Here is a 101,348-nt window from a genome sequence, read left to right on the forward strand (position 1 = left end):
TTCATGCCAAGAAAGAGCACCACAGATGCGATGTTTGCTCTGAGTATGTTGATGGAGAAGTTTAGAGAAGGCCAGAAGGAGTTGCATTGCGTCTTTGTGGACCTGGAGAAAGCATATGACAGGGTGCCTCGAGAGGAGCTGTGGTATTATATGAGGAAGTCTGGAGTGGCAGAGAAGTATGTAAGAGTTGTACAGGATATGTACGAGGGAAGTGTGACCGTGGTGAGGTCTGCGGTAGGAGTGACAGATGCATTCAAGGTGGAGGTGGGATTACATCATGGATTGGCTCTGAGCCCTTTCTTATTTGCAATGGTGATGGACAGGTTGACAGACGAGATTAGACAGGAATCCCCATGGACTATGATGTTTGCTGATGACATTGTGATCGGTAGCGAGAGTAGGGAGCAGGTTGAGGAAACCTTGAAGAGGTGGAGATATGCTCTAGAGAGGAGAGGAATGAAGGTCAGTAGGAACAAGACAGAATACATGTGTGTAAATGAGAGGGAGGTCAGTGGAATGGTGAGGATGCAAAGAGTAGAGCTGGCGAAGGTGGATGAGTTTAAATATTTGGGATCAACAGTACAGAGTAATGGGGATTGTGGGAGGTGAAAAAGAGAGTACAGGCAGGGTGGAATGGGTGGAGAAGAGTGTCAGGAGTGATTCGTGACAGACGGGTATCAGCAAGAGTGAAAGGGAAGGTCTACAGGACGGTAGTGAGACCAACTATGTTACATGGGTTGTAGACGGTGGCACTGACCAGAAAGCAGGAGATAGAAATGGAGGTGGCAGAGTTAAAGATGCTAAGATTTTCACTGGGTGTGACGAGGATGGACAGGATTAGAAATGAGTACATTAGAGGGTCAGCTCAAGTTGGATGGTTGGGAGACAAAGTCAGAGAGGCGAGATTGCATTGGTTTGGACATGTGCAGAGGAGAGATGCTGGGTTTATTGGGAGAAGGAGGCTAAGGATAGAGCTGCCAGGGAAGAGGAAAAGTGGAAGGCCTAAGAGGAGGTTTATGGATGTGGTGAGAGGGGACATGCAGGTAATGGGTGTAACAGAGGAAGATGCAGAGGACAGAAAGATATGGAAGAAGATGATCTGCTGTGGCGACCCCTAACGGGAGCAGCCAAATGAAGAAGAAGAAATAATAATTCATGTTTCTTTTACATATTTATAGAATTTTGTGATTTTGACTCCAATAAATAATTTTTTTCTTTTGTACATTTACAGATTTTACTAATATTCTGGCCGCAACTGGGGGTTTGGTGCCGAAGATACCAGGGGGGCTTGCCCCCCCCCATGTTTTTCATAATTTTTCAGCTTATGCTTTTTAATTCCAAGTAGATGGGAATTTCTTATGATGATCTGAAACATTTTAAAGGCATGAACTCTGTGTTAAGACACTACCAATTTCAAGGACTGAATGTGTCTGGCAGTATTTCACACTCATCTTCACATCACCAATACCACCAGCTTGTTACCCCACTTATCCAGTTCAGTGTAATATGAAGCCAGTGCTAAGGCAGAAACCAGTTGAGGTCCATCACACTCACTAAAACAACCACAGCTAGTTTAGTGTTGTCTATAATTATAAAAGAAAACATGTCTTTGAATGCTGGGAGGAAACTGGACGCCTTGAGAAAAATACTCACTCAAATGTGCAGGTTCTAGTCAGGCAGTGCCCAAGTTCAGAGTTCAAGAACATAACAAGGTTGAGAAAAGATATGAGGTCATTGAGTACATCAAAGCCCATCTAGTTAGCTAAGTTTTTCCCAATAACCCATGCAGATAGTTTTTAAAAGTTATCAAAGTATTTACTTGATTGACATGACTTGGGTAATTTGCTCGCGATACCCTTGACCTTTTGTGTGTATAGAAGGTCTTTCTGGCACTTGCCAATTCAAACATAGGAGTTCAGATCTACGAGGGAGCAGAGCTACACGCTGTACTTAAAAACTTCCAAAAATGTTGATTTTCATTTGAACTGCACTTGCTTAATACAAAAGGTGTGACTTGGAATCCACGGCAAAGCAAACTTTGGGATACAAACAGATGGTCACACACCAGAGACCCCTGAGGGACAGTCACTGCATTCAATTGTATCAAACTGCTCAAAAAAATTAAAAACACATCAGATCTTAATGGGAAAAAAAATCCTGCTGGATATCTCTACTGATATGGACTGGGTGATGTGTTAGGAATGAAAGGATGCCACATCATTTGATGGAAATGAAAATTATTAACATACAGAGGGCTGAATTCAAAGACACCACGAAAATCAAAGAGAAAAAATGATGCAGCAGGCTAGTCCATTTTGCCGAAATTTCATTGCAGCAACTCCAAATTGTGCTCAGTAGTTTGTATGGCCCCCATGTGCATGTGTGCATGCCTGAAAACGTCACTGGGGGGCATGCTCCTAATGAGACGACGGATAGTGTCCTGTGGGATCTAATCCCAGATCTGTACCAGGGCATCACTGAGATCATGGACAGTCTGAAGTGCAACCTGACAGCGTCGGATGGACCGAAACATAATCTCCCAGAGGTGTTCAATTGAATTGAGGTCAGGCAAGTGAGTGTGGGGGCCAGTCAATGGTATCAATTCCTTCATCCTCCAGGAACTGCCTGCATAATCTCGCCACATGAGGCCGGGCATTGTCGTGCACCAGGAGGAACCCAGGACTCACTGCACCAGCATAGGGTCTGACAATGGGTCCAAGGATTTCATCCCGATACCTAATGGCAGTCAAGGCGCCCTTGTCCAGCCTGCAGAGGTCTGTGTGTCCCTCCATGAATATGCCTCCCCAGACCATCACTGACCCACCACCAAACTGGTCATGCTGAATGATGTTACAGGCAGCATAACGTTCTCCACGGCTTCTCCAGACCCTATCACGTCTGTCACATGTGCTCACGGTGAACCTGCTCTCATCTGTGAAAAGTACAGGGCGCCAGTGGTGGACCTGCCAATTCTGGTATTCTATGACAAATGCCAATCAAGCTCCACGGTGCCGGGCAGTAAGCACAGGGCTCACTAGAGGACATTGGGCCCACAGTCCACCCTCATTAAGTCTGTTTCTGATTGTCAGGTCAGAGACATTCACACCAGTGTCCTGCTGGAGATCATTTTTTTAGAGCTCTGGAAGTGCTCATCCTGTTCCTCCTTGCCCAAAGGAACACATACCGGTCCTGCTGATGGGTTAAGGACCTTCTACGGACCTGTCCATCTCTCCTAGAGTAACTGCCTGTCTCCAAGAATCTCCTCTATACCCTTGAGACTGTGCTGGGAGACACAGCAAACCTTCTGGCAATGACACGTATTGATGTGCCATCCTGGAGAAGTTGGACTACCTGTGTAACCTCTGTTGGGTCCACCAGTAGTGACACTGACTGTAGCCAAATGCAAAAATAGTGACAAAGCAGTCAGGAAAGATGAGGAGGGAAAAATGTCAGTGGCCTCTACGTGTTAAACCATTCCTGTTTTGGGGGTCGTCTCATTGTTGACCCCTAGTGCACCTGTTGTTCATTTACCAATATAACCAAAGCAGCTGAAACTGATTAACAACCCCATCTGCTACTTAACTGACCAGATCAACATCCCGTAAGTTCCACTGACTTGATGACTTACTCTGATTAACAAGTGTTCCTTTAATTTTTATGAGCAGTATATAAAATATAAAATTCAGATAACCTCAGGGGGTTACACATTCTATTTTTCTCCAATGCATAAAAGAGTTCACATGTTGAGTTTATATCTTCAACCCTCCCAGGATGTTATTCAATCCTTTCTAGACATACCGCGGTGCTCAGTAATCTGCTTTAAAGTAATGAATTTCCTTGATTGCTCACCACGCATGAAAAACAACCTTCATGGGCCCCACAAGATGCAGAGAAATGACAAATGAAATGTCACTGCTATCAGTTCTTCTAAAATTATCTTAGCATTGATCTGTCATCGATCCAACCAGAACCAAACCTAATAGCATCAGAATGTGTGATGTTACTTGGACTTTAGTAATAAAGAAACTTCAGCTACCTATGCTGTACGATACAAAACCATATGAGGGCTCCTAAAGAAAACCAGCATTAGCCTTGCTCGCCTCATGAATCAGTTAGCCCACACTTCCCAGAAGGCCTCAGGAGGGCCAGTCAAGAGGGAAGAAATTTAAAACAATCAACATTATATTAGCACAATGGACCTCAAAGGGCAACAGCAAATTGTCTCAGAAGAATTCTACAGTTCAATAAATTACCCACCTTATTTTCTTCACTAATTTTGCTACGTGCCTTGTAACGGACCAAAGTACAAATGCATCTGTACTGCTAAATTCCAACTGAATTCTGTAAGCATAAAATAATATAAAAATACAGAAATGTACATATATTTTCCAACAAACATATTCTTATTTATTGATTAGCCTGAAAATCAGCATACACAAGAGAGAAAACCATTCCGGAGGATTTCATTGTTCTAAATGCAGCAAAATTGATTGCTACTGCAGTCGTTAATTTAAGCTTTTTTTAAGAAAAATCAGTTTTTTCTTGGGTATCTGGTGCATAAAAAATGCAGTTGATGGTTGATGAAACAAAGGCAATGCAGTTCTTCGTCATTAATCTATCCATACATTTTCCATTTGTGATGCCCCGGAGCCCACTGACCTGACAACTCCTAGTTGGGACATCTAGCAGTTTGGAACCAAGGATGGACTACGGTTGAAGTCTCTTAACGGAAAGCCCATCGCTCCCTTGTTACTTCACCAACAAAAAACACAAGTGACATCCTAATCGCCCTTCCTATTCCAACCTGCATCATGTTTGGATACTCCGACCGCGGTACTTCTCACCAGCAAACCTCTCGACTCTTCAGCTCTCCATCAGCGGACTTGACGTACATCACAGCACTCAGACTCTTAGGCCCTCTCTCTGCCACCTCAAACTGCCCTTACTGCAGCACAGCAGGTTTGACTCCACTCTCTGGAACGGCACTTCACACTCCACAGGGGATTTCCAACTGACTATTTCATTCATTTGAACACCCAAACCAGGGTCATTCCCTGTCATATTCTCCTTTCTTGCTTTCTCTAATTCTCCATTACCCCCCACTTCTCCTTTTGCTCTGTCAGTTTATACTTTTGGTGTAAGGGTTACACTACTCGCCACCTGGAGTGCCAATTGGGGCGGCTGCATTGATCTCTCAACTACATGTGCATATTTAATTAACTGATTTCCCCCCCCCACCCCACCCCATAACCCCTCCTGTCAGCAGGTCATCTTTTTACTTATTACACCTGCGCTCACTATAAGCTTTAAGCTTAGAAAGCTAAGCTTAAAATCTAAATTCACATAATCGCCTATCAGTTTCTCACAATTACTTAGAATATGGGATAGTCTTTTACTCCTGAAAGTTAACATGAAAAAGAACTTTCCTTGCTATATCTGTAAAAAGGAGTGTTAATTAAGCCAATTAGGAAATAGTCTCACCTCTAGCATGGCCTGTTACATAAGTTTGCAAATAGGAGATCAACATACAGTTTTCTGACCATGCTTGATGTTCTTCACATAATATGACTGTATGATCAAACTTAGAGAGAAATGAAGCAAGATAAATAAGTCTTAAACAGAACTTTCTTTAAACAATGTGAAGGCTAAGGGGGCACCAGTGAGCCCCAAACCACGAAGACACAATGCAGTCCCAGGTTCACATAAATGGTTGCTTATTACAAGAATACCTTGTACACAAGTAACAGGTCATTTCCTTCCTTCCCCTCTACTGCTCTCTCGCTCTCTCTTTCCAAACCACAATTCTCTCCTCCAGTCAGGTGTTGCCTTCCTTCTTCCCGGCTCAGACTCGTCTGAACAAGGCAGAAGACCCCTTTTATTGAGGACCTGGTAGTACTTCCGGTGATGTGACATAGCCAGCTGGAAACACACCTGGGTTATGAGAATGCCAGGGAGATCCTCCCCCTGGCAGTGCCCCCTATCGTCCACCAAGGATCCCCAAAAGGCTCCACTTCCAGACTCCAAATTCCATGCAGCTCTGCGGGTGTCCGAACTGGGACTCTATATGAGGGACACTGCCACCTATTAAAGTGAGGGAAGAATTTGCTTCCTGCTGTGTTCTCCTGCCAGTTCTTGTAATCTTCTGGCATCCCACCCTGGATGGAGATCATATGGCATCTGACTGGGTATTGCCCCTATTGCATTATAGCATCCCAGCTAGGTAAGGACTCCATCTCCATCTCCATCCTGGGCAGGACGTCCAACCGTACCTCTGGGGTATCTACCAGAACTTTTCTTCTCCTTGTTATATCAATTTTTCTCTGTTTTTATGTTAACTGTTTTGCTTTGAATTTTACAAAAATGAACATATTTGGTCTGTGGAATAATTTGAACACACATCACATTATTTCCAGATGTGTCCTATGAAGCAAACTAAAAGTTGCAGAGCTTTGGTAGTTTGGGACAAATGCAACTAAACTCACACATCTGTGCAGTAACCAGTCATTTTGTACACGGAGTATCGTATCAGTCACTCTAATACAGGGTTATGGCAGCTTGAGTTTATCTCTGAAGCATCCAGTAAAAAGCAGCACCTACCCTGAACAAGATCCCAGTCCACTTCAGACCATCTTGGGTGATAAAAGACCACAGTTACTCAGCTACAGTAAGCAAAAGTCATCTACCATGGGAGCACAGAAAGAGAAACAGAGAGGCTGAGTGGACGTATATAGGTAAAGTGACTGGAATATTGGGCACCTTACTGTTAAAGAGCATGTGATATGTGATAACAGGGCAAGACGAGTTTACTCTGAGACAAACCTTACAAAAGAGGCACTTCAAAACTCTTATAAAATGGGAAAAATGCACAAATCTCTTACTGTTTTGGTGACATAAAGTTCAAGCCAGAGACATGTTGATGGCACAATTAGAAAATTAGATCACAGAAGGCAGCAGACTGACAGTTATCAATTGATAAGGGTGCAGCTTGGGAAGAACATAGAAGGCTGACACCAGGCAAGGACTGTCAAACTGAATACATTAAGGAAAAAATCACTGAGGAAATGCCATGGAGAGCTAGCTGCTATCCTCTTTAATAAAATCCCTGTGTGCGTACAGGTGTCCGTGTGAGTGTGTCTTCTGGTGAAGTGCGCATGCGCGGGGCACGGTGCGATGCGCGATATTACAGTCAGAGAAAGTTACAGGCATTTTACGGAAATACAAACCAGTATTACTGCGAGAGGAAATTAAAGGTACACAATACAGTGACACATATTATAGCCACATACAAGCCAGTATTACTGTCAGAGGAGATTAAAGGCATATTACTGACGCGCACGCCTGTATTACCGCCAGAGAAAAATTAAAGGTATATTACGGACGTACAAGCCAGCGGACGTACAAGACGGTATTACTGTCACAGAAAATTAAAGACACACAATACAAGGCGGCAGCCCACGAAGAACGGTCAGCTCAGCAAGTAAACATCAACAAAAGAAAGGCTGAAAGAAAGAAACATATGACCAACAAAAAGAAAGATCAAAATCCCTTGCCATTTAATATAGACTGTTCCTACTAATGTTTATGCACTACTGTTCTAGCGCCCGTTATTGTAACGGGCTAAATGACTAGTTTTGTATAAACGACACACCCATTTTTAAGAAGTATATTGTACTTATACTGTGGAAGACTACTGAAATTAATTTTAAAAAATCATAAGGTGACCAATTAATGACTTTTACTTTATGGCCATTTTCAAGCTGACTTAAATAAATTCTGAGTAACTGGGAACAATAAGATTATTTACTGCTAATAGCACAGAACATCACCCTCTTGCGTGTCTAAACAGAGTTGTATAGAAAGAATTCTATTGTGCACTGAATTTTTCCTGACTATGAAGTGATGTGAGCAAAGCACACAAAATGGCACATTTCAAGGAAAGCCTGGTGGCAGATGCAATTCTACCAGCCCTAAGTGAGTTCCAGAATGATGAACGAACGATTGAAAATGACGCAACAGGTCAGTGAAGTGAAAAGAAAACAGGCAAAAATATTTGTGCACTTCTTCATCATGAATGGCAATAATGTCATACTTGCCTTCCCTTCACCACTTTTCATTAATGAATCTGACACTTCACCTTCTTTTTTTCCATAAATCCAGTAATAACAGGCACTGTCACTACCCAATCTTTCACTAAGTCATGCAAACAATTCACTTCATCTGCTGTGAAATTCTTAGGTATGTGACATTAACCAAACGCTGCCACCTACTCACTAGGAGAATATCAACGCACCAATCAAATGGGCTGCCATAAGCAGTGCCGGTGACTGGCTATTTTCCTCCATGGGCTAAGCTTATTAGTGCACACCTTGTTTTACAAATAAGTTACTTTTTTAAAATTGAAATTATAGAAAAAGGAAACAGTAATTCAAATTGACATATTTAGTGCACAAAAATTACACATACTGTAGATTACATAATCAAAATTAAACTTTCCTTGCCTTCTGCTTCACAAGATTTTTCACTAAATCCTTCATATCCAGTATGGAAGAGACACAAAGCCCTTAAAATGTTTTGTGCGTGCGGCGACAGTTAGCTGCGACATTTGAAGTATGAAGCTGGAATGTGTACCTTTCTCACTCTGTCTCATTTTGTTTTATTTTTTTGTAATTATTGGTTTATAAATAAATACAAGTACAGACCACTTCAGAAAGCAAACAAGAGTTGTCTATCGAAAAATGGTACTCAAGGCCAACTGACAAATTCAGTAGCTAACCCATGCAGCTGGGTCCCCTAGCCCCCCCACCCCCCTTAAGATTTGTATCCTTGACGAATGCCTAATTCACCATAATGGTGGCGCCGGCTCTGGTCATAAGTATAATTGGGCTGTAGTCACTGGCAGCATGCGCTTGGCATTGTAGTCTACGTACAAACTTCATGCAGCTTTTATAAACAAGGCTTATCCCAGCAGCCTTTTAAAACAAGGAAGGAACCAATACTGAATGATGTGCCACTCACACAAGGAAAACCTAGAACTGGCAACCCCCTCAACAGGTATCCAGTGCTTTAGTGATTCCTGTATAGATAATTTGTACACATCCTTTGAAGAGGTATTTCATAAATAAAATCTTTGTAAGCAACACAATGTTTTTTTCTACATCTAAGCTAGAACTTTTGTTAAAAGTAACCTGTCAGCCTTCCCTCTCTTTCATCAGTATGCACCCCTGTGACAATTGTGGTTAGCTTTGAAAATAACATAGGCACTGTTTTCAAAGAATTTATTGCTAGATGATAATAATTCTTTGCATTTATATAGCGCTTTTCTCACTACTCAAAGCGGCCCAACAGAGCAGAGTCCCTTTTTGGCATTTACAGGATTCAAACCGGCAACCTTCCGATTGTCAGTGCAGATCCCTAGTCTCAGAGCCACCACTCCGCCTCAGATGATCGCAGGGGATGAGTCAGAATTGGAACTTCAGATAAGGCATGGAATTCACCCATCTATAAAATGTATTCTTATACAATTTGTCATATTTCAGATAAAAAATGTGCATTGTACAATTATACGTAGTTTAAAATTGTAATGTGTAGAAAACTAATAAAACCCTAGGCCTGAAGGTATTTTACAATTGATATTGGGAGAACTAACTGGTGACTAGCAAGTTACAAATGTGACTGACTATAAGAAGGGAGACAAAATGGATCCTACCATTGACAGACTAATATCTAAATAAATAAACTACAATACAAATAATTTAAAAGACTATTTATATTAAAAAACTTACCAAGTAACAGCCTGCAACGTTTATGAGGAAATTACCCTGTCAGGTCAAGTACTTCTTTTTGAATGAGTAACTTTAGCAGCTGACACAAGCAAAGCATACAACATAACTTGGTTAGCTTTACAAAAAGCCATTTCACACCAAGTATTAATCTTGAAACTGGAAAGCAATGGCAGCAGAGGTAACCTACAAAGTGGAGAATGATCTACATGGTGTGATACCATCAGTTGTTCTTAAGGGCGTTTGCTTGGACGGTCATATTTTCTTATTTATATAAGACATTAACTCTGATAAAGGTAGTAAACTTATAAAATTCACAGATGAAACTGTAATTAGAAGGTCAGACCACGTTCAGGGGGCAGTTACAACAATTCAAGATGAACTGAACAATCTTGGGGACTGGGTTAACATTTGGAAAATGCAGCTTAATGTAGAAAAGTGTAAAAGGAACATTAATTATAAATACATGCGAGTCACTTAACTGCAGAAAAAAAGGGATTACGCTGACATAGTATTCTCATCACCTAGGCTATGTGCAGGAGCAATTAAACAGACAAATCAGTTAAAATAGACGGTATAAAAAAGTTCTGGTCAACATACTACTAAAAAGACATAGTAACTCTTTGAAATGTACAGAGAAGAACGCTCAAAGGGCACCCAAATGTCCTACTCTGAAAGGAGTCTACACGCTTTCCTTGTCCAAGTGTTTTTCTCTGGGGACGCTGGTTCCCCCCCATGTCCCGAAGATGTGCCAGTTAAGTTAACTGGCCCCATGAGGCTGTGTGCATGTTTGGCCTTTGTTCCCCCCTTACAGAGTAGTTTTCAGCTTTGTGCCCCGTGTTGCCTGGGTGAAATTACATGATGTTTTCCATACCACACATAATTTGTTGAGTAGAAATAAATATATTATAACAACCAAAACAGAAAAGTATACAAAATTTTATTGGTTTGAATAATATCACATTATATCAAAAAATATGAAAGAATGTAAATTATATATGTCAGACACCAAACAGACTCTAAATATTATAATTCATTATCATAGGTACAGTTACATACAGTTCGATTTATATTTTCTATTGAGATTTTCATTTTTTTGTTATAACTTTTAAGCAAAAAAAAAAGGCAAATGGTAAAATAAGTTTTATACACAATTATTATACATTATATATAATGTTAAACCTGTCTTCTTACTTATGCCTTCTGATTGCTGGTTTGATTCCAGGGCAAAATAAATAAAAGGAATAAATCATTACAGTCTTTACACAATTAAAATTAGATTTTTTCAAATTACTTATAAACTGTACCACTGACGTTCATAACATTTTGATTGAGTGAGACTCCTTGTAGCTATTTTGGCATGGGTGACACTGAATATTTTCAACCTACTCAGCATGGCTCAATGCAGGACACAGTAGTGGTGACAACTGATCGTCTAACACTCAGCACTCAGAGCGACTTCTCTGCTTATAACTTACTGGTCTGTTTCATCAAGTGGCCCACAGAATGAGCATTTAGAAGTTAATGAACTGTAGATAATTTGGGCAAGATATGCTGGGCTGTTTCAATTGGACCAAAAAAAAAATCAACAATTAAACATTTAACTGCAAGAAAAAAACTTTTAGTTGTCTTGCTTTAAAAATTTTTTTTAAGACTTCTACCGCAGCAAAACTCAGTTTTATTAGAAACAATTCTTATGCATGGTATAGTAGAGAAATACTACTGTGTAGCAAGTAATAAAATATGTGTATTACATTTCAAAATGTTGCAACTTTATCAGTGTTTTTTTACACGCTAAAATGCTTGAAACTTTAAAAGTAAAACAAAACCAAATACCATGGCAGAAATGACCCCAGTAATCAATTTAGGGTTAGATCTAATTCAGTAATGTGTTGTTAAGCTCAAGGCTGTCTATAAAGCTGCTGTGCAGCTCATTAATATCATCAGTTGTTTCAATGGGGACATTAATTCTATTGGTCATAATCGACTGTGCTTGACTATAATGGGAAATATTAGAATACATTCTGCTGCAGTCAAAGTCATCTACGGGAGGAGGGCTTTCCATGTTGCTCATGAAAGCATGGCCATGGTGGTAAACTCCCAAATGGGAACTGGAGAATGGCTGGTGAGAATATTGGTGATACTGATGCTCAGTGCTTGGGCTATGAGAAGGGCTGGGGCCGGGACTGTGAGATGGACTATGAGGCATGCGACAGGTCTGTAGGCAGCTGTTTCTTCTGACCTGGCGATGAATGTCCAGCTTGGCAATGAGAGGCTTTCCAATGTTGACTTCCTTCCTCCAGTCCACCAGATCATCCACAGAGGTGAATCTGCCCTGGAGGCATACAGTGAATGTAAGATGTTCCTTGTGGAAAGAATATAAAAAAATAATTTTATCATTTTGTTAAAGATGAGGAAGGAGGAACAATGTTAATATTTTGCCTTGTTGGAAATACTTGTGAGAATGCCGCAACAGTCTCTTCAGGATCACAACACCTGTGGTCGGGTTTTGCCCAACAAAGTCAAAAATACAGTGATCCCTCGCTACATCGCGCTACGCCTTTCGCAGCTTCACTCTATCGTGAATTTTATATGTAAGCATATTTAAATATATATCGCAGATTTTTTGCTGGTTCGCGGATTTCTGAGGACAATGGGTCTTTTAATTTCTGGTACATGCTTCCTCAGTTGGTTTGCCCAGTTGATTTCATACAAGGGACGCTACTGGCAGATGGCTGAGAAGCTACCCAACTTACTTTTCTCTTTCTCTCTCTTGCGCTTTCTCTGATCCTGACGTAGGGGGTGTGAGCAGGGGGGCTGTTCGCATACCTAGACGATATGGACGCTTGTCTAAAAATGCTGAAAGATTATCTTCACGTTGCTACCTTCTGCGCAGCTGCTTAGTGAAGCGACATGCTGCACGGTGCTTCGCATACTTAAAAGCTTGAAGGGCACATATTGATTTTTGCATGTTTGTTTTTCTCTGTCTCTCTCTATCTCTCTCTCTCTCTCTCCCTGCTCCTGACGGAGGGGGTGTGAGCTGCCGCCTTCAACAGCTTTGTGCCGCGGTGCTTCGCATACTTAAAAGCTTAACAGCCCTATTGATTTGTTTGCTTTCTCTGTCTTTATGACAGTCTCTGCTCCTGACACACACTCCTTTGAAGAGGAAGATATGTTTGCATTCTTTTAATTGTGAGACAGAACTGTCATCTCTGTCTTGTCATGGAGCACAATTTAAACTTTTGCAAAAGAGACAAATGTTTGTTTGCAGTGTTTGAATAAAGTCCCTGTCTCTCTACAACCTCCTGTGTTTCTGCGCAAATCTGTGACCCAAGCATGACAATATAAAAATAACCATATAAACATATGGTTTCTACTTCGCGGATTTTCTTATTTCGCGGGTGGCTCTGGAACGCAACCCCTGCGATGGAGGAGGGATTACTGTACAGCCAGGAAAGAGACTCGGAATGAAAAGCTGGAAAGAATCTGGTAGTGATTTTTGTCAGTTGGGAAAAAAATTACAAACAAAGTCACAAAAACATTGAAAAAGTAAACAATAACCAAAAACTAGCAGTGCCACCTTGAACGCGTTTGCTTGAGGAAACTTGCGCTTGCCTTGTTGCAGTACAATCCTGAAGCACTGCGTCATACAGGATGAAGTTCTGCTTGCTGGAATCTGTTACTTGTGCACTCTCAGACGTATCTTTAATGAATCAAAATTTCTGGAGGCTTTCTTTGCATTGTAATCACACATCAGTCACCCTGTAAACGTCCAGTGTCCCCATTCAAATTTGAGAGCCAAGTAAAGACAGGAGATGATTAAGAATGACTAGGCCATGGTGGGCAATTTAGCCAGGACACTACACCCTACTCTTTACAAAGGAAACCCAGAGAACTTGTATGAGAATAGACAGGACCTCGGTTTTACATCTTATCTGAATGACGGCACCATTTTTTACAGCAAAGAATCCTCATCACTGCACTGAGGCATTCGGATCTACATTCAAACCACAGCGTAAGAAGCCCCCCACCCTGCTGGTCTCACCAACACCTCTTCCAGCAGCAACCCAAGCTTTTTCCTAGATGGTTTCCCATCCAAGTACTGGCTGGGTGCAAACATGCTTAGCTTCAGGTAGTTGTGAAGTGCATATGGTATGGCTGCTGACAAGGGAACAAACTATAAAACTTGCACAATGTGTTAGCACCCAAATGAAAAAGCGTAACAGGTCATTTCTGAACAAAAGTTCAGACGTTGATCAAAAGACAACTAAATTATAATTGAAAAGTATATAGGTAGTTAAAATTATGTAAGTGAGAGAGAGGAGTTTAAAACTTGTACAAAGTACTCTATAGGCCCAGTTAACAAATATGAACAACAAATGGCAGATCACAAAATGCTGAGTCCAAATATTTCATGGAAACCTGGAGGTTTTGTCATAGATAATCAATCATAAATTTGCACTTATTTGGTACATACATTCATATTAGCTAACCAACTTCTTAAACCGAGTTTATAGTGTCACATTTTTTGTAATTCTCAAAGGCTTTGCAAAAATTGTTATAACAGTTACTCAGTCAATTTAGACGTAAAAATAGTTGGTCAAAGAAATAAATATGTATTTTTTAAAAGGTAGAAAAATACAACATGTGTTCCTTTTCTACTGAAAAGTAAGCTTAAGATATGATTACAGATACTGCTGCACCAGTCCATTTAGAGGATGTTTCTTGTGCTGACATTCTACCATCTGCTGGACAACTAAATGATTACACCCCATCATTTTTCAATCACAGTTGCAAAAGAGATATGGTGCTGTGTGATATTTTCACAAAAGTTATAAACACGATATGTAAAAATGTACAATCAAATATAGAAATGCTTAAATTAAAAATACAGGTGCAAATCAGTCTGAAGGAGAAAGATCAGTCCATTCATTAATTTTCTGAAACTTAAAGACATATTCTGGCAACACCAGACACAAACATATAAGCAACCAATTATCATTTAATAAAGTAACTTTTCATACTGAATGCCATCCCATGATGTAATACATGTGCAGACATATCAAGTATGAATGTTTACATATAATTTTTATAATTCAAGAAAAAACATGCTCAGCGCCAGGCAAAAAGTTAGGGGTTAGGGGCTTAACTAGACGTAAGAGTCTAAGTTTAAAGACCGGATTGAGTCGAGTCACAAATCTGGGGAAGGCTACAAAAATGCCTGCAGCATTGAAGGCTGCCAAGAGCACAGTGGTCTCCATAACTCATAAATGGAATAAATTTGGAACAACCATGACTCTAGGTAGAGCTGTCTAAATGGTGAATCTGAGTAATCGGAGGAGAAGGATCTTGGTAAGTGAACAAGAACCCAATTGTCACTCTGTCTGGGCTCCACAGAAATTGAGTGGAAATGGGAGGAACTTGCAGTGGTGACTTTCCTTCTGGAACACTCCACTAGTCTGGGCTGTATGGCAAAATGTCCAGATGACACATAAATGCCAGTTTGGAGTATGCATAAAGGCCTTAAAAACTCTCAGACCAAGGGAAACAATATTTTCTGTTCTGATGAAGCCAAGATTGCACTTTGTGGCCTCAATTGTAAGCATCACATCTGGAGGAAACCAGGAATCACTCATCATCTACACAATACCATTCCAACATCAAAGCATGGTGTTGGCAGCTGCAGGGGCTGGGAGACTTGTCAGGGTCGAGGGAAAGCTAAACAGCAAAGTATTAAGAGATTCTGTATCTTTAACAAAAATCTGCTTCAGAACACTCTGAACCTAAGACTGGACCAAAGGTTTACTTCCTACAGAACAATGACCTTAAGCACCGGGTCAACTCAGTGAATATTCTTGAGTAACCCAGCTACAGCCCAGAATTGAACCCAATTGAACATCTCTGGAGAGATCTCAAAATAGCTCTCCATTGACAATTTCCATCCAACCTGACAGAGCCTGAGAGGATCTGCAGAGAAGAAAAGTAGAAAATCCCCAAATCCAGGTGTGGGAAGCTTGCCTTATCATTTCCAAGAAGACTCCATGCATAATCGCTGCCAAAGGTATTTCAAATAAATATGAATAAAAGGTTTTAATACTTCCGTCAATGTGATATTTCACCGTTTTCTTTTTTTTTTTTGCAAAAATTTCCAAAATCTTATTTTCACTTTGCTATTCTGAAGTATTGAGTGTTGCTTGATTATGGAAAAATGAATTGAGACAATTTTAGCACATGGCCGCAACACAGAAAAATGTGAAGGGATCTGAATACTTTCTGTATGCACTGTAAACATTTTTGGAGTGTGACCTTCTACAAAATATTTTGGTAAATATAAATATGAAAAAAACTGAATTATGCTGCCTTTTATAGTAGCCAACACACCAAAACACTACAAAAATAATACAAATTTTTAATTTCTAAATTTAAATTACAGGCAGGTTAAGCTGCTTGTTCATGGTCATACAGGTAGATTGCAGTATGGAATGAAATTACAACTTTTACAGACTGTGACTGATTTCTTTGAAAAGAGTAAATGTTCTTATAAAAATATCTTCACTAATTAATTAAAATAAACCATGGATGCACTTACAATACCACATATAGGATTTATTTTAGCTATCATCTATGGTCTGATCACAAACCTATTTTATTCTTCACTCATTTTTTTATTTGTTAAATAATACTAATGATTTCATATCTAAAAAGCAGAAAGTGGGTGATGTGTTGATTATACCTCCATCATGGCCTGATGTCCTAGGACTGTTCATTGATTCAGCCGAAAATGCTACTTCTGCTCCTGCCTCAACTGCTTACACTGCAATCTTGTTGTTGTGTCCTTAAGGAGTGTATTTTAGCAAAGTACTCAAAGTGAAATACATAATGTCAATTTGTTTAATAGAATTAAGGAACATCTTTTTTTAGTAAGCCATTATTTTCAACAAGCAATAGAAAACAGTGTTGATTTAAATCTCACAGGGAAGTTATAACGGGTAAAATACATGTCCTGGGATATAAAGGGTTTTAGTAAAAGAGGTTAGGGGGAAATGTTGGATTGTGTCCAGTAGACCCTTACCTTTAGTTTTTGCAGGGAACTTAGTCTTGTATACAGACAGTGTTCAGGAAGACTTTTAGACAGTAAATAACTACCAGTTTCCTCAGGGGTGACTTTGTTTGTTTCCTTGGGGTCTACATCCAGGTCCTAAAGTAAGAAATGTTTATTAAAAACATAAGATAAAACAGATAAATCAATAAAATCTCCTATACAAGTTCAGTCATTAATGCCTGTGTTCAAAGCCCATTGTAATAAGGTATGTAAAACATTTCCATAGACAATTAAATTCTTATCACACTGCATTTAATTAAATACTGTTATTTCAGTTTTTCATAATTTTTTATGAAATAACAGTACTTTGCACTTACTTTGAAGACCAAAGAGCTGCAATAGCTGCATAGACTCAGGAGAAGGCCATTACAGTTACAAACATCTCTTCATACAATCCACTTAGCTTCCCTTTAAAGTCGTCCCACAGCATGCAGACTTATATGTCACACCCAAACTCTGGTCATCTTACTGTAAAGCTAACCTTAAGAAAAAAACCTGAAGTGTTTTGTATTTCTTATCTGCTGTGGACTACATTTGTATATGAAGAAATGAAGAAGTGCTAAATAGGTGACAGTAAGCTTCATATTGCCTTTAATAAAAATCCATCCATCTGCCCATATTCTTAACCAACTCATTACAATTTTATGGTTTCAGAAAGTGCCTAGGGCAAGAATCAGCTCTGGATATGTTGCTGTCCTGTCACATACACAAACACTTAGATTTGCCTGTTAATATAATGCAGAATTCTTGGATGTGAGAGGTAACTACAAAACAAGAGGAAAACTCAAGAACAACAGGCAAATATTACAGTGTCAGAGGCCTGGTTCCTATCCTTATCCAGGCATTGCTAAGAATGAAAGTGTAAAAATGTCAATTTAGAAAATAGACTACTGAAGGGATAGACCAAGCCTAGCCAAAATAAACCAACAATTTAATTTGTTTGCTGCTCAAATCCTTGACAGACACATATCTTTTCATGTTTCCATTTGTTGTGCAATTCTAGTGTAGCTAGCCAGACAGCAGTTCAATATTATGTTGCACTTCTTAACATTATAAATTAAAAAAAAAAATAATCTGATTAAATTGGTATCAGAATTCCTGTTTAGTCAAACATGAAAACTCCTTGATACACTAGCATCCTTTCAATATTCCATTTGTAACTCTTTTCCACCTGTTACTATGACATGCATGTTGTCCTGTGCTTACTGCATAATATAATTATCATCTGTTTCAATAAGATTAAAGGAACAGAGGAGTACAGGTGTAAATAATTAGTATTGCTCTCTACATGCTAATGTTTGTACAAGCTTAGATACAGACAATATTTCATCATGTCTCTTTCAGAAGCTTATACTGATTAGGCAAAATTGGCTGACACAAGGTTCTAATTTTATTTCAGTGGCTTCTATAAGTGCAAAGACGAACATAATAAAGAACCAGCTAACAAAGGTGCTGTTTAAATTAAGTGCGGTGTCAGAACACTATAAGCACAGAGTTGGCAATGATTCATCTAAAATCAGAAGCACTATGTTTATGGAATTTTAATAGTAAACTAGACAATTTAAGAATGCACATTGAGCAATCAGTTTCAGCTGTAGTATTACTGTATTGCAGTATGCTACACCTTGGGTGATTTGCCTTTGTAAATCTCATGCCATTAGGTTCTAACAAAAAATAAACAACCACCTTTAGGCTTAACTCAATATACACTGTTGAAAAATTACTTTCAGTAGTTCTTACACAATTGAAACTTATTGAAACACTGTTTTCAAATCCTTCACCACGGATATTGTTAAACTCTCTTCTCTTTTTAGTAGTGGGGTGCTGTGTTAAAGAGTAAGCACCAGCTGTCTGAGATGTCTATTTTATTAGAGTGAGCAATATGAGTTAGACCCTCAACAAATTTAGGGAAGAAAGGGAAAATGAGAAGTCTCAGCAAATGAATTTTTTAGGAGTTTAATACTCTACTGTTGGTCCTAGCCAAATTAGCGAGTTTGATGGTAGATGAGACCACACTGGCAGAAATTTTAAAAAAGTTAGAAACATTCAAAAAATGCATTTATTCTAATGAATGTACACTTCTTCTAACAATAACATAACTCTTAATTATGGGAAGTTAGTGAGATTTACCAATGTCATTGTAAAACTCCCTCCAAACTGATAAAACTTTTGGCTGCTACTCCAGTTTCCTTGGCTGAACACAAACTATGAAACGCTTTAGTTTCCCACTAGGTGACTTTTGTTGGGCTGGTCCATATCTATCTCAGAACTACATATTTTTATTTAAAAAAGACTCCTATTACTATTTACTTCCATTGTTGGTAATACAGTATACTGACTGTATAAAGAATAGGTTTTAATACTGCACATGTATATGACATGTGTAATTCAGCCACCAAATATTTTTTTAAATTATAAAAAACAAACAAACAAACAACTGTGGGCTAAAACTTTGTCATAGTCGGAGATAAATTGTAAATGGTTACTTACTAGAGTACTATTATTCAACCAGAGCTAAAGTGTTGAGATGCAGTCAAATTCAAATGAGATGAGAAAGCTATGAACCATACGCCAGAATGCCAGAACCTAAATTGCACTTGTTCACAGACTAAATCCATAATTTTGGATAAGTTTCTACTAGTGCTGCAAAGGAATTTATAAGCAAGTTTTGGTGATGCGAATCACAGTGGCTCTCTGGAGACAGTCTTCAGCAAACAGACAAACTCTATTAACAACCCATTATCTGCCCACAAAAATTCTAAAACAGTGTTGCAAAAACGAAATGAAAAAAAATTTAAACACCATATATATTCGCATATAAGTCGGGTCTTGAAACCCGAAAAATCGATCATAAAATTAGACCTCGACTTATACGTCCGTTCAAAAATTCAACACTTAAATTTTTTTTTTTACATCTTCTTGCTTCCTCCAATCTCGCACCAGTTTCTCAGATACATTGAATTTTGTTGCAGAGGTGCAGCTACCAATTTCTTTCACCACTTCAATGACTTTTAATTTAAAAACCATCTTTATATTTTCTTCTGATCGAGCACTCCATTGTAGATAAGGGATGCTCTTAAGATGAAGGTGTATGAGGGTGTGAGATACAAAAAAACACAAAACAGTGCAAACGTCGCTTCAGAATAGTTCAGGTATTACTGTGTGGTCACGTAGGCATAATACATAGAAAAAAAGACCGTAGTTACTCTCTCAGGTGGGCGTTAGCATATCATAATCTCTTGGACCAATAGCATGAGTTTTCCACATTTGACTTATACGACCGACATTATAAAATACCGGAAATTATACTGTAAAATTAAGCCCCAACTTAAATGCAACTTTTAAAATATTCAAGTCTCATGAACTGAAAAAAAATATCTAAAGCATACAAAACAGGGAAAAATGTGTTTTCCTGTTCTTCACAGTATCATTGTAATCACCACACATCACATGTAGGTAATACAAAACCACCACACGCATCCAAATTCTGACCATTGGAGTCTACAGATATAGCTATATGACCTATAAACCCATCAGATCATTACATTCTGCTCTTAAAATAAAGCTGTTTTTTTCCCATCTTTTTACTTGATCTATCAGCATGGAGTTGTGTATTCTCTCAGTATTTACCATTCAATTTTGCCAATACCAGTTATCTTTTCACCTTAAGGTGATAACTTAGTTCACCAGTATGGAAATACCACGCCTGCTGATGATGTACAATAGTTCAGAGGCAGTGACACACCCTACAGTAGAATACCGTATTTACACGTGTACCACGCACACATTTTTCCCGAAAATTAGCATTAGAAAATCAGGTGTGTGTCATACAAGAGGAAATTTTTTTCTGTAATATTTACTTCTTCTGCTTGGGCTCTCTCTCTCTCTCACACTCTCTCTTTCTTTCGTCATGCAACAAAAACAGAAGGGCATTTCGCGGAAAACATGCCCTAAACGTTTCCTATACAATCACAACGCGTGTCGTACATGGGGCAAAAAATTTTTTCGCGATTTTCTTTGTAAAAATTAGGGTCCATATCTTACACGAGGGCGCGTGGTACACGAGTAAATACGGTAATTATAACAAATACTTTTTCTTGCTGGCAACATCCACAGATGTAACCCTCTGCCTGCTAATGGCCAGTAACTTCTCATGACTCTTCTACTTGAATGAGATAAAATCCTACAACTGCAAATTTAGAAACTCTTTGGCTCTGTGTGTCCAGAGGTGTCAAGCAGTGGTGACTGCAGGAGGAGGTCAAACAAGATGCTAAAAGACTGCAATACCACTGTTTTTATTGTTCTTCCATTATTGTTGAACTGTTTCGTTTTTCAGTTGTCCTTTTTTGTGTATCGTTATTATAGCAATGAAGTTTGAAATTTCAATCCAAAAACTGGTGTCACATTTCTTTTTTCTCATCAGTTTATTATAAAACATTAAAAACAACACAGGCTACTCGATGACTGCATCTTTTTAACAGGAAAAACTATGGTTGTGATAAATACATTTATAAAAAAATCACAAACAGAAGCAGAATATATAAATGACTCAAATCACAGAGTCATTTCCATTAATCTGAAAGAGAAACCAATGATGATGACGATGACTATGTATTGTACACTTCAACAATTTAGAACAAAAATTATAAACACTAACTTACAAATTCAGCACAGAAAGAAGAATCACTTTACAGTTATGGAAAAAAAAAAATCACAAGTCTTACCGGTGTAAAATTTGTAACATATGCTTGGCAGGACGTCATATCAATTGGTTTTTTCACAATACTTGTGTAAATCACCATGACATTAGAAAACTCGGCAGCAAACCCAAGTTTAATCTTGACTCCACAGTCAAAGTCTAAACACATGCTTTCGGGAAGCTCTAGAAACAAAATAGCATCAAGTCAGGAAATCTTAAAAGAGACTCAATATCCTGAACTGTGTCCTATTTAAATGTTAAATGCATACAGTGCATGGTCATATTTCAATTAATCACATTTAGAAAAATGCTAATATAGGGTGAGCCAAAAAGAAATACCACATTTCAAACATTTATTCTACAAAAAAAACGCTACAAGATAAAATAAATTTCATTACGACACAATAAAGGGTACACAAAATAGATTCTTTCACTGTGTTTTAAAAATGATGTCTTCAAAGTGGTGGCCGTCATTAGCAATACACTCTTCGAGATGATTTCTGAATGCTTGCATGACTCGTTTGGCCATTTCAAGGGGAATAGCGGCGATTTCATTGCGAATAGTGTCCTTGAGGGCTCCAAGGTTTCGAGGTTGGTGTGTGTACACTTTCAACTTGAGGTAGCCCCACAAGAAGAAATCACACAGAGTGGGAACAGGCGAATGTAAAGGCTACCCGACATCGCTGTGCAGGGAGATCAGTTTCCCCGGAAACATCTCCCGCAAAACTTGCATGGATCTCTGCACCATATGAGCTGTTGCTCCATCCTGTTGAAACCAGGCACCCAACACATACATTTCTTCTAGTTGGGGCCGCAAAAAGTTCTGTAACATTTCAATGTAACGTTCTGAAGTGATGGTGACTGTTGCTTCCCTCTCCTCAAAAAAAGTAACAGTCTACAATGCCAAATTCTGCCACCGCGTACCAAAGTGTAACATGCTCACTGTGGGTTTCAGCCCAGTATCAAAGGTTTTGCTTATTTACACAACCATTCAAATGGAAATGTGCCTTGTCGCTGCACATGACGATGGCATCTTGATGAACAGTTTGCAGAATGTTCACGCACATTTCTCTACAGCTCTCCCAGTGAGTTCCTGCACTGCAATCATTTTGTATGGATGGAAATTAAGGTCCTCATGCAAAATCTTCCTCAAAGACATGCTGAAAATGCCTAAGGCAGAATCATGTTTGCATGCTGACTGTCTAGGAGACTGCAAAACTGATCCCCTTACAGCTTGGATGTTTTCAGGTGTTTGTACAATCCGAGGACGGCCTGGAAATTTTCTCTTCAATATTGTCTCTGTCTGTCTGAATTTAGACACCCACTGAAGAACTGTTTTCTGATTTAGGACGTCACCATTAGAAGGAATGCTGAAGTGCACGTTGCATAGTAATGATGCATTTGTTGTTTTTGAAGAACGCTTTGACAACGAAACCATGGTGTGCACCAGACCAAAGCATGTTGCAGACTGAAAACTACAAGGGATTGCCTATCAAAGGACCCCAACCCAATGACCTTGAGAAATGTACTTCACTTTGGCTCACCCTGTAGTATAGAATATCTACAATACACAGGTACCAAATAATCTGTACACTGCACATGCAATTTAAATATAGAACATAATATTACTTTATACAGTACACATTTTATCTTTAAAAATGTTAATGTAGAATTGTGAAATGGTTTTGTACATTTATATTGCTACTTCCAGTCAAGAAGCACATCCAACTTCCAACCTATACAACTAATTTTCATTTCATCCATCCATCGGACCCACTTATCTAATTCTGGGTTATGATAGGCCAGAGCCTATCCCAGCAGAATCATGTTTAGGACACATTGATAGATACCCATACTCACTTATTTTGTTTTAAATTGGGGCTCTCTGGCGTCCACTTCTAAGCTTCCTTGCTCATTTGATGTCTGACAGGAGGTTTTGTTGTTTCATCAATGAATGTACCCACTAAGCCCCTCCACCCCAGCACAACAACACTCACTTATTCTGAGCCAATTTAGAATTATATATTAACTTAAAGGCTGCGGTGGGCTGGCGCCCTGTGTTGGCTGGGATTGGCTCCAGCAGACCCCTGCGTCCCTGTAGTTAGGATATAGCAGGATGGATAATGGATGGATTAATTTAAAGGGTGCCTGGGGCACAGTAGTAGTGCTGCTGCCTTACAATGAGGAGAATGGCCTTCAAGTCCCAGATAATCCCAGCATGGACTTTGGAAGTTCTCCTTGTGTTTGTGGGGTTTTTCCACTGCTGCAGTTTCCTTACAAACACATGCAGATTAGAAGGATTAGCAAGGATAAATTGGCCCTGTGTGTGTGTTCACCCTGTGACAGGTCGACACCTTGTCCAGAAATTGGACCTGCCTTGTACCCAGTAGATGTTGGGATAAGCTCCAGCTTCTCCAAACCATGCTCTGAATAATCAGATCTAGAAAATGAATGGATGGATAGATGGATGGAAAAATATAATATTTAATTGCTGAAAAGGGAATAGGCAAGAGCTACCATTTCTGTTCTTTCCCTCAACCTCTGCAAAATAATACAAAACCATGCATCATTTTCATACAAATAAGAACACATTATCAAAATATACACTAATAAACTAATAAAAACACCTATACACTTTGTATCGATTTGTTTTGAAGATAAACTTTAACAAATTCAAATGTAGTAGATAGAAAAAAAAACATGTATCAGTATAGGAGAGAATTACGTAATTTTTGGCCTGTTTATCCTAAAAATCAGCTACTCTAAAAGAAGCAGCAACTATAAAAAAGAAAAAAAAATAATTATGTGCTTTAAGGTTGTACCATGAGCCTTTGCCCACTGCAAATTTCGGGCCATTGCTTCAGCTGAGCAACCAATAGGTTGGATTGGATCAGTTAAAGATCTTTTTTCTGAAAGGCAGCTGCGTATTTCCAAAGCTTGCTTTCCCTTTGTGGGATCAAACTTGCCCATATCTACAAAAAAAAAAAAAATAGATACATATTAAGTTTTTATATGTACCACAAACATGAATAAATTTTTAAGCAATATTAAAAATGTACTACACCTAGATTACTAACACCACAAAGACACGCATATTTTTTATCACGATGTGTATTGATGGTTAGACAATGCAGCCCACTGCTGAATCAGGTCTGTATTCACCTGTATTTAGTCTCTAAATGTACTCCACCTATTGGCATAAAACTCTGCAAAAATGTTTGCATGTTTCCACATATGGATTGATTTTTTTCTACCTTGCTTTATTACTTTCTCTATCAAAAGGGTACTGAAAATAATTGCATGCATGGTTGGAGGGTATAATATATTCCACACTCTAATATATTGTTTCTGGAAGTAGATGACAAGTTATCTCTGTTGGAACAATGAGAAATAATCTACAACTCTGACAACAGAATGGCAACTCATCAAAATTAATAAAAATAAAAATGTGCAGTGAAGGGTGAGATAATGGCTGTGTCAGTGTGTATCCGCTTAAGGAAAAAAACAGACAAAAAGTAATTTCATGCTAAAAATAAGTAATATCATACTTACTGATGGCTCAACAGCTGAAGCTTGTGTTTATAATATAATTTTTGTTTTTTTAATATTACAGCACATACAGTATACATAATACACACACATCATAACATTCTGAATTAGTTGTGGCTGCAATAATAGCTTTCCTCATAGCAGACTAGTACCAGATTGATTGGCTAACCTAGACATCTTACAGAAACACAAGTTTTAAGTTGTGTTACAGATTTACACAGGGGTATGGTCAGGACTGTGAGTGACCCACTGAAGTACATCTACCAGTTTTATTCTGGAATTACAAGAAATGTGTTTCTTTTTTCTTTCCCCAAAGGCTACACTTTACTCTGTCACTTTCTTCTACAATTTTGCACTTTTTCTGTGCCTTTAAAAAAAATCAACAGACTTCATTTTAGATAATGTCTCATCTTGAACATTAACTATATGAGTTTGTGCCATACAGAAAGCTTTATATTTTGGTGAAAATGTTTTAAAGTAATATCCCCTAAACACAAATTCCTATCACCCAATCCTAATATGACCACCTGTTTGGGAAGATTCAAAAGAATTTTTTTTTGACATTTTTACTATACAGTCCTTTATTATGCAAGGCTTTGTTGCTGAACTTGAAGTTCAATTTCAGACACTAAAGTAATTGTTTTTATCCTTACAGCTTCCCTTCTTCATACTTGACTGCACAATTTGAAAAGGACTGCATTCACTAGGCAGGGTCTGGGTGATGTGATACAATTTTTCTTCTGTTGACTACTGAATTAACTGAGCTTAGTTTAGTTTTCAAACTCTAAGAAATGTTTTTCCACGATTTTTCTAGTTTATGCATTATAATTTCTTAATTTCCCAAGCTCATAGCAAGCCTTATTGTATATTTATGTGTATTTCTTTTAAATTCACTAAATAATCAATAACTCTCATCCTGCTCTGTTACAATGAAGGCTAACTGCCTCCTCAAGTTCAGTGACCCTAACCTCAAGGTGTTACATCTGTCACAAATACAAGCTTTCTTGAAAGAAGTTTCTGAGAAGCTCAAACAAAGAAACAAATAAGACTGGAGTTGTAATGGCTTAGTTTTTACTATTTTGTTGGGTGGAGATTTTGTTCTGAAGACTATAAATAAAGCCTATATTCTTACTCATTTATTTATTATGTATGTAACCTCTCTCTTCTGCTAATTATTAACTAAATACTCCAGGACAGCTTGTAGTAGTTGATCTGTAGCAGATTACGTTTAAGTTTACTTGTCTACAACATCCTCATATGATTTATGTTATCTTCACACACCATAAGTACTCAGCATACCACCTGAGCATTACAAGATGTGAATTAACCTGTAAAACTCTAAAAGACTTCAAATAATTCACACTGTCTTAAGTGCTTTACTGCAGACAGGCACTCATACATTTGAAGTGGCCTTAATGATTGCTACATTTAAGCGTTTCCTTCTATAATAGATTAAATGTATCAGTTGCGCTTAGTTTGCCACTGTATTTAAAAGCAGTATTTGTGCTTTTTACTTGGTTACTGAAGCTCTATATCTAAAGCACCCTTAATATCAAAAACCTTCTAGCCAGCTGGAAATACCTTTCTATGCCTCTCATCCGTAGATTAATTTAGCAGGTTGAATTTTGGTTTCTGTTACTTCTCATTTCTAATTGTGCACCAAAACACCTGTTGTTAACTAAATGAGGGTTAATTTTATTTAACCAAAGATTCCTTACTATATTTTCCTACTGGTTTCGCATTCTCAGATTTTACTGCTCTAAGTAATTGGTATTTAAAATTCATTAAATAATTCCTCTTTTGCCAATGCTATTGCCTCCTCACCTGCTACAGTTGATATAAGCACTGGCATGAACAAAGGCAAATACTCATTTGTACTTAAATAAACTATATACTATTTCCATGTAGAAATAAAAAATGGCAAAAAAAACATCTAAATGGAATAAAGATCTAAAAAGACAAGCACAGTCCATTAGTGGGAACCAAAATTGAAATTTTAGCAGTAAACATTGAGTTAGCTAGATATGAATACAGTCCTGCGGTGGGTTGGCACCCTGCCCAGGATTGGTTCCTGCCTTGTGCCCTGTGTTGGCTGGGATTGGCTCCAGCAGACCCCCGTGACCCTGTGTTCGGATTCAGCGGGTTGGACATTGGATGGATGGATGGATATGAATACATTGACATCAGTGTTTCTAATAACATGGCATAGCGTACTACCTGTGGAAGTACAACATTAATAGCTGTTAAGACTGTAAAAACACATTCAGCTCACATTCTCTGCTGATATTACTAATGTAACTAGTATCGATTTAGGATTTTAGGAATAGTAGCATTTTTTCAGTAATACACAGAATTGTAAAATATTACTTGTGCCATCAAAGTAAAGAATTAAAAGAGCAGCTTCCTTAAATACCTTCTGCAACTCTGTCAAGAACTACTGTGATTTTTTCATGTTCCAACAAACGTTTTTTAAGGAATTTGATGAATACTCCATTTGTCAGTCCTGTGGAATTAAGTTCAAATGCCTCTGCATCTTGGCATCTATTAGCAGAAAATAAAGAAAAATAAAGTTAGCTTTCAGAATAAAAAACACTTATTTAACTTTTAATAAACTATTAAAAAAATAACTTTTTAAAAATCAAAAATTTATTTCAACTTTAGTGTTGGTTGCTTCTGAATAAAGTCATTGAAATTCTATCAATAATTTACCAATTATGAATTCAAATTGTCTGTATACACTTATTGAAAGATACAGTTTACGATTTTGATGTAACAGAGATGTTCCTTGTTAGGCATAAGTGATGCCTGTCTTGAAACATAAGCACACTGCATAACTCTTGAATCTTAGATTTGAATTCAAACTGAGAAGTCTCCTTTTCATGTATATATCCGCAGTATATGAACCTTACTTAATAATAATAATACATTTTATTTATATATTTATTTATATATTTAGTATCCAAACTCTAAGAAATGTTTTTCGACACTTTTTCTAGTTTATGCATTTTCATTTCATAATTCCCCAATAAACAGGTTAAGTCTGGGTAAGCAAGTATTCTGTCACCATGCAGAAACACATCTTTTGGATATTTATTTCCAAATTGCCTCCCCTTCCAGTTTGTGATTGCACAAGGAAGGATATAGCTTTTTAGCATTAATGAATAAAGAAAGTAATTTTCAAAATTCAAGTAAATGAGATGTCATGGAATAAAATGGACCTTCTGAGAGCCAAATAATTGAGTCTAAATATAAGACCACTTCGGACAATCCCAAAAGGCTCTTTCACATTTAACTATTTTTTTCATGCTAATGTTCACTGGAAAATTGACATTACAAGACTACAAATTTTAAACAGTTTCTCTGAACACTTCACGTAAAAGTGTATTTAGTAATAATATTCATTATCAACTTAAACTTCAGGATTTTCAGTACAGAAAGAGTATAAAATATTGCTGAACAGGGCTATTATATCAATTATAGCAACAGGGTTATTTCAAAATGACCCCTTTCTCAAAGTGCTTTATCCTGATGAACTATCACAGCAAAACACAAAAAATGTTTATTAAACCAATGCAGTGACAAGTAGCACTATACCCTGAGGCAGTTATAGTGTTGAAACTGTAATCAAATGGTGTTCCAAACCACTAGGCTAAACTTTCTGCTACAGATGTATACCTAATGCAGCAGAAATCTTTGTATTTGTGTGAAAAAGCTTGACAGTCCCACTTATACAGTACTTTATTCAATTATCCTCTTATTAAAAGACATACTGTATTTTAAAAACTTACAACTCTTAGCCATGTGCATACATTCTCATAATTTTTGTCTTCCACATTGAACAATATATTGGTCAATTTAACTTCCCTAAATCATAAAAAGATAATGCACTGCATATATTTAATTGCCTCTTTCAATCTCTTAAGACAAACCTGTAGTACTTCAGGGGGTCATTAGGTACACATCTTAGAAAAACAGCTTTAAGGGCTCTCTATACTTAATCAATTAGTCACTTATTTCCATTTTCCAACCCGCTGAATCCGAACACAGGGTCACGGGGGTCTGCTGGAGCCAATCCCAGCCAACACAGGGCACAAGGCAGGAACCAATCCCGGGCAGGGTGCCAACCCACCGCAGGACACACACAAACACACCCACACACCAATCACACACTAGGGACAATTTAGAATCGCCAATCCACCTAACCTGCATGTCTTTGGAATGTGGGAGGAAACCGGAGCGCCCGGAGGAAACCCACACAGACACGGGGAGAACATGCAAACTCCACGCAGGGAGGACCCGGGAATCGAACCCAGGTCCCCAGATCTCCCAACTGCGAGGCAGCAGCACTACTCACTGCACCACCGTGCCGCCCTAGTCACTTATTGGTATGTAAAAAGCAAAGCCTATGATAAGGTCTTATTGTGCAGCAGTACGTTATTAATAAACACTCCATAGGTAGCTCTTATTCAGGAGTCTTATCAAAAGTGTCTTTCCTTACTAAGACCAAGGCGTATCTTAATATCTTATTCTATAGTTGTAACTGACTGAAACATACAGGTAGGCCCTATCATAAAGTTTAACCAAAATACAGTCTTCACAATATAACTTACGTTGCATATCCAAACACAATATTTGCAGTAACCCTCAGGGCTTCTACATTTGGTATACGGTCATCATGAACATTCCTACAATGAGGAAAATAATAACAAAAAGCATGAGATTAATTTCTTATGCCTCAATTAGACACTTTTTTTAAAACATGAAATATAAAATTTTTCTCAGCCATCAAGTAAGTAACATGCTGTATAAAACATATATCATTTTTAGGTGAAGTATTCCTTTAAGGTCAAAATCAGACACCGGTATGCAGGGGCATCTGAGCTGCATGAAGGGGAAATATTGCCCGTTATCACTGAAGAAAATATAAATGCAGCATTACACTAGCTATAGTTTCTTGTTTTGAAAATGTTTATTTGCACTCTTTGATCTCTCCATATGTATCCTTTCCAGTAGTTAATTTTATTTAATAAAGACTTAATCTTGGGCCTTCCATGTATTGTTCTGAGGGCAGATTGCTTTCACAATACGCTTAAAACACTGTTTCACCTTTACTGTAATTATATTAAAAACTGATTTGTGACTAAATTTGAACTGAAAAGTACATGCATCCATTTTGTAAACCTCTTAATCTAATTACAGAGAACCAAAGAGTATTCTAGTCCTACTGGGAATAAAGCACTATCTAGTGGGGCACTAGATTGTCAGTGGATATGTTCACTCACTCACCCACTATCATGTACAGGACAATTTATTTACAGAAATCTGCATGACCAGGAGATGCTCAGAGTGATTTGAAGGAAGGACAACAGGATATTCAAAAATGCAGGTGAGGGTCTGATGCCAAATGTGGGACAAATTCAAATTTTGTTGTCTTAAGGTCAAAACAAGATCCCTAACTATTACTAAAAAAAAAGTTCCCGGATAACTGGTAGCATCTGAAGATTTTATTCATGAATCGAGAACTTGCATATCAGGAACTGTACACTACCATCTACAATAGGAAGTGAATAACAATGTCACATGTATCAACAGTACCTGGCCATGTGACTTGTGACAGATGTTGGAACTCTAAATAATAAATAATATTGCCATGACCACGAATACAGAAACAAAAATGTAGCACTGGTGAGAAAAACAAGAAAATACTAGCATGCATGGCTTTGACATATGGGGAAAGTAAGAGAATGTGCAAATTTGTCAGAGACATTCACCAGGCCAGAATCTGAACCCAGATCCAGAGATCAGTTAGGCAGCTAACCAACAGCGCACCATGACTATGAAAAGTGCTAAATTAAATAAAGACTGCTTCATTGACTGACTGAGTTAACTTCTCAACATAAAACTATAAGCTCAACAGAATAGACACTAAAATACACCACAGCATAATAGAGTAGCAAAGTACAACAGAGTAGTGTTCTTTCTGGATATGTTTTTTTAACAATTAAGTTATAGTAAATCCTTGTGGATGAATCTTATGGAATGCAAACTAAGGAGTCTAAAATTCTCAAATGTACTTAATCTAATTCAGGGTCACAGGGAAGTCAGAGTATATCATGGCAGCACTAGGTACAAACATTAAAAAGTTCTGGATAGAGCAGCACTCCATTCTTTGTCCCACTCAGACATATACTTAATGTATACTCGCATACAGACAGGTGCCAAATTGGAATTACCAATTAACCTAAACCTATGTGTTTTTGAGGATATGAATGGAAAACCAGACTACTACGAACATCCCTTGAAGACACAAGTAGTATGTGCAATCTTCACACAATCAATGCCCAGGTACAGGATCCAAATCCAGGACTATGGATCTATGAGGCAGAACCATTACATGTTAATGAAACCCAATTTAACATATAATCATGTTAAGAACATGAAAGATTATAGTCCTTTGTATGTTTTTATAGCCAAGCTATATATATGTTAAAAATCAAAACCTCAGTAGAATGCTATCAATATGAAATGCTCTGTAGCACTTCACTGATAGGGGGGAAAAAAGGCATGGATCTACCTACCTTTTACGGCACATATCCAGAAGAAAGACATTTAAGCCTGTTTCCTTCTCCTGCATCAATTTTAAAATGCTCTGAACACAAAGGCAATTTGCAGAGTGATAAGGATTAGGGGCATCAACAGGAACCATAAAACTGTTCCCGTAGTTCTCATATCCATGACCTGCATAGTAGAGAAGACCTACATGTGGAAGAAAATAAAATTAAAAATCAAGCAGTTCAAAAACCTGTCCAAAAGGAAAATGTAATTTGTGCAAGTGGAGTTATTGCTCAGCATAACTTTGGAAACTTTAGAGCAGAAAACAGTTCTACAAAGAAAGAGACAACAAAATTAGTTGCTCATATGTATATGTATAAAAATGTGATGCTTTCACACAGAAAGAGTTTCATAATTAATCTCAGTATCAAGACAGAAAATAAATCTTGCATAGGAAACTTGGAATAAAAAAATCATTTTTAGTAATTTTTTTTTAGACATATAGCTTTAAATAGTGGGATCAAATCAAATCATTGCAAGCTTTACTAACATTGTTTTACAGGTACAAAATCTTTACATCGTAACATGACAGTAAATAAAGAGTAACAAAAAATGGGAGAAGAGTGCAACACTGAAGCACTGGCACCATCTGTTTTAGATGCTTTCAATATGCAATACTAATAACATTTTTTCAGGTCTCAATTGTACTTCAATTTAGTCAATATCAACAGACAAAAACCTATCTTGCATTATGCACATTGGTTATAATGGATCAAGATTTATGCTCAGTGCCTACATTTTTAAACAGGCTGTACCTGGATTTCCATTACTTTCAAGTAAGGACATGACTGTGACTCAGCGACGAAAGTGAAACAAGAATGAACTGCTTTACTGCACCCAGACAGAATAGAGCCAACAATTCATTCCCCGTTCAAGCAGCAACAAAAGAAGATATCACAAATGTATTAATACTAAGAGATAATGTCATCATTTCACCTTCTCTACAGACAGATGGGCCAGAGGCTTGCAGGTTTACACTATCTAGCACTGACACATAATCCCAATATCATATATATATTTGCATATACTGTATCAATTTGTTCTAAAATATTACAAATACTGTAGTATATTTTACTGCAGTGCATTGAAGTAAAACTAGATACTTCAAACAAGCACAGCTTTCAGCTTCCAAAACATTAGTATATACTTGTTATTTAATGCATTATGGAACTATGTAACCCACAAAAACTGTTTTTTTGCCTTCTGTAAGCTTTTTAAATACTTTCTATTTCAAGTAAACACTTGCAAATCATGGAAGAAATAGCCTGTTAAGACTTTAAACGAACGCTCTGTTTTTTTGCTTGTTTTGTCAGTTTTATTTCTGATGTTATCAGAACGACACAGGAAGAGCCTTGCAATACTCTTTTACACAACCTAAAAGCTTCTCTTAGCAGCCTACACAAAATAAAAGTATGCAACACACAAACCTATCCTTTTATCAATTACTATAAAGACATTCAAAAAATATTATGCTTAAATATTATTCAGTAGGAAGTTCAACTGCATAGTTATTATTATTAAAACCTAGTGAATTGTTTAAAGCTGTTTTTCTGAACTTATTTACTAGTTACTAGATTTGTTTAAAATTAGAATTGATTGGGGACTCTAGTTTGTCACTGATAGTAGCCACTACAAATTGTATAAATGGATTATAAATGGATTTAAAATTTACTGATGAACTGTAATGCACGCAAACCCAGGTGCCTGCTTGTCCAGACCTGGAACTCTACACCGACAGTGTATTGTGTTACATCAAAACCTGCATTGACACTGTCACAGTGGAGAAACTTATCCGTGTCTATCCAAACCAGAAGCCCTGGATGACAAGAGAGGTTCAGCGGCTGCTAAAGGAAAGGAGCACTGCCTTTAGGTGTGGTGACAAGGCTCTCTACAGCACAACACGGTCTAACCTGAAGAGAGGCATCAGAAAGGCTAAGAGGGACTATAGGGGAAGAATTGAGGAGCACCTGGACAGTAATAACAGCAGGCAGGTTTGGCAGGGAGTCCAGCACTTCACCAACTACAGGACCAGCCATGGAACTGCTGAAGTTGACGCCTCAATGGGAGAGGAGCTGAACCACTTCTTTGCTCGCTTTGAGATGGATCTACCAGAGGCAGCTGTTACACACGGAGCAGCAACTCACAACAACATCACCCCCTCCCTTAGGGAGGAGGAACACGAGGTGAGACACTCGTTCCAGGCTGTCAATCCTAGGAAGGCAGCAGGTCCCAACGGTGTCCCTGGATGTGTGTTGAGGAGGAGCTGTGCAGAGCAGCTGGCTGGGGTCTTTACAAAGATCTTTAACCTGTCACTGTCCCAGGCCTCATTTCCTCCCTGTCTGAAATTCTCCATCTTACTCCCTTTACCAAAAAAAATCACCCATAACCTGCCTGAATGACTATCGGTCAGTAGCGTTCACCCCGGTGTTGATGAAGTGTTTTGAAAGACTGGTCTGGAGTCATATCATGTCCTTCATCCCTCCCCTCCCACCTTTGATGCACACCAATTTGCTTACAGGGCTAACAGGTTTACTGAGGACGCTGTTGCTGCTGCTGTTCATGCTACCCTGTCCCATCTCCCATTGGCTCTCCTCAGGGCTGTGTGCTGAGCCCCCTGCTCTTCACACTGTACACACATGACTGCGCCCCTGCCCACCACAGCAACACCATCATCAAATTTGCAGATGACACCACTGTGGTGGGGATCATCTCTGGGGAGGATGAGTCCACCTACAGGGACGAAGTGGAGCAGCTGACAGCATGGTGCACTGACAACAACCTGCTCCTGAACACAATTAAGACCAAGGAGCTCGTTGTGGACTTCAGGAAAAAGAAAACAGACATCAAACCACTCTTCATCGGAGGGGACTGTGTGAAGAGGGTGTCAGACTACCGCTTCCTGGGAGTCCACATCATGGAAGACCTGTCCTGGGGTGTGAACACAGCTGAGCTGGCGAAGAAGGCTCAGCAGAGACTTTATTTCCTTAGAGTCCTCAGGAAAAATAACATCCCCCAAAAACTGCTGGTGTCCTTCTACTGCTGCTCTATTGAGAGTGTCCTGTGCTACTGCCTCTGCGTGTGGTTTTCCAGCTGCACAACAGTGCAGAGGAAAACACTTCAGCAGATCGTAAAGACTGCCCAGCAGATCATCGGCTACTCTTTACCCTCTCTGGATGAAGTGCACAGCTCTTGCTGCCTCAGGAAAGCAGAAAATATCTTAAAAGACTCCTCACAACCCGCTCATGTCATGTTCCAACTGTTGCAATCAGGCAAAAGAAATAGGAGCATCAAAACAAAGACTAACAGACTGAATAACAGTTTCTACTTTGTAGCTATTAGGGCACTGAATGCCACCTAATCACCTGCAACGCAGCAGTGCAATAGATGACATCTTGTGCAATAGTGTTCATGTGCAATTAAGGTCTTATGTTGAATGTTTGTGTTCTACCTTATTTCTTCTTATCCTTTCTTAATTATATTTATTGATATTTTGACACCGCAGGGACTGTACCTAATTTCATTGTATTTGTTACAATGACAATAAAGTTATTCTGATTCTGACTTCAAACAGGCTGCGAACTTGGATGGAGTCACGAAGAGGACCCGAAGGCTGCCTTTTGTCTGCAACACTTGAAATAGTAAGAGACCCTGAGAAAATAAAAGTGGGGTGTATTAAATACTCCCCGCTAATCAGCTACTTGCATTGAGATCGCAAGCACCTAAGTAGCTTAGTTAAACTTTACTGGAGGAGCTGTTTATACATAGACTTAGAGGGCGACATGCCAACATAAGAGTAAAAGCAAGGGAAAAAGGTTTTAGAACTGGTCTACCATCCATTGTAGTGGAAAATGTTCGATCACTGTCAAATAAGATGGATGAACTGTCTGCACTTATAGAGGGTCATGGAGCATACAGTACAGTGACATTTTGTGCTTTACAGAGAGCTAGCTTAAACCTCATATACCTGACACTGTTTTAATCCTGGACAGATTTCATCTTATTTAAGCAGACAGAGACCCAGTGCAGTGTGGAAAAAAATACAGAAGAGGACCTGGTCATCTATGTGAATGAGGAATGGTGTAAAAGGGAGTATATTATAGTTAAAACTACAGTTTGTAGTTCAGACATTGAAATTCTGGCTGTCAGAATTCATCCATGTTATTTGTCTAGGGAGATAAATTTCATCATCCTTATAAATGTCTAAATTCCTCCCTCTGCAAATGGGAACCTAGCAATGGAAATGATTCACTCGGTCACCAACACTTCAACCATGAGACTCTGGAAAAACAATGACATGTGGTTGAGTGTATGGTGTCCTAGATATTGGAATATCTGTGGGCCAGAACACAGTTTGTGAGACTCAAAGACTGTATTTCCAATACAGATGTGAGCAACACTGGAGCAGCACAAGAAACAGTCGTATCTCCTTTTTGCTTCACTCTGTACACCTCTGACTACTAGTACTGTATAACATCAGATCATGTCATTTGCAAAAATACTCAGATAATTATGCACTTACTGTATTAATAAAGGGAATGAGACAGTGTAGAGGAGTCAGGTGGAGAAGTTTGTTTCTTGGTGCAGAGTGAATTGTTTGCATCCTAACATCAGCAAAACCATGGAACTGGTTATTTCCACCACATTAAAGAGTGGGTGTCTGGTCACTATTCAAGGAGAAGATGTAGAGATGATCTACTCCTACAAGTACTGGGGATCCACATTAATGACAGACTGGACTAGTCTCAGAACACAGAGGAATTTTATTAGAAAGGACAGAGCAGACTCTTTTTACTTAGAAGACTGCATTCCTTTAATGTGAGAAGTGACATTATTCACATCTTCTGTTATTTCTGTGATGACCACTGTGATTTTCTAGGCTGTGTTGTGCTTGGCAGTTGACATCACTTCAAAGAGGCCCAACGAATCAACAAGTTAATTAAAAAAGCAAGCTCAATTATAGGACACACTCTGGACACCCTAGAGTACTAGCAGTAGCAAAGGAGAGAATTAAAACAAAAAACTCAGTGCCATTATGAACAATGCTACACATCCACCCTCTGACATACTAACACTTAGAACTTTCAGTCACTGAATCATCCAGCAGAAGTTTGTCATGAAACATAACAGGGGATCCTTTATACCAACAGCAAAATGTCTGCATAATGCCTCAGCCACAAATCTGATGTGTCAGTCAAACATGAGCAGGAAAACATGAATGGCGCACTAGATTAAATATATTATATGGCCACTGATTAATATGTACCTTTAATAGATTTTTTTTTAATTACTACTGAGCATTCTACTGCAATTAATACTAGCAGTGATATTTAACTTTACAGTACCTGTTTTGTCACACACTGCCTTGTCACTGTCACACACTGAAAATCCACACTTATAACTTAATTTATAATCACATTAAAACCATATACAATCTATCAAAAAATATCTGTTAATTAGATAATGCAGTCAAGATAGCAGAATATAATATGTCATCTTTCTAAAATACAGAAGATTACAAGTGACGGTTACCCTCTTACTTGTCTATAACCAGCACCCAGACCACCTGCACATTGGAAAAGGCAATCCTCCTAAAGCTAAGCATGTTTGCATCTGGCCATTACTTGGATGGGAGACCATCTTGGAAAACTTTGGGTTACTGCTGGAAGAGTTATTGGTGAGGCCATCAAGGGGTGCTTACCCTGTGGCTTGTGTGTGGATCCCAATGTTCCAGTGCAGTGACACTGACATTGTGCTGTAAAAATGGTGCCATCCTTCACATGATATGTACAACAAGGATGCTGGCTCTCTGTGGGCAAAACAGATCCCTGGGAATCCTTTGAAAATTGCATGGTGTATCTCAATATCCAGGCTAAATTGCCCATCACGGCCTCATCCATTCCAGCCCCCTAATCATCTTCTTTCTCTAATTGGTTCCTTTCTCTCTCACCTAACTGCTAATGTGTGGTAAGCGTACTGGAGCAAAAAGGATGCCCTCGTATCATCCAGGTGTTTACTACAAATTGGTGGTGGCTAAAGTCATTCCCCCACTCTTGATGTAAACTGCTTTGAGTAGTGTGGAAAGCACTATATAAATGTCATTAATTATTATCATAGTTATTTCCAGAATTCTCAGTAATGAAAACCCACACAGATGCTTCTTAATTTTCCTTTCCTACATGTTATGTACCAAAGCTACTGTATGGGGATAAAGATGAGTAAAATGTTTACAGCATCTATTGTTTGTATAAGAAAAACCTAAGCCTTCCAAACAATGGCTCTATTTATGTGCCAAGATAGTGCTGCTGGAATTTGCCCCTGGAGCCCCTGAATTGGATGAAGCAGGTTTGAGAAAATTATGTTATTTTTCTTATCCTCATCAAGTATTTTTTTAATATTACAGTAATACCCTTACCATACACTCCTTTATCCAGAAGAAGTAAAAATTCATCTACAGCATTGCGCATTTCTGACTCTGTAAGGTCAAGAAGGGATACCACTTTGAAGTTCAGCTGCCGTAGTAGGTTGGTTAAATCATACACATCCACCATAGGTGCCTTTAGTTTGGGATGATTCCTATAGGACATGTTTCCAATGAGCAAAGCCACTTTATCTGTTGCTATAGGGACAAAAAATATAATAATCAAACAAACATAATTACAAAGGGTATATTTTATATAAAAACAATCATTTGTTGCAGATAGTACCTTTTACATTACTATCATCTCTGTATTTTTAACATTACAATAAATGTTACAAGACAGTGAATTCCAAAGCATTCTTTATAGCTGGTGCAGAGAGCAGAAACTGCATGCTGATGGTGGTATGCTGCTGTGCAATGTATGTTTTCTCAGTAGTGAGATACCGCTTCTGTGAGATTTTTGTTTCATCTTTGACAAAGGTTGGCAAGCAAGCTATGACTGCTTATGTGAACTGTAAATTTGACTCACAATAAAACAGGCACTCCACTTTTAAATATGGAGGCCCACATGATTTTTACATTTAATGAAAGAAGATTAAGTTTAAGAGAGATAGAGAGGTAGAAATAAATGAATAGAAAGCTGTGCTCAGTCAAACTCTGAGTTGCATGAATGACTTAATCTGGTCTAGAAAGAGATACATTGAGACAACCTAGCTGGGTGGAGGCCTAGGAGGTTCTACATATTCAACCCACAATAAACAGCAAGGCATTCATAGGTGAACCAGAGCTGCATGAAAGCGTATACACATAAATTTAAAACTTAGTAGACGGAGGCGCCTGAAAGTTTTTATTTACACATAGTTTACATATTGAAAGTTTAAACAAGGGAAATAAGAGAAAGGCTATATTTACATTAATATAATGGCGGAAAGAGGACTTTGTACACTATATGTACTAATGGAGGAAAGAGGACTTTGTACACTATATATACAAATGGACATGTGATAGCAGAGGGCAATGACATAAATTACTAAACAACAGGGAAAACATAAAGACACCTTAATAACTTAAATAATTTCTTTTAATGCTAAAAGTATTAAAAATATAATAGTTGACAACACATCATGCATAGTTGTACATGATTGCAATATTGTAATAATCAAAAGCTGGTTAAATCCAAGAGATGGGGATGAAGGCAACATAATGAATAGCCATATATTTTAGTAGAGTCTGAAAAGACTGCAAGCAATAATTTAAAATCAAGGTTACTTTAAATGGGAGATTAACTTCTAATAAAGACTTTCAGGTTAGCAAACTGCAATAACAGAGACTGAGCAGGAGGAGTATGTTATATCTCAAGACAGAGACAATAAACAACTTCACAATAATATCCAAACAGAGACTTTTCTATGGGGTGTGGCGGATGGCTGGATCCCTTACCCGGCCGAGAAGCCTCTATACTGGAAAGACCGTTGGAGAGAACATATTCAGAGTAGTACCTCCCCCAGAGCGATAGATGGCAGCCACCCTGGGTTGAAGCGGTGCCTAGGACTCCTACAGGGCTCCACGGGAGTTGGGAGTTTGGTACAGCCCTGTTGAGTTCTATGGGTGCCGCCAGTAGGTACTGCAGGTACTGTTGAGCCCTGTGTAGCAGCACTTCCGCCACACCAGAAAGTGTAGCAGTGAAGAAGATCACCAGACACCTGGAGAAATTCTGGGTGCTCTATAAAAGGAGCCAGCTGCCACTACTACAGGAGCCAGAGTCGGGAGGTGGATCGACAAAGCTTGCCACGAGGAGTAGAGGCAGACTGAGGGAGAAGAAAGAGAAAAGAAGTGTATTTTGTGTCATATTCTATGCTTGAACTGTACTGTACAGCTGGAAAACGGGGGAAAGTGTTTCTCACGAATAAAAAGAAAAAAATAAAGTGTGTGCTGGACTTGTGTCCTGTGTCTGTCTGTGTCGGGTTTGGGTGGCATGAGCACCCTCTGCAGGCCACAATGGATTCCAGAATAATGTATTACTTTAACCACCTATCTATAACCTGTGAAAAACCAATAAACATTAACACAGATACAGGAATTCAAATAATTAACCATTTCAAAAATTCAGAATGTATCAATAAAAATGAAAGACTGACTTGACTTTACCTTCACTAATGATCATGACAGAATGCCAAATGTGCTGAACCATTTGGGACCAAAATAAGTATTTGTGTTTCGTTGTTTGTCCTTTTTATGCAGTGTTGTTTGGGTTTTATTTACATTTTCAAATGTGTACAGTGCACCAAATTCTAAATGGTAGTGTCCCATTTAAAATTATATTAATGAATTTAAAAAGTAAAATTTGTATGCTTGCATACGCTAAAAAAGATGTGCATTTCCTGAGTAGTATTGCTAACTTCTATTTGTTAATAAATTACACTGTTTAATCCTGGGGTTTACAACACAAATGTAAAATGTGCTTCAAAAAATACTTAGCGTTTTAGTAAAAAAACAATTAGTTTGCATTTAAAAAGCCTGTCTATGTTCTTATCTGAAATTAGTTTCCCTTAGCCAAGTAAATTCATTTACAGCTTTATCCTTAAAAATTATTTATTCTTTTGCTTTTGTTACTTTATTTTTGTTACATAATTTATAAATATGAAAGTTTCCTTTATATTGCATTGTACTGTCTTTGTGGCATTTGCAGTGCATTTCCAAAATGACTTATTAAAGACCAAATACATTAAAAAATAATAACTAATCAATAAATCTTTCTTTTAGTGGATGCGTGTTTATATCCAGAGACAAGTAAGCCTTTTGCCATTAAGTATAAAATTGTAGGTGTCAGTAGGACTCACTCACCAAAAACTCCTTCATCTCTAACTGGATCATCTAAAAAACACAATTCCAGGTCATTAGGAGAAAGAAAAAGAGTAATTCAATCAAGAACTGATAAAATAACACTGCACTGCATGAAATTCTAAATTCAGTTTATTTATTATAATTTCGACCCAAAAATCCTATTGGAGAACACTTCGACAAGGAACTAATCCCTCTTACCATGAACACACTGCAGGAGTCTGATAGAAAAATCTTGCCAGTGTAAAAAATTCTTCACAACAGAAAATGTATAGAGCATGTGATTGAACCTAATTACATGTTTTAATGAGTGTGAAGCAATGAAAACACATGGAGGAAACACAAACAAAGCGAAAATATGAAAACTAAACTCAGAAGGCATCCACACTAAGATACGTAATACAATAAGTTAACAGGAAGCATTTACTGGTAAACATACCTTAAGCAAAAATGCTCATGTAACTGTAAATGAAATGCATTTTATCAAACAATTAACAAAGAAAGGAATATAAGATAATAGTTTCATCTAGGTTCACTGTGATATAGTACGATATTTTAAAAGAATTAATAGCACTGAAGGCAAGTGTTCTCATTCTCATTTAAATTTGTTAACTTTCTAACAATTACCTTAGTTGCATTTGACAATGTTTTTTAATTACAATAATTATTATCTATGTTCTATACATAAAGCATTACTTAAGTGGCACCCTGTACTTCACTAGAAAACTACATTAAGTACTGCGAGCATCATCAAATTTTAATCAAATCCAGAACTATTTTTGAATGTAGGCTGTAAATCCACTTTATTAATTCCTACTTACAGATACGCACACAGGCCAATGTAAGACATGTAAGGCATTAATACCACACGCAACTAAAGTGGAATATTCAGAAATTATTTATCAATATATATGCCAATCACTTAGTGGTTTTTCATGGCTACATCTTACATAGGCCAATGCTCTGCAAATATTTTCTGTCACTTACTATACAAAATTTTCACAAGGCTCTCCTAATATATTTAATTGATATATATTATAGATTAAAAGGAAAATAATAGAAAAATTCTCCATTCATCCAATGGAGGACAGAGAACCTAACTAAAACCAATACATTAAACTATTACTGCACATTCATTCATACACAAGGATATGCAGACACACATACAGTACGTATAAAAAGTATTTGCTAAAGACATTTTTAGCTTTTATTGTGCAACAATATGGATTTGTAACATATTTACAATTTTAATAAAGGAGCATCACTCAGTAATTTTTCGATGCAACAGTCACATTTGAAGTCTCCATTCCCATTAAACAACAGACAGCAAGAAAGAAAGAAGGCACAATAAAAGTTCTCTAGTTGACCAAGCAAAAGTGAAAAAAGGGCTTATAGCAATTAAGCACATTCACTAATGACCTAAAAAGTGCTAGCTGAGAATAGTATTAATGAGGTGCTGCCATATGCTTAAGAATATTTAACCATTTCCTGCAATGTAAATGTAATTTTCTGTAATTTTAGCAATACAGCCCAAGTGGGTGAATACTTCTTTAGGTACTGTATGTATTATTTCTGCTTGTAAAAACAATTTAAAAGATTTACTTAGCCACTTACAATCCCCAAAGATGTTAACATCATCTGAAAAACAGGCAAATAAAAAATGATTTTCATATTAAAACAAATGCATTTGACTCTTGCATGATACACCTGAAACTTCATACTTTATAAATTGGGTTAACAGAAATATGGATACTCATTCCATAATAAACATATATTTTACACGAATACCCTTGTTCTTCACCCACTCACAGGCTATCTACATGAAAGTAGATAATCTATTCAAAGCAGTTTGCTAGTAAACACAAGCATAAATAAGAGTTCCCCAACTTCCAGAATTCTGTAGAAAAAAAAACATGGAATGCATGCCAAAGATACATTTTAATTTGTGAAATCATGAAAAGGTCTAAAGGTTCCTACTTTATCCTAACCATCTTAACATCTTCAAGATTCAAGCTTGCTTGTATTTTTTACAGATTAATTCAATTCATTATTATAAATGGGAACAACTAAAATCTCAGAATATATTTACGAGGTAAATAAAGGTAAAACTTACTTAGAATAATATTCCTATTAACTAAAAAATATACGTTCCGTAAAAGCCGTACAATTTTCTGTTACTTATAAATAAATAAAAACAATTATAGGCTAACCAGGTACAGTGCATCTGGAAAGTACTCACAGCGCATCACTTTTTCCACATTTTGTTATGTTACAGCCTTATTCCAAAATGGATTAAATTCATTTTTTTCCTCAGAATTCTACACACAACATCCCATAATGACAACGTGAAAAAAGTTTACTTGAGATTCTTGCAAATTTATTAAAAATAAAAAAATTGAGAAAGCACATGTACATAAGTATTCACAGCCTTTGCTATGAAGCTCAAAATTGAGCTCAGGTGCATCCTGTTTCCCCTGATCATCCTTGAGATGTTTCTGCAGCTTAATTAGAGTCCACCTGTGGTAAATTCAGTTGATTGGACATGATTTGGAAAGGCATACACCTGTCTATATAAGGTCTTGCAGTTGACAGTTCATGTCAGAGCACAAACCAAGCATGAAGTCAAAGGAATTGTCTGTAGACTTCTGAGACAGGATTGTCTCAAGGCACAAATCTGGGGAAGGTTACAGAAACATTTCTGCTGCTTTGAAGGTCCCAATGAGCACAGTGGCCTCCATCATCCATAAGTGGAAGAAGTTCGAAACCACCAGGACTCTTCCTAGGGCTGGCCAGCCATCTAAACTGAGCAATTGGGGGAGAAGGGCCTTAGTCGGGGAGGTGACCAAGAACCCGATGGTCACTCTGTCAGAGCTCCAGAGGTCCTCTGTGGAGAGAGGAGAACCTTCCCAAAGGACAACCATCTCTGCAGCAATCCACTAATCAGGCCTGTATGGTAGAGTGGCCAGACGGAAGCCACTCCTTAGTAAAAGGCACATGGCAGCCCGACTGGAGTAAAAGGCACCTGAAGGACTCTCAGACCATGAGAAAGAAAATTCTCTGGTCTGATGAGACAAAAATTGAACTCTTTGGTGTGAATGCCAGGCGTCACGTTTGGAGGAAACCAGGCACTGCTCATCACCAGGCCAATACCATCCCTACAGTGAAGCATGGTGGTGGCAGCATCATGCTGTGGGGATGTTTTTCAGCGGCAGGGACTGGGAGACTAGTCAGGATAAAGGGAAAGATGACTGCAGCAATGTACAGAGACATCCTGGATGAAAACCTGCTCCAGAGCGCTCTTGACCTCAGGCTGGGGCGACAGTTCATCTTTCAGCAGAACAACGACCCTAAGCACACAGCCAAGATATCAAAGGAGTGGCTTCAGGACAACTCTGTGAATGTCCTTGAGTGGCCCAGCCAGAGCCCAGACTTGAATCCGATTGAACATCTCTGGAGAGATCTTAAAATGGCTGTGCACCAACGCTTCCCATCCAACCTGATGGAGCTTGAGAGGTGCTGCAAAGAGGAATGGGCGAAACTGGCCAAGGATAGGTGTGCCAAGCTCGTGGCATCATATTCAAAAAGACTTGAGGCTGTAATTGCTACCAAAGGTGCATCGACAAAGTATTGAGCAAAGGCTGTGAATACTTATGTGCATGTGATTTCTCAGGTTTTTTATTTTTAATAAATTTGCAAAAACCTCAAGTAAACTTTTTTCAAGTTGTCATTATGGGGTGTTGTGTGTAGAATTCTGAGGAAAAAAATGAATTTAATCCATTTTGGAATAAGGCTGTAACATAACAAAAGGTGGAAAAAGTGATGTGCTGTGAATACTTTCCGGATGCACTGTAACTTCCCCTGTATTATAGTCGAAAGGATTGAGTTAGGTTTTTTTAGATTTACGTGTTAGACACACAAGTCTGTTTTTAAATGAAAGCACCGACTCTACAGGTATAAGCAAACCTTTCTTTTTTAGACAAAGACAAGAAATTGCTTTACATCACCATGCCAAGAATGATAATTTTGATGGGTCTGTTTAGATGTTAAGGAAAAGTTCAACTGGTGAGAATAAGTACTGTATAAGCATGCATACTCTATAGTAATTAGCAATATTACAGTGATTAAAAAATTAATTATAATTTTAAATGTTTTTAGAGTAGACAGCTCCAGCTTCCACATCCACAGACAGCAGGTTTAAGGTTTGCAGTCTTAAACTCAGATTATTTTTTTTAACAAATATGACAATTCCACAGCCCTTGCAATTTTCAACAAAGCTTTGCAACAGCCCACTGCAGAGGTCAACAAGAAAGATCTTCAGAAAAATTTTTTTTTTTTTTTGATTTATATGTTAAACAAAATGTCTTTGGAATTCCGGAGATGTATACACTTTATCTAAACTGCATGCAATTATATTTGACCACCACCAAAATACTAGGGAATATATTCATTTAACATTTCATTTTCCCCGTTTTCTTCTTCCAATACAGACATATGTTTAGAATATAATCTTTGTTGTAAATCATTTTCTGAAATAGTTACACTATGGATCTCCTGAACAGTGTCCCTTTAGCCCTCAGTATTATTTGCCTTCCAGAATAAACTTGACAACATTGCAAAACAATGCATAATACTGATACTGATATGCTATAACCAGGTGTTTTTAATATATTAAAAGATATGGCACAATAAAACACTTTACAAAATTATAGTTTTGGTATTGGGTGATATATAAATAAAAAAAACACGGCCCGTTTGCTAGAAATTGTACTCCTGCTTTTTCATAATGATGGAATTACAGTCAGTCAGTCAGTCATTATCCAACCCGCTATATACTAACACAGGGTCATGGGGGTCTTCTTGAGCCAATCCCAGCCAGCACAGGGCGCAAAGCAGGAACACATCTCGGGCAGGGCGCCAGCCCAGCACAAGACAAACACACACACACACACACACATACGCACACCAAGCACACACTAGGGACAATTTAGGATCGCCAATGCACCTAACCTGCACGTCTTTGGACTGTGGGAGGAAACCCACACAGAAACGGGGAGAACATGCAAACTCCACACAGAGAGGACCCAGGAAGCGAACCCAGGTCCCCTTACAGCTAGGCAGCAGCGCTACCACTGTGCCACCATGCCGCTCTGATGGAATTACAGTATATCAGTAATTTAAAAAGTAGATGGCAAGATTCATAAAATAACATTTAACCCTAGAACAAATGTATTCATTCATTCACATAAGAGAGAAGTGTTAACTTGCTCCATGATAATTAATTTTGCAAGAGAAGGTGGCTGCAAAACTGAACATGCATATTCACATAATTGCAGGTAGTAGCATCAGTATTCCAAAAACTTTTTCTTCTCTAAAGTTCAGACTGAAAGCTCAGCACTACCTGACATAGTCCAAACCCTGCTTTCAGGAGAAAAAACCAAAGGAACACGCTAAGAAGAAATAAGAAAGCTCTGTATTGCCAAATGGATTATCTTTTATGTATACAGTTTTATGTAATTTTAGTAATTGAAGCTAATAACATTAATTTATCTTAACCTCACTTAGAGATCATATTTTTACATATCTGGGGTATGAAAGTAATAAAGGGGCATAATTAATTGTGAGATTATAATCTCCAGGGAAGAAGCCTCAATTGTTTCCCCAGTGCAAGTGTATTATAACAGGGGTTCCCAAGTTCAGTCCAGGACTACTGCCCTGACTACGATTTTCATTCCAACCAGTTTCACAAATGAATGGCTTAGTTTACATTTTTGCTCTTGTGTCTATATTGCTCATCACTAATCCTCAGTATTTGGATACAGTTATACATATATTTCTGAATGCAAAATTAGAAAAGAAAAAGACTAATTAAAGAATTAGATCATTTACAAGTAAGGCTGAACCATTTATTTGTGGAACTAGTTGGAATGAAAACTCACAGCCACAGAGGTATCACAACACTAAGCGTGGGAACCCCTGTACTAAAATAAAATGTTAACATCAGGTAAGACACATAAGGTATCTTTAAATAAGTAACCTGTACTGTTAATTTCAAACTCATGGCAGACCCTTTATGTGCAGCAGCAGAAGACAAAACATGAAAAAATACTATACATCATTTGATTCCTTCATGTCTGGGTTAGGTTTGGGAAGATCAAAAAAAACACCTATACAAAATGACTTCACAAAAACTAGGTAACTCCTGACTCCAAGCCTCTCTTGGGATTATAAAGGAGCGCAGCTTTTTCATTTCAATGTTCTGAAAAAAGTAACACATTGAAAAGGATTGAAGGTGAAAGGCTGGTTCTTGACAAGGTGTGGAATAAGCTGAATAACCAACTCAAGCTTGACAAGGTGTGGATAAGCTGAATAAATATCTCAAAGAGATTTACTATATTTATATTTATAAGCCACATAGAGCTACAACAATTTTGCTTATTTTGTACTTTTCTTCCAATTCTCCTTCACCCGCAATTGAGAGCACTAAGAACTGTTGTAGATGATGGGAAGTAACAGTAAGTAAGTAACAAACTGTGGTACATTTTTTAATGAATGCATGTATTTATGCAAGATAATTACATCTTTTAAACTTATGAATTTGTAATCTATAAAGAAAAGGGGGAAATTTTACTTGCTTCAAAATAATTGATGTGCTGTTTCATGAATATATCCCCAGTTAATTTCCCATAACCACAGGCCAGCCATCTTTTATACTCACACTATACCTTCAGAACATTCCACCGCTTCTGAAGAGGAATAATTGCACCTTGGTCCTTATAGTTAAAAAGAATGTCAAGGTGGAGGTTAAACAATAGACTGGTTCAAAGTTACCATAACATTAAACTTAAGCACCACAACAACTAGCTCTGCATACAATAATACTGGTGCAATTAAATATATTTTTAAACTTTTCTAGTCAAAGTAGTTTGTTCAAGCATTACTAACCTATAAAAAATAAAACAGGTTACTTTAAAATAAAGGCAGTATATACAAAACAATCAAGTACAACAGTGAACAACCCTACCATTGGAGAATTTAAAGTAGTTGTAACAATTACACTTCCTACTAATCATGTGATAAACCTGCATTGCAGTATTTTTTGTTGAACCAGTAATAACAATAAATAATATTATAAAGCGCCTTTACAAGTACTTATATTGGAACATATATTTAATCACTGATACAAAAAAAAAACAAAATTGTGAGCACTTTTGCCTGTTGTTAATTTGTGTTAATAATAAACATGAAAACTGGTTGTGCTGATCAGGAAGGAAATGTGGAGCCAGTATCATGGACCGATTCTCATTTCATTCCATATCCATATGAAGTTTTCTTTAGGTATTCTAGCTACCTCCACATACCAAAGATGAGCATGTAAGGCTGACTGTTGAGTCAGTATGTCTGGGTGTGTGAGTGCTAATCGAAATGGGTTGCAGCCTCATGAAGGGTTAATTCCTGCCATGCACACAATGCTGTCAGGATAAGTTCCCTTGCCCCATAACCCTTTAATGGATTATGCCATTTAAGAAAAACAAGTAAGGATGAATAATATCTATCTATCTAATCTGAATAAGTAGGATATTCTTCAGTTTTTAAATGGATGAAGTACTACAGCAGTAAAACTGTACCTAGAAATTATATAAGAAACTAATGTTGATTGAATGAAAGAAACAAAAAGAATTATCTAGATGGGAACAACTTAATTATGAACACTACTGATATGCTAAAAATTACTATCCAGTTTACAGCTTAGGGAAAACACAGGACAAATGTTGTGAAAAAGAACTTAATCTGAGATGAAATGTTGACAAGTCTCCAGAAATTAGTTAAATCTACAGTTGAACTGTACAGCATCAGTCAGATTATTTCTCTCACTTATGCAAGATGCCAAATGCCCTTCTGTGCTAATGGACAGAACAGCTGCTTCTAGCAGTTTACAAATACCACTTCTTGATATACTGCAGCCAGAGGTCACCTGTCTGTCATGTCCAATCTGTTCTAGGGCTCCAAAATTTCCACACAGTCACTCAAGAAGGCAGCAACTAGTCTGTATCCGAAAAGTGATAACCAGATTAAGAAAAAAGCAACAAACCTAAAACACTATAAATACTGAGCTTTTGCTTATAGCTAGGATAAGCAGAGGCTATTGGGTTCATCTCAATTTGCTGTCTAAATAATAAACATACATAAAATCAGACACTAGCTGAAAGGCTTTATTTACACAGCTTTAAACACAATGTTGCAGAGAAACATCTAAACTAAACCCAGTGTACAAAAACAACTGGGCATTCTGCATTCATAGACTCAATTTTCAGATAATACACAAAATAACTGAACAATTTTTTTGCTGACTGAATTCCTTGGCCAAACTAGAACAACTAGGATTTCCCAGGATCCAGCATGGAAGTAACACCAAAGGAATTCAAAACATTGCCACTTGGCTTATGAACAGAGCTTATGCTAAGAAAAGTAACTGATACCAAGTGGTTTTGTTGCAAACCTCAAAAAAAGTCCTCATAGTCCAAGCTAAAAGCCATAATTTCAACATTAGGCTACTGTACATTTGCTTCTGAAATTAATACTCGATTATACATATAGTATTAATATTTTTTTTTTCATTTCCAACACCTACAAATCTACAGATGGTTCTACTGCATGACATATAGTAGTCATATCTGATTTTTTATAAGAAATATACAGTAACTGTGTTTGTATAAAACATAATGTATGTAAATATATAAAAAAAATTCTGAACACATAGACTGTATTACAGAGTATGGGTGCTGAAGACCTCAGGATGTGTGGTCGGTTCAATTATATTTACATTTTCTTTTACATTTTTTCCCATTATTACTGCAATTCCCTGTATCAGACAATAATCTCACATGCACAAAAGAACTTCAGCTTCATCCAACCCCTCACTACCAAAAACTGTTAGTTTTGCATCTCCAAAGCTATCTTCAAGCATTGTGATAGTTTGCATGTTCAGCATTTGCACATTAGCTTGTTTATGTTCAATTATGACATCCTTTACATACTCTACCACTGTATGATGGTCAGTGTGATTTTCTTTGCTCGGTGTATCAGTAAAATCAGTTCAAGAGAGGTCCCCTGAATCAATAAGATAATTAAGTTATGAAACACACCTGAGACTCACTGTAGGTAGTAGTGAAGGACAAACTGAACACAAAACTGATGGCCATTGTGAACAATACTACACATTCTCTTCCTGACACATTATTATTAAGGACTTTAAACCAACAAATTATTCAACAACCGTGTGTCAAAAAACCCTACTTATAAATGGAAATACGCCTGAATAATGCCATAGATAGATCGATAGATAGATCGATAGATAGATAGATAGATAGATCGAGATAGATAGATAGATAGATAGATCGAGATAGATAGATAGATAGATAGATCGAGATAGATAGATAGATAGATAGATCGAGATAGATAGATAGATAGATCGAGATAGATAGATAGATAGATAGATAGATAGATAGATAGATAGATAGATAGATACTTTATTAATCCCAAGGGGAAATTCACAATGCACCTTACTGTGACTGCTCTCAAATAAAGTACTATCTATTAATGTTACTATTTAAAGAATAATGAAAATTGAGTTGGAAATGAAAAAGAAAAGACACTTGAAGGGGTTGTAATTGGAAAAAGCTTCCAAGTTGATGTTGATCTAGATTTGTGTGATAAATTATTATTACTTTGGAAGGTTGTAGGCATTGCCAATAAAAAGAAACACTAAATTAAACTTGGTGTAACTGACACCAAGAGTATCTCTGGACAAATGTTAATAGCAAAATTTGCAATCATGTCGACTCATATTCAGCAATAAGTTCTGAACAATACAGTTAAGTAGTTAGTAGTAAAGCTACTAACCAGTTTCCCAAATGGCACTGATTTGGTTCTAAAGGTTGAAACAACAGGTGGGTAGCCTCAGAATACCAAAACATTTGATGAGGATACTTTACAAATTGCTAGCAGATACCTTAGATCAAGATGAGGTCAACTCTTACTTGCAGAAAAGCATATCAGACAAATTGGCATTTGTCAGGAACATGGAGAATAGAATCTTTTATATCCACAGACCGTGGAGGATGCTGAAAGGAGCTGTGATCAAACAAGGCATGGTACATGTAGGGGGAAAAACATTAAGACCATCTGGTTGATATCAGCAGTGACAAAAACTGTCAACCTATTATGGTTAATGTTATAAGAAGGATCACAAAATCTGAAAGAGTGATACCAGAAGGCCAAGAAGGCCTCGGAAGAAGCAGTGTTCAAAGAAAGAAAAAAAAAGAGTGTGCAGCCTTCAATGGGAGCACAATGGCTTTCAGACTAAGAGGTTCAAGCACACAAACTCAGTGAGTAAGGAGTAATCAGGATGTTACCTGAGCTGTTCTCAGCAAGGAAGATGAAACATACTTAAGAATAATGTAGTGGTTTAAATGCTCCATAGTAACATGGCCACATGAGAGAAAAGAAAAAACTCTGGTTCCTACATTAAATATCCTTTTCATTATTGAGTAGAAGGTGAAAACACCTAAAGACTGATAATGTGTGCAGTGGTAAAATCAGGAGAAGCAGGTGTATTCTAGTTATCAAGGGATCACACTCCTCAGCATGCCCCCTTGAAAAAACAGGGGTAAATTCAAACTCAGGCAGCTGAATGAAATCTGATTCTGCTTTTATCATTGAACAATGGACTAACATTTTAGTTTTGCTCAGATTATTAATGAGATTGTGATGAACTTGTGAATCCCCTCTATTTATGTGTTATGAGCTTGAAAGAATATGACGGTGTAAGCTTCAATATCAACAACAGAGGTGAATGTAATATTACATCCACAAATGTACAATGGTATCTTTCCACCCCAGTGGTAGCTGGGTTTAGGTAGAAACCAAAAGAATGAGACCACTGGTGAAAGGGGTCAACCTGAAATGAATATACATGGTTGCTGGGATCACTCTCCATGACAAGTTAGGAATTTTAAACATTCCTGAAGACATTAATACAGAGCTGTATCCCCTCCTTAAGTGTACTAAACCTGGACTCACTGGAATGATTATATTGTTCATTTAGCCAAGTAGTACATGTGAAAGACCCAGAAGTGATGGACTTTTACTGGATTCTGGGTTGTGTGGTCTAATCAACTTTGTCTGTTTCCACAATGGCACTCACCTGGGAAAGCGGATTAAAAATGATATAGGATTTGTATTGAACAAATCAGGTGTTAATAAGCAACCCTTTCAGGCAATGTACTTTGTTGTGAAAACAGCCTAACATGTAACAATCTAGAGGGCAATAACATTTATAACAAGCCTACAAGGCATTTTCTGCTGGAAAAGATGAGTAATGCATGATATAAACATACATTGTCTTAAGAACACTTCCATCATCTCGATTAAGTAAGTGATATGGGTTTCCTTCCTTTGTTGTAAAGACATCTAGAGACTAGAGAAGCTGCAAATAATTACATTAAAATCTTCACCAAACTCATGCTCTATTTCAAAATAGTTTTCAAGATGATAGTAATCACATTTAAACTCTTAACAAAACTAATGAACAGTACTAACCTATAAACTTTACCCATTCTAAATCTCTGTTGCTAGTACAGTGGAACCTTGGTTCACGACCATAATTCGTTCCAAAACTCTGGTCGTAACCCGATTTGGTCGTGTATTGTATGTAAATACAATTAATCCGTTCCAGACCGTACAAACTGTATGTAAATATATTTTTTTAAAGACTTTTAAGCACAAATATAGTTAATTATACCATAGAATGTACAGCATAATAGTAAACTAAATGTAAAAATATTGAATAACACTGAGAAAACCTTGAACAGAGAAAACTAACACTGCAAGAGTTTGCGCTATAGCGCTACGAACAGCTCGCTAAAAACACTTTTTTTAAATGAGTTTTAAGCACAGGGAAAACAATGAACATTTGAAAAATCCGTAATTTAATAAACCACCAAGAAAAGTAACATTGCAACAATGCACGCTACGAACCGATCGCTGTAAACAGAATTGAAGTGGAGGTTAAAATCCAATAGAAAAATGTCTTAATTAAATACAATGAGGTTAAAACAATGCTGGAATCTGTCTCTTTAAAAACAAGCCCTTATGCAGCCAGCCCCCACCTCTCTCTCGTGTGTGTGTGTTTGTTTGTGTGTGTGTGTGTGCGTGTGCGTGTGTGTCTCTCTCGCTCGTTGCACAGGGAATGCACAGGGAGAGACTGACCACATGCGGAAATCATCAGCGCACGCAAACCAAAAAGGAAACTGGCTTGTTCGTATACCGAGTGTGTGGTCGTGAACAGATGCAAAAGTTTGCCGAACTTTTTGGTCGTAAACCGATTTGTATGTGTTCCGAGACGTTCGTGAACCGAGGTTCCACTGTATTACCTTTGGAACAGGACATTTTATTATTATTCTTAGAAAGACCATATCCTTTGTGGTAAACAGTTAACATGCCCCTCTTCATTTTGCTATCATGGTCTCTTTCATTTCAACAATAAATCCAGGATACATAATAAACACCATTTCTTATATTTAATAATGGAGAGTGAAAAAGACTACTTACATACTTATTTTCTCTTGACATTATCTAAATTCCATTTTATTTTATTTTATACCATAAACAATTTTATGTTTATGCTTATATTTGAAATGCTCCATGGTCAACTGACGCATTTCATTTTTATGTCACTGTACTCAGTGCTTTGTAAAATTCTTAATGATAGCTCTCACAACAAGTAATGTTACTAAAATTTAAGTGATTTAAAAATGGATAATGGTATTTGTGAAATTAACAAAAAACTTAACAAAAATTATATGACTGTTGAATTCTATGCTATAGGTGTTTAAATGCACATTGTTAATCACTCGACATATCAAAAGTTGTAAAATACATACATTTATTTAGGAAAGTCATTCAGTATAAATTTTTTACATTTATATTTTAATGTACTATTTTTACACAAGTGTAAAAAGTACAGTCTTGATGGTTCTTTTAAACAGAGAATATTTAGAAACTGATATTGTTAAAGATATTTACCGATAAGGACTTCAACTTCTCGGCTCCACTGCCTTTCGATCTCGTTGAACACCTGGCAGCGGAACCTTCCCTGATGCTCCACCGAAACATCAAAAATCTGTTAATGGTAAAACATTAAAAAAACTCTTTATAATGTAAATTAATTTACCTTTTGGACCTTAACAGAAAAAGGCACATATTACATCATGAGGAGTTAAATGCAAAGCCACAGGGAGTCAACTTTCTCTCAACTGGCAGCAATTATATTTTAGGCAGATTTTTTGTTTCTTTTAAAATGAGTAATTTATTTACAGCATAATAACAGAAATATGTAGGACAGAGAAGGTGAACAGTAATTTAAACTAGCCCTGCTGGGAAATATATTAAGAAACACATTACTAAGGACCAATAAAGAAATAAAGTAACTATTCTTGCTTAACTGAAAGGGTGTGCCACATAAGAAAATACACTACTGTGTAACACTGACATAGCCCTCCAAGAATCAATGTATACCACCAATAAAATGCCCAGATTGTACAATTAGGGAATGTTTACTGCAAATAGTGGAGTTTACTGATCATAAAAGTACACATTTACTGATTTGATTTTTAATTATAAATATTATATAAGAATTTTTCAAAAAGAAAATTTTAGTAAACATGTGTAATAAAGCATCTATAATGGTGAACTATTTTAACCTATAAATATGCATGTAATGCATACTTGCTGCATTATTAGACTCTTGTTTCCCTTTATAATTGATGGTGATCTATTCATTTAGTATCCTGTCACTCTTTGTTTTCCAAATCAGTATTAACTGGAAACGCTCAAAAAAAACTTTACTTTTTAAAAAACATAGTAAGAGTGCAAAAAACCTACAGTGTATCTCTTTTTAGCTGCATCCTTTAAGGGGGCCCCATTTCTATACCATTGATACTGAGGAAGTGGTTTACCCACTGCACCACACTCCAGCTCTAAAGTGTCTCCCACCATCAACTTTTGTGTCTGTGGGTGGATCACAACTTTCAGGCGGCCTTCAGTAGGGCTAAACATAGAGCCTAAAAAAACAAGAACAGTTTCATTAATACATTTCACCACTTTATCAGAAGCCATTTTTCCTGTTTTTGTTGATGCTGACAGATACTGACATGAAAGGTATATTTTATTTGGGTTTAACAAACACAAGCTCAAAATACCTCAAAAAATTATAAGCACATAAAGCTTTTAAATTATACTCTCTTTTTTATTTATATATATTCATTTACAAAAAAAAGTTGAATCCAGAGGAAGAGCACCCTAACAGGCTACACAAACATAAACCACGAACCTGGCAGGATTATTGGAACCTTAGAAAACGTGTATTACTGTAACAACATTCCAAGGATGCCTTGGCAATGTGTTTGTCAGGTCTAGCAACACCTGTGCTGATGACCCAGCCTACAGCAACTCTACTGTCTGCTAGCAAGTTTTTGATGATAGCAGTTAAAACAGTTCCCTACATTTGCAGAGCACTTTGCTTACCAAATAATGCAGACATTATGCAGAATATTTCCACCAAAAATATGAAATACAGTTAGGTCCATAAATATTTGGGTAGAGACAACTTTTTTTCTAATTTTGGTTCTGTACATTACCACAATGAATTTTAAATGAAACAACTCAGATGCAGTTGAAGTGCAGACTTTCAGCTTTAATTCAGTGGGGTGAACAAAACGATTGCATAAAAATGTGAGGCAACTAAAGCATTTTTTTAACACAATCCCTTCATTTCAGGGGCTCAAAAGTAATTGGACAATTAACTCAAAGGCTATTCATGGGCAGGTGTGGGCAAGTCCGTCGTTATGTCATTATCAGTTAAGCAGATAAAAGGCCTGGAGTTGATTTTAGGTGTGGTGCTTGCATGTGGATGATTTTGCTGTGAACAGACAACATGCGGTCAAAGGAGCTATCCATGCAGGTGAAAGAAGCCATCCTTAAGCTGTGAAAACAGAAAAACCCATCCAAGAAATTGCTACAATATTACAAATGGCAAAATCTACAGTTTGGTACATCCTGAGAAAGCAAGCAAGCACTGGTGAACTCAGCAACGCAAAAAGACCTGGACGTCCACGGAAGACAACAGTGGTGGATGATCGCAGAATCATTTCCATGGTGAAGAGAAACCCCTTCACAACAGCCAACCAAGTGAACAACACTCTCCAGGGGGTAGGCGTATAGATATCCAAGTCTACCATAAAGAGAAGACTGCATGAAAGTAAATACAGAGGGAGCGGTGCAAGCCACTCATAAGCCTCAAGAATAGAAAGGCTAGATTGGACTTTACTAAAGTGAATTTGTGAATTTCCCCCTGGGATTAGTAAAGTATCTATCTATCTATCTATCTATCTATCTAAAGAACATCTAAAAAAGCCAGCACAGTTCTGTTAAAACATTCTTTGAACAGATGAAACCAAGGTCAACCTCTACCAGAATGATGGCAAGAAAAAAGTATGAAGAAGGCGTGGAACAGCTCATTATCCAAAGCATACCACATCATCTGTAAAACATGGTGAAGGCAGTGTGAAGGCTTGGGCGTGCATGGCTGCCAGTGGCACTGGGACACTAGTGTTTATTGATGATGTGACACAGGACAGAAGCAGCTGAATGAATTCTGAGGTGTTCAAATCCAGCTAAATGCAGTCAAATTGATTGGGCGGCGTTTCATGATACAGATGAACAATGACCCAAAACATAGAGCCAAAGCAACCCAGGAGTTTATTAAAGCAAAGAAGTGGAAAATTCTTGAATGGCCAAGTCAGTCACCTGATCTTAACCCAATTGAGCATGCATTTCACTTGTTGAAGACTAAACTTCAGACAGAAAGGCCCACAAACACACAGCAACTGAAAGCCACTGCAGTAATGGCCTGGCAGAGCAATAAAACGGAGGAAACCCAGCATCTGGTGATGTCCATGAGTTCAAGACTTCAGGCTGTCATTGCCAGCAAAGGGTTTTCAACCAAGTATTAGAAATGAACATTTTATTTCCAGTTATTTAATTTGTCCAATTACTTTTGAGCCCCTGAAATGAAGGGATTGTGTTAAAAAAATGCTTTAGTTGCCTCACATTTTTATGCAATCGTTTTGTTCACCCCACTGAATTAAAGCTGAAAGTCTGCACTTCAACTGCATCTGAGTTGTTTCATTTAAAATCCATTGTGGTAATGTACAGAACCAAAATTAGAAAAAAGTTGTCTCTGTCCAAATATTTATGGACCTAACTGTATACAGTAATCCCTCCTCCATCGCGGGGGTTGCGTTCCAGAGCCACCCGCGAAATAAGAAAATCCGCGAAGTAGAAACCATATGTTTATATGGTTATTTTTATATTGTCATGCTTGGGTCACAGATTTGCGCAGAAACACAGGAGGTTGTAGAGAGACAGGAACGTTATTCAAACACTGCAAACAAACATTTGTCTCTTTTTCAAAAGTTTAAACTGTGCTCCATGACAAGACAGAGATGACAGTTGCATCTCACAATTAAAAGAATGCAAACATATCTTCCTCTTCAAAGAAGTGCGTGTCAGGAGCACAGAATGTCACATAGATAGAGAAAACAATCTCTAGCAAACAAATCAATAGGGCTGTTTGGCTTTTAAGTATGCGAAGCACCGCGGCACAAAGCTGTTGAAGTCGGCAGCTCACACCCCCTCCGTCAGGAGCAGGGAGAGAGAGAGAGAGAGAGAGTTTGTTTTTCAGTCAAAAATCAATACGTGCCCTTCGAGCTTTTAAGTATGCGAAGCACCGTGCAGCATGTCGTTTCAGGAAGCAGCTGCACAAAAGATAGCAACGTGAAGATAATCTTTCAGCATTTTTAGACGAGCGTCCGTATCGTCTAGGTGTGCGAACAGCCCCCCTGCTCAATCCCCCTACGTCAGGATCAGAGAAAGTCAGCGCAAGAGACAGAGAAAAGTAAGTTGGGTAGCTTCTCAGCCATCTGCCAATAGCGTCCCTTGTATGAAATCAACTGGACAAACCAACTGAGGAAGCATGTACCAGAAATTAAAAGACCCATTGTCCGCAGAAATCCGCAAACCAGCAAAAAATCCACGATATATATTTAAATATGCTTACATATAAAATCCACGATGGAGTGAAGCCGCGAAAGGCAAAGCGCGATATAGCGAGACATCACTGTACCTATTAATTTACTTTAAAAATTTATTTAACCATGGACAGGGGTAGCATACATCAATGGGACTACAAAACCTTTGATATCCACTCTTTTTGACAAAATTTTGCTAAACTTACATTTTATATGACAGTTAACTTACCATAGGGAACATTTACATCACAAACTTCCAGCTTTGCCCAGCTGCTAAATTCAAATGAATTTCCACAGTTTACTCTGCAGATATAAAAACCTGTATCATTCACATTTACAGGGTTGAAGACTAACTCTGGGGAATTTTCACAAGGAATCTAAAAACATAAGAGAGTACAGCACATAAAAATGATGCAGTGTTAACTTTTGAATACTATAGAAAATATTCATGCAATTAAAAAGTACTTATATACATAGGCCAAGTATTTTAAAATCAACCTACATAAAAAATATCAAGAAAAAAATTATGAAGGTCATTCTTAAAATATAACCTTTAGTATTCATTAGCTATTATGTCAAGTCAAGTCAAGTCAAGTCAACTTTATTTATAAAGCACTTTACATACAACAGCCGCTGACCAAAGTGCTGAACATAGGCTAAAATAAATTTTAAACAAAAACAAAATAATAAATAAGTAAAATAAAACACAATAAATGAAACTAATTAAAACATAGTAAACACAAGTAAACAGAGTTAATACAGAGTAAAATCAACTGCTCACACAGGATCAAACACCAAACCAAAGAGGTAAGTCTTAAGAGCAGACTTAAAAATGGGCAGTGAGGAGGCCTGTCTAATGTGGATCGGCAGTGAATTCCAGAGCCTTGGAGCCACAACGGAAAAAGCCCTATCCCCCCTGAGCTTTCGCTGAGTCCTAGGCAATCCAGAAGCAGCTGACCAGCTGATCTGAGTGAGCGGGAAGGAGAGTGCATATGCAGCAGCTCAGCGAGGTAGGGCGGAGCAAGCCCATTTAAGGACTTAAAAACAAATAAAAGAATCTTAAAATGAACTCTAAACTGAACAGGCAGCCAGTGCAGTGAGGATAACACAGGTGTAATGTGCTCATTTTTTCGCGTGCCAGTTAAAAGGCGTGCAGCAGCATTTTGCACCAGCTGGAGCCGAGACAGGGTGGACTGGCTAACACCAACATACTACGAATTACAATAGTCCAGCCGGGTTGTAATGAAAGCGTGGATTACTGTTGTAAATTATGTATTATTACACTATGAAACAACCTTTATCCTCAAGAATTATTTAAAAACCACTGGAGGCATTTTGTTTCTTTAAAACAGACATACAAATATAAACAGTATGACAGGGAAAAGGTAGAATATACTGTGGCATACTGTGAGATTATAGACAGTTAGTTTATACATCCTCAGGCTCCATCAGTGTTTCCAAATTTGATCTTCTTTATTCATCTCTACACACCATTTTTTCAAGATAATTTACTGTAATCTATGTGATCACTTCAATATACTGTAGTATGTCAATAGTGGAGGGGGGAATCCATTTTGTGGAGTAAATACAAAATTGAAGGATGTCCCAGTACCTATAGTGGCCAGTGTTAGCGCCTTACAGCACTAAGCTAGAATGACAACACTCATGTATTAAAAACTCATTTATGTATTCAGCATGTTCACAGTAAATAGATTACTATTTGATGAAAATTTGGCACCAACTGATAAAAATGTGTAGCTTTACCAGCCTCTGCATCTAATCTGCAAGTTTGAGCATAGAAAAACACAGACAATCAGTGGTCCGAGAATTAGATCAGACAAGGTACTGCAGCTTTTCATCCTTCCGGCACATTCTTCTCTCATACCACTGGAAAACTGCCCTCTGCGTTGAGTCTAAACCACTGGACAGCTACCATTGCCATTAGGCCCCTACATAATTGGCTGAAAATTGATATTATACTTATATAGATATAGTTATATTCCAGACTTAAAATCTCTAGTTATACCATCCATCATTATAAATCTAATGCAAAATAATTAATAAAATGGATATATACACTCTCTAAGTCATAATCTGATAATACTAAAGATGGGAGTTAAGGAAAAATTTGCATAAATTGGAGATACAGTTTATGCAATAATTTATTAATCCAGTTTCAATAGTAACCTAAATATCAGTCCTAAAACTTACAAAATCAGTTTATTAGATAGATAGATAGATAGATAGATAGATAGATAGATAGATAGATAGATAGATAGATAGATAGATAGATAGATAGATAGATAGATAGATAGATACTTTATTAATCCCAAGGGGAAATTCACATACTCCAGCAGCAGCATACTGATACAAAAAAACAATATTAAATTAAAGAGTAATAAAAATGCAGGTAAAAACAGACAATAACTTTGAATAATGTTAATGTTTACCCCCCCGGGTGGAACTGAAGAGTCGCATAGTTTGGGGGAGGAACGATCTCCTCAGTCTGTCAGTGGAGCAGTTGTTTTGTTTTAGTTGTATTACAAGGGGGCTTCGCTCGCCTACCCCTGGCGTTGGGTATCCCGAAATACATTAGTCGAGCTCATTCGTTTTGGAGCCGTGCCCGCTTTGCCCGCGGCATTTCAGACGCGCATTGTAGGCGCCTGCGTTAATTGATTTTATCCAGGCGGGCTCATGTTTTTACATCCGTCAGTCGAGCTCGTTCGTTTTGAACCCGTGCCTGCTTTGCTTCCGCGTTCGTTTTGAACCCGTGCCTGCTTTGCTTCTGCAATCTCAGATGCACGTTGTAGGCGCCTGCGTACATTGATCTTATCCAGGTGGGCTCGTGTTTGTATCGTTGAGCTGTATTGTGTTTGAATTTGGTGTAAAGCGTTCAGTGGTTTGTACAATCCCAAGCAGCACATTATTCCTAACTTCACTCCGCAGTAGTGCCACTCACAATATGGTGGTGACGCCTGCGCCTTCACTCCGCAGTAGTGCCACTCAAAATATGGCTGTGACGCTTGCGCCTTCCGTACTATGTCGGGTTTCACTATGCGCCTTTGCCTTTCGTACTTTCCCGCGCCTTCCGTACTATCTTCGCGCTATGGGCGCGTTGTTGCTTCATTTCTCATTCACGTCAGCTGAGCTCTTTCGTTTTTGGGCCGTGACTCCTTCATGCGCGGTGGATACGACTTCGCTTGCGGTGTATGAGACGTGCGCTGTACGTGCCTGCGCAGTACGTCTCATGGTCCCATTGCCATGTACCTGCGTCCATGCCATCCGGTTTACCATTCTAGGTTAGTAATATGGATTTTAGTTGTATTGGAAGTCCGATGTATATAGGCTGAACAGGACCGGAGAAAGTACAGTCCCCTGCGGCGCTCCTGTGTTGCTGAACACAATGTCAGACCTGCTGTTCCAGAGACACACATACTGAGGTCTGTTTGTAAGATAGTCCACGATCCATGCCACTAGGTATGAATCTACTCCCATCATAAGGAATTTCTCAATCCACCAGATAAAATATATTTGCATATTTACTTATATATGTGTGTGTGTGTGTGTGTGTGTGTGAAAAACTTTTTTCTCAACATTTGATGCCATACTTTAATAGATCTTAATATCCATGTCCAAAAATGATGTCTCATAAATTCTTACAAATATACTGTATTTTGGGCAACAAATGTTAAATATACAATAAGATATTAGCTGAGAAATACATTTTTTAAAACAGTTTGTTGCAATTTTGTTTTAGTTGATGTTTAGTTTAATAAGAATATTGAATTACATGGTTTACATGTAATGCTGAGTAAACGCAAAATGAAACAATCCACCAACTGATTTTCTGAACTTGCTTAAGTTCATTACAGGCTCAGGTTATCAACATTGAATCAGGATTTTTATAAGGCATACTTAACTCATATAAGGCCACAGCTGAATTACTAATTAGCATACTTAGCATACCACACATACCTTATTCAAGAAAAGAGTGCTCAGACACAGAGAAAACATTCATATGCTATACACGCAGTTACTAGGCCAAAATTCAAAGCCAATTTCCAGAAAATATTCCAATAGTTCCAAAAATCAGCGCTGAAACAAAAACAGGTGCAAAACTATGCAAAAGTACAAGCAAAGAAGTTTTTAGCTACAAAAAGCTAAGGAAAAATGAGTGCAAAAACAAAGGAATTCAGTTTTCCCAAAAAGACTGGATGAGTTAATACTCGTACTAACAAGTAGGCTTTCCTTTATAGGGGGAAATGGCCACTGTTACAACACATTCTTACAACACTGTGTCCAATGTGGGATCCAGAACGTAACAGAAGACAACCAGGCAAGAGGTAAAAAAGAAAATACAAAGAAGCAAATGAAAATTGCCCAAAAGGCATACAAAAGTCTATAAGACCTGAGAAGCTATGAGGGAGCAGCATTAAATACATATAAGCATACCATTAATACAGTATGTGACAAAATGATTAAAAAAAATCTAGATATTTTCTGTGTGTGTATTTTTCATTTGATATTTTTATGTAGAAGTAACTAATTCTTTACATTTCAAAGTCAAATGTTTTTTAAAACCTTACTTACTTCTTCTTTAAATTTAAACCACTGGTACTGAATATTGGGATGGCCAGCAGCATGACATCCTAATCGGACGATATGACCAGATAACACTGCCTGTGACTGGGGCTGAATGATAATTTTAATTCCTTTTAAAACAAAAATACCAAAAGAGTTGTTAATGCATTATACAAAGCATTACACATTTGCTCAGTCTGTTTTTAATTAACATTTTTTAAAACCTAATGCATGGCAAAAACAAAGTTGTAAAAATGCAGATAAAGGGTGAAACTTACCTTGTGTTTTTAAACACTGAACAGCTTCCACATTTCCAATCTTATGAAGAAAATCTGTAAGGTTTCTTACAGAACAGCCTCTCTCTCCCATCAGCCATAACAAGCTGCGTGAAGGGCTGCCTTCAGGATCAAGGACTTTAAGTGAACATTTCTCCATTTCATCTCCGCTGAAAATAAGTCACAAATAATCAAGTCTAGAAAAATAGCTTAATGCAGACCAAAATGGTTCTATATAGTCTCCTTCTTATTGGACTGGCTCAGAGCCCTGCACATTCCAGGAAACTCAAATAAAGTACATGAAAATACGTGAATGGCATAATACTGTAATAGGATTATAAACCTTTAAAGCAAATCTAGAAAAGAACTCAAGTATCCAGATGAACAATAGAGACAGTTTACCTACTACCTAACAAAACAAGCTTGAGTGTTTGCCTCTCAATTTTCAAACTTCTTCTTATTATTAATTCTTGTATATGAATGTTGACACAAATGCAAAGAAGTCAAGAAATGTATCAAACAGTCTATGTACCAAAACAATTGGAACTTTCAGTATATACAAGACTACTGTGCTTAAATAAGCACCTGAAGGTACTGTACCAAAATTAGAACGATATTTACAAATAAAATTAAATTGATGGCACTCTTCCTCAAGCATGTTTAATCAGTCTGCTGTGCTTTGAATAACATTTTTTAAACAATGAAATTAAACAGTGGCCAATTTTAGATGGGAAAGGTGAAAAAAACACCTATCATCAAAAACATTCTGGTTTTCTAAACAAAGAATCACAGCAACTAAAACATCTCAAATGTCAGAATTGCCACATTTCATAAAAATAAGAAAGACAGGGTGTTACTATCAAGATACTCATAAAGATGTGAAACCAAACTAAGATTTTCTGCACTTTTTCAAGAAAAGAGACTCTGTTTTGTTAAATAAAAGAAAAAAACAAAACCAGTCTCACAAAATTAAGATTATTTTCAATGACCCAATATATATACGCAGAAAATTTAAATTTACTATCTCAGGCAAGCATATATATACACATATAGATATATATATAAATACACACACACATATATATATATATATATATATATATATATATATATATATATATATATATATATATATATACATATACATACTGTGGAAACATCAGCCCAGCTACAGACAGAGATGCAGACCCACAATGTTCAGAACACACAATCTTTATTTTTCTTTTCTCTTACACACAGAACAGTGCACAAATCACCTCCAATTAGGTTCAGTCCCGTCTTTCTTTCTTTCTCCTCCACTCTTCTTATTCATCTGCCGCCTTTACTCCCTCCACACACAAGCTCCCTCCTCTTCCACCGGACTCCAGCTCTTTGAATGGAGTGAGGTGGCTCCTTTTATACTACACCCGGCTGTGCTTCAGGTGCTTCCTGATGGCATTCCTGCAGCACTTCCTGGTGTGGCAGAAGTGCTACAGTCCATGGCTCTGAAACCATCTAGGCGCCCCCTGGCGGTAGCCACGGTCCCCCACAGAGTTGAGCTTCCAAGCTCTGTGGTCCCCATGCAATCCAGGGTGGCTGCCCCCTTGCGTCCCGGGGAATATACTGCCTCTCTCCCCGTCCCGGTGGGGGCAAGGTCCCCAGTCATCTGTTACAATACATATATACATACACACACGCACACACATACATACATACACACACGCACACACATACATTATATATATATATATATATATATATATATATATATATATATATATATATATATATATATATATATACATACACATACTGTATATACACGTATGCATATATATACATATACCGGTTAAGTCGGTCTTATATTCAAGGATTTTAAGGGTTGACCTTGGGGAGGGACATGCATATTACATCTATCTATGGACAGACATCTAATACCTACCGATCTATCTATATCCCCAACACCCAGTGCTGCTATGGATCGGTGAATGGATATACTTACTACGTATATAAATTGATTACATCTTGCCTGAAGAAGGCCTGAGTTGCCTCGAAAGCTTGCATATTGTAATCTTTTTAGTTAGCCAATAAAAGGTGTCATTTTGCTTGACTTTTCTCTACGTATATAAAGTAATTAAGTTTTCTATGGTTCTTGAGATACTTCAAATTTAGCTTTATCTACTTGCTGCACTCTCAAGCTTTTTTTATCTTTAAAAACAAATAACCGTTCTTTGTTAGCCCATTAGATAATCATGTCTAGACTTCAGAAATGTAGATGTGATACAGTCAGTTCACTCCACAACAGCATTTCCCCAATTTGGTACAGCAATGAGACTCAGGCATATCTACTAGTTCTGCCTCTCCAAGTGGATCCTCAATGAGAAAGGCAGGTTTGTGTTTGAGAATTAATCAAAAAATATAATAAATAGCCTTTGGGAGATCACTCAGTCTTAAACAGGTTTTAGCTCTCGTGTGGTAGAAAAAAAAAAGACTCCTTCATAATATCTTCCTAAAGTTTTTTTTCAGTTATGTTTTCTTCTGTTGTTTCTGTTGTGTTGTTTCAAAGAAAATCCAGTAGTTAATCAGCAGATATAGTACTTATACTGTGTCATTCAAAAAATATACTGTATACTGTATATCACGTATGCAATAAGCAAACATTAATTAGCACAAGAAAAAAAATGACGACTGTTACTTCTGACAATGAATCAGCACTAAACATTCATCCCTCTTTTTTCAGTAGTTACTCTCTCTTCGTTCATGTCATGAGGAACGTAGCCTTACCCTAATAGCAAAGTAAATAATGCTAGCATGCTATTTAGTAGGACTGGTATTATTTAATAAGATTAAACAACATGTCTTTGTATAGACAACTTCCTAAAAACAATATGATATATATATATATATATATATATATATATATATATATATATAAAGGTTACTGGAAAGCCTAACAGTCCTCAAGGCTACAAAAACATCAAACCACATAATAACATAAAAATAAGTTAAACGAAACAGTTCAGTTCAATAATTAATAAAAGGGTGAACACCCACACTATACTGTGTTCCCACAGACTACTATATACTGTATAACATAATTGCAAATAACTACAATTGAAAATAACTAATAAGTGGTTTGGGAACAATTTGGTCTAGCACTAAAACACTACAAAAATGCTTAGGTGTAAATGAGTCCTAACTGTAGAGATTGTTGAGATATTTGAAATTCACTTTCACTATTAAAATTAAGGGAGACGGATTAAGTCAAGAGTTTCTCCGATTAAGTGTAAGCCCCAAGACAAAGTTTGATATTTGTCATTGGGGCAACCTGTGCAGGCGTAAAAGATTAAAAGACCTGAAATTCTGCTGACTGTTTCTCTGATACTATGGGATGCTGATGACTGTTGACTTTTGTTCAGAATTAGTAATATTTGCCTAGTAGACTACTAGATTTTGAATGAAAACAATGATTATGAGGGCAACAAATAATCAAAATTCAGTCTGAAGTTAATTAGGCAAAACAGACATCACTTTACTTACAAATGATTTATTCTACCGTCAAATAATTATCCTCATACCATTGCAATCCTTCTAGTAACTTGATTGATTATAAAAATCCTCATACCACTGCAATCCTTCTAATAACTTGATTCATTGGAACATACAAAACAGAAAATATAATAAAATTTGACTAGATAACCAGTCATGCATTTACTGGAACAAATGAATACTTGGCAATTAAAAAAAAAAAATTTTCAATAGTAGCAGTTAGATACAGTTTTATTCTTGCTTTTTAATTTTTACATTGAACATATCACTAAAGCTTCTATCCATTTAAAAACTTTCTTAATTTCAAGGTCTGCACATGCATCACATTATTCCAGAGAAGCCATGACAATTAGATTATTAAATGTGGATATGTGACTAGTACAAACACAAATTTTAAATTATTTGCTATGCAATTAGTAAATGTAATAATTACCTCACTTTAAAACGCCTGTCATCTGACACAACCTCTGCAAGTTTACGCCATCCTTTATTGTTGGTTTTATCCAGCACTTCACAAAGCTTCTTTAGAATTGGCTCCCTCAGATCATTGATGTTTAACAAGCTATGCTGATGAGAATCAGACATCTTTAGGTATAGCTGATTCCACAAATGCCAATATCAAGTACAGAAGTGGTCACTTTTCTGTTAAAAAAAAAAAACAAAAAAAAAGAACTGAGAAATACAATGTGTTATTTTAATAATAAGCTGAAGTTTAATGCAAACCTGGGGAAAATTTAAAAATAAGAATAACTCTTAAGTTGTTCTGTTTACCTCCTCAAATAACTTAATATATACTGTACCGTTAACTGTATTATGGATATAAAGCATAAGGCTTTTTCTTCCCTGAGATGTACTATCACCGACACTCTCCATATACAAACATTAAAATAAAGACCCATGATCACTACCTCAGTAAGCTTTATGCAATGCAGCATATACATTCCATATACTGTACATCTGTAATCCAGGCATGGAAATCAATTTAAAACAAAAGTGAGACTTTGAATAATCCAAATGACACATGGACCACCCTCATATAACAGTGAAAGAAACAGAAGTTTAACTTTACCTCTCTATATACACCTGGGTAATAAACACTGAAGGCTGTAATAACATATTCAATACAAATATATATAAAAGTATCCCAAAATCCTTCTATGCTAAGAGGCGGCTGCTTTCTGCACAGTGACTGCACTTTTGACCTCGTACAGACCAAATAGGAATTAAGGATCATGAACTAAACCAGACCAGTTGTGCCTGATACTGACTCATGTACTGTAAATCATTTACCCAATCTGTATAGTTATGAGAGCATTAGAATGTACAGTGATTAAATTAGCGTGTGCTTAACTGATATGTCACTTCTAGAAAACATTAATGCTGACGGACCCAGATCAAAACTTAATTTTGTATTCTGTTCTGTTTGCCAAGAAATTTTGCTCACCATCAAACAATCAGGTCAATGTTTCCCCATTTGTGATGAAAAAGCCTTTTATTTCTATTTGGATGCCTTAGATCGTCACCTTTTCTCTTTCATGTCCTGGATCTGAAAATGCACTAAACATGATACTGTCACTTGAAATATGAATGGCTATAGAGCAAATAACTTTGAGCAGTCAAAGAATAATCACCAAAAAAAAACTGTCAGGCAGGTCCTCTGATACAGTAGTGAAGAAAATCCTGAAGCCTGCACTCTTATCTACTAAATAACAGAGTTTAATTTATGAGCTACTGAATGCAACTTGCTCTGAAGACAGAAGAACAATACTATCATAGATGAAATCTTGATTATATATAACTATGCTGACTCCAAGTTCTGAAATTAAGCTGTGTAAAATGTTTACAATCTCTCTTTCATAATACAAAATTCTCTTTCATACCACACACATTTGCGGGGAAATTTTTTTTTTTTTTTTACATTTTTTTTCAAGCATTTCAGTTTGTGCCATTACAGGAAAAACAAAACAAACATATCCAATTAAGACATTTGCTTCTTTAGTTGTTTCCCAATGGCTTGATTCATTAAAAACGCTGAAATGACTGACAGGTTAAATTTGCTTCGTTAAATGCAAAACAATATCATATTTAGAATGTGGTAGTTGTATTTACTTCTAAACGATAATAAATTTGTTTACAAAATTACCTTAATTAAATATGAAAATACATCTTTTTTTCTTCTCTCTCATTATACCTTTTCTATTGTTTAAAACAAGTTTATAATTTCTCCTCTGTCTATCTGAATCATTCTGTTAGGCAAAACAATCTAGTTTACATTACAGCCTTATTTGCCTTTTCCTACAGTTTGTCTCTTTTCAATATCTGTTCTTAAAAATGGCTTAAAAATGTAACGTTTCCTGATTCATACAGTATAAATGCTCCCCCCCCCCCACTAAAAGCCACACGTTTATAATTGTGAATTAAAGAAATAAATAAGATACAATATTGGTGATTGCTGTAACAAAGGGTAAAAACAATCATTTTACAGAGCTAATTAGTGGCTACAAAGCAAAGTGGCGGATTCCCCCGTGTGCCAGTGGAACCAATGAACAAAGCCATAATCGCCCAGAAGTGCTTTACGTTAACAACAACAAAAATAGTTGATTCAGATAGCCTGCACAGCATAGACAATCACCATCATTAAATTTTTTTTACAATGTGGAGTGTCAGCCATACAGGATATACTCTTCTGCCAACTGCAACATGCTTTCTAGAAGCCTATCACCCACAGATGTGGTCAACAGGAGACAAAAGTCCCTATTGGTTGAGCAGTCCCTGTTCTTATCTGTGTAAGGGCATTCAGGAGTGAGTAAAGAGCCAAAAGACGTGAGAAGAAAGAAGAAAGGTATGAAAAAGAAAGACAAATGAATGAAAAAGGGAGGGAAGAGGTAGTTCAGGACACAGCTTTACTATCTTGGAAGCCTCTAACATAATCCAAAAACAAGAATTGAGAGCAACTGTGGCAGGACTTCCCTTTCGTTTTCTGTAATTTTTTATTAATGATGCTTTATAACCACTTAAAAAAACCTGTCTCATTAAAATTGGGATTCTTACAATATGCTTTTCATGGTACTGTACTTAAATCCTCCAGTTCATGATTAGCCGACTAGCAGTTTTCAACCTTGGATGAGAAAGTAGTCATCAGTATGATTGTCTATTCTACACAGATAATAACTGAACAGATCACTCTTACCACATTCAACTGTGCAATCTTTCCACTGTTTTTCTCTTCTCAAAAACATGTGGTCAGTATAACTGGGGTACTAGACTGAACCTCTATGAAAGAGTGTTAATATGTGTGTAAGACTGATCCTTTGGTCATACACCTCACTCTACCAGACAGACTCCTGCTCCCCATGATAGTAAGCTGGACTGAGTTCACAAAATAGATGTAGTGCTTCATTACAAATTACTTCATTAAGCATCAGATACAATTCCATTAAATCTGGTTCTGCCTTCCCAGGATATTATAGGTAGACAACTTCATTTGAAAGACTTGAGGGTTTCAATACTTTCATTACTTTAAGGCTAGTGCAATGAATCTAATCATATGTATTGGTTTATTTAGAGAAACAAGTACTTTAAAGATTGGCTTAAACTCTGGCACTGATTTAATATTCATTGCCTCTACTATGTTTTTTAACATTACCTTAACCTTATTCAAGTGTGAGGTGTATCTGTATTGCCATCTCTTGCATATATTTAAACTACGGATTACATTTCCATTGTATTGATCAAATTTCACAACTCCCTTTGATTGATTAACCTTAACCTTTACAAAAGAGACACACACTGTCTAGTAATATTTAAAATAAAGCATCAACATATTTCAATATGTTGCATTATACTGTACATGTAAGAATCTGTTTTCATATTAACAGAAAACATGGACAAACTTTGTTTAAAATTACTGAAAACATTTTGATACAGGAGTATGAGCATATTGACGTTTCTGGGAGTCAGTCAAGTGCCCAGCCTGCCCCATATACCTTAAGCAGACATGTAACATACATGCCCAACCATATGTATAAAGCAGATGTTTCTCTTTTCCTACTTAGGCTGACACCACATACTGTAGTTTGGTACACTTGCATTTCTGCTGCTCCTCAAATGTCCCTTTGTGTCATGGTGGTGTATGGACAGCTCTCCAGATGAGTATAATCATCTTCACTGAGGTAGTTTTGTTCATATGTGAGAGTGTCTGTTCAAGCATGTGAAAAGTATGAATTGCCCTGTAAACTTTCATTGGAAATGAATAGCTGGACTAATGACACTGATGTTTTAGATATGCTCAGTTAATTTTTCATCATGGTTAAGATAATGTCATGATAAATTGGACACTTACTGCCACTTGCAGTGTAAAAACAAAACCTGCTACCAAGACCAAGTTCACTAAGGTAAGTGTATTAGTGGTCACGATATTTTCTGTGTTATCATAGACACAATAAACATGTTCATGTTTATCTGTGGGTCAGCACAACTGTCTCTCTGCAACTCATGGATTTATGATGATCTACTATCAGGGTGACCTGGGGGTACGTCCTGGCACATGCGAGAAAAAAAGTAATGCAGGAGTTGCACTGAAATCAGGTCCCCCCCGACTAAATAATCACCTCCCTCAGTGTACATACACATCACCCAAGCCAAGAGGTATTATTTTATCTTTCTTAAGGTAAATATGTATGTGCCATTGATTAACTCTGTCATAATATTAGGAGATCAAATAGCAATCATAAGATCATTTTTACAGTGGTGCCTCGTACTTTGAACTTAATTTGTTTCAGGATGCCATTTGAACTCGGAATTGATCAAAGTCTGAATCAATTTTCCCCTATTAGAAATAATGGGAAGTAAATTAATACATTCCCTAAACTATACCCATTTCAATAAACCAAAACAGCAAATACATATAATTTAAGGTAACATTTCTCTCAAATTTAGCGTTTGAACTCTGGAATGTTCAAAGTTAGAATCGTTTGAAGTACGAGGTATCACTGCATATTTATTTTGCCTGTTACTGCATTAAGTTTTAGACAATATTAGTTGACTGTAGCTGCCAGACTGGAAGGTGAGAATCACTGCAGATTTCATCTCTTGTTACCAATGGACCTATAGATTATGTCCTAAATATTTCACTCCTACCTAACAAACACACACAGAAATTTCCAACATTTCGCAATCTCTCAATAGCACCAGCGGTACTTCACACTCTTCCATGCAATACGCTTACACAGTTACTCATATATTATATAAATAAAACAAGCTGAGGGTTCAAATATCTCCTCTCCAAGGAATATTTAAGCCCCCAGTTTGTTTTATTTATATATGTGATGTTCATAGAGTATAAATATATGCATGTGACACCCTGGAGCCCATGGGGGTCTTATTCTGGTAATGCTATAACTAATTTTCTTAATGAGTTAGCATTCATCATTCATTATGCACCCAGCTTTTCCTAATAACCTAATTAATCCAACACTCACCAAAGAGTACAAAATACCTAGTCACAAGCTGGAAAATATTTAGAAAGAATGCCTTACTGCAGTTCAGACTTCACAGTAGAGCACAGGTGCTATATAATACATAGTGTGAGAGATCTCATATCAGATCTGGCAAGCACTTGCAGAGGTAACTCCAAGACACTCCGAAGAAATACAGTATGGAGGAAACTAGCATCATTCTTTAATGTGCACTGTCCGAACCGGTGGTCAAGCAATTTCTTAATCAAAGACACTGACCCTGTGTCTTTTTACTTAAGATTAATAACAGTTAAATGTATGTTGGACTGTACTTTTCTATTTCTTATATTAAGCTTTATAAATATTTCCATCATCCTTTTTCTGTGGCATCGAGTTAAATATATTTGATTCAGTATCATGTTATACTTCAGTCCAAATAAAATATAAAATAAGGTTTTAAAGGGCATATTGGTGCTTTTTCATGTCCATAACAGTCTGTTGATGCGTGCAGAACTTATTTTGTAATATTACCTAACATACTAAGTCTGTTAAACCTGCTTACAAAATGGTCTAAATTAGTATGCAACTTTGTCCATCTATCTCCGACTCCAAAAAGCATGCTGCAATTGCAACTGTGTTGAACTTTATCTGCTGCGAATCTGCAGCTCTGAGGCACACTGGAACAGGGCTAACTAAACCTAAAAGTCAGACTTATTACCATAAGTATGGCACAACCAGATCATCACAGGACCATCCTCAGCTCAGAGCATACTTCAACTGACCGTATAGTCAGGTCCATAAGTATTTGGACAGTGGCCCAATTTTCATAATTCTGGCTCTGTACACCACCACAATGGATTTGAAACGTCCTGCTCTGAACAGTTATAAGAGAATAAAACCTGTTTGATCTTCAGCCAAGGAGAGTGTGTGGTGACCTAATACAATTGTTCCAATGTTTTCTTTATAAAATTGAACAACAGAGCACTTCTATGGCTATGCACACACCACAGCTCAATTTGTTTTCACTTCTGTGTAACACAGACCTGATCTTTTAGAGAAATGTGAACAACAAAAAGCCACATTAAATCATAAGTTCTCGGCTCAAATTTTGACCATTTAATGCTTGAATTGAAATAGCCTGGACATTTACACTTTTCAACTACTTTTATGTCACTTTCATAGAACCTTCATTATGTCCCTGCAAAAAAGAAAAAAAAAAAAAAAAGCAAGATCTATAATAGTACCACCTCAGTATGCCAGTGTAAACAAAGAGAAGAGGCAGACTTACTACGCATTTGGGGCACCCATTGCCACCCAACAGAGCCCAATTCCTATATGTTTTCTGACAGAAATGTTACACCTCAACCAGGTATCTTGCTAAGAGACGCTGACATAGGTAATCAAATGTTCCCCTCAATACTGTAAAATTGTCAAACCATTGTTTTACATCTAAATCTTCCACATCTTGCTCCCACCAGTCCTAGGTCCTTTTTTGTGTCCATAGGTTTCTACATACAGATCTAGAAGTGATAACTGCATTCTAAGGAGCAGTTCATTGTCTTCCTTGGCATCATAAGCTAATACATTAACAGGCACCCTGCAAAGAAAACATGAACGTATTTCTGTAACCAATATGTTATTGGTGTCCAAGATAGTCTATTTGTATCTGTCTGACAAATTGAGACACATTCATAATAAATAACAGAAATCCACCAAAAATCATAACAGCTTTAACCTGTAATTTGAAAGCATCACAAGACACAGGTGGAAACAAAGAGGAATTACATTTAAGACAGAAACATGCAAAGATTTCTTCATACAAAGGATTTTGGAAATCTGATTCATGCAGCTGAAGCGAATATCATGACACCTTCAAAAAGTAACTGAATGAGATATTAAGACAACATAACATAAATACCTAAACTAGTACTTTTATGATATGGTTGGAGATTTTTGTGATGGGTCACACATGATTACGGAGTAAAATTAAGTTATTCATCCGCAAGCAAATTTTGTGTTGCAAATAATATGCCACCTCTTACTCAGCGTACTATTCATTGTGATAGCATGCAATCCAAGACAAAGCCTATAAACTATGCCAATAAGCTTTCATTTGTATATATAAATATAAAATAAATATTCCCAAGGACACTACCACTGCCTTGCAACCTTAGAGACAATCAAACTTAGATGACTGACGAGCAAAACCAGATAACAGTTTCAGTCTACTGATAGTGCGAAGGACATGTTTGTTGGACCATCAAGAACTGTAGCAACATCAGAACATACCAAAAGGGTGAGGAACGATGTGGAGCGGAGTCTTCCGCATTTAGCAGTGTTAGTCGATAGCATTAAACATTTCAAACCAGGTGATTCACCGAATTCTTCATGAGGATTTATCCTATCGCCCATATAGAATACAAATAGCACATATATTTTTTAGGAATAATTTAGTTACGTGACTCAGTTTTTTTACTCAGTTTATTAAAGTGGTAAATGAATACAGGGATTTACTGAACAATTTGCAAAGTCATTTAGAAGAATATATTGCTAAATGTGGAGCTCCTTTGAAAAATGCTATTTTTAGTTAGTTTTACTTTTATTGTCTACAAATGGAAATTTGGTTTGATCCAGTCAGAAACATACAAAACCATATTCCTACATACATATGCGTATAAGAAAATAGAGTTTTTATATACATAAAAACAGAACTCTGTAATAGTTACTTTTTTAAAACTAAATTGAATTTAGCTTATTTAAAATCTTTATCACAGTTGGTATAAGCCTGTTTCTACTTCTATTTGTTTTAAATTTTGGCAATAAGAATCGCTTCCAAGAATTCAAGCAGTGTGTCTAGTCCTTTATAATCATATCTGCTTTTCTTTTTGCTTTTTTATTAAAACAATTCTTGAAGTCTTAGTTGCGACTATCCACAGACAGCAGACCAAGCCAGATTTGGACTTAACAACTGACCAGTCAAAGCTATTGGTCATGGTGGAACTCACTGTCCCCTGGGAACACCAGATAGAGGAGGTCCATGATCTCAAAAGGGAAAATACCTAGAGCTGGTAGAGGAATGTAGAAGGAATTGGTGGAAGACCCAATGCGAGCCCACCAAGGTGGGCTGCAGGGGATTTGAAGGCCAGTCTCTAAATGAAGCTGTCACTCTACTTGGCATTAGAGAGTTGCAGGAAAGAACAGCCGCCAAGAACATCACAGACACTGCATGATGTAACATGCTACTTGGACACAAGCTGGGTCACCCAGATGAGGATGTCTGATGATCGAACACCCAAAACACCTTATGACCCTGAGTTCATCACTGATGATGTGTCCAAGTTGCACCACTTGGTGTACTGTATGAAGAAACTGGGGAAGTGAGACTGCAGTGCTAACCACTACCATTGTGCTGATATCTGCGTTATCTTGTAAGTAAGAATTCTCTTTATTTTAACTGTAATCTTGTAGAATCTGTTATAAGTAAAAAGAAGCGCATTATAACATATGTATTGATTGCGTGATAGCAGCCATTATCTGAGGAGTAGCAAGCACTAATCTGGCAAGATAAAGCTGTAGTGCCCCCTCCTAGACAAAGGTCCAGAAAAAGTCAATTTATATGTCATATGGCACAACTTTAATCCACTGCCCTCATTAGGACAATAGATGCCACTAGCTCTACTCCACCACCGAAACCCAAAAATAACTAGTACTCCCCCAGTACTCACTGCTTACTTCCTCCTGATCGTCTCCACAATAAGTCCGTTACCTGAAATGTACACAAGCAAAAACACAGCTTTTAAAACCAAGTGAAAACGTTAACGAAGTTTTAAGATCTGACATAATAAAAGAACACATTCTCATATAAAGTTTCCCCCTTTGTTATCATAAAAATGATACTTCGGGGTTCGAGAAGATGCGGTGCCCATCAGCTCCAAAGCCTACATGGGGTGTTGTGTGTGCGCGCGCTCGTCCCCGGCTGCGTAACCGGCGGAGCGGCGAAGTCGCCTTCTGTCCTCCCGCTCGGTGCTTCTTGACAGACCAGCACGGCACACAGGCGGCTAAGATGGGAGAGCGCGAATCGGGCTCTGTCCGCTTCTCACTCGCCGCACGAGTGACTCAAGCCCCAATATCTTCTACTAATGCAGCTTTCAAAGTTTCGATATGTCCCGTATTTAACTGCTATAAGCCAAAACGGGTTTTTTTCTTCTTACCTTTCTGTTTTGCATTCTTTCAGTTGAGCGGTAAGTCTTCGTGAATCATCTCAGGAAGTTTAAAGAAAAAGAAGCTCACTGTATATTTTTACATAGATAACTTAAAGATAGACGAGGTGATAATTGTTGGGGAAATCCAGACTTGTACAGGTAAAAGAAAGAAGAGAAAGGAAAGACTTCCTGGTGGTTTCCACGGGTGTGCGTCATCACGTTATGACTGCGGGCTATCGGGAAATGTAGTGCTGAAATCTGACGGCTGACACTTGAACAAGCACCGCGCTCCGAATTAACCTGACCTCCAGTGTTCTGTACCCGTCCGGAGCCACAAGGAAATGCCCGCATCGGCAAGCCAGATTTCCTTTATTCTGGCGAACTACAGAAAATAAATCTTTTAAGTATTGTTTGGTAAACGTTGTTTCAATAAACGACCCTGTTTTAAAGAAAGGTTTTGTCACTTGTACGAGTAAATTATGTTGCCACAGCTGTAGCTCTGGCTACAGAGGTAGTAAACTACTTAAAATTATTCTGATGAAAAATCCCTTCTGACTTTCAATGTCCATTTCTGTATACCATCTGCAAAAGAACGCCGCGTTATGTACTGCGTGAAGTAAAATTAACAAATGATGGGCATCTTTTGATAACCAAAACATGTACAAATATTTGACTTGATAAAGTTTTTCTAAAGAAAAAACTCAATGAATGTATTCTTTAATGATATTAAACTTTAATGGACTTACTGTGTAAAAATCTCTCATAATATATAAACTCCATTCTAAACATGCAAAGGCAATGTTCTGTGTTCGGGTATTAAAATTTTCATTTTAAAATAGGACAACTCAAAATAGACTCAATAGTTTCATTTACAGCCAAAAAAAAATCTCAAAAAGTCTGAAACTGTATAAGCCCCCCCTGCCTGTGCTACATGCTGTTGTGAAGAGGGGGACTGAACGCACCCCAAGGAGACGCGACCACTCCTCCGAAACCCCCTCTTAAACGGTAATACAATGGGAAACAAATACAGTTTTTTTTTTTTTTTACCTCTTTGCTCGATCAGCTGCTGGCTTGCTGCTGCTGCAGTGCCACGTGATCTGCATCTTGTGCGGCGTTTTGAACGATTAAAAGCCTGTACAGCACCTGAGAGCACAGGATGTGTGTCTGACAAAAGCATTCCAACAACTGAGAGGTTAGATGAACGTGTCTTGTTTGAAAATGGTTGTAAGTAGGGTGCGATTTGCAAAAGTCACCGTCTCACGGGACTTGCTTCCAAAGGTTGCAAGTATGACATGACTTGACCGTCTCACGGGACGTGAAAGTGTTTCTCTGTCTCTCTTCAAAAGATCATGTCTCGTTGCAGGAAAAAAAAGTCTTGTCTCATCCCAAGATTTTTTGTTATAATGGAGAGACAGTATGTTCAAAAGATTTAATTCCAAACTTACAAAGTTAAGCCGACAGCTTTAGAGAACTCTGCAAGCTAATACCAGCCCTAAATTTGTGTTTGTGCATAGCTGGATCTCTGACTGTTCTTAATAAAGTTTAAAAATATAACAGGATGGTTGAGGAGAGAAAAGCATGCCACTGTCAGATGGCCTAACTGTCCAAGACCACACAGGTGCCTAAATAATTACACATTACAACGTCTTCACATCCTATGAACAATTACATTCCAAATTTAACTTTCCAGCAACACATTTCATTCACTACCTTCAAATTAGAAACTTTGTTAAACAAAACCTACCCCATTTCCCTCACCTCCTACCTACCTCTATACCGGAAAAAATATTGATCAGTCTTGAGGACTCAGACAGCATGTCTATAATATATAAAAACATTTTAAAGTCCCTCCCTTTCAAAGATTCCAGAGTACAGTAAGAAAAGGATCTCTCACTCATCATCTCAGGAAAGGAGTAAAAGGTAGCAATGCACAGAATTCACTCGAGCTCCATATGCGCAAAGCATACAATTATTCAACTTAAAATTTTATATCGAGTACATCTCTCTCATTTAAAATTGTCCAAAATGTTTCCAGGGCAAATTCCAACCTGCAAACGCTGCAAGCAAGTTCCAGCCTCACTGGGCCATATGTTTGGATGTGCACCAAATTAGCAGCATTTCATGTGCTGTTTAATAAAATAAAATATTATTTAAAGAAAACAATTATTCAGTTAAACATAGTTCATTGGAAGGAAGACAATTCTTTCAAGGACTCTGATTTGGTAACAACAGCAGCTTCTAGTGGCTCCTGAATTCTCAATGTTATTATGGTTTTACATTAGGCTTACCAAATTTTCATTGCTCCAAAATGGGAGACAACTCAATTATTCTGGTGACCGTGGTAGATGCAGAGACACAGTTTAGATCAAAGAGAGTGTTGAGGATGAGTTTCAGTTTTGTGAGCCTTTTAAAACCACACATTAAAATGAATAGTTGGGAGGTGTAGAATTGGGTTTGGCCCCCGTTAGAGTTTTGTGCACCTTGTAATAAAGTACATTAATTCGAATAGCTGGGAGGTCAGTATCTGGTCCCCCTTGGAGTTTGGACTGATTAAAAAATGGGAAAAATAATATACATTGTTTAATTCCGGGATGCAATGCAATACGAGGAGGCATTAAATAAAAACTAAAATTAAAAAAAGGGGTGTCTACTCAGCCTACTTAATATGCCCTCCTCAGGGGCTGTAAGGTGCTACTTCAAGTAAAATGTCAACAAGACTGGACTGAAGGCAGGTTAGCAGAGGGATAACCTGCTAAAGGAATATTAGCAAGTTGAGAGAGAGGTGAGGTGGCCAGAGAGGAGCAGCATGTCCCTTCTCACTTCATCCATCTATTTATTTCCTAACCCATCTATCCAATGCAGGATCATGTTAGGAGTGGTGCATATCACAGCAGCACTGGGTACAAAGATGATATATAGCCGACTTGGTACCAGTTCTTTACAGGGGCGTTCATGTGATGCACCATTATTACCCAAACCGACACACACAGATTTATGTTTCAGGAGGAAAAGCAGTGTACCCAGAGAAGAACCTACCAGACACAGCAAGCACCACAAAATCCACTCTCACAAACACACTACTACTTATATAACTGTCCATCCGTCCATCAATTAATTTTCCAACTTTGTTTTCCAGTTTAAGGTCATGGGCAGCACTGAATACAATGCTGGAACTAACCTTAGACAGGACCAGTGGTGATTTTGGCATGAATCCTTTGGGGGGAATCCTGGAATTATCCATTATGTGTGCACACTTCTCTAACATAAATATTAACTTACATGACAAATAATATCTGTCCTTCTTTTGCTAATGAGTAGCAAATCATGTACGTTCACTCACCTTTTGCTTTACAGAAAAATCAATCAAACAGGAGGATGTTGGTGCCTGGTCTGTGTTGCTTGGTACCAAGTCATTGTGATATGTTCCGACATCATCATCTGACAAAATACAATCGTATACAGTAGATTTAAACTCCAAGTAAAGTGAAACCTTTGCAACCACTGGCTGTTCAGAAAAATCTAATGAGCTATGAGCAACCTCAATTGAACACCTCAAGCTTAAAATCAAACAGCTTTAAAGTTAAAACATCAGTGAATCTGGACTGGAGGCACGTCAACAGAGACATAACCTGCAAAAGAAGTATTGGCATCCATCCATTTATTTCCTAACCCTGCAGGATCATGTTGGGAGTAGTGCCTATCCCAGCTGCACTTGGTGCAAAGATGATATATAGCCAACTTGGTGCCACTTTATTGCAGGGTAATTCATATGATGTCCAAGCAAACACATAGTGTACTTAAACAATAACCTACCCTAGATGGAGGGAACAAGAAAGCTTCACAAACTCCACTCTCACAAACATGCTACTGTGTATATAACTAAGCATCTTACATCCATCCATCCATTCACCATCCCAAAGGTGGGAAATAGCTGACTTGGCACCAGTTCACTGCAGGGACTGCCACCATACCTCAGAATGAACTACACCTAACTTGTCATGCATCATTTGAACCCCCTTGGAGTCCTCCTCCCCATAGTCTAAATGTAGTCCCTTTACGCTTTAGAACATTTCCATATGGGCTCCCCTTTCCTTTCACAGATTTATCGCAGCTTCTAGATTAACCAAACCTTCTAAATTACTACAGTATAAGGAGAAGTATGCAAATGGGGGTTTGTGTGGTGGGTCCATTCCAAGCTGTTCCTTACTGTTCCTTACTTTGCATTTGTTTGGGTCAATACAAACTCTAGCTCTCTGAGTCTTAGAGATGGATACATTTAGACATTATTCCCTCATTGCTTTGCATATAAAATTACATTGCTTATACTGCCCCGTATATCATGGAAGCACAGTGGTGAGCAGTTCATTATTCCCATATCTGCATCAGTTATTAACTGGGTACTCTAAGTCCCTGGATATCTTAAAGATGCTCATTTTGTCAAATTTGGCACTTTGGCACCATAGGCTGGCAAGCCATCTATGACTGACTGCTAACTTTAAACCCATTTCTGTCTTGATTGGTACCAGACCCACATGACTTTGGACTTTAAAAACAAGTGTAAGAATAAACTGGATATAAACTATATCTACTGTATGCATAGGCTTCTTCTCCTGTGTGAGATAGACTGGGTAAAACATTAGAAGAGACAGACTGCTAAGGTCCATGTTAAATTATTTCCTACAGCAACATTTTGAATATTAGAGATAAATAAAATGTGTTCAGAGCCTCCTACAACAGATAGCACAAGTGACTATTAAACTTCAACTACTTCACAAAGCACCATGTGCATACAAAACACTTTTTGTTTAGTTCAAGTAAATATAGACCAGTGGTGCTAAGTGCTCTGGAATTGCACATGTTAAGGATATCACCTAACAGGTTACTTAGTGGAAAAGTTAAAAATAGAGCCATTCCAACAGTCTGGCACTGAAGTATCTAAGTGGGTGATCACTCAATGCTGGATCTGTCATTTTGGATGAAAAGCAGGTATGTGAAGAATAATCAATAGATTAGCAAGAGGGCAATCAATGGCTTCTGTGGCTGTTTAAATTTAAGCTTGATTTCTTTAATGTTAATATGTGGCTGCTTGACTCACTATTCTAAAGGCTCTGTGTGTTTGTCTTTATACACGTACCAGACCGGGTAGCTAACCTTTCTTTGTACACCTGCTTTAGAATTTCCCTTTCATTAGGTACTATCTGTTTCTTTGTTACTAATATGAAATTAGTAAAATGTCTTCAGTTATTTCAATCCTTATTTTAGAGTTCAGCTGTGTGTGGTGTTTAAATAATATACAGATTTTGGTCATTTTGTGTGCTTCTATATGGGGATCACTCAATCTTCTAACAATATAGATTGTAGTCTTAATAACAGTAAAAACAAAAGCAGTTAAATATTACTCATATTAAGAATGATTACTACCTAAATTCTTATTTCCTAAAATGTTAGTGTCCAATTCCCTTTCACTTTAATAAATGAAACATTAAGATATAAACATAAATATGGAATAGAAAAGTTTCGAGAAACATTTAACAGTTAAAGAAAGACCCTTGCCTTATAATAATTGTAGTATTGCACTTACTTCTCCAGATTGCATCACAAGCCGGTTCTTCTTTCCTTCTGGGAACTCCTCCTCTACACATCTGCTGCCTTCACAAACAGGTTTAGCTTGCTAATGACTGTACACCAGGACATTTTCTACTTAGGAATTTAGGAGTTACTCACAGCACATTCTAAACCAATGCAGCGTAATTTAATGTAAATGATCAACTTCATGTTTAATTTCAATATTTAACTCTGCAACCATCAATCTGTGCATCTCTTTTTTAATCCATTTGAACGGTTTATGTTTGTGGAGAGCTGATGTCTAGCCACGGGAGCCTTGGCTAGGGCACCACTCACACACACTCTCTCAGCCTGGATTCATTAAGAAACCCAACACACACATTTTTAGGTATTAGGGTGAAAGCCAGAGTACCCAGTGTAGAACCTACCAGATATGGTGAGAATAAGCAAGCTCCACAAACTGCACTCTCACAAATGTACTACTACTTATATAACAACAAGCTGTGTTACCCGGCTTCACCTGTAAAGTTATAGTGCTATTTGGTAATCAGATGTATTAGAAGTACTATGTAAGTAACTAAATACTTTTCTGTATACAATATTTGTATTTTCTTTATCAGGGACTAATATTGTTGTGGTACTTGAGTTGCTTTTTTATTTCACTACACATTGTACTTGTATAACCGTTTTATTTGTGGTGAATAAAACCCTTGAATCTTAAATGGTGTTGGTATGAGGTTGCAGTAGAACTTCATATTAAAGTGAACTTTGGTGATGTTTCAAAAGTAACTTACAGTTGATTCATTCAGAGCTTAAAGCTGCTAAAAATCTCGGCTCTCCATTAGCATCAAAGCTTACAATTAGTACTGAATCAGTATACAGTGGGTTTGAATAAATGTCTACTACCAAAATAAAACAAAAAAGCAAAAGTTACTCACTCAAAAGCATCATCACCCTGTTCTCTTTTTATCACATAACAGAAAAAATCATAGCTTGGCTCCATCCGTTAGTTTGACATGTTTTTTTTTTCTTTTTCTTTTTGTTTCTTTCTTTTTTTACTTCAAAAACAACTTAATTCTGAGCATTGATTGACATTGAAAATTTAATGACAATATAAAGGTGAATAATAGTGTTGGCTTTTTGGAAAGCAGTTCTGTGCACTGATAAAAAAATGTATTGTAATCAGTTTATCTCAGATTTATTGTCATACTTGACAAACTTCCAGCCGGCTAAAGTGATCAATAGTGCTGCCCGTTTTTCACGTTTCTAACTGTGCTTGATTTTTTCAAATGCTGTCTGTGGATCATCAAGGAAGTTTAAAAGGTAAAACTGGGCCTCAAGGCCATGAAGGTTGAGAGATACTGCTCTAAGATAAACGCTGTAGCCCAGCAAGACAATGAAATTGTCATCCTAAAGAGGTTGAGGAAAAGAAGAAAAAATGCAGCTCTTGCTGTCTTTGATGATGTGCTGCTTTTATTGGTGCTCTTATTAAACTTTGTGAGCTGGCTGATGGGAATTGTGGTCCCCACTTCAGCATTTACGCAAGGTTGCACATAACATGAAGGAGGGGAGTAAAATATATTAAATACCTTTCTTACTGGATCAACTGTGTAAAATTGACTATACTCACAGCGTCAGCACCTGTCAAGCACTTGCTAAACATGTCTTCTTTGAGCTTCGCCACACTTTCCTCCTTTCACGTCGCTTCTGCAGACAGCTTTCATTTGCATGACTGGCACACCCCATTTCTCAGTACGATTGCTGTCTGCACTGTGGTGAAAAAAGGTTCACAATGCATTAAAACAATCCAGTCGCTAGAGCATTATTAATGACAAAAAGCAGTCAGTCAGTCATTATCCAACCCACTATATCCTAATACAGGGTCACGGGGGTCTGCCAGAGCCAATATCAGCCAGCACAGAGCACAAGGCAAGAACAAATCACGGGCAAGGCACCAGCCCACCGCCGGGCACACACACACACACACTCCCACACACCAAGCACACACTAGGGACAATTCAGGATCACCAATGCACCTAATCTGCATGTCTTTGTACGGTGGGAGGAAACTGCAGCACCTGCAGGAAACCCACGCATACACATGGATAATATGCAAACTCCACACAGGGAGGACCCGATCTCCTTACTGCAAGGCAGAAGCACTACCACTGTGCCACCGTGCCGCCCATGACAAAAAGCAAAAAATAAAAACACATAGTCTAATTTTCTTTTTTCCACAAAGTCACCGAATTTCAATAAAATTCGTCAAGGCATTTTTGAAATTTTGGGGGTATTTAGTATTACTATCATGGTGTTTTTCTACCCCTACATATTGCTATATGGAAATGCGTTATTTTAGTGGATACCTACTGCTCTAGATGTACCATCCTGCAAACTTTAACTTTATAGCTAAATGGAAGTAGTGTTTTTGTTAATAAGTGAGTGAACTTTATTTTGTTCCCCAGCACAGTATAAAGTACCAATAAACAGCACAGTATCTCTCTCTCTCTCTCCCCCTCACTCTCTCCGTTTTTTACCTCCACTCCTCCTCTTGCAAGCTTCAAACATCTACCTCTTGGCTCTTGTTCCTTGAATAAAGTGAGACGGTTCCCTTTTATGCTGCACCTGGGAGCACTTCTGGGAGCCCACCAGCATTATCTTGAAGTACTCCCAGGTGTGGTGGAAGCCCAAAGTAGGGGTCTGCAGCACCCCCAGACATGGCCCCCACAGAAGCAAACAGGGCTTTACCGTTGCAACCCATGGGGGCTGCCATATACAGTAGTGCTTCCGTGGAGGCAGTGCCCTGAGCCCCAGCCATTTCTCACACTCTCTCTCTCTCTCTCTCTCTCTCTCTATATATATATATATATATATATATATACTGTATATATATATACTCCATGATGGTAAAGAAGTGTGTGCCAGATGGGATGGGGGTGTCAGGTTGGAGTTGATTTTTTGCATCAGAAGGCACGGCACTTATCCTGTCCAGATCAGGCATGAAAGTAGCACACAAGCCTACAAACACGCTGCACACAATCCTTTTTAATGCTAAAAACATGTAATCAGCAGCAGAGACACGGAATGCGGTTTATAGCATGCCATATAATGCCTGTCCAGCGGTACAGTATATCAAAAACACTTGCTATACTTATGCAGGTACATCGCAACACAGTCAGAAGATAGGACCTACAGTCTCTGATTTACACACATACAAGTTCGACCAGACCCAAATTTAAATGGGACTCAGTGCAGGTAAAATTCAAGGCTAAGTGCCAGAGAACTGGCTGAAATGTGGCTATCTAATGAAAACGCCATTAACAGACATTTGGACATGAACCCAACTTGTGCAGGCTTGAAAAGAAGAACATGCAAATAATAAATAAGTTTTTATGACCAACACCCTCCGAACCCCACCTCATCAATCACCTCTCCCACCGCATCCACCTGTCCTCCCCTCTTTATTTGCTATATATTGCCTTGGGTTCCTGTAAGTGTAATCATTTTTCTCTGATGAAAATGGCTCCCTTTGTGGATTTCCAGCTAAAGATATATATAGGTAGATCTATCCATCCATCCATTTTCTAAACTGATGTTCCAGTTTAAGGTCATGGGCGGCACTGAACACTAGGCAGGAACTAACCTTAGACAGAACCAGTGGAGTGGTGGTTTTGGCATGAGAATTCAGGGAGGCCATACCACAATTATCTATTATTAGACTTCATTAAATAAATTACATGATTGATTACATGTCCTTATTTTGCTAATTATGGAAGTTCATGTAACTTTTTCGACATAAAAAACTCAATCAGACAGGATCGAACTAGCACCTGGTTTGTGTTGATGAGCACCAGATCATTGCAATAGCCTCCGACATCATCATCTTCTGACAAAATACAGCCATATACAGTAGATATAAAAGCAAAGTAAATTGAGAGCTTTGCAATCACTCACTACTGAGGAAAAAAAATGTAATGGTTATGAAATGTCTACATTGAAATTGCAACTTATCGATCTTAGAATTGAATAACTTTGAGATGAAAAGGAGACTGGTCTCCTTTTTTCCCTAATTATTGTGGCTACCTTTCTTCACTTGTTTGTGCTGCATAGCTTTCACTGGGAAAATCTCTAACTAGCAAAAAGAAAAAAAACAGCAGCATGGAGTTCTCATGTTAATATTTGTGATGAACTTCGCACGCCATTGCTAAACTGGAAAGTTCACGTTGCACATGCTTACACACACTCAAGAGAACACTGCAGAGCCAATTGGTCCAGCCATCCTGCTAGAAACAGTCTTCCAGCACCTAGAATGCAATGAGAAGTCAAGCAATATTACACCGTTTATTGGCTAACGAAGAAGATAGCAATATGCAAGCTTTCGAGGCAACTCAGGGCCCTTTTTCAAGATCAACTGGCATATATTGGCAATAGGCATTGCATCCATAATGGCTAACACAGTACAACACCCTACTACTACATTACCTACAATGAAAACAATTGCACAGGAAGCAGATTTTGGAATGATGGCTCATGGATAGGAAAAAGACAGACCATTATTATGAGAAAAAGATTGGTGGAAGTTGTGGAGGAGTATCTTTGAAGTGGTTGAGTGTTTGGGCCATCCCACCAGAGAGACAGAACACCTGCTGTAAAGGCAAACCCAGAGTAGCAGTGGGGCTTTTCTTTAATAATCAGAGTTCTGCTTTGTGTATGCCTCTTTTCTGTAATGTTGTTCAACATACACATATCGTTTGCCATGCCATGGCCCTGTTATTACAGACATAGTGAGACAGTAGGAGGGCACCCTCTTTTAACAGCTAATAAAACAAAAATTCCGATATACAATCAAAACTTAAGAGACTGAATATAATAATTAGCTGACACATTTAGATATAAATAGTTTTAGTCCCTTTTTTATTTCAAGTTTATGTGGAACGTTTTTTTTGAAAATAGGCTGTAATATTTAAGCCTGTGGTACCGGCCCTTCATTTGTATCCAAATCCTGACACAACTGGCAGTGCCTTTGCAGCACTTGGTACAATATTGAAGTCAAAGTGCACTGGATATTCCATCTTCCTTTGCATATTGATAAAACAATAAATATCTATATATATAAAATCCAATGTCTGTCTGTCTGTATGTCCACTTTTCACAAAAGAACTACTTAATGGATTTAGATCAGATCCTGAGAAAAGGAGAGCAGCGGTGAAGGCTTACTAGCAGGAGGAAGAGAGGCCATGGTGTTTGAGAGAGAGATGAAGGGTTGGGTGAGAAGGAGACATGGCAGGATGGCTCTTGAGGTGACACCACTGCACCCATTAAGCTTTACAGGTTATCTCCTAATTAAGAACTCCAAACTTGTAGATGTTTTTAAAAAGGCTTCAGGGTCTCCATGAACCTATCTGTGTAGTAGTGTTCCTCTTTGCTGTTCTAAACATACTTCCCCTTCATTTTTTCACGTGACCTCAAAGTGCACTATTAATACATTGTTTACTTACAGCAATTCTGCCATATCAAACTCATAAATACTTCTCACAGTTTTGAAAAGATAGATTAGCTGTGGGTGCAGATACAGTGGTTTGCATTTCTGCCTTACAGACCCAATGTTCTGGGTGCAAATTCCAGCCTGGTCTCCATCTGTGTAGTATTTGTCATATTCTCCTTATGGAAGCCTGGGTTTTTCCCATGTATTTGGTCTTATCACACATCCCTTTTTTAAATGACAACTCAGATAAAGTCAGTCACACTATGAAATGAGTGGATTTCTATTTAACAATTTTTGACTTTAAACCTTTTGACTTGACTTTGGCTTGATAGATGGATTTTGATCTTTAGTTAATTAACTATGTGTCACTTTTGACTTAATCTCCTGATCCTTTTTCAGAAAAATCTGTTGTCATCACTTATTGTGGAGGCATAAGTGTCTTATTCAAAGTCACACAAGTCAGTCCATGGTGGAAATGAACTGGCAGCCCTGTGGTTTAAAGCCCCTTGCCTTAACCAGTAAGCCACATTGCCTGACAGCAAATAAGAGAATAGGCCAATTTTTTAAAAACACGTGCTTACATTCATTTAGTATTTATTTTAGCGTCTTTTCTCTTTAAAAACACTAATGCAACATTGCAACATTCTTCCTCTTCATCTTTTCCCACTTCTTTGTGGGGTCAATGTGTTTGATCGACCTTCTCCAAACAGCTCAGTCCGCACCTCCTCCCCTGTAAGACCCTTTTCCTTCAGACCGTCGCTTTGTTTTGTCATCCCTTGCTTTCTCTTCAATATCCATTTCCATCACTCCTTTGCCCACATATTCATTATCTCCCCTCATCACATGTCCATACCACCCCTACCTACATTCCTGTACTTTCTTTGCTGTCTCTCCCACTTTTGTTGTACCTCTGATTGTCTGATTTCTTATTGTGTCCTTTTTTTTTGTAACTCCACACATTCATCTCAACATTCTCATTTCTGCCATCTCTAACTTCTTCTCCTGCTCACCATTTACTGACTATATCTCAGCTCCAAACATCATTGCTGGTCTTACCACTGTCTTAAAAACCTTACTCAATACTCCTGATACCTTCTTCCAATTGTTCCATCCACACTGCACTCTATGGGTTATCTCTGCATCTAGTTCTCCATCTTGGCCTACCACTGATCCCAGATATTTAAACATTTCCACTCCATACAATATCTGTCTCTGAAGGCTAACTTCTAAATCCTGATCATCATTCTCTTTCTTTCGGCTGCTCCTGTTAGGGGTCGCCACAACGGATCATCTTCTTCCATATCTTCCTGTCTTCTACGTCTTCCTTTGTGACACCCATCACCTGCATGTCCTCTCTCACCACATCCATAAACTTTCTCTTAGGCCTTCCTCTTTTTCTTTTGCCTGGCAGCTCTATCCTTAGAATTCTTCTCCCAATATATTCAACATCTCTCCTCTGCACATGTGAAAAACCAACGCCATCTCGCCTCTCTGACTTTGTCTCCCAACCATCCAACCTGAGTTGACCCTTTATTGTACTTGTTCATAATCCTGTTCAGCCTTGTCACACCCAATGTAAATCTTCGCTTCTTTAACTTCTTTAAACTTCTTTAAACTTTCTCTTTAAACTACTCCATCTTCTTCCTATTTGTCTGCAGTCCTCTAACTTCCAAAGCCCTTCTCCATTCTTTAACTTCCTCTCGACTTCCTCCTTTCTGGTGCAACATAATACAATTTCATCAGGAAAAAGCCTGCACCAGAAGAATGGCCATTTATCTCATGTCTCAACACATCTATAACCAATTCAAAGAAGTAAGGACTTAAAGATTTATGGTCCTCAGAATGCAGACAAAGTTATTGAAATGAACAATAAGAAGAACAGCCATCTCTTCATCCATTTTGGAACCCACTTGATTGAACTCGGGGCTGCTGTGTTAATTAAATATACATTGTCATAGATGGCCGGGGTTCTTGTCTGGCTGGGATGCCTTTTCATTCTATGGACCAGGGGAGCAAGCCTGGTCAGGACAGTACCTCCCCCAGAACACTAGATGGCAGTCCACTGTTGGGGTCCGTGGCCACCACCAGGGGGCTCTGCAGTGGTTCCTGAGACCATGTGGGCTATAAAAGGAGCCAGCAGTCACTACTCCGGGAGCCAGAGTCAGGAGAAGGGAGACAAAGCTTGCTGGAGAGTAGTGGAGGAGAAAGGAGACTGTGTTATGCCTGTGGGAAATGAGGAAGGCGTTTCTCATGAGGTGAAGAAAAATAAAAGCCTGTGTGTTATAAGTGTGCCTCCCGTGTCTGTGTCAGGTCAGGCGCTGGTATAGCACCTTTGTCACAACATTAAAAATGTTCTTCTCACTCATTGTTTAGACAGTTTGATGATTACACATTTCCTTTTATAATTTTCTGCTAACAGTTTATAAACAGTTTGTCTGAATTTCCTGATTTAAACAAACTTGCTCCTTTAATTCAACGTACAGCTCCATAATGTTCCATTAAGTATCCAAGAAAATGTTGTAACGTCATTTGAAATGAATCCATCCATTTGCTAAATCCAGTTTTAGGACTACAAGTGCAGTAGGTAAAGGCTGTCTTGACAGCAATGGGCACAACATGGACTGAAACTAAACCCCTAAAGATGTATTGTACTTCAAAGCCACTGCTCACAGAAAATAAATTGCCCTTCCTCCTATCTATTTTCTAATCTGCTTATGAATTTATGGGATTCAGGGATTCTTGTTCCTTTTCTGATAGCAGTGGGCAAAAGCTGAAAACTAGTTCTGGAGCTGATGTCATTGAATAAAGACATGTGTGGTCCACATGTGTGTAGGTTAGATACTGAACCTTAAATTAAGTTTGCCGGCTCAAATATAAACTGTGTGACTCTTAAGGCCAGGTCATATTAGGTGGTTTACAGTCATACCCTTCACTTACATAATCGAAGCGAGTCAGAGACCCCCCTAGCCCCCTAGTGTGACATACCCAATGACTTACTCCAACGAGTCTGTGATGCGTCTTGACAAAATCAACCAGCTTTGATCTTCTTTTTAGTTGTGTCTGTGGACTCTTTGTGCATGAGAGCTGACAGCCAAAGAATGCTCAACCTGAAGTACAATGCATTTAATGCAGCGACAACGAATAAGAAATGTGGGTGTTTTGGACCTCACAAACAGAAGAGAATCTCGTCTGTCTGGTATCTCATGTTTTACAGACCACAACAGAATGGAAAAAGAGAAAATAGGGTAAAGACTGTGGCTGAACTTGCCATACCTGTTAACCTTTTTAACAGAAGCAGCTCTATCAGGCAACACGCTATTGACTGCCAGATAAAGGAGTGGGCATGACTGCATTGGAAGGTTGTCACATACTGGCCAAATTTGACATGCCCAGCGATTTTCAGTCATGTAATTTGACATGGTCTGGTGATGAGATCAGCAACAGTTGCCAAGCATCACATACCGTCCAACTATAAGTTACGTAATGTGACATTGGCTTTAACAAGTCACTTAACTCTGCTGTCCACCAATTGAAAAAAAATTAATATTTAAATAGTTGTAGTATAGGAGTCTGCATGTTCTCCTCGTGTCTGTGTGGGTTTCCTCCGGGTACTCTGGTTTCCTCCCACAGTCCAAAGACATGCAGGTTAGGTGCATTGGCGTTTCTAAATTGTCCCGTGTGTGTGTGTGTGCGTGTGTGAGTGTGTGTGGGTGTGTGCCCTGTGGTGGGCTGGCGCCTTGCCCGGGGTTTGTTTCCTGCCTTGCGCCCTGTGTTGGCTGGGATTGGCTCCAGCAGACCCCCATGACCCTGTAGTTAGGATATAGTGGGTTGGATAATGGATGGATGGATAGTTGTAGTATATCCTAAAATTGTAAGTTCCATTAGTTGAAGGCATCAGCAAATTAAATCATCTTTCAGTAAATGATGCTCCAAATATCAAAGGGTATTGTGCCCCACTTTTTCATGGCTGCCACTGTGTATGTTTATAAAAGTATTGCCCACATAGCCATTTTGGGAAGTAAAAAAAAACCCTCGCACAATAAAACTGAAATGGCCTCACATCCCTTTACAGCTTATAACTTGCCACCCATCAGCCTCCTTGGAAGTATCCATCTAGCTACTCCTCATTTAAATACCTTTGGCCATCATTTTTATGGTCTATGGTCTTTTTTCTGCTTCCAAGAACTAAAAGCTTCACTTCCTTGACACCCAACGATGTTACAGCAGTTTGGCCTTTTCCTTTAGATGTGGTGTGTATGCTGTGTTACAGTTCTGTTTTGTACATTAACCCCCCCCCCCCTAAGTTTTATGTTTAGCAGAGGACGATCCACACTTTCAAAAGGGAAGATGATCTAAGACAGAGATTCCGGGGAACAGCCTGACCTATTTTTGTAAGGGGCGACAGGCAGCGTAAAAGGATTCCCTGAGACAATGTCAGCTTACAGACATTCTCTGGCATCTAAATCCCCTAATAATCCACCAGAAGTCTAAATAAAAATGTCAGTCAAAAAAAAATGAATGATGTCTGTCTCACAAAGTAAATAAAATGAAAGCGATGCTCACACATTTTACTATAAGGTGATGTAATGGACTGAAAGGAATGGATTGACCTTTGCCAGGCCCATATAGTGAAAGGGCTGGGGGGAGACCCCCTATCAGGGCTATATGCTCCCACAAGGCACTAGATGGCAGACTCCCTTTGTTGGATCACCCATGACATTCCAGTGGGGCAACCTCAGTGTTGCAGTCCAATTGAACAGCCCTGTGAGGTGTTGTGAGTACCACCAAAGGGAGCTGCCGAGAGCCCAAATTTGGGGTCTTTCACTTCACCCTGAAGTGCTTCCTCCTTGTAATGTTGTGCCACCTGAAGTTCTCCTGTGTCCGCTATAAACAGAGCCACCTCACTTCACTTAGAGAGTTGGAATTGGCAGGAAGAGGACAACCCTTGTGTGGAGAAGTAAAGGAAGGAGTAAGAAAAAGGAAAGAAAGGAAAGGAAAAGGAGAACATTAGAACACTCTAGACGAGAACAGGCCATTCAGCCCAACAAAGCTCGCCAGTCCTATCCACTAATTTGTTCCAAAAAAACATCAAGTCGAGTTTTGAAAGTCCCCAACGTCTTACTGTCTACCACACTACTTGGTAGGTTATTCCAAGTGTCTATCGTTCTTTTTGTAAAGAAAAACTTCCTAATGTTTGTGTGAAATTTACCCTTAACATGTTTCCAACTGTGTCCCCGTGTTCTTGATGAACTCATTTTAAAATAACAGTCTCGATCCACTGTATTAATTCCCTTCATAATTTTAAACACTTCAATCATGTCACCTCTTAATCTTCTTTTGCTTAAACTGTAAAGGCTCAGCTCTTTTAATTTTTCCTCATAATTCAACCACTGTAGCCCTGGAATCAGCCTAGTCGCTCTTCTCTGGACCTTTTCTAGTGCTGCTATGTCCTTTTTGTAGCCTGGAGACCAAAACTGCACACAGTACTCCAGATGAGGCCTCACCAGTGTGTTATAAAGGTTGAGCATAACCTCCTTGGACTTGTATTCCACACATCATGCCATATAACCTAACATTCTGTTAGCCTTCTTAATGGCTTCTGAACACTGTCGGGAAGTTGATAGAGTCCACCACAACTCCTAAATCCTTCTCATAAGGTGTACTCTCGATTTTCTGACTGCCCATTGTGTACTCAAACCTAACATTTTTACTTCCTATGTGCAATACTTTACATTTACTGACATTAAATTTCATCTGCCACAAATCTGCCCAAGCCTGTATGCTATCCAAGTCCTTCTGTAATGATATAACGGATTCCAAATTATCTGCTAATCCACCTATCTTGGTATCATCTGCAAACTTAACCAGCTTGTTACTTATATTCCTATCTAAATGATTTATATATTTTAGAAATAGCAGCGGCCCTAGCACTGACCCCTGTGGAACACCACTCTTAACATCGGCCAGTTCTGATGAGGTTCCTCGCACCATCACCCTCTGTTTCCTGTGTCTGAGCCAATTCTGCACTCTCCTAAAAACATCACCCTGAACTGCCACTTCTTTCAAATTGATTCCCAACCTCTCATGTGGCACCTTATCAAATGCTTTCTGAAAGTCCAGATAAATAATAGCATATGCTCCATTTTGATTGTATCCTTTTGTTGCCTCCTCCAGCATGTTAGTAAAACACGACCTCCCTCTTCTGAACCCATGCTGACTGTTCCTAATAACTCCTGTCCTTGCCAGGTGTTGCTCAATCTTATCCTTTATAATTCATCCATCCATCCATCCATTTTCCAACCTGCTGAATCCGAACACAGGGTCACGGGGGTCTGCTGGAGCCAATCCCAGCCAACACAGGGCACAAGGCAGGAACCAATCCCGGGCAGGGAGCCAACCCACCGCAGGACACACACAAACACACCCACACACCAAGCACACACTAGGGCCAATTTAGAATCGCCAATCCACCTAACCTGCATGTCTTTGGACTGTGGGAGGAAACCGGAGCGCCCGGAGGAAACCCACGCAGACACGGGGAGAACATGCAAACTCCACACATCCTTCCATTAATTTTCCTGTGATGCATGTTAAGCTCACTGGCCTATAGTTGCTTGGATCTGCCCTGTCACCCTTTTTATATAATGGGATGATATTTGCCATTTTTCCAGTCCTTCGGAATCTCTCCAGTGCGCAGTGACTTCCTAAAAATATGTGTCAAGGGTTTATATATGTACTCGTTAGCCTCCTTAAGAACATGAGGGTAAATATTATCTGGTCCTGGTGATTTGTTTGATTTCAGCTTATTTAATCTGAGCAGCACTTCTCCCTCTACAATTTCCAAATCCCTTAGTACCTCCTTAGTAGTCCCTGTTACCTCTAGGAGGTTATCCACTTGCTCACTTGTAAACACCTCAGAAAAATGTAAGTTTAGGGCATCCACTATTTCACTGTCTGTATCTTTTAATTCCCCTTTACTATTTCTGATGCACTTGACCTCCTCCTTGACTGTTCTTTTACTACTAAAATACTGAAAGACTCTCTTAGGGTCATCTTTCGCCTTATCTGCTATATTCCTCTCCAACTGTCTTTTAGCCTCCCTGATATCCTTTTTAATGGTTGCCCTCATGTTCTCATACGCAAAAGAATTGTGATTGTGTTGATTTGGATAAACTCTCTATGAAGGTACCTTGTTAAATAAGTTTATTTTGAACTGGTGTGGTGCAATTGTGTCTGGGGTTTGGGGGTCTGCAACACCCCCTATAGCTCACAAAAGCCCTACAAATGGAATGTAGGTCCCACTTAGATATCCCAAACCACATTGATTATTCAGTGCCTGTGTGGCCTGCAAATTCAAGATGGGAATGTAATTTAAATTTTGTGTTTGAAATGTACTTCCCAGCATTTACAACTCATTTATGCCTGGGCTGCAAATCCATCCATATATTGAGATGCTTATTCCATAACATATGAACCTCTCTGGTCAGCATCACGTACAAGGCAGGATGTGCTAACACTCATGTCAGTCCAGTGTTGTGCAAGTTCACACCTCACAAGAACACGCTCAAAGTTCAGTTCACACAGATTAAAAGGAATAAATTCACGTTCATAGTTCACCATTTCAATTTTGAACTAATTTATGTTCAATTCATTTTGTATTTTTTAAGGAGTGAGAATAAATGACCCATGGGTTTACTTTTTTCAATTTTGCATGCCTTATATTAGGCTATTACAGTGTTCTTGAATAAAATACAATAATTATGAAGACTTTTTTATTTAAACACACTTTATTGAGTTATACCCAGCAATAAACACGTATAACCACATATGCTAATATCCTCCCAGTCAAAAAAGAAATTAAATAGATGCAGGTATACATATAAATTACCGCTCTATTTCCAACCATGCGACACAAATGGTAACTGTGGAACCAGTGTGTAGTTGAACTAACCTATTACGCCGCCAGTCAAAATTCGTGTCATATATTGCATGTGCAACAAGGAAAAATGTAAAGTGGCCTCGCGAAGTACAACATCTTCCTTAAAGCGAAAGCAGAGCTTCACCACGTGCTCGTGTCAGCGGGGGTGCAGCTTAAGCACAAGCAGGCCGACACAGACAGTGCCTATTTGAGTTTACGTTATTTTTTCGAATACAAATAAATGGCAAAATATTCATACGAAATAAGTATTCGTAAAAATCCACAGTTTGTGCTTATCCGAATATCATATTCGGATTCGGCTCCACCCCTACATTACAGGGTAAAACATTTAATCTGGACCTAAACCAGATCTAGAATGTCACATAAAACTGAACTAGCTCACATTCAAGTTCTTCACTTGCAAATACGTTACGTTAAGTTCACCGTTCTTACAAAAATGAGCTTGTTTGATGAATGCGCTCTTTTGAATTGGTTCATGCACAACACTGTCTTGGTCACATCCCTGGCTGGGATTCAGATGCGTGTTTTGTGTCTTTGTAGCACATTTTTGATTTATTTGTATGTGTTACTATTTCTTTTGCTTATGATTTGCAGTATTCTATTTATCTGTATTTAAACCTGTGTTATGTTCCATGTGTATTGTGGGTGGTCCCCCAAGAGGTGGTGCCACCTGCCAGTCACCACCAGGAACTGCCTTCCACCCTATAAACCTGGAGGGTCTCCCAAAGTTCCTAGCGGTTGAATGTGTATGCACACTGGAGGTGGTGTGCTTCACGTTTTTCTTGATATTATTGGATTGTTGAACCTCCTGCTCTTCTCCTTTGACCTCTCTTTGGATTCTATATTGGGAATTTGCTTTTGTAATTGCCTTTAAAAGGGATTGTATGCCTTTTGTGCTCTTCAGAGTGTCATATTATTGCAGAGTAGTTTCGTGAAGAATAAATGTGTTATTTTATAAAGATTCTACAAGGCCCTTTAGTATCTAGCCAGGGTTTTTGAGGGGATTTCCCCCTCCTTTGGACATTTTTGGAAGTGCTTTTATGACTCCTAGTTCATGACACTCTCAATACAATTAAGGTAACATGCATACCTTTGGTGTGTGGGAATGTGTGTTGTGTGTGTCTCTGGGAATACCTATGGAGACAAGCAGCACAAACACAGAGGGAACGCACAAACTCCCCACAGATAGAGACCTGGGAAAGAATGGTTTCCAGGTTCTAGGATAAGAAAGGTGGTGCTGTCAAACTCTTTAACAAAACAATACTTACTACACGTTGGATCACAGTAGTCTTAATGTTTTTGGTTCTTGCACACAATTTTAGACTTTTGCTGATGTTTCATTTTAAGTTTGTGCTTTCACATCGCTACCTGCTGTTATCAATGACAGGATATCATTATAATCTGTTATCTCATTTTGTCTATTTGTTGATTTGCAATTGTTACGGCCTACCAAAAAGCTTAGGGGTATATAAACAGGCCGCACACAAGTGAGAGAGAGAGGAAGACAAAACACAGAAAAAACTAAACCAGCTAAATAAAAACAGGCTCAATTTATTGTCAAAAAGAAAAGCAACAAAAAAAACAACTCACAAAATATGGAGAAAGTTACACAAAAACAAACAAGGCAGGAGGATAACACTAACTTAACGGTCTAGCTTCACAAAGTTTACACAGCTAGATACATACTATCCACATTTATCACTTAGATGGCTAGCTTACAATTACATTTCTTTCATAAACAACAAGAAACAAAAACCCAAAGCCAGGCAATCCAACCTTAAAGGGCTAATTTATACTTCACGCTTAGAATGCGTACGCGCATGCATCATGGCTGCCACGTAATCCCAACATTCTTTTGACGCGTCCACTGAGCACGTCCTCAGAAATTAATGCCATGCATGCACGAGTTGCAGTACCAGCAAAAAGTGGGGTCGCAGTGTGCTAAAAGTTGTAATGTGACGTCAGAGTCTCTGTTTACTAGCTACATGTGACAGAAAGCCGCTTTGAGGATCCTGCAGGATCATTGTACGCGCTTCGATATTTGATGAATGGTTCGATGTGGTGAAGCAAAATGCCGACATACAAATGGATTCATGGTGCTTTTATATTCAAGCTTCGCATATTCCCGATTGTAATGACATGATACATTTGAAAAGTCTCACATACCATCTTTTGTGCTGTCTTTTTCTTTTTTGCAACTTCACAACAGCAACATAAGGTACAGCGCTGTATTTGAGACACAGAGAAAAAAAAAATAAGGACATGGTGAAAAGGTCTATTTTTTGATTAAAGTGGACATTTCGGCTTTAATCTCAAAATGTCCGCTTTAACCTCGCAGTTTATCATTAAAGCAGACCGTCATAATCGTCATGCCAGTTGTTAATCACTACGAACTTGTGGGGCTTCCTCCTGACTTAACAGCAGCGGCAAACAGCAATAGATCACCACACAGAACACATTAAATGTATGATATTCCAACTATCTGCACATTTAGAATCCTTAGATTTATACTTGATATCACTTTCATGATGAAATGCATTAAAGTATTTGTTAAATTTTACAGATAAATCGTTAATTTCGTTTAAATAATGAACACTGTTAATAATTATACACATGAGGGTGACACGGTGGCAGAGTGGTAGCGCTGCTGTCTTGCAGGGAGTCACGTCCTTGGTGTTCCCTGCCTGGAGTTTTCATGTTTTCCTGCTGGGTTTCCACAGTGTGCTCCGGTGTCCTTCCAAAGATATGCAGATATGGTGACACTAAAATGACACCAGTGTATGTGAGTGCTTGTATTCACCTTGTGATGAGATGATGCCTCGTTCAGGGATTGTTTCTGCCTCGTGCCCAATGCTAGCTGGAATGGACACATCCCTGGATTAATGGATGTAATCATTAAACACCCTTTTCAGAGATATTACGGTAAAGTGTCATCGGAATTTAATGGGTGTTTCAGGCAATTCACATCACAGCGAAGCCGAACCTGTTCTCACTGTGATAATATCTCGCACTGCCACCTGCTGGATTCTTCCAAATTTACGTAAAGTACACACGCAAGTATAAATAGTAAAATGCTTGTGTAGCAGGAGCGTCCGCTGGAGCATGCATCGCGTCGCGTCATGTCGTGTCAAGTATTAATCTGGCCTAACTCTCCATGCCTTGCTCTGTCCTTCTCCTCTCACACATTCTCTCTAACCTAAAACCCAAAGAAGCTTCTTTTATAATCTACACCCACCCACAACTCAGGTGATTTATTAACAATAGGTAGGCAATTAGGGAAGGACTCAATTTAGTCATCAGCACCAAATTAGAGTAGAGTTTAACAAAAAAAGTTTATAGAGTAGTTTGTAACAGCAATGACACCACATCCTTTTTTTTAACTAGCCATTGAGTTACACATTCTTTGAAATGCCTTTGTCTTCTTCTTCTTCCTCAATTAAACCCATACATGAGCTGACTAGAGGTTATCAAAATGTCATGGTAGCATCTGAGAGGCACAACTAGGGGTGTTTTTTCTAAACAAACTTTCACTGGCATGCTCCTGTGACTATGAAGTACTTCAAGAATCTGGAGATTGTGACCTTATGTAAAATGTACATGGGTTACGACTTTACCATAATGTATTTCCTCTAGCTATTGAAACCCTAGACATGTGGAATGTGTTGGGTTCTAAATAGAGAAGTCTGCCATTTTCAGGAAATTTGTTTAGATGCTGAGACCTTCAACTTAAACTCAGAATTGTCACGTTAAAACTCAGATGTCTGATGCCCTGTAAAACACCTACAACAAATGTGCAGCATACTGATGCAGAATTTGTATTGAGGTTGGAATTGGACCCGTTTTTACCTCATTTTCCCTCCCTCACTGACAAAACAATATAGTCCTGTCCTATTGACAGTATAAAGCGTCTTCTAAATGACATGGTGGCTGCCTGTTTCTGATTTGGCTTGTATGGTTTCTGATGTCATTTCTAAGTAAATTGGGCTTCACCACAAGCTTGTGACTTGACTTGAACTTCTGCTCCTGGACACATTTTCAGATCCTGCTTGTTATGATTTCTCAAGATGGGAAGAAAACTCCAAACTCAAAAATAAATATTTTTTAATGTAGTAGTCTTCTTCTTCTTTCTACTGCTCCTGTTAGGGGTTGCCATAGCGGATCATCTTCTTCCATATCTTTCTGTCCTCTGCATCTTGCTCTGTTACACCCATCACCTGCATGTCCTCCCTCACCACATCTATAAACCTCCTCTTAGGCCTTCCTCTTTTCCTCTTCCCTGACAGCTCTATCCTTAGCATCCTTCTCCCAATATACTCAGCATCTCTCCTCTGCACATGTCCAAACCAGCGCAATCTTGCCTTTCCGACTTTGTCTCTCAACCGTCCAACTTGAGCTGACCCTCTAATGTCCTCATTTCTAATCCTGTCCATCCTCATCACACCCATTGCAAATCATAGCATCTTTAACTCTGCTACCTCCAGCTCTGTCTCCTGCTTTCTGGTCAGTGCCACCGTCTCCAACCCATATAACATACTGTAGCTGGTCTCACTACCGTCCTGTAGACCTTCCCTTTCACTCTTGCTGATACCCGTCTGTTACAAATTACTCCTGATGCTCTTCTCCACCCGTTCCACCCTGCCTGCACTCTCCTCTTCACCTCTATTCCACAATTCCCATTACTCTGTACTGTTGATGCCAAGCATTTAAGCTCATCCACCATCGCTCATCCACTCTATTCCTCACCATTCCACTGACCTCCTTCTCATTTACACACATGATGAAATACATTATTATAATAGTCAAAGACAAATAATATGAGGAGGAAAATATTTAAATGGAAGAAGAGAAGAAAGAGAAATAAATCTTTAAACAGAACACAAATGACTGAACAAATACCATTTAAATAAAATCAAGCAACAACCCTAAATCAGAACAGAAGGGTCAAACCCAATATTGTATGGTAACGGAGTAGAAATACTACATTAGTGCGTTTGAGTATTACAGGGAGAAACTTATATTATCTATATAGTGTGCCCTCATATGTGTTTTGACCACATGGGGGTGCCCCTGAGCAGCAAACCTGACACAATCGTACTCCATACAATCCCGGTTAAAAATAAAAATAAAAATTTATTATAAGCAGATCACCAAATGTGCAATAAAAGACCAATCCGAATTAATACAAACAAATGTCTCTCTCTCTCTTCTCTCCTTCTACTCCTCCTTTGAGTGTTGCCCGCTGCCTCCCGACTCTGACTCTCATGATGTGAGGAGGCGGGTTTCTTTTTAAGCTAAACCCAGGAATGCTTCTGGTGCCACATCGTGTCTTTCTCGAAGCACTTCCAGGCCATATAGAAAGTAGGGAGGTCCTCCCCCAACAGTGCCCTATACCGGCACACTGGAGCCCTGACGGGATTGCACTTCCGGACTCCAACTCCCAACAGCCTGACTGGGCTGCCACACAAGGCCCACTGCCACCTGTCATTATGGGGGTTGGAAGTGCTTTAAACTCCTGGCTTCTGCTCGTCCAGGCAACATATTAGTCCGGCCGGGCACAAAGTTATTTCTTTGATCAGCCGGACAGCCTGTCTGTCCTTTTGTTCTGGCCTCCTGTCCAGGTAAGAAACTGTCCTCCTACTCCTGGATTCAGAAAGTATTCAGACCCCTTCACAGTTTATTGTGTTGTAGATTTCATTTTAAAATGGATAAATGTACCGTTTAAACTACACTCAATAACACATAGCAACAGAGTAAAAACATGTTTTTGGAAAGATTTGCAGTTACTTGGCTAATGCTTTAGTGTTTTTAATATGACTCACTTGCAAATTAGTTTAAGTTGTAAGAACTTGTTTGACTACATATGAACAGACAGACACCTTACATTTACTTTTACTTTTGATTCTTAAGTACACCTAATATCAGATCATTTAAAATGTCCATTTGGGTAGTTTTATCATGGGTAAATTTTACTTTTAGTTTAGTCACTTTCCAGAAAGGTATCTCTACTTATACTCAGATATGCCTATTGAATGATTTATACTACACTGGTCAAATCCAAATAACAAACTAACTTGAAAGATAATATAAAAAAATTCAAAATATCAAAAAATCAAAAGACCTACTCTTGATATGTGGCAAAATAACACCTCCAGTTCACAAGAAAAATGTAC

At 38.0% G+C, this 101,348-nt stretch overlaps 1 protein-coding gene across 5 annotated transcripts; it reads right to left on the reverse strand.

Moving 5' to 3' along the window:
• Positions 1-10,702: 10,702 nt before the first annotated feature.
• On the reverse strand, positions 10,703-76,385 carry malt1 (MALT paracaspase 1). Of its 5 annotated transcripts, XM_028802504.2 has the most exons (19): positions 76,199-76,385; positions 75,713-75,753; positions 66,965-67,173; positions 63,007-63,173; positions 62,738-62,859; positions 58,377-58,524; positions 54,942-55,120; positions 54,084-54,180; positions 47,723-47,770; positions 42,615-42,638; positions 41,004-41,033; positions 38,154-38,357; positions 31,708-31,885; positions 29,740-29,814; positions 27,543-27,670; positions 24,403-24,552; positions 21,606-21,763; positions 16,852-16,977; positions 10,703-12,144 (listed from the first exon to the last, which is right to left on the reverse strand). In XM_028802504.2, the coding sequence occupies exons 3-19, from the start codon at positions 67,114-67,116 to the stop codon at positions 11,656-11,658; spliced, it is 2,475 nt and encodes an 824-aa protein (XP_028658337.1). In that variant the 5' UTR covers positions 67,117-67,173; positions 75,713-75,753; positions 76,199-76,385; the 3' UTR covers positions 10,703-11,655. The 5 variants fall into 5 exon arrangements, with proteins under 5 accessions (XP_028658337.1, XP_028658338.1, XP_051783583.1 ...); XM_028802505.2 differs by lacking the exon at positions 75,713-75,753; XM_051927623.1 differs by lacking the exons at positions 75,713-75,753; positions 76,199-76,385 and adding an exon at positions 67,976-67,994.
• Positions 76,386-101,348: the final 24,963 nt, after the last annotated feature.

Source organism: Erpetoichthys calabaricus, chromosome 5, assembly GCF_900747795.2.
Source record: "Erpetoichthys calabaricus chromosome 5, fErpCal1.3, whole genome shotgun sequence".
Classification (NCBI taxonomy): domain Eukaryota; kingdom Metazoa; phylum Chordata; class Cladistia; order Polypteriformes; family Polypteridae; genus Erpetoichthys; species Erpetoichthys calabaricus.

Bases quoted from the DNA above. Each gene is read 5' to 3' on its own strand.
- malt1 (XM_028802505.2), bottom strand. From the start codon at position 67,116: ATGTCTGATTCTCATCAGCATAGCTTGTTAAACATCAATGATCTGAGG. The intron at 55,121-58,376 runs GTAAGTTAACTG...TTGTTTTTTTAG, and splicing joins TGATGTAAATGTTCCCTATG to GCTCTATGTTTAGCCCTACT. The intron at 27,671-29,739 runs GTAAGTTATATT...TTCTGCTAATAG, and splicing joins ATTGTGTTTGGATATGCAAC to ATGCCAAGATGCAGAGGCAT.